At 43.9% G+C, this 144,179-nt stretch overlaps 2 protein-coding genes across 2 annotated transcripts; one reads left to right on the forward strand and one right to left on the reverse strand.

Annotated features, from left to right (window-relative positions):
• The first annotated feature begins 2,522 nt into the window (after positions 1–2,522).
• Positions 2,523–33,500, forward strand: ALG13 (ALG13 UDP-N-acetylglucosaminyltransferase subunit). Its single transcript, XM_064463583.1, has 29 exons — positions 2,523–2,711; positions 3,042–3,204; positions 3,430–3,568; positions 5,249–5,345; positions 6,790–7,251; positions 7,624–7,707; positions 8,564–8,614; positions 9,313–9,359; positions 10,270–10,342; positions 12,118–12,199; positions 12,559–12,739; positions 13,651–13,726; positions 14,436–14,544; positions 15,742–15,806; positions 16,702–16,802; positions 17,553–17,680; positions 18,399–18,636; positions 18,798–18,911; positions 19,124–19,408; positions 20,352–20,589; positions 21,298–21,430; positions 21,862–21,897; positions 22,039–22,094; positions 22,731–22,793; positions 23,175–23,337; positions 24,620–24,742; positions 30,310–30,350; positions 31,191–31,374; positions 32,545–33,500. The coding sequence occupies exons 1-29, from the start codon at positions 2,631–2,633 to the stop codon at positions 32,808–32,810; spliced, it is 3,879 nt and encodes a 1,292-aa protein (XP_064319653.1). The 5' UTR covers positions 2,523–2,630; the 3' UTR covers positions 32,811–33,500.
• A 5,476-nt stretch (positions 33,501–38,976) lies between these two features.
• TRPC5 (transient receptor potential cation channel subfamily C member 5) lies at positions 38,977–112,849 on the reverse strand. Its single transcript, XM_064463375.1, has 10 exons — positions 112,459–112,849; positions 96,406–96,927; positions 80,327–80,663; positions 76,903–77,042; positions 72,563–72,885; positions 67,903–68,098; positions 49,658–49,864; positions 49,436–49,477; positions 47,645–47,734; positions 38,977–46,854 (listed from the first exon to the last, which is right to left on the reverse strand). Exons 1-10 carry the CDS (start codon positions 112,834–112,836, stop codon positions 46,120–46,122), a joined length of 2,970 nt encoding a protein of 989 aa, XP_064319445.1. The 5' UTR covers positions 112,837–112,849; the 3' UTR covers positions 38,977–46,119.
• Positions 112,850–144,179: the final 31,330 nt, after the last annotated feature.

The raw sequence follows: 144,179 nt of genomic DNA on the forward strand, positions 1-144,179 counted from the left end.
ATCACAAAGGGGAAATGTACCTGAAATAATACATTTATTGGTGCCTTAACCTTTGCAATTGAATAGGAAAGGCTGAGAGACCTGGTTTTGTTCAGCCTGAAAAAGAGAAGACTGAGGTGGGATCTTACCAATGCTTATAAATATCTAAAGGGCGGGTGTCAGGAGGATGGACCAGACTCTTTTCAGTGGTGCCCAACGACAGGCCAAGGGGCAATGGGCACAAGTTGGAACACAGGAAGTTCCACATGAACATGAGGAAAAACTTCTTTGAGCATGACAGAGCAGAGGAACAGGCTGCCCAGAGAGGCTGTGGGGTCCCTTCCCTGGAGACATTCACACCCTGCCTGGACACGGTCCTGTGCCCCTGCTCTGGGGGTGCCTGCTCAAGCAGGGGGTGGGACGGGATGATCTCCAGAGGTCCCTTCCAACCCTTACCATTCTGAGATGCTGGGATTCTGTAATGTGGTTTAGCACTGAACAGCATTTTTGTTTTTCAGAAAGTGACTTCATCTCCAGCCTCAGCTCCTGCCTGATGTCCTGTCCCTTGGCTCTTATGATCACATTCCACAGTGAGCTCACATGCCTTTGCTCAAGGGAGTACTTTTCCTCAGTCGTCGTAAGAAGGTAGTAAGACCAGCCTGAAACAGCATCAGAAAGATCTGTGCTTAGAGAAAGAGCAATAGGGTGGAGGGGGAACCTACCTGTATTCAATGATGCTAAGAATGTATCTTTCAAGAGGCCAAGGGAAGGAGGGTAGGCAAAAACAATATCCAATGTCTTTACAAATTTGCTACAGTGAAGATTTTTAAAAGACGCCATTCTTTCCACATTAAGATAATCACCTCTAAAGAAACATAATCATCTCCAGTATCATTTAGAGGAGATACATTGCTAAACACTGTCTTGCAGGTGGAGAAACAGAAAAGATGAGCACCCCTCAAGGGGGCTAGCACTGGTCAGTGGCAAAGTGATAAAAAGAAACCAGGAGGAATCAGCTCCTAGCCTGGATTTCAGTCTCACTTTCAGGGTTTTCCTTGAGTTGTGATCTCAGCTTTTGTGACAGATTCATCTACTTAGGCCAAGTAATTTTTATGTCTGACTTCCTGGAATCAACTAAGCCAGCAGACAGCAGTTTCTACTGGAGTTTGCAGAATTTCTGGGATTTTTGGGGGAGTGGACACAGTGTACATACATAGCCAGAATTATTTTGTTTAGAGAACCCTGAAATAGAATGCAGAGTTCAAGCTATATTTGTCTCCTTTCCTTCTGTCTCCCATCTTCACCAATCCCTGTGGCATCAGTGGATGGGTATCAACACAGCAAAACCACCCCAGCTTACCCACTGATAGAAATGTATGCAATCTTCTCCTGTCTTGGGTCATTTGAAGGCAGGCTTGTATCCCATGCCTCTGCTCTGCAGTGCTATGCCACGTCCCCAGGTGATGCTCTGACCAGAAGTGAAGCGTGTCCCCCAGTGAGGCCCAGTGCTCAAGGGGATGTATCAGCCCATCGCTCTTGGGCTGCCATTACAGGACCCAATGCAGCACTGCTTCAGGCAACACTCATCTGAAACATCACTCTCTCCTCCAAAGCATCATTTGCTACTGTCCTTTCGTGATGTTATTCCCACAGAGAAGTGCTGTGGGAGGCCCGGGCCAGACTGGGTAATCCCATGCCTAGCTCAGGTCAGTTGGTCTATAAGGCAAAGGTAACTGTGGCCATGCTATGGGAATGGCAGGCTGTGAACATAGAATCGGAGTTGTTTAGGTTGGAAATGACCCTTAAAATCAAGTCCAACCATTAATGCAGCACTGCCAAGCCCACCACTAAACTGCGTCCCTAAGCTCCACATCTACATGTCTTTTAAATACCTCCAGGTTGGTGACTGGATCACTTCCCTGCTCTACAAGTACATAGAGCTAATGCATCTCCTAGTCCGGAGCGGAGGGCTTCTCTTTCTTCTCTTGGTGCTTAGAGCAGCTGCTGTAATCCTGGAGGATGTAGTGATTGAGTCCTGCTGAATCACTGCATTTATGCAGTTTATTATCTAAAGCTGGATATAAGGAGGACTGGCAATCCAGCCAAATTCCTGAATTTGGGGTTACAGAAGAGACAGGATATAACAGGTATCCCAAGATCAGCACCTGGCCTCAGTCAGGCTCTCAGTTACAGTGATCTGTGCCCCGAGCGCTAAAATAACATGTGGAGAGCAAAACTTTCTGAATTCCTTTTCCAAATTACGGTTACTTTTTTTTCCCCCCTTCTCTGAAAGCCTAAATAATTGAGACACTGACGGCTACCACGCTGAGGTGACGGAACGCTGCCGGCGGGTGGACTCGTTAGAGCGGGCGCCCTCCCTACAAGTCCCGCACCCCTGCGGCGGGTCCGGCTGCCCTGTGGCACCGGGAACAACCGTGCGGGCACCGGCCCCGTCCCGCCGCCCGCCTGGGCGGAGGCAGCGGGCCCAGCCGCGGCGGCCGTGCAGGGGAAGAAGGCGTGTCCCCCCGCCCGCCAAACCGCCCCCTCAGCCCGGCAGCCATTTTGCGGAGCGCTGCGGCGAGCGGGCGGCGCGCGGCGCCCTCTGGCGGCTCCCCGCCCGCGGACCGGCGACGAGGGGGTGGTCGCCAGCCATGAAGTCCGTTTTTGTCACCGTGGGCACCACCAGCTTCGACGACCTGATCGCGACCGTCTGCTCCCCCGCGGCCCTGCAGGTGAGACGGCGAAGAGCCCGGCTCGGCGGCCGCTGCACGGCCTGCCCGCCGCGCCTGCGCGCTCGGAGCTGTCCCGCCTCCCCCGTCCCGCCCGTGATTCCCGGGGCTGTCTGAGGGGGTGAGGGACCGGGGGTGGCTGTGGCTGGCGTTCTGTGGGGAGTGGCTTGAGGTGGCGGAGGAGGAGGAGGATAGTGGGGACGAGGAGGAGGAAAGTGGGGACGAGGGGAGAGCGGTTTAGCGGCCGCCGGGCCGGGGTAAGTGGGAGCGGGGCCAGGCGCCCCGGTGCCCGCCCCGGGTACCCGCACGCAGCCTCCCACCCGCCCATCCCAGGTGCTGCAGAGCCGCGGCTACGAGAAGCTGGTGCTGCAGGTCGGGCGGGGAGCGCTGGAGCCGGAGCTGTGCAGCAGCCCGGCCTTGGCGGTGGAAGCCTTCCGCTTCAAGGAGTCGCTGGCCGAGGACCTGCGGGAGGCGGACCTGGTCATCAGCCACGCAGGTAGAGCCCCCTTTGTTTGCCTGTGCTCCTGGGGGCAGAAGAAGTCGGCTGCGTGAAGGTTGCCCCTCTGCGGCTCGGGGCTGGTCTGGCATTGAATGTCCACGTCCACAGCTAGAGCTGGATGGTTGGATGTTCACCTTCGGGAGCCCCCTGTGTTTCAACTGCAAGCAGGGTGATATTTCATCTGTCGGGAAAAACTCATCGTGTTTTCTGTTTCTTCTGTAGGTGCAGGTAGCTGCCTGGAGACTCTAGAAAAAGGAAAACCACTAATAGTAGTAATAAACGAAAAGCTGATGAACAACCACCAGCTTGAACTGGCAAAACAGCTCCACAGAGATGGGCACGTGCTCTACTGTAATTGCAGGTACAGAGCGGCTGTGGCTGTCCTGGCTGAACACGCAGTGCTCACAGCACCATCGCTCTGGGTTACCACAGCACTGAGAACGTGACAAGAAAATTTACATCCTTCTCTGTAATGACTATTTGTTTGCAAGGGAGATTTTCCATAGTGGATAGGTTAACAATTTACGAAACTTACCAAGCCTTTTGACCATGACTCTCTCTAACTTTCTTCTTTCTTTGAGGGCACATGTATTCAGATTGAAAGAAGAGTAATTTAAACCAAATAGAAGTAGTTGAATTTGGAACAGGCAGGTAGCATCCTAGAGGCATCTAACAGCTTCTCTCTTTTTCTGCTCTTTCTCACTAGTTGTTTGATTATTTTTCAAAGTCTAAAAAGAATACAACCCAGACCATCAGTTTGTAAACATGAGCCATAAGGAATAAACTCTTCCTGCAGACTTATTCCTCCATTTCATCATTTTGCTACATGGATTTTCCTTGTAAAGGGCAGTAAAGTTGATTGTATAGATGTACTGATATAATGAAACTGAAAGTATCTGGAGTATTTAAAACAAAACATAAGACTGGCCTTACTGATACAGATCCGGAGTCCATGTAGCTCAGTATCCTATTGTAGCGGCCATATGCAGATGCCCACCCAAGAGTAGAATCAGGGCAAGGACATGTGCTACTTCCTTGTATTACTTTCCCTCTAATGCTCTTAATTACTTTGATCAGGGGGATTCCTAAATCAGGTACTGTCTGGTTAGTAACTTTGAACAGCTCTGTCTTCCAAGTGCTTATGCAGAGGGCCCTTTTGACCATCACATCCTCTGACAAGAAGTTTCACAGATCTGCTGCCTGTCACTTCAGGGAAAAAAAACCCAACAACCCAAACCACCAAGCAATCCCACCCTGCAAAAAAAATCCCAACAACAACAAAAGCCCCAGCCAGTTCATCCTTGCTCCTGTTAGTTTTATTTGCTCTCTTGATTTGACTACATCTTACTGTTTTCTATTTATTTATTTATTATTTGTCACTCTATAAATAACAGAGGAAATGCAACTCCCATTGTTTAGTCTGCATCTTATTCCTTTGCCCTGCAAGTAGGATTTCGTATATTTCAGAAGAACCTTCTGCAAAGAGTAGGCCTGTCATTCATTTCTGTTGGGCAAGTTGCTTAAACTTACCTCAGTGCTGCTGACAGTTTTGGAGGCAGGAAGGAATTTTTATTTCTTTTTGTTGAACACTGCCTAGCATTTGAGCCTTATTTGCAGCCTGATAAGAGCAAACTAACAGGTTGGTATAGCTGGTTTTTCTGGCTATGTGTTAAGTGGAGAACTATGCCACATGTTCAAATAGGATGATTTTTCTGGTGTGGCTTATGGTGAATATCCTCAAATCTTGTCCAGTCTCCCAACATTGCAACCGCAGAAGAATAAAAAGCTAAGAGCTGAGGTTGTGAAAGCTGTGGGATAGGTCGAAGTGTGACCTCAGCAATGCTGCCTATTGGCCAGCGATGGTTGCAGCCAGCTGGTTTGTGGGGTCTCTTCTTCCATTCAATATATGTCCTTATTTTTGTTTCCATGCTAAAGGATTATGTATGAATAGAAAAAATTTTGTGAAGAAAAAATTTCCCTTTGGGATGGATTGTGTTTGGGTTTTTTTTTTTTAATTTTTGGTTTTGGTCTATTTTTGCAGCACTCTTGTGGACACACTGCAGTCGATGGACTTGTCAACTTTGAAACCTTTTCCTCCTGGACGCCCAGAAAAGTTTGCTTTGTTCTTGGATACAGTTGTTGGGTTTCAATAAACAATGCAGAGGAATAAAAGTGTCAGAATAAAACCTTTTTCCTTTCCTAGTGAGGCCTTCCATACTTAAAAGTCCACCGACTGGGACAAACGTTCAAAGCAGATGTCTGTTAATAGTAACTGACATTAAATGGTTTCCTGTTTAGTGCCAGTTTAAAGTCATCTAGCTTTCTGGTTAAAAGAGCAGAGTGCCAGCAAGGCTGGGGGGAGTATGAACTGTCTAGTTTCTTGGACAGACAAATAATTTACATCACAAAATCTGCACTGGGTTGGTAACTCCAGTGAGGACGACAAGCTAAGTTACTTCTTAACAGGCACGGCATATACATAGTGGTCTTTTGACCATATTTACCCAGTACTACTGGAAATAAGTTGTCCTCGTTGCTGTTCCTGGGATGTCCTGCAAACAAGCAGATGCCTTCGGCTCTCGTTTCCTGTGTTTTACAGAAGCCCTGAAGAGAGAATTTTATAAGTGAGATATTTAAGCCTCTTTAAAAGGGAAGGGGCATGTGGTGAATCTGGGAGGGAAAAGTCAAGTGCTGCAAACCTGCTGTCAAACTGCCACACACCAACTGAGGGGCCTGGTTTGGGGTGATTTACTCCTACAGTAAAACCTGGCCTATAGGAGAGAAACGGGGTTGACAGTACAATCGGGCCATTTACACGGTGTTATCCCATCATTACTTAGTTTGTGCTTCTGTAAAGTGCAGTGTTTGACGCTGATGGATGGAGCTCACCATTTAAAGGGTTGAAATTGTCAGCTGTGTTGATGCTACCATCAATTTGTTAAAGTAAATATTTTGAAAAACAGAGGGGGCTTAAACTTAACATTGTATAAATGCTTAGTTGGTGCTAATTGCCCATCCTGCAAGTACATAATTTGGAGGTTTTGTGTTGCTGTTGCTTAAAACAAGGAACACCTGAATCGGTGCATCTGAGAGTGCAGTTCTTACTAGCAAGTTAAACGTACTTAAAGGCATTTGCCTCATCAAGTCAAGTACAAGGGCTGTATGTGGAATAAATCATGCTGCACCGATGCGCAAGAGTGATTTTTGCTGATCCCCAAAGTTTTCCCTGAGCACTTTGTAAGAAGCAACTACGATTTTAACTTCCTTAAACGATTTTTAAAGAGCTATTGTTGTTTCAGGTGTACCGCTAGCAGCTTCTCCCCAGTCCGGGAGCACGCAGGAATGTCCCAGGAAATTTTTAATAACCATTTGACTGATTTTTCCACTAGTTCCAGTCACGCAATGAAGCTGGAAGGAGCTAGCTTAGCAAGGACTCGCTCGGCGCCTCGCCGGGGCTCACGGCGGCTTGTCGCGCCCACCCCCGCCGCAGCTGGCGGGGGCTGGAGGAGCACGACGGCGCCGCGCTGGGACAGCCCCTGCAGGCGCCGGGGGCAGAGCGGGACAGGTATTTGGGGCTCTTAAAATGGCTGCGGCTGCTGCGGGCGGCAGCTCCCGCGGGCTCGCTGGGGAAGGGAGCCGGGCCCAGCTGCGCCGGGACGGGGGCGGGTGAGGCTCGGAGGGGCGCCCCGCGGGTGGCCGTGGCCGTGCCTGGCGAGAAGGGGGATGCTGGGGGTCGCGCCGCCCCACGCCGGGTGTGCCGTGCCACGCCACGCCATGCCGCGCGCGCTGGGCGCAGGTGGGCGCGCTGGGCGCGGCCCCTCATTAGCAGCAGCGGCAGCCGCCACGCGCCGCGGAGCGCCCGTCTCCCGCTTCAGCCGCTGCCGCCTTTGCCGCCCGGGGAGGATGCAGAAGGGCTGGAAGAAGTACTTCGGGCAGAAGTCCTTCGGCGAGGTGGCCATGGACGAGTACCTGGGCAGCCTGGGGCTCTACCGCAAGATGACGGCCAAGGACGCCTCCTGCCTCTTCCGAGCCGTCTCGGAGCAGGTGGGCGCCGGTAATGGGCTCCGGGAGCCGGGGCGCCTCAGGCCCTCGGCGGCGCTGGCAGGGCGGGAGGTGGCCGCCCGCGGCAGAGGGGGTTGGGTGGGTGGGAGGGTGATGCTCCTGGGGACCCCTCGTGGGTGCCAAAGTGAGGTGCTGCGGGCGGGCATGCGTGTGGGGGCGGCTGCCGGGTCACTTGGGCTTTCCTCAGCTTCTCCCCCCGGCGGCTTGTGGAGGGCAGGGTCCCCTCTCCCTGCCTTGGGAAGTGTTTTGCGGTGGTGTTAGTCTAGGTAAGCGGTGAGTAAAACAAGCCTAATGTGAAGCATAAGTTAAACTCTGCAAATTTCTCCTTCATTCTTCAAACCATTATTTTTTCAGCTGTTTTCATCTCAAATTCATCACGTGGAAATTAGGAAAGCTTGTGTCTTGTTCATGAGGCAACACCAGCCTAAGTTTGAATCTGTAAGTAGCGTGTATGTTAGGCAGCTTTGCACGCATAGTTAGGAAGTAACGTGGGAGGGGGTGAGCGGCATAGCCATAAGCATATCCACATAAGCATACACACTGAAAACGCGTCATGCTTTGCCAGGCTTGATGCATGTAAGAGAAGAGAAATGGCAAGGTGATTGCTTGCTTACCTTACTTGAGTTGTAGTCACGCAAGTTTTATTTGACTTGATGTTTCTGAAGCTCCTGAAATGGAGCAAGTTACTAATACCCAAGTAACCAGTGGGGTGACAGTCATTTGTGTAGTATATTCTCTGTGGAGCAAGCATTGCAGAATTTAGTAGGTAGAAAACATGTAGGATTTTGGAGTAAGAAATAAAACATCAAAAGGTGGTGGAAAACTCCAGAGTGTGTTTAGTCATTGTGTAAAGTCATGGTTTGGGGATTGTTGTTTTTTTTTTCTTGGTTGGTTTTGTGTGTGGTGGTTTGTGCGGACATGGTGTGGTGTTGGGATGGTGTTTGGGTTTTTTTGGTGGGCTTAATCTAATCTAGGAGGGAGGTGAGTCATGCCCTTAATATTTTTAGGATCTCTTGCTATTTCCATGTTGGTGCCATTGCTCTTAAGGCAAGGAGCAGCTGAAGCCATACTTTTCCTGTTGTCCATGTGACATGTCAGACCTCAGCCCTTCAGAACCCAAAAATGACAGGAATTGGCAGGCTAGTCCCAAATTTGGTGTCTGTGCCCTCAGCCCCTGCCCTGCCCCCCTCCCCACCCCGTTTGACAACTAGTAACGTATGCCATAACATTTAGGTTTAACTTTGCTTTCTGTTAGGCTAAGTTTTTATATTTTTCTTCTTTGTTTTGTCCATAGTATGTGGAAGGATCATTCGAGAAATACCTTGAACGACTAGGAGATCCAAAGGTAAGACTGATCTAATACTTGTCGAGATTAAAAGTTGAGGAGACTGGAACAGGAAAGTAATTAGGTGATGGTTTAAAATGCGGTGGTTTGGAGTTTTTTAGATAGAACCCAATCGTGGCGTCTCATTTGCATAGGTAATAGAATGGGTTTTTGTACTGAATATTCGCATCTGTAAACAGTATCAGTTTTAGTGGGGAATTTGTGTTGGTGCAAAGGAGCAGTCCAGACCAGAGGCCTCTTGTGGGCCTTACTCATAACCGCAATTCTCTAGGAAGGAGAAAGCAAAATATGCAGTGTACCTCACACCAAACATCAGGCTTGGCAGTCCCTTCCTCCTTTACCCCAGGTTTGAATACTAGAGTTCAAACTTCCATTTCTTTAGACTTAAACCAATAACTGTGTTGAATGCAGCAGTCTCTGAAACAAAAACAGTGCTTTTAACTAAAGAAACATATCTTGACTGATGTGTTTAAGACTCTCTGCCAGAACTAGCTCCATTTTACTCTGCTTGGTAATTATGGCCATCCTGTGCTGCAGACTTTTTTTCCTGGAGATCCTAGTATCTCAGCTCTCAGTGAATTGATTGTTTGGCTTAACAAACTGATAAGTTTGGTTAGATATTTTAATATTACAGAGAGCTAGAATAGAGTTCTCGGTGTTGATCTTGATATCTCATGTAATCTCATAATGTTACATAGGAAAGTGCTGCCCAGCTGGAAATGAGTGCTTTATCAGTGATGTACAAGTAAGTGTCTCTTAAGTTTCGCTTTGTTTTTGATTTGATGGTGTTTGGGTTCTGGCCCCAGAACCTTTTATTTGTTTGTTGCTGAGATACTAATGTGTGAAACATGGCGAGAAATGCTACCCTAACAAAATTAATTAAACTAACATGTAAATGGGTGCCATCACAGCCCCTGTTCTCATGGTGTGGATATAAGGGCAGGGGTGGTTTCCAGCTATGTTTGTTATCTTTTTTGCTAATGTTAGACTCCAAAGTGTTTCCTTCTAGTGGCTGAAGGATGGAAAATGGGGAAAAAACAAGGAGCTGTGTGTAGTGGAAACACTGTGTGGTAGTTATAAGCATGACTAAAACTCATGTAGGTTTTCAAGAAAACTCCAGTAGTGAGGAGAACTTGCCCTGCCCTGATGTTTATTTCAAAGATAACATAAGCCTGCACAGGTGCTTCTGCCTTACTAAAAAGGCTGCTAGCCCGTAACAGGCAATGTGGCTCTCCAGTAGTAGGAGAACCCTCCCTTTGCAGGCCTGTTCTGTTCTAGTACTAAAGGAACAAACTGAAATTTTGCAGGAGTTACTAGTTCCCTGTACTGAGGCTTTAATCCTTTTGCAGGGTGACTAAATCACTTAGACTTAATTGTCTCAGTGTCTGAGTACCTTGCCATAAGCATAAGGTACCTGACCTAATCTATGACTGACTATAATGGTCTTTCCCTGATGATTTTTTTTCCCCTAAGATGGGTGGTGTTTGCTCACCTAGCTGTTGCTGTATGGTAGCATTCATTTACCAGGGAGAGTATTCCACTTGATTTGTTTATAAACCAACAGTGGATTCTCTAAACAGCTCCCTGCAAACGTATTGATAATACAGTTCTAAAAGTGTGCTTTTTCAAGTCTTGTTTTTCCTCTGCTTACCTAGGCGAGACTTTATTCTGTACCGGTACCCTGGAAAGCCACCCACTTATGCTACAGACAATGGCTGTGAAGGCAAGGTGAGGAGAAGTGAGGCAATTTCCTACCCCTGAATCCTAGTTACCTCCAGCCCTGCTTAGCTGTAAAAACCTGCCCCTGGAACTGAGCTCTGGTAACTCCAGTGCTCTTGCATACCTGAACAAAACCCCAAAGCTGACTTCAGCTCATGGAAAAAGCACAGTAGTTGAACAGCAGGTAATTAAATCGTAGTAGCTTTGCTTCCCATCTGAGGGATGGATTGCGTGCTGTTTCCCTGCCAATCTATTTTGTTACTCCATCTCATTACTTAAAAGAAGTTTAATTTTGGTGGGAAGAGGTGACATCACGATTCCAGAATATTCTTTCATGTTTCTGAAATCTCTCTGGGTAAAAACACATCCCAGTGGGAATTTGATCTGACAGGGTAGAGTGAAATAATCTGGGTTGAGTAGAAGAGCAGAACAAGATACATTTATCGTATTGGCGAAGAGAAGGTGTTCTCCCCTGCCCCCAGTGCCTCTCTTCCTTAAGTTGGATGAGGTGTGCAGCTTTTTGTCCCAAAGAGGGAAAGTTAATGGGAATGGATTATTCTAAAAACCTGATTCATTTCTGTGACATACAAATTGAGCCCAGTTAAGAATGAGAGCTAATGGGACAGCTTATATCTAGGCAAGAATTACTGCTGGGGTCAAAAAGAAGGAACATAAAGGAGAAATACTCTGTATTACCTCCTGTATGACCCCTCTTGTGTTTTCTGCAGTCATGCAGATGTGCCCACACAATTATGTGGCTAGTTCAGGCATGGTGCCTGTTACGTTGCTGTGGTGTGGATTTCAGTACAGGCTATTATATTTGCCAAAGTGGCTAGTCGGCTCTGAAATCTGTGCTGCTGCAGCTGTTCTCTCTTGGTTAGTAAGACTGTCTCTGTTTACATGCGTTTCTTTCTTTTTCTCTGTAGTTTCCTGTGTAGCTTAATCCAATTCCAAAATGAGCTAACTTTAAAAGTCAAGCAGTATGGTCTAAATGTGTGTTTGGCCTCAAAGGCTTTACTGCCAGAGCTCTCATTAAGTGCTGGCAGCTGTCTGTCATTAGCCTGCATGCACAGGCAGCAGCTCTTTCTGGTGGTGCTCATTCTCACCAGGAGATGAGAGCTTGTGTTGGCAGAAGACATAGTGCATGCTGAATTAAGAGCCCTTGGCATCCCAGCTCCTGCTGGTTCACTGGGAAGCATCCTTGCTGGCAACGTGCTGACAGCTGCCTAAGGGCTTCTGCCAGTTGCAGTTGTCTGTGGTCACATGCCAGGATGGGGTTTGATCATATACGTTTACTTGGTTTATCAACGCATATGTTGCAGAAAGCATGCGTCTTTTCAAAAGGCAGCATAATATTGGTTATTAAAAGCAACGCTTCACTGAGGGCTGGAGAAGCAGATGCTCTTCTAGTCCCTCAGATACAGAAGGGTGAAATGTGCCTTTGGTACTTGGACAGTGTACCTCGGGTACTGCATTTAACAGCTTGTGTTTATTTTACCTCTTGAGCAATTGGTTTCAGAGGTAAGCTGGAAACCACAAACTCTTGTTTCATGTTTAATACAGCATGATGTACAAATTGGAAGTTTTTCTTTGTATAATAGACAAACTTATTTAGAGACTTTACTTAGGATTCAGTTTCAAGCTGATTCTACAGCTTTTTCATATTTATACTGAGAATATTTATTGCTTTCTTGATGAGTTTGTGGGCTAGGATATCAAATAGAAAGAGTTAGATTTTACATCATTCAAGCCTTAAAGCCCCTTTTTTTTTATTATTTTCCCAGATTTTACTGTGTTGTTCCGGCAATGGCCATTATGACTCTGTGTATACAAAACAATTCCAGGAAAATGCTGCTATTTGCCAGGGTAAACTTTAAATATTTTTTCTATGGAAGAGAATTATGTGTTTTTATACATTTATGAGCAGTGTTTATTTTGGTTTTCAGGGGTGGGTAGGAGAGAGATGGAACCTTATTTATTGTAAATAAATATATACCTATGCGCATTAGTCTATCCGTTAAGTGGGATATTGGACCAGATGGCTTCCAGAGGTCCCTTCTTCCACTTGAACTATTTTATGATCCTCTCCTTAACTGAATTTAACATAACTAGTGCCTTGTAACAGTAGAGAATATCTGAAGATATGCTTACCTTGAAAACTGCAGCAGTTCTTATGGCTCTGGTATGACCTTAATTTGTTTTGAGCTTTGTGTTGATTTGTTCAGCTGTATTGTATGAGATCCTGTACAAAGATGTGTTTGGCATGGATGAGGAAGAATTAAGGTCTGCGGTTGAGGTGTTTCGAAGTGGATCCAAGAAGAACAGAAACAGTGGCTCTGTAGGAAGCGAGGATGCAAACTTTGATTGTCTTCATGAAAAAGTATCCAGAAATTCATCAGAAAAGAGGTAGTGTTTTGGGAAGGGGATATGGTAAAAGGGAAGGGAAAAAACCAACCAAACAAACCCCAAACATTGCAAAGGGCAACTTTTCCAAGTTTCTTTGCAAGTCCATGGGGCACTAACTCTTGTTCCTATCTCATGACACAAACACAAAGCTGAAGTATATTGTAGAAGAGAATGTGCTTTCTTTGGAGCTGGGAAGTGTCATGTAATTGAACGTCCTCTGCTGCTGGCTAGGTTATAGTTGCATGTTACTCTGTAAAATGACAGCTTATTTGTAAAGAAAATGGTTCCTTATGTCATCAGAATATTTTTTTTAGTGAGAAACTGTTATTACTCTTCTAAGCCTCTCAAGCTCTGCGGAGGCAATAGTGTATTGAGAAAATGAGCTGTTTTATTTTCTTGTTTGTCCTTTTTGTAATGGAATCATACCCTAAATGGACAATTAATGGTGGCATTATTTGAGTCTGTTGGATCACTGGGGATGAGGGGGACAGAATGTACCTACAGACATGCGGATTTCTGTTGTTCAAGTAACTAGAAAGGCTTGAGGGATGTCTCTGACCATTATTGAATGCTTGCAGATGACACTGGTTTGATAGGATTTAGAACAGGGTGTCATTTTGTACTAGACAGTGCAAGAGTTTAATCAGTCAGTAGGATCATCCTCACCCTTTCCTAATGGAAGCAGTAGCCCTCGTTAGGGGTGGGTGTTGGAACGAGTAAAGGTCATGTTCTTGAAACTAGAAAAGGGTTGTCTCGTGCTTCATCGCAGGCATCGCTGGTGTTTAAGGGAAAATCTACCACTTGGTGGCACCATGGTGCTGTCTTTCAGACGTTGTGAACAGTTGGTTGATTTTAGTCCTGGCTAGGAATTATACGTTATAACTTCTGTTATCTTATTTTCAATTACTTAGAGTGGACAACTGGGAAGGCAATGATGCTGACAATCTGCAGGAAGAGAAGTTCAAACAAGGCACTGAAGAAGAAAAGGTTTGTCAGTTAAAGAAGAATTCTTTATGGTGGGGTGGGGTTTTTTGTTGTTGTATGATGTTACCCTTGTTAGGGCTAAACCCTCTTCCACTTTTTAAAAATTACTTTTTGGAAGGTGGGTGGCTTATTTCTTCCATCTGCTTGTCTTTTGGTTTTGCCTTTGAATTTCTATTAAACTACATTTTTTCCCTTCTGAGATTTTATTCTTCTCCAGCCAGTATTTTTTACTTTCCCCCAAAGATGTTTCCTGGTCTGCTGTTTGTTTTTCCCAGAAATGGTTTAAATTGCTTCACTTTTGTTTTGAACACAGCATAAATCTCTTTGAAACAGTTTTAGAAACTCCAGAAACTTTAGAAAACCTGTTTTCAGATATAATAACTGAAACTCCCACCAATTTTTGAAGCCATGGCTTCACTGGTCTAGTTAGCTTCCTTCAAAGCTTGCTTTCTTCCTTCCTCCTTACTTTTTGAGTTAAGAACATGCCCAATGTTACTCTCGAGCATGTTTCTAACCTTTCCGAAGTCTGTTTGCTCGGCTTCTGAATGCCTAAATGTGGTTTCATATTTTTGAGCTTTAGTTTTTAGGCAAATATAGTGGAAGTGAAAATTTTGGGAAATAGTGTGTGTACACCTTAAAATGGTCCACAGACGCTGGCAGGATAGAGACTTGCTAAATGTGCTTGTTAATGCTTCCTTTCAACTCTTTTTAGCCTCCAGAAAATCCATCAAAGATGCCTGTTCCTTATAAAGTGCTAAAGGCACTGGACCCTGAGATCTATCGAAATGTGGAGTTTGATGTTTGGCTGGACAGCAGAAAAGGTATCTTTAAAAAGGGAAAAAACAAACAACTGCTTCTGTACTAGGTTCAGTGTTACATTTATGAATCTGAGGCCTATGTCACCTGCTTCTTCACGCTGAGATGTGAAGGATATTGGTTAACCCAGCAGGTACCTGGAGATAGTACATCTTCCTAGTAGCTGGTTTCTTGGCTTCATTTCAAAGTATGAAATGCACTGCTTCTGACACTGTATAATGGTGATAAAGTTGCGGAAAATCTTACTTCTGCTACTTATTGACTATGGTAAAGGAAATACGAGGGCTCAAAGCAGAGTACAGAACTCTGATACCATTCTGTTGTATTGGAAAGAATTCAAATTTGAGTGTGTTGTGTTGCAGTGTGTGCAAGAACTTCTGCTTTTTAAAGCAAGATTTTGGCTTCAGAGTTGTATAATAATGATCTCAAATTTAGCATTGAGATATGTCAAATGGGATGAGTTGTCTCTTGCTTCCCAGCTCCCCTGGGCTTGAACGTTCTGGAGAGGTTCACAGTCTTTGTGGCTTGGGATAGGTTGCTGCTTTTTGGCATATGTGATGGCTGATCTGTAAAGCAAGAAGTTACCAAGAAAGATAAGTTTTGAAGTGGTGTTTGTCTGACCCAAAGTGTTTGCATATTGAAAAACTCCAGCATTTTATAACTGCATATGCAGTAATGATGGTCATTAAATTTTTTGGAACAGAGTATAGTAACTAATTATCTATGCAGAGTACTGACGTGCAGAGAATCCAGGCAAGGAATGGGGAAAAACCTACTGAAATCTAGCAGCAAGGAGACTTTAGGCAACGTTAGTTTTTCCTGGATAACATCTCATTTTTGCCAAGTGCCACCAGTACTCTGGCAAGACAAGACACATCCAACATTCTTAACACGAGGATTGGTATTAAATGCAGGATTAACTCGGTACCATCATGCAAGAAATTGTAGTATTGAAGTAGTAGTGCTACTTACTGCGTTATTTGGATGTTCCTGATCTCCTGTGACTTAGTCTGGTTATAAGAATGTCTACAGTTACTTCGCCATTACTACGGGGAATGTTTAGATATGCAGAGGAAATACTAAACTCAGTTGGCCTATAATTTGTAGTTGGATGCTGTCATGAAGTATGTGTAGGATACATGAAGAAAGAACAGTAGTTTAAAGGCTTTTTCCTTTTTATTTATTTATTCATTTATTTTTAGAGCTTCAAAAAACTGACTACATGGTGTTTGCTGGGAGACAGTACTATTTAGGAGACAAGTGTCAGGTTAGTACTCAAAGGAGACTCAGTTATGATAAACTATTAAAACTGCTTTAAATGGAGTATGGCAAGCCATAAAATCATATGACTTCATAGAATTTTCCAAGGCTTTTCTCTTTCTCTTCCTTGTAGCTATTAATCTTTTAATTTCTTTCTAAAATCTACCTTTAAACATTGGGTAATGTGAAGGAAAAGCTGCTTGGAAATTCACTGTGAGCCAGTGATATACAGTCTGGGATCGTGGAAGTTCCAGATCTAGAGCTCAAAATGCACAGGGTGTGCATGTGAGGTAGCTGCCTATTGGATTTTTCACTGGGGGTCACCAAGTCTGGACAGTCTTCTGCAAATGTTTTTTAGAAAATAGAAAGGGGAGAGCTAAAAAGGGAGGACTGGCATGATCTGGACAGGAGATGTTAAAAGGATGGTTGGCTTTCTTTCTATTTCAATGTTGTATGTAGTGAGGGCTTGCTTCTCTTTTTTTATCACTGTTTGAGGTAGTGCTGATGATTCACTTAGTGACTTGTTTCTAGCTGAGCAGAGTTCTCCTTTCCAATTTCCTGTCTTATCTTCTGTTCTTCTCGAGTTCTTAAATAGTGGTCTTCCTTGGTACTTATCTGCTTGGCACAATGTATAAAAATAAGTTAGGAAGCAGGTACCTTCTTACCTCTGTCACTCGCAAGACTGATTTTTTTTCTTTTCCTTTTTTTTCCTTCTTCCCTGAAATTAGTAGAGTGCTCTTTATTTTGCCTGCTATTTTGAAGAAGTATTTGAGGCTCCTGGGCCAACTCAGTAACATACGATCAGCTAGGAGCAGCCTTTGCCCTTAGTGGTTTGTAGGCAGTATTCTGAATCCCCTGATACAGACTGGCTTTTTTTAAAGCTTCCCTTATTCTCTCTCCAGGTGCGCCTGGAGCCTGGAGGTAAGTATTACAATGCTCATATCCAGGAAGTCGGACAGGATGGCAACACACTGACTGTATTCGTTGAGGAGCTGGCGAAAAAGTAAGCAGTCTGGTGACGACTTAATGTTTGGACTCTTTCTGGTTGAGTTTGTGTATTCACAGAAGCTGAAGATAAGATTATTAAGATACTTTGAAAAGAAAAGAGACCTAGGCTTTTAAGTACAAAGTAGCTTCCTTGTTGGCCATCAGCCTTCAAATAGAATGTTGCGGTTTTCTCTTGAATTTCTCATGGCCAAAATTATTGTTGTAATGCTTTCTGTGAAATCTTGCTGCTCTTTCTTCTCTGGAAAGTGAAACCAGTCTTTGCAGTTTGGGCTTAATTCACGGATAGCAAATTATCCTCTGTTGTTGGTTTCTCTGGAGTTTTTGTTGTATCCAAACAGCTAAATTGGCACTTCTGGTGAGTCTAATCACTTTCTCCACCTTGCTGTTCAAAGCATTCACCTTTCTCCAAATCTAGAATTCAGCCTGATGATGTATTGCCAGAATTCTGTGTCAGGTGCTTTCAGGTGTACCTCTGAAGGCATGCAAATGTGGGGAAGAAGACTTGACTCAGGAAGTCAGTAGTGTTGAGACTAAATCCTAGCTTGTGTTTTTAATAAACAAGTAACAGTAATATGTGCTTGGCATCAGAGAAACAGATTATTTTTTTTTTCCACGGCTTCCTAAACTCTTAGTTTCTGAGTTTTTCCTGTTTTCTTCAATCTTAGTGTTGCTTCGGCTTACGTTGTTGTGCAGTTACGCACAGTGTGTCCGTGTGGCACTGCTGACATCAGTGTTCTTCGTGTAGGCATACGGTTCCTCTGGCAAACTTAAAACCAGTGACACAAGTGGCGCCTGTCCTTGCTTGGAATATGGTTCCCAGCCGAAAAGGAGGAACCTATCAGAAAATAACAGGTGGATACTTCTCAGGAATAGGTTTGTACAAGGTTTCCACAAGCATTCCTTCCCTTGGGGCTGAGGAGGAGTGGGGGAGACACTCATGACTGTTTTAACAGTAGCAGTCTTTAGATAGTGGGAGTGACTTAAATCAGCCTGTGATATAAAACTGGGTTACTACAGAGGTTTGGTGTAAAGTGATCCTTCAGACAGAGGGATGAATTTGCCTTTGCAAAAGAGCAAAACCATTGAAAATACATAACAAACCATTGGTATTCCTCAAAATTACCAAGAAGAAATTTGGCAGTTGAGAACTGTGTAAAAAGATTGGGTCTGTGAACCAAAAAGCTTGTCGGATTTGGCCTTGGCAGAGATGCATGGATAGACTAGGGCTTCTTCAGCCCATTAAATATGGATTGCATTTGTTTAATTTGGAGACTTTTTTGAAATAAAGAAATGCAGCCTTCATAGAGAGATTTTAAACGCTGTGAGTACAGGTTTGATTATTAGAAGTCGGGAAGTATTCATGTGTGAGATGCTTGTATTCTGCTCACAGTTTAGAATGCCCTCTTGAGCCTTCAAAATAAGGGTTTGAAGTTTATGTACTTCAAATGCACTTTTTCTGGGATAGGCCATTGGCTCTTCCTTTTCTGTGTGTTCGAATATTGACTCATCTCAAATAATAAAGAGAACGTAGCTCTGCAGTCAGCTGTCTAAGGTGTAAATCTATCTTTTCTGTCCTCAACTGAAACTGCAGAAATAGATATGAAAACACGGAAGAGAATGCTTAAGAAAGTTCGTGGAAAGGAAGTCTTCATGACTGTGACTTATAGCAGGGGTCAGCCAGTTCTTCCACCCCGGCTACAGCACAATGTTCCTTCGGGGCGCTCTCCTCCAGTTCACTGCTCGCAGGGTGGTGGAAACGTGGCACCTTACGAACCCTATCATCCTCAGAATCCTCCTCAGAGACATAACCGTGGATTTGGGATCTCAAGGTACAAAACCTTGAAAACCTGTCTGAGATCACTCATTTTCTAGTCATTCTTGCTGCAGACTAGTTAGGAGAGAGTTTGTGCTATTTAATAGGTAAAACTACAAATGAGTTCCATCTGAGAGGCACTTCCTGGTAATTGCACCTTTTACCCTTTAAACTTAGGGGATCTGCCCGATTTATAAACAGGCACAACATGGTTGGCCCTCAAATAGCATTCTACCCCAGTCCAGGAAAGAGATGCTATCAGAGCTATGACAGTTTCTCCTGCAGGTCCTGGTAAGTGAATATAAACCTCTTTACAAAAGATTGCTCTGAAAGAGCTGGGGAGGATGGTGGTATGTGGAGGGCTGAGTTGGCTGTTAATGGCATGGTATGAAACAATGGGTTTATTGTGCCTCTCCAAAAAGGACAAAGTTAAAATTGAGGAGCAAAACGAAGGTGAAGCTCCAGAGAGTGATGATTTTCAACCTCCTCTCTTGTTCTTAAAGCTCATACAGCCGTAGCCGCCGTCAGATGCAGTGTGTGAATAAGGAATGTCAGTATGGGTTTGTACCAGAGAGTGGGGAGGAGCCGCAAGGACCAGAAGAAACTATAACTTTCTATGAAATTGAAGGAGAGGATGACGCTGCTTTTTCTACTTTACCAGTAAGTTACCAACAAAAGGGGTATGTTAAAACCTCTGAGTTGAGGGTGGGGGGCAAGCTGTACAAATGCACAGCACTTCTTTACCTAAATATACAGCATCTTCCCCTACCGCCTTGGAATAAGCTTTAGCAGTGAATGTGTTTTTTGAGGAGGGAAGGCTAAAATGAGTCTAGATCCTGTAAAACCTGCTTAAAACCTCTCTCTTTCTAAAAGTTCTCCTTTTCTCGCACATTTCATACTAAAGAGAAAACAAGTGCTGCTGATATTTTCATAAAAGTAGGATCATGTTTCTCCTTTCTATTGCAGTCTGAAAACAAAACAAATCATCCCTTCCTACTGTGGATGTCTGTCTAGCTCTAAATATTGTGGGAGAAAGCTTTTCACTTGTTTGCTACACTGTAATTTATCATTTGTGTAACGAGATTCAGAAACTGTGTAGTGATAGCCTGGATTGTTCCTGTGAATTTATAGTTGTCATGTTTGTGGCTAGCGTGTTGTTCCTGAAACAGTTTCTTCTGCTACAGAAACAGGAGAAAATTCCAAATCTAGACTTCTCCTAAAACAGTCTGTCTGTCGGGTTGTAGGTGAAGTGGCACAGTGTATTCTTAACGTTTAAATTTTTTTCTTTTATTTGTGGTCTAAGCCCAGTACAATGCTGGGCACACTACAAAAAATCAATTGATATTTGGGTATTTGAATAGGAAAGCAGGTCTTTTTTAAAAAAAAACAAACAAAAACACCTGGTTAGGTTTGAATGTCTTTTTATACTGTGTTGAAGCAGTGAACTTAACAAATGCTAAACTGGTATTTAAATGAGAGGGAATCTGCTGAGGGCTGTTTCAGCAGCAGCCATTTTTTAATTTCTCCTCATGTGCTAGATCTGTAATCTTTGCTCTGATTTTCCTTCAAGAGTGTTAAGGAACAAGGACAGGTTATCCTGCTTTTTTTTCTGACATGAAATCAATATAGCTTACTAGCTTTTCATCCCCATTGCTAGACTGTATAGCTGCAGCTCCTAATGAATAGTTTTTCCATGTTTATTCGGTGACTTTGTTGTTGTCAATGCCAAAGCCTTTTCTCTGTCTCTTCCTTGTCTTGTTTAGTAAAGGAATTTAACATTTCCTGGGGAAAGATGCATCTCGCAGAAAACTCTGCCATCCTACTAGAGGCCTGGTGGGAGAATCTTCTGACTTACCACCTCTGCTTCAACCTTGGAAATCTTACAAGCCTTTCTGAGCACTTTATCGATCTCATAGTCACCATGTCTTCTGAGGAGAATTTTGAGTGTCACCTTAGCCATCACAAAAGAGTGAATCAACTTCTTTTACTTGAGCATATCAATTCTATATTTCTGCTTCAGAGAACTCTCTTTCAAATTGTGGTGCAGCTAAGGGGTGACTTCAATGCAAAGACAAAGGGCATGTGAAGTGTTAAAAGAGCCATGTGGGAAACCTTGATGGGTGCTGCTCTCTGGAAGAGTTAGGCTTGCATGTGTGGGTCAAGTCAGTGCAGACAGTGGTGTCTATGCCAGCAGCCACCCATTGGTTTCACTAATTGTGACTAAAGATAACCTTCTTCCATTAAGAGTATTTGGATGAACTGATCTGCTGTTGGTGTGGTGGGAATGCTCTAGGGTGAGGAACGCAGGAGCATGTTTTTGGGGTAGCAGTCTTGGCTGTTGTCTGGGGGCTGCTCCCTCCTTTTCAGCTTGCTTTGAGCTTGAGATAAAGCCAGCTGAGTTCTGGGAGGGAGCAACTTGACTGTATTGCACATGACAGTGGCAGGTCTTCAAAAATAAATTACCTTAAGTATGCTAGGCAGAACAAAAGGTAAAGGAAAGAAATGTGTCTGCAACTGTGTTGCTGCAATCAAAGTGGATAGGAACGGACACACAAATGGTAATTCTAGTAAGTTTTTGTTGCAACAAGCTTGGTCTGCCAGCCTGTTTCGTGTGCGTGTAGAGCATGGAAAGGCTTTAAACTATTTCTAAATGCACGCTTCTGACTTTGCTTTGTAGAGCCCAGGTAGCCCTGCTCCCATTGTCAATGGTCCAGCAGGATTTTGGGTACCAAGGAGAGGCCCAAACTCTGTTCCTCCTAACAAGCAGACCCTGAATTCCTCAGAGGAGGAAGAAGAAGCAAGTGAAAATGGTGAGTTCTTAAAGGCTGGTGGGCAAAGAGAAAAGACAGGTTTAGAAGATCTTCAGTGTGCTTTTGACTGGCCAAACAGGTTCCTAAATAAAAAACCTGTTCATTGTGAGCTTTGAACGTGTGTGAGAGCACGATATTCTTTGTTGTCTGATAGAAATGTGTCACTTGTTTAAGCTTGTGATTGCGTAGGTCCATAGCAAGCCAAGTTGCCGCCTAAGAGTGCGTGGTGTAGATCTGGTAATGGCAACCTTCATACTTGGTGGAATAGCAAAATGAGCATATCTTGAGTGTTTCTTTACCTTTTCTGCAAAAACAAGATGATATAGAGCTCATTAATGAATGCTCTGAAAGGTAATTGTGGTAACTTCAGCTTTAAGCTTTTTTTACTCCACACCCCCCCGAATCAAAGCTTCCTGTGTTCTCACTTGTAGGGAAATATCATGAAGAATATATCTATGCACCTCCAGGTAAGTAAAACTTTAGTCTTTACTGATAGAACACTCAGCGAATGTAATGCACTTGTTATGACCTTCTTATAAGTTTCTGAAGGATTAGATTTTATGCTACTTTTTTTTCAATTAATAATTAGTTTTGCCTATGCCCTCCAGATCCTGACTGTGAAACTGCAACAGTATTTAATTCAGCAGAACCTACAGGAAACTTGGTAAGGTTTAGTCAGTGTCTGTTCAGATAAGGAATCCTTGAAGTGTGTGCCATTCTTCATAGAACATGTCCTTGGATGGAGGCTGAACATAGTAGGTCAGAGACTTCTTTTAGAAGAAAGGCATCATGGTTTCATTTATATATTCACCCCCCTTTTTCTCCTTAAATTGTGAGGTTTTTGCCTGAGTATAGTCTGAATTGTACTAGATTACATTAATGATCTTAATCCTCCTCTTCTGCAAAGAGAAAGTGTCTATTTGAGTGCTGTTCACTTTTCTTCTTTTTCTGCTCCAGACAGCACTTGCTTCTGTCATGCTACCCTTCAAGTCCTATTCCAGTTAGTCTTATTCCTCCACCGTGGGACTGGAGAGGTCTCACCTCTGATAGAACTGACTTTGGAATATTTATTTTTTTTTAATCTGGAACTAAATCTTTAGTCACCTGCTGGTCTCCAGTGGATGTGAAAGCCAGTCCTGTGCATGTCAGAATAAAACTGCTTTCACTCAAGTTACAGAAGATCCTCTCTGTGTGTGTAGAGTCCATAAACAAATTTTTAAAAATGTAGGGATGTGGTGTGTGTGCCTTGTGACTTCTTTGCCTCTTCAATGGACCATGCTTTGCTTTGGAATCCCTTCAGGAAGAAGGGCCAGTCTCTGTGTCACCTCAGGATGGAGTGGCTTCCTACAGCTATCCTCAGAAGGTAGTACCTAGTACTTCATTGTGGTAACCATGTGGAGAGGTGACTGCTCTGCTTGGTTAGCATCAGTTTGTGGGGTCCCTCTAGCTGCCTCTTATAGTATCTTGTAGCGAAGAATACAATTCCCTATAAGCAAATGATTCCCTATACAGTTCCATATAAGCAAAACGGAAGGGTGAGCAGATGCCTTGCAGGTGTCTGCAACTCTAAACTGGTATTTTTAAGCCAATTTTTAGAGAACTTGGAGAGTTAGCTCCCTTTACAGCTAGGACTTCCAGAATGCATTTATGTGAAGTGAGAATTCTTGCACTATGTGATATTTCCGTAGTCTTTGTCAAATCCAGTTGTAGAGGCGGTCTGCTGAATGTTCTGACTCTTTTCCAGGTGTTGGTGAACTCTGCGGCAATCTCAACTTCAACAGGTGCTGCTCCACCTACAGGCTTCTCAAATTCCGCTGCCTGCACTCCAGCCAGTGTCACAACAGCAGTTCCCCCACAAACAGCAGTTCAGCCAGTCATAGTATCTCCCCTTTCTATAGGGAGGCCAGGTAGAGTGTACGTACTACGGCTATGGGCTTGGATGGCTAAGTTTTCAATTACCTCTTCCCCTCCCACTTTTTTTTTCTACCTATCCAAGACAAACGTTTAAAAGGCTTTAAAAAAAAACCATGTAATTTGCTTTGGCTTAAAATGACTTAATAGTAGTTGTAACTTCGCTGCTGACTTCTTGCTTTCATGTTTTGAAGGGGACAATTGCCCCTGAATCTGCATAGAACTGGAGGTCTCTGCTTTGGGTTCCCCCCTTGCCACCTTCAGCCATCAATGCCAAGTGTTTTGCTAGAAAGTTCTTTTCAGAAGGCAGAGGTTCGTGGCAGCTCCCTTCTCCCCTTATTTCCTACAGCTAATCTTCCCCTCGTTGTGATATTGGTTCTGAGGCTTTACTATCCCTTCCAAACGAGTCATTGGCTGTGATGGTCCAGGATCCACACAAGCATCTGATGCATTTTTGTGGCCCTTAGTGAGCTCCTGTGCTTAGTTATTTCTGTGCAAGGAGATCAAATTTGTGATCTGTCACGTGGTGCACTTACCATCTGAAATGCTGTATTTGCTTTGTTCTTGTGAAATGTCTGTTAAGAAAAAAAATTGCTTTTTTCCCTTCTCGTAAAGAGGCCTTTTCATGTCTTCTGTAACTCTTCATTTAGCATCCAAAAAACCCTCCACCTTTGATTCTGCTCAATTCTGTCTCCCTTCTCTATTTTTCTTCTTCGTTCATTTTTTTCCACTCTGCAGAAGAGTTGAGTCAGCACAGTTCTCTAAGCTGTCTACTCACTGATGCCATTGCAAATAACATGCTGGTGTGTTAGAGGTGTGGGCCACCTAATGAATATTTAACAGTAGCCTGTACGAAATAGATTTGGCCTGACATGTCTTGAACCTTCCCCCGTTTTTGTGGGCTTACTGTCACACTTCTGATGACTTAAAGTGATTAGTCTGTTCCCTGTTGTTCTAGGACAGACAGTTACGTAAGGAAAGTCTGGCCTGCCTTCTACTATGGAGAAATGATTGAAAAAGACATTTATTCTTCACTGGAATATGAAGCTTGCAGATAGACAGACGGTTAAGGCTTGTGAGATTGGAGCCTTCCCATCTGGTTTTAAAATTTCTTCTGGACTTCTTCTAAAGTGATTACTAAAGAGATTTTGGTTAAAGCTTGTACTTAGGGGCACTGAGATGACAAAGAAGTGCATGCTTAATTGTGTAACTTGGCATCTTGCTCATTTGACGTGCTGTTGCAAATTTGACTTGACTTTTGTTTCCTTTTAATTGTAGCACTTTCTTCGGTGCCATTCCCAATTTATTCAGCTCCTCTTCCTCCAGTCAGTGAGGTGGGAGAAGCTGGTGCCATTCTTCCACCTTACTCTTGTGATCCCAGTGGCAGTGACCTGCCTCGAGGTAATGATGGTATTCTGTGCTTTTACTACTGCTGCTCTTCGGCACGCTTCTGAGTTGTGTTCTCCATGGAAACAGAACACCTATAGTGAGAAGAAAAGGCTCTTCGCAGCTCGTAGGGAGTGAGAAATAATATGGATGCTTATGCTAACGACATTTTAATTTCTAGTTCTGAATAGCAAGTTCATATTTTACTCAAATATGTGATTGCTGCAGGTTTCAACAGCAACCTAAAGAAATGAGTACTGAGGGAGAGAGTGCTTGGCCTATATCATACTGGTTCTTGGTGGAGTAACCATTTTTCTGATAATTGATGTAAAAAAAAAAATAATCTGTATTTTTTATGAAGTCGTGCTGTTGCATAGTTCAGTGGGATATTGTGTTGTTTTTCCGTGTGGCTCCAAGATGTCATTTTGTGGTATCATAAACCGGGGATAAAGCACAGGATCATTTTGTTCCTTGGGCATATAGCCTTTTCATATACTGTCATCAGTTATGACAGTGTTTAAGGTACATTTCAGCTATTAATCAGCACCTGTGCTAAGACCAATGTAGAACCTACCAGCAGAGCAGCTCAGAAACCGCTTTCAGCTTTATCAGCTGAATGTGGACTTTGTTTTGAAAGTGGTGATCTTTAGTCAACTTGCTCCTACAATTTAAGAATATCGGCATCAGCCAGCCAAGCTTGGTAAGCAGTGCAACGGGCACGTACGTATTTTTGTTGTTGTTAATTTATCCCCTTATTCTGTCAGGCTTATGGCTCACAAGGCATAAACAGAGTCTGTAATTCGCAGAGCTTTGTTTAATAACCCAAAGATCAAGCTGTCTGCTGTCCTTCTTGCAAGCTAAGTGCCTCTCGGCTACAGAATAGCAGTACTGCTTGCCATTATGCTATGTAACTTGTTTTTCTTTCGGTGGGGAATGTTGTGAGGCCCAAGCGTGCCACCATTTCATCACTGCACACTTGTCGAGAGGCAGATAAAACTTTGTGGTGCAGTGCCTTATCATAGCTGATAAGGATTGTTGGTTGTGTGTAGCTTTGGACAGCTGCAGAAAATGCTCTACCCTGGGCGTGTCCCTTTGCTCGGTCTTTTGATGGTGCGTTGGCTCAGACTGCACTAAGGGCTAAAAACTTGAATGGCTGTTAAAAAAAAAAAAGACAAGACCTTGGTTATTCAGCCTGCTTGTTCATCTGACGGCCAATTCAGCTTGCCCTAATGTGCTCAGACTGGAGCAGAAATGCTCTGAATAGGAGTTGAAGTTTAGTTATGGTTAACCTGCGTTGCCACTGCATCACGTACAACAACTTCAGCTATTTGCCTTCTCTGGCAGGGAGCATGGGGGGAAGCTATTTTTGGCAATAGTGAGGCCGAGCTAGAGGTAAGCTGTAGCCTCCTCGGAAGAGCAGCAGTGCAAAATGGGCTGGCTGGTTATGTTTTTGTTGGTAAGTAGTGAGTATGTCTCTGCATGTTTGCTGAAGTACATAGGCTTTTTAAATATCCCCCTGTACACTGGATATGTTGAAAGTCTGTGCATTGTACTGGCTTATTCTAATAGTTGTCTATAGATACAGCAGATGACATGATTTTATCAGACTTAGAAGCTTCAGTTCAAGTGTATGAATCTCCCGTGTTCTCTGGAGTAGAGAGTAGCTTTTCATTCAGGGGTGAGTGAGGGAAAGAACTGGCTTGTGTCTGTGTAGGGTCTGTGAAATCTAAGTGTTTGTTTTTGCACTGTTTTGAAAAGTGTAGTTTCACTATAAGCGTCTGACTTCGATTCCTTCCCCACCTCCCCCACCAGAAAAAAACATCTCCTCGTAAGTGACTGTATTTCAGGTATATGGCAGTTGTAGCTCTTTTCGCATCAGACTGTAATGCTTTTGCCTTTTATTCCAAAAACCTGTTATTTGAAGATGGTGCATAAAATATTTTAGCAATGCAAATTGTTTTCATGCTTGATTCAATGTCTTGCCATCTAAAGTGGCTCTGTTGTCCCTGTGTGGGACTCTCCTCAACGTGTTAATCCTAGAGGGCTCATTTCAGATAAGATAGAGCTACTCTTGTAGCTACCTGAAATGCAGATATCATCTGGTAGGTTGCAGAACAACTTTGGGCTGAAATGCTATGGATTCTTTCAGCTGCATTTACCGTGTAACATGCTTGTCTTGTCTGAAGTTGATCTGGAAAAAGGCAGGTTCCAAAACACAATGGCATGGCTGCTCAAAGGCCTGCTGCTTTCCCAGGTACTGCTGATGTGCTTGCAGTGACTCTGCTTTCTTGGAGGTGCTCTCAGTTCCTGGTTTCGTTAATCTTGAATATTCCTGTTTTCCACTTCCCTGCTGCAGTAGTATCACTCTAGATGATACTGTGCGCACATCAGAGTTAATGGTTTTCAGCTTTAGTTGAATGCCCTTAACTGAGGCTTTCAGCACTTGGGAGAATTGGGTGTTAAGTGTACTGACAAGAATCTGGAGTGGATGTGGATTAATAACCTCTTCAGACCCTGCCTGTAGCTCTTCAGCTGAGTCACTCTACATAATATTGCCCATGTCCTTCTTGGCATAGACTCCAGAAATTTTTTTAAGGATTTAACTACCAACCTTAGATCAGGAATTTCATGTAGCATTTATGGTGTCAGTCTGCTGTAGTACAGTGTATGTGGCCTTTAAGAGATCCAGCAGCTTTGGAGTAGTGCAGGATAAAGCATGTAGGGGTACTTGACCTAGAGTTCTGTGCACTTTGCTAAAGATACCTGCAGGCCTGGTATAGATTGGGAGTGTGACTTGTCAAGAGACTAAGTCCTGGACTTGGGAGGAAAACCTGCCATACGCCTTAGTATTACTCGGTACATCTGCATTTGTTGCCATTTTCATCTCTGGGATCTTTTTTTTAACGGAGCTTAGGCCTTACGCCATATGTTTACTAACATTGTGGCCTTAGGTGTCCTACCCTTGCCTGATCCCTTGTATTTGAAGGAGCTGTTGATAAAAGACCACTTGGTATTACTGTGTTCCAGAGACTGCAGGAGTAGTCAGGATTGACCAGAGCTTCCCATCAGCACAGTAAAAACTTCATGGTAATTTTTGTCCCAATGCATTGTAAGATGGGATTTTTATTGATAGTCAACATGGTCTTTCATGTCAGGTTGGTTAACTTTTTTTGGCTTAGCTATTGCTTTGTAAGGTAGGCATGTTTTGCTGAAGATTGACTTGATTTCTAGACATCTGAAAGAGGAATATAAACAAAAACCGGTCTCCTACTGTACTGGCTTCTGTTCCAGCATTCCAGACGTCAGTATTTCCAGTATCAGTTTGTCACTTCAGTCTCCCAGCTCTTCCTTTGTACTGTTATCGCTGCTATGAAGCAGCTGTTTCATTCAGTTTTTATGCTTGTTTTGCATAGATTTGCATAAACAACTGAAGAACAAAATCAGATTTCGAAAAAAAAAAAACCCACAAACTTGTTCCAAATGTAGATGCAGTTTCAGCTAGATAGTAAAAAGTTGGCATTTATGGGATCCTATGGGTTATTTTTAATATTTTACTGACTGTGGTCAATGTCACAGCCAAATCACCAGCACTTCAGAAGTAAGCTTACAGCTGTTAGATGTGAGGAAGGATCTGCGTGCGCTTCCTAAAATAGCTGTGTGGATTGTTGTCCTGATCAAATATGCTGAACAGTAGAAGAGCTGAGAATTGGCAGCAGCAACAGAGGAACAAATCCTTGTGCGTTTCAAGGCTGGGGGTGGTGTTTCTGACGCTGTGCCTGTCTGCAGCAAAATATGAAACGCAGTGCTGTAGAAGAGCAGGGCTGGGAAAGTGTGCGTGTGCGGCAGCAGGGCAGACGGGAGCAATGTGGAGCCAAGGCCGTGGTCTAGGGGGAAGCAGGTAGGTGGTAAGAAGGTGGTAGCTCTGGAGGTGTTGCTAGGTTGAAGCCCTTGTGGCTCACTGCTTTTGAGTTGTCTCTGTTCTCCCTTTCAGCTCCCAGCAGTGCTGAAGCAAACTCTGTGTGTGTGCACACACGCATCTGCAAACCTATTGCTGTGGAATAGGTGACTTGCTCTTCCTGAGCCTTTCAACAATGTTTTTTCATGCACAGTTCTAGAACTGCATCATAGAATTAAAACATGCGTGCTCTTCTTTTTCCTCCTTTCAGCGTCAAGTTTAAACCTTTAAAAAACTGTTTCACTGCTTTTGGACAGTTGGAACTGCGTTTCCAAGTTGAAAACCCTGTTGTTCTTGGAGAGTGCTTTCAAAGTCTCTCCACGCATCTAGGTTTGCTTCTCAGCATATCATAGAATGCCCTGAGCTGGATGGGACGCACAAGAATCATAGAGTCCAACTCCTGTCCCTGCACAGGACACCCCAAATTCACACCGTGTCTCTGAGAGCCTTGTCCAAGCGCTTCTGGAATATCGCCAGGCTGGTGCCGTGATGCCTCCCTGGGGAGCCTGTTCCAGGGCTCCACCACCCTCTGGGGGGAAGAACCTTTTCCTAATGCCCAGCCTAACCCTCCCCTGGCACATCTCCCTGCCATTCCCTCGGGTCCTGGCATTGGTCACCAGAGAGAAGAGATCAGTGCCTGCCCCTCCTCCTCCCATCTTGAGGAAGCTGTAGACTGCTTCCCCAGGTATTTGCCTGGGGGCAAATTATTCAGTACATGGAAGACAGAAGTAAAAGACTACTTGTAAGAAAGCAGGGAGCTAAGTACCCTTCGAAGGAAGGAACATATTCCTTTTTCCCTCCTCCCCTCCACTTTCTGACTTGATACAAGAATTTGGGGGACCCCCAAAACTGGGTCAAAAGGTCTTAGGATTGCTGCATATGTCGTCCCCATTGACATGCCGCTGTGGTCGTTACTCAACAAAGCTCTGAAGATGGCGATAGTGGCAGAGCCAGACTTAACGCTGGGCAGAAGCAGCATGAAGCTGGAGTCTCTATGGAGTTGGACCATTGTCTTCCATGCCGGCCCGGTGCGGGCGTTTGCAAGGTGTATGCAGAGGGTGTATATAATGTGTGTGCACTGGGGTGAATTGTCCCTGGTGTATGAGAAGGCCGCTTCTGCCTGTCTGTGTGTTTCCACACCCTTTCTCATTTCTGTGGTGAGGGAGTGCCTTTAGTGGTCAGCTTAATTTAGGGGCTCATAATCAAATTCTTATTTGATAAAATACTTTTTCCTCTAAAACCCCAGCCTAAACAGGAAGCCAGAATTGCTTAAGTCCTAGTTGCCTAGACAGCGGAGATGTGTAACAACGCTGACAATTCTCACTTGAGTAATCAAGATGAATAAACCAAAATTAAAGCTAATGTAATTGTTGAAGTTTGATAGTAAGTTGGTCAGACAAATGCTCTACTATTGCACAAATATCTAAGTGGATTAATTTAAAAAGATAAACTAATTTTAAGAACTATTTATATTCAAGATCTATTCTTTGCTCTCAAAACTTAAAGAAAAAGTGCTAAAATGCTCTTATCCCTTAAGCATAACTTAAAATGCTCTTATGTGTGTAAATTTCTTTTGCTACTCGGTTTATACTCTCCTGCTCTTTAATGTCATATCCTTTAATTTCAGATACAAAGGTCTTGCGGTATTATTTTAATCTGGGATTGCAAGTAAGTGCTTTTAAAATGAGTTGCCTGTAAAAACCGCTGTTTTTCTTGACAAATGTACCGATGTATTTAAGACTTCCAAGTGTGCTAAATGTGCATCCTGTGCACTTAACTATTAATACATAGAGGCTTGCTTGGTGGAGATTAAATATAGCTCAGGAAGTTCTAACTCAAAATGTGAAGCACACTAGTATGTCTGTTTAGCTGTTTTACTTTGGGTTGTGGTGGTGGTGTTTTTGTTTTTGTTTTTTGCAGAGGATGGTGGATAAATATTGTTCTTTCCATGAAGATAAGGGGAAGAACCTGAGCCATTCTTAAGAAAATTTGTGTACTTAGACAAGACATCAAAGACCATTTAGAGATGTGTGGTTTGAGTCTTCTAGGACTTGTACAGCTCTGTTCAGACTGGTTAGCACCATTTCTCTGTGTTCTGGGAACTCTTGCTCTCCTGAAGAGTTGTCTCTGCACCAGCAGTCATATGCAGTGTCAGTGCTGCTGCTCAGGGAAGGAAAAGTAGTAAGGTCAGCTGCTTCAGCTGAAGAAATAGGAAAAAATCTCTTTGACTATGACAAAGTCGATAGGTGGGAATCTCCTTTCTCTGTAAAGATTTCTGACCCAACAGCAATGTGGAACTGAGGTGGCTGTTGCTGCAGGTATTACAGTATCTTTTCTGGTAGGCTGTATTGGGTGTTTTTGGTGTGTGCAGTATCGTAAGGGGCTAGGAAGGAAAAAACGCACTTCTCCCTAACTTTAGATCTGAAACTAATAGTGATTTGGAGTAGGGATGGGGAGAGCATGTGGTTGTATGCATGACCTTGTTTTTTTTTTTTTCTTTTCTCAAAGTACTGTCATCAGAGCTATTGGCCTTCCATGGTATATGTACAGCCAGTGCTGCCACCATCACCTGTGGAAGTTTATCCAGCATACGCTGAGCCAGTTCCTGCCCTAGATCAGTCAGTACCTCAGCTCTACACTGATGCTGGGCGAACTGAAGTCCATCAGGTTCCCTTGGAAGCACCTGCAAATGGTTAGTATTTGAGTATAGGTCCACATACACCACCAAGGAGAAGTGAGGGAATAGGTTATGAGAGCATGACTGCTTCAGAGGAGCTGCTTCCCTGCAGCTTTGCTATCCTGTAGGAAGTTTGAGGGTGGGAAGAATACAGAGTGAGCCTTGTAAGGGGTTATCACAAGTTCCTCTGCCACTTGTACTACCTAAAGTATGTCAGAGTCACTGGTGAAGCCACCAATGTGTCAAGGGCTTTGTAAAGCCATGAAAAGGGAGCAGTAATCCTTTCTAGGCCTGTCCTATCTATGCTAATTTTAACTGAAGAAAACTTTTTCTAAAACTGTGAAGGAATCTCTTTGCTTACTGATAAGCAAATAGTCATGGTATCAAAACAGAATGCCTGTATTTAAAGTAAAGGAGACGGTTGGGTTTTGGCAAGCACTGAGCAGAAGTACTTCAACTCCACGGGAATTTTTAAAAGGAAGATGTTGCAGACCTTGGTTTTAGGTGCAGCATGCTGAGCTGTTATCTCTTGAGTAGCCCTTATTGCTAGCTGCATCTCTTACTAAAATTTACAACAAAACTTACAGCAAAAATTTACAGCAAAAAGTAGCTTCACCTAACAGCTTTATAACAACCCTGTGGATACACTTGGCAGTAAATAGGCGGATTGTATTAAATGAGGAAAAAGATGTCAAAAAGGTCATATGCCTAGCTCATTAAAATCCATGGAACATGGCAAATGGTCAGTGTTGGAAAGGGGCCACTGCAACAAAACCATTGCTCAGAGGCATTCGGGCTTATTGCTCTGATAACGCTTCAGCCTGTTCACTAGGGTGGTTCTTTTGCATAGGTTAGTGTCAGTTCGTCAGAGATCAAATAGAGGAAGAATATATTAGCTCTCTACCCGAGTCCCTCTTGGAGAAGCTGCCACTCCAGTGCCGAATGCTGCTAAGCAATTCCTGAACGGGGTTTAGTGAGAAGATGAGCAACTTGTCCTCTAGTCTAACTTAAGACCCCAAATGATTTTGACCCTCTGTTAGGATGGACATATATGGGCATAAAATTGTCACCTAAATGGATTTTCCCTTTTGGCCATCAAAATAATGCTGTCTTCATGGTAATGAAAGTCTGCATAAAAAGGCCATAAATATGGTAAAGTGTGTGTATTTTGTTCTGTTTTTTAAGGCAACTTTCAAAACGCAGAGCCTCCACCCCTGTCCTACGGGCCAGTATATTACCCTGTCGTGTCGGACCCCTTCAGCCAGCAATCTCTTCCTGGGTTTGATTCTTTAGTACCTGCCTATCGCTATATTAGTACGTGGCATCCAGTAAATCCACCATATGGAAACTCTCCCCAAATTCCTAATGCTGTAAGCTCTGGACCGCTGCACCAAGTCAGCTATATTGCCTCACCTAACCCCGCACCTCATGACATGCCTCAAGGAATGTAAATCCGGGAGCTATAAGGTTACTTTTTGCCCTTGGTTCCTTTTGTTTGTCAACTGTATGTAATATTGTTTTGTAATTGTTATCCTGTCTGATTAACCGACTGACGCAGCCCAAACTGCATTCAAACGTCATGTTTCTCTTTAGGTTTATGCTAGCGATGGTTGACTTGCCAAGATGTTGTTTTAGTTGATTACGTAGGAAGCCATAGGAAAAGATCATATGCAAACTAGAGCACAGGGAACACAAAGCTTGAATTTCACTATAAAGTATGTGTAAAACATACGCTATCACTAAAGGGATGTTGCATCATGTACCTCTGTGAGGGGTTACGCTGGAACACTTAGACACCTGGTTCTTGTTTAAGCACTGAAATAGGCTGCTGTTACAACTACAGATAAAAATAGGGCACGGAGTCATAGAGGATGAAAATGTTGGAAACAGGTTGGCTTTCCCAGATTTCGCAACACAACTTCTTTGCCACTAGTGGTCGCGCATTTGTAATGGCTGTATTTCTTCTAATCTAATCTGCGTAGGTGTCACGACCCTTGAAAGTGTAAGAATCCTGTTTCGATCTGTTGTATATTGCTGTATGTTTGTAAGATTTGTTTTGTGAAAGCTGTTGCACAAATGGTGGTAGCTTGGTGTTTGATTTGCACTGATAGCACAAAATAAAAGCATTGAACACCTGAAAACGAGTGGTCATTTATCGCTGGCAGGTTCTGTGCCTGACAGTTGGTCATCCAACAGCCTGGACCAAAAAACCGTGGTTGTCTTGTGTGGGATAAGGCTGCTCCAGCCTTCTCTGAGAGTAGCAAAAGCTTTCAGTGTGAGCGTGAAGTGCAGGGGAAAGCTCTAGCTGTGGTTTTGTTGATAAGTTCAGGAAGAAAACACTGAATATTCTGTGCATGTGAGCTGCAGTTATTTCAAATGCCCGTCTGCACAGGCTCTGTCCTCCATGGAAACTTGCACAGTGTGTGCAAAGTGACCAAGACGTGGGTGCGAATTGGGTCCTGCCCGCAGTCCTGGGCCATGGCGGTGGCACAGCCCTGTCCTGAGGTGACAGACAAGGGCGGGTTACGCCGGCTCTGTGCCGGGGGCCCGGGAAACCAGCGAAGACGCATATTTAACAAATGTTCTTGACTTTCACATGACTTCAGCATTTGGGTCCCAGCTGGATTGTGAAAGCCATGGTGGCCAGATCTTGTAGGGAATTCAAGTCCCCCAGATTCAAACACAGCCTGCTTTAGATGAGGAGATGAAGTCAGTAGCCTCAGACAGCAGCAAACTGCCGTTTGCCAAAGTTGAAATCGTCTCCGTGCTACAGCTAGTGATTATTTTTTATTGTTAATTTTTCTTTATATGTAGCAAAGTGGTGGTGAAAAGGGGATTGACGGCAGAACTGCGAGCGGGAAAAGGTATATTTCCTTTGCTATCCCTTCTAAGTTACCATGGAATCAAAAACATAGTAGGAAAAAGCGACTCCCTACAGTTTTATCCTAAATTCATGCAGCACTTTTGGTGTTGATCCTACTTCCTTAGAACTCCTGAGACTTACTTCCTTCCTTAATGTGGTAATGTAAGCCTCTGTCGGGAGGGTTGCAAGCTTGGCTTTCGGTTTGTCACCTCAAATCTCTAATTGCTGTACATTTAACTTGGTGATTTAATAATGGCTGTTCAAGATGGAGGAGCCAGGTAAAAAGTCAAAGCATGATGAAAATGAGCCCTGAATAGCTGATTTCATGATGAGCTGCTGTGCTGGTTTTAGGAAAAAAAAAAAACAAACCAAACAAACCTGACAAAGCATGCACACAAAATGATTTTACAAAGTATTTGGTGGCAATTAGGGCCTTGGCCTTTGCATTTCTGCCTCTGGAGGAGCACCCAACTTGCACAGGCATTTCCTGGAAAAGGGAGAAGATATCCCAGGATTTTTTTCCCTCCTTTCTCTGAAAAAGCATTCAGCAGCGTAACCTCTTAAAGGAGCCAGCAAAGCATGTGACTTAGCACTTAAAAGTGGAACAGACCGAAGAAGTACAGTCTCCACGATGGAGTCAAGTACGTTTCACCTCAGTCACAAGTGCCATCTGTCATAGCCCAAATGGCTGCTGTTGAGCTCCGGCGTGAATATCTTCCACTTTCAGGCTTTAGCTATGAATAATGTCTCCTTTCTTCTACTGTCACTGAGACAGCCCTGCTTTTTTCTACACAAATGGTTATCGGAGCAAAGTGTTGGTATTAGTTTGTCTCCTGAAATCAACTTGTTTCTTTTTTTTAAATTAGTAACACGGATAATTCTGGTACAGTCACATTCTCTGCATGTTTTTGCTTACCCTTCTAGTAGCTGGATTATTCAGCATTAGTCATGGTTATCGTGGCCACGTTGGCCGCTTTCATATATGTGAAAAGGATATTAGTTGTTATAATAATATATGTAATATATGGCTAGTTAACTTAGTTATGGATTTGATATACAGAGGTACCTCTGTGACTTGATTCATGTATTTTTGCCAGAGCTGTTTAGGCTCAAAATGATCTTTTTGAACTAGTAAGCAGGGGCTGTGGGAAGAGTTAGCAGCGTGGCCGGGAGCCGGTTGACGAATGCTCTCTGGAGGTCAGGAAACGCTGCCTTTTTAACAACAGCAGAAGAGCGTAGAAATGTAAGTGAATGCTGGAGTCTTTGCTTTCAGTCCTGCTTTCCAGACTTGTTGCGCTGCAATAGCTCTACATCGCTTACCAAAACAGCTGCCAAAAACGCCACGGCTGTACCTACACCACAGCTAACCTGCTTGTGTTTCAGCCGCTTCCCCACCCAGAGATCACCGGCTCTGGCTGCAGCATCCCGGCACTAATAATATCCCTCGTTTTGTGGTTAAGTGTTCCAGCGGCTAATTGCTACACAGCAGTTGCCTTTTCAGAGGCTGTGAGATAATTCACATCCAAATTATGCAGAATTCTAGGGGGTTGTTTGAGGTTTTTTTGTTGTTTGGTGTTTTTTTGGGGAGGTGGGGGAGTGGGGCGCGTGTACGTGTGGCCTGTGGGTGCCAGGATGTGGGCTCAGGGTCTGTGTTGTCTGAGGGGAGCCGGTGTCAGCCTGGCGATGGCCTGCTTTGGCACACCCTTTGATTATTGCTCTGTTACAATTCGGCACCGGACCAGCGCTCTGGGTTTTTCATGCCCAGCAGAATCGCAGAATTGCCGTGAACGGGGGTAGCAGCGAAAGCTTCCAGCCGTACGCGTATTTTATTTTTAAATAGGAGCACAGAAAAATCCATGAGTATTGATTTCTACTGGGTACAATTATTTTCCTTCGGATTGATTTGTTTTTTTCTTTCTTTCTTTATTAGGCTTCTTGAAGTACGTTGTATAATAATGGATTTTTAAAGCAAGGATTTGATCCTGAAATGTGTTTTTCATTTTGCTTTATTTTTTTGTGGATGGGTTTCAGCCTTTAAAAGGGAGAACAGAACAGAAGAGTCATGCAGCCAAGTCTGTGCTAGTCATGCTTGCCGCCTCCTTTTCCACACCATGTTTTTATATATGAAAGGCAGGGGCTCAAATTAAATTAACACCTGAGGGCTGTGCAGGAAGGATCCATGAGCTGGCAGCGCCACAGAACCGCTCTCTTTAGATGTGAGCACTTCTGATTTCGTAGCCCTTGTAAACAGCCTCAGAGCCGAGCCTCCTCTGAAACAGCAGGATGAAAGCAGCGGTGATCAGCCGTCGTTCCTGTGCTCCGGCGTGTGAGCTGCTGCTGGTTTTGCCAGTCTCTCCTAAACGGCTGCAAATCTCTCTGCCCTTAGAAGGAGCAGGCTTCGGTCGGACCGCGGTGGCCCGCAGGTCGCTGGGCACTAGAGTTCTCCGAGCGCAGCTCTACGCGGTGAAGCGAAAGCACGGTGTTTCGGCAGAGGTGCTTGGGTCTTGCACCAAAGGACGTGCCCAGCCTTGCCGGTGCGTGCCCCGCTCCCCCTCCGCAGCCAGGGCAGCGCATTACCGTCCATCGCGCTACTGCTGGTCGCTAGAGGCACGGGCCTCCTTCTGAAGTCTGTTGATTTGTAAAATCTGTTATGGAAGATTATTATAAATACTGTAGAGAAAAACCACGCTGATTCTGCCTGCCAGCAGCGTTAGCCTGCTGGGCTATCGCTCCTGTGCTCGTTTTCCCTCGGGCACATAAGAACACCCAACTGATTCCTACAGCAAGCTGTTTTTCTAGCTCAGTTGTTTTGTTTTACTCTTAGCTCCCAGTTCTCTCTGCAGTGCTGCTGCATACCTTCCTCTTTTATAAAATCATGCCATCAAAGGCTGCATCATATGTGGAAGATATTCAACATAGAAATCCAGACCCAGATTTTCAAGTAACTGCTTTTTTCATAAGGGAAGAAGATAAAATCCTCGCACCAGGACTTCCTAGCTCTGAAATAAGACCAGAGTTTAAATTTTGTAGGGCAGGCCTGTACCTAGAAACTCCTACACACGATCAAGTCGGTGCTGCGTACCAGATTTCAGTGTCAGCTGAGCTGCGCGAGCATGGAACGGTTCAGCCGTTATGAGCCACGGGCTACGAGCACGTACACCCGCGGTTACTGCAATTTAGTCATCTCTGCAAGCATGGCCATCTGCGGCACCAGGAGCGTGCGCCCGAGCCCTGACAGGGTGTTTGTGTTACGCTCACTTTACGGCAACGCTTTTATTCCAGATGCTAAATCCTGCCTTCCCTGGAGCAGGCGAACGTTTGCCAGTAGCTTTGGGGCGGTGGGGCTCACCCCAAGATCAGCGTCGTTCTGTTCTCGTAGCTGTGGCGGCTGCTTGACTTGGTTGTGTTAGAGAAAATGGTCTTTTAAGAGAAAGTGAAATATTCTTTAATGATGAAATTCATGGCCCATCTAACTCCCTCTACCCTCTTCTTTATACATTTTTCCCGTTCCCCGCCCTGCCTATTTGCACTTCCCAGTCAGATCTAAAACTGTGGTTTCTGACTCTTTTTAAAGCAGTACTTTTTAAATATTTGTCATAGTTGGAGGCAAAAAACGTCTGTGGTGGTTATGCGAATGCATGATTTGTACGACTCTTCAGGCAGCACTAGAGGAGATAAAAAATACCCTGTAAAACTTCTTCCCCTCCCTCCCTGGTCAAGGCTGGTACTTGCTGCTGCAGCGCATCGTCTGCCTCTGCAGGGACGGCTCGGGGTGGGAATCATTTTCAGGCGCAGTTCTGTTCCCGTTTCTGCATTAGGAAGCGCAACTGGGGACGCGCGGTGCCTCACCTCTGGACGTGTAGGCTTTCCCATGTGAGTGGGAACGTGCGCGTCCGACTTCGAAAAGTCCTATGAAGGAAAAAAAAAAAAGTAGCCTTTAGTCTTCATGCAAGTATTTAAAGTCCTGTAGCCGCGGGTCACTGTGGTCCCGGGCTTTGCCACAGCTGCTGGCACGGGCTGTGTTTATTTCTGCGTGTGCTGTCTCCCTCGTGCGGGAACCTTCTGCATTCCAAGGAACGGGATGTCGCTGTCGCTTAACTCGAGGAAACTCTTGTTTTATTGGAGCAAGATTTGTTTTGCTCCCGTTTCAAGTTGTTTCAAGTTTTACTTGACCAAGAGCCTCTGGTAGTTGATGGAAACCTTTTGACATGTATCTGCACGCCTCCAGGACTTGAACGAGATTTGCTTGGAGGACAGCTTTGCACGGGCAAATTATGCTAACGCAGTTATGTTGTTGCTTAATGACTCTTTTACACTATTAGCTCTATCGCTGTATGTTCCAGTGTGGCTGGTGTAGTTGTGCTGGTCGAAGGATATCTTTGGGGAGCAAATTAAAATGGAATTACAGTTACTACTTTGTACAGGAGCAGTTGCATTCACGCGGTGCATTTTATTAACACCGCTTCCAGCGGTTTGCTGTTTTCTGTTGTAGACAGGATAAAACGAATGGGTTTGGGTTGGGGTTTTTTCCCAGGCGGGTGTTGTCCAGCTCTTGCCCGTGAAGGCTTGCTCAGAGTCGGGTGGCCGGCCTCATTGCAGGTGAACAGGACTGTGTCACGTCTCTTTTTATGTAAATGCCAATGTAGGTCTCTCCAGAGCTGGAGGCCTTACGTGCTCCCTGACCGCGGCCAGCCCTTGAGAAGCCTGTGCTGAAGGTGATATTAAAAAACTGTAAAATGTCAGATCTGTTGCTGTTCATAAATGTTTATTATCAATAGGCAGCTGGAAATGTTACATCTGAAAAGGTAGAAACACCTTGAATTTCAATAGGCGTACATTTCTGGGAAAAAAATTAAATGCTTTTTATTTTTTTCAGTTTACAGTTAAGCTAAAAATACACATAAAATAAATAATTTTATTTATTATGTACATAATTTCATTTTTACATGGTATACGAGGGTATGAATGGAGTCTGCGCTATGGACAGAAGAGATGCAAGTAGAAAAGTACATAAAACTAAGCATTTGTTTTTGCTTTTTGCTCTTCCTCTTTCTCCCCCCCTTTCTCTAGGGGTGGCTGTTACTAGCCAAGTGGCAAATGCTGAGGCCCCCGCTCCGTCTTTACACACGCAAAATTCTTACAACCTCTAAAAGCTCTTTTGCCTGGAAAAGGCCATCAAGTTTTTGACCAAAACTAAAATAAAGGAGTTAAAAAAAAAGCCTCACCTTTTTTATCCCATGAAGTAAAATTGCATTTTAAAATAAGCTCAGGTGTGAAGCTGTTTCTGTGATAGCTTTTTTTTTTTTTAAATGAAGGTTTAATTTGATATTAAAACTCGATTGCTAAAAAAACTGTTAGCAGAGTAAGCCCCGGTCTCTAGGGCTTGCCGTATAGAAAAGAGAGTACTCAAGCATCTGCTACTATCCTTTGCTGCTCAAAGATCCCTAGCCCTCGAGTTCCCAGACCCGCTTTATAAACACATTCGGTAATTTTTAAATAAGACTGTACAATACCCCAAAAATAGCTGGACCAAAAAGTGCCCCCTTGCTCAAAAACAACTATTTATAGTCAAAAGGCATTTCACTCTGTTGGCGAAAGGTATCACAGTGTTCTGTTAGCTAACGCGCTAAAAGGCCGGCTCCTTGCTTGATCACGTTGTGCCCTAAGCGCACGCTTGCCTCTGGCTTAGGAGTTACTGCTGATGGGGAAATGCTTTAAATGGGAGAGGGGACAAAAAAATCCCCCAGATAAACCAACCAAGCCCTGCTGGAGGAGGCCGTGCTAGCCAGGAGGGATGGGCTGCTCCCTTGTCCCTGGCTGGTGAGCCATTGATTGAGAAGGGTCTGCGTAAGGGAAGAACGGCAAGCTCAGTTTGGCTTGGAAAACTGGGGTGCTTTGGGCTAGGCTGGGGGGTTTCTCTTGCTGTTATGCTTGGGGCTTTTGTTTTGTTCTGCACACCTTAAAAAAACAGAGCAGGTAAAAGTGTTTCCCTGAAGCATAAAATACTATCAAACATTCGGAAGATCAGGATCAAACGCTTCTGCCTTTCAAATATAGTTTTTTAGATAAAGCATGTTCTCTTTTTAAAACAGTCGTTCTTGGTCATGATTTTACTCAGAGCAGTGGTTGTCCTGGGTGGAGGCAATTATGGGAATAATATATAAATGACTTGTTTGGGAAAGCGTCACGGCCTGGAATGAAGAAAGAAGTCGTGTGAAAGTGAAGTTGCATCAGATGACAAATGTTTAGAAAATAGGTGAATGTGGCCAGCCCAGATGCTCCCCGCCTCCTCCGAAAATCATCCAGTACGGGACTGACTTTATAGTTGTTGGATTTCGAGTTGCACAGTCACTGAAAACTACAGATTATTTTAGTAACAGTTTGTTTTAGATGCTCCTCCGGTGAGCTGAGTTGTTATTCACTGTAGTCTGACCGACTCCAATTAATTCTACCACTACATAAATGGGAGCCACCAGCCGTGCTGCCTGCCTCGGCCGGTGCTGCGGCGCCGCGTGGCCTGGGAAGCCCCGCTTGCAGTGCAGCCACCCCAAAAACAGCTCCAGAGAGTTTTTAGCTAAGTAAAACTTTAATTGTAGGCAGCCCTAGTGGTTTGGGTGGTTTTCCTTAATTTTTGCCATTCTGTTTGACTATGGAATTGCAAAGGAGGCGGGAGGGTGATCCTGCTGCTTGGGAAATCAGCCTCCGGGGCCGCACAGGGCTTCCTCATGGGCACGTCTGTGGAAAAGCGTTAGCGCGCTGCAGGACGAGTAACTGGTTGAAGAAGAACTCGGCCAGAAATTAAACCAAAAATGTGTCTCTTCCTGCTTAATTCAAATACGCTTTTCTTTGGGATTTTCGCCTTTTGAAAGTAGAAATATCAAAGCAAAGCTGAGGAGTCCCAGGGAGGTGGGATGTACGCTCAGTGGTGAGAGCAGCAGGTGCTTGTGTAGTTTTCTAACTGCTGGGGGACCCAGCAGTAAATCAGATCCTTACTCTGTTAGTAACTGTCCAACCACCCAGTGCGGATGCCCTGCAGCTGCCCACCTTCCCGGAGGGGAGCTCGGAATGCTTGTAGGGCCCTTCCCCTGCAAGTCAAGCCTCAGACCTCCTGCAGCTCAAACCAAAGACCTTTATCCTGAGTAAGTGCTAAAGAAAAACAAATTGTACCCACGGAGCAATGGGGGCAAAGAGCCCCCTCGTAGGGATGCAGGAGACGGTCCGGGAGAGGTTCCTCCAGCAGCGGTCGTGCTGGGGACACGCCGCCGCCCGAGGCGCGTCTCCGGGAGCTGCCTCACCCTGCCTTGGGGCGAAGCAAGGCAGCAGGGCGGTTTTGCTCCAGCCGCGGCCTCGCTCTGCCCCAGCGCACTGCGCACCCTCCTGCCACACCTTGTCACCGGCGGGGCTCCGTGCCCTTGCCAGCGGCGGGGCGAAGAGTGAATACGAAGGAGGCGATGACACGTGGGGACGTTCTCCTGTAGCCCTACTCCGGTATCCTGCCGCGTGCGTCAGTGCTGGGCTGCCTGTGGAACCTCCCCATGCTTAGAAGTCTGTTGCATCAACCAATTTTAACCTCTTTAAAAGGTAAGGTTTTATATTTATACGTGAATATATTTATTTAAATACTCTTAATATTTACAGTGGCTGTTTCTGCTAAAAATTGTGTTATGTGTACCATGAGAAAAAGGATGAAACGCAAATACCATAAGGTGACATTAAGGGTGAGACATAAACCGCAAAAGCAAGGGTGTTAGAGTTTAGGCTTCTGGGGTGTGCTGCTCCTGCTCCCTGTCTACTGCAGAAGTCCCCTAAATTCCCTTCGTGGGAAACCATGCTAAGTTTTCTACGTGGAAAACTATCGTAACGGACATACAGGTAAATCCTAACCTGAATTAGTCGTAAGAAAGTAAAAGTACATACTACTGCTACGAATATTAACTACTTACTGTATATAGCGCCTTTAATTTGAAGATCTGAAAGTGCTTATAAATAATGAACTAACCCCCCCTGCGAGGTAGGTAAGTATTATTATCCCTATTTTACAGATGGGGAAACTGAGGCATTGGAGAGGCTGAGTGACTTGCCCAAGGTCACAGGTGAGTCAGTGGCAGAGCTGGGAACAGACCTCAGAAGTCCCGTTCTCTAACCCCGTGCTCAGCCGCTGTGCATGCTTCCTCTGTAGGGACACGTATACAAATACTCGAGTATTTACATATATACCAGTAAGTGAATAATATACAAATGCAATTATCCAAATAATCTGCAGAGATACGTCAGTTAATTTCTTGTTTCCGAAACAACTTCCTTAATCTCTGTCCTGAGTACAAACACCGCCTAGCTCTGTTTGAGATTCTTAACCCTGGATGGTATTTGATAACTTTTTAATTGGTGATCATTTGTAGGTGTGCTGCTTTAAAGAGCCTGGTGAAAATGACACCGGAGATGGGAGGTGAGAAATAAAGCAACTTTAGAGCAAGAAACCTAAAGAAAGGGTGAGTGGTCGAGATCTCTGTTGTTCCTAATTGCAAATTCCCTGCATACGGGTAAGGATTACTCTTGAAGCGCACAGAATAAAGGCCAGGCGCGTACCACAGCTGTGCATCTCGGACCCCAGCCAAGGAAAAGTTTAACTGCTCACCAGAGAAGCTCGAAGTGTCCCATCAGCTCCTGCCCTGGTCGCTTGCACGGACAGCACAGGGGTAGTTCACTGATTTCTCTGAAGGAAAGAATAACTTTGACTAAAATATGTTTTCTTTTTGAGCAATTGAAAATGGAGAAATGCTAGTGGAATCCCAAACCCTGTGACTGAAAGTGAATTAAGGAAAAACAGGTTTTGCTTATTAAATGTATTTTTCACAAGATACTTTGACTTCCCTCCCCTGAAGCTCCTGTTTTAGAGTAATAATTTACCAGCTGCTATAAAGTCTATTGCTACCAAAGGGGATGCATAGATGCAATCAAAGAGAACTTTGCCTTTTGGGGGACCAATTTGACAGTTCTGCAAACTCCTGGACACATGTATTAATCACAACCAAATCAAATATTTGCGATAAATTCCAAAGTCAGCTCAAACTACCTCATAGCTGGCAGCTAGGAGGTATCTGAGTCACGGAACAAATCCCCGGGGAGCCCCAGCCAAGCAGCCACGTGACCTCGCCTTTAATATAAGATTATCGGGAGATTTTTGCAGGCTGCGTTATCCACCGTGGCATTTCGATGTGGCAGTGCCTACCCCTGCCCTTTCAGGACACGGGAGGGGAACGTGACTCGCACGACTTGCCCAGAAGGGGTTTGCGCTGCCCGGCATCATTTTTACATTTCGGGGGGGGCAGCACTGCGGAGTTAATCGCGTTTGATTTTGTTAGTTGTACCTGTTAATGCAGTGCTGCATTTGAGTGACACAATGGACTCCTTGCCAGGGCGGTGTGCTTGCTCTCGTGGAAAAGTTAAAAGCCTTTCTGCTGTCCAAGGATATGAACCCTGCTTCTGTCCCAGCCTCAAGCTCAGCTGATGTAATCTGCATAACCCTACCTGAATTCTTTTCATTCTTACTTGTTGCACAGGAAATGCCATAAGGATTTGCTGGCCCCGTGTCAAGGAGAGTTCATAAACTGCAGTGTGGTTAGGGGAGGCGTAAAAGGATTCAAACCCTTGCCTTCATCCCCCTGTAGCAGCTCGGATTTTGCACGTCTCCTTGTGTAGTGCCAATGTCAGTTTGCTCAGCCTTTCATAAAGGAAGAAGAGATGTGGTTTTCAAAGACAACTCTAACCCTGCAATTAGTATGAAAGCCTGAAATCTGTTGATACAAAAATGCCTTTCACTCTGCCTTAACTAACACGTCTAGAGGCTTAAATATTTGGGGATTTATACTGCGTGCTGGTAGCAAGGCTGGCGTCAGTTAAAAGCAAGGAACACAGAAACGTTTTGGAGCCTCTGCTCCTAGTTGCTCATTTTTCTTGACGCCAGAGCCAGCCTCGAGCCATGGCCTCCAACTTGAGGTCTGTAGCGAAAACCTCCCATGAGTGCGGTGTGTTGGCATCCGCAGCATTGCTACAGGGGCTGGCTGCATCGTTCACGTTGCCCTCTCTGGTGTAGGCGTGCCCCACCGTGACCTTTAGGTAATGCCGTACAGGTGCCCAGGGGGGTTTCCTTAACGAGAGGAGGGAACCAGGTTTAAAAGTCAGGGAGAGTATCCAGCTGCAGGTGTCCCAGCATCTCTTCTGGGTGGGGGGGGACGACCGCTGCGTGAGAAATCCCTCTCCTGCCCCTCCATCCTGCCGTGAGAGCTGCTCCTGCCCCTTGCTGGTAAAATCTGACCAGTGCCAGTGGTAGGTGTAGATTTTTCCAGCATTGTGCCTTTACAAATGGAACGCACAGGTCACAGAAAAGGTGCTTTTTGGCAGCCACCCTTGGGATACGCTCCAGCTCATGTAAGCTCTCCTGGGAACAGAGCCTTACGCGGGACTGCAGGAACTCTGCCATATGGGAAGGCCGTTTCTGAGCTCCTGGCCAGGGCTTGCTTCCTCCAAGAAAGCAGCTGACTAATAACAGCTCTGAAGTGGTGGTAAGTAAGTGCCAATCATCTGTGTTTCTTAGCAACACCACAGAAGAAAGTTCAAGTATCACATTGTTAAAAATAAAGGAAAAAAAAAACCCAATCACTGTCAAAAATTCACCCATTTTGCCCTTGATGGGGTTGCCTTCTCCCCTCTCTGATGCACAAAAGCAGTGACACTGGAGGCCCTGTCCAGGCACTGCCACAACTGGGGAAAAGAAAGATAACATCTACTGCCGCACTCTTTTTTTTTTTTTAGAAAAGGAACTGCAGAGACTTTCCAGGCTGGCAGATGCGGTTTGAGCTGCTATTGCTTAGGTTGCTTTTCAGAAATGCAGCTCACAGGCCCAGGGAAGACGATCTCTCTTAGCACTTGCCATATACCAGGACAATTTTCTTCCTAAAGCCCGACGTCTGTCAGAGACGCAGCAAAAAGCGAATGCAGCAGTGAAATGAGATTAGGAATCTCAAAAACCAGCTACAGCTCGAGGCGTGGGGTATAAAGGCAAGGCTCAGGGCTGGGTTTTGGTTCAGCCTGGTCGGAATACGAGACCCACACGGGGTTTGTGTTTCAAGCAGCCACAGCTGGTTTGGGGTCAGTTCACCTACACAGAAGTTGGCAGCAAGGCCAGGTGCTGGCTTCTGCTGTCAGCCCAACTGGAAGGTCATTCTGCTCCCTACAGGGAGAATGTCTTATGGGATATTAGGTAAATAAGCAAATCATAACATGTTCTAGCTGGATGATCAAAGGAGTCTCATATTCAGTAACAATTTACAATATTAATATAATAAATAACCTGAAAAAAACCACACACAACCGAAAGAATGAGAGGTTGTATTGCTTAAAGAAAACAAAAGCCGTGTATAACCTGAAACCCTTTCTAAAAAGGTCTTAACTATGATTCCTAGCCTCCTGCTAAGCCACTGCTCACCAGCTGGTTGTGTTGACGAGGAAGATCGAGCAGGACGCAGGGCCGATCGTGTGGGATAGCAGCAGCGATAACCCAGCGGCGGTGGGATGATGATGATGGCACTGGAGACATCCTTTACTCAGCCAGCAGCGCGACTGAAGTCTCTAGGGGTTGAAGACTAAGACTGCATCCGAAGGGACTCCTGTGGTTTATAGTGACCTTATAAATGGGGAAACCTTCAGTTTAGTGTTTGTGAGTGTAAAAAAAGTAAATTAAAAAAGGTGCAGATGGCTATAAAATAGGCTAACGTAAGTAGTTACACACTTTTTTGTTCACCTGTGGACAGAAAGGAACTAGTAATGCTGAGTCAGATGAGAGCAAACAATTACAAACAATTGGCTAAGTTTTCCAGCGGGTGTTACGATAGCTTTACTTATAGCCGAGTTGTAACGTGGTCCTCCTGCCCGTCTTTCCACTGGTTTATAAACAAGTCACAAGCCTCTCCCCACGAATCAAACACATCCTCTGACGAGTCTATAAGTTTGGAATTAGAGGAACAAATACTGGAAGCACAGTGAAGGGAGCTGGTACAAACCACAGGGCACTCCTTGCTCTGTCCCGTAAGTCTTGTGTTCCCCCTGTAGTCCACCTCATTGAGGTTAATTTCACTTTTGGAACAATTCTCTTCTCTCTCTTTATCAATGTGAGAATATTTAATGTCTTTCCACATGTAGTGTGGCTGAATAATTCCATCTGAAATAGTGTACATGGGTTCTGAATTGGGCTCGGGTACGTGTCCATTCATCTTGGAGAAAAGCAGGCCCAGTCTCTTAAAGGACTCCTTCTTGGAGCTGGAAAGTCTCTGAACTCTATTTCCATTTCGGACAAAGGAGCGCTTACTGATCCCATTGCTTTTTGGCTTCTCTTCCACCATATCGATCCCAGACATAGTTTTAATTAGAGCAGATACATTGAAGTCCTTTTTTTTGTTGGCTACATTGAAAGACACACTCTTGGCTTTGGGTTTTTCTCCAGCACCATCCTCATTTGTTTCATCCTTTTGGGACACTTCCGTGCTGCTGGTAGAGTAACTTCTCCTCTGGGGCTTCCTATTTCCTAAAAGGTCAAGAACTTCATAGCGAAAACTTGAGATGTCCTGTTTTAATTCCTAGGGCAAGAGGAGAAATGGGTTACACTCAGCAGCTTTATCTGTGACATGAAGGAATGATGATGCTCCCTGGGAGTGCTGTTCAGGGTTATGCAAGTGGCTGACACCAAATCATCCTTACAGGAATACCACAATCCTCTTCATTATTCAGTGACACACAAAAAAAAGATGTATTGGTAATCCTGAGAACTGGAGACCTCACAGCATCCTTGTCTCCAAAGGCTGTGGGACCAGCCCTCTTGACCAGCCTCCTCCGCCCACCCCACTGCCACCGCCACCCCCCAAAAAAACGTCAAATAAGACAGTTATAGAAGAGGGGAACCACTGCTGAAATTTAGAAATATCACAGGAATCCTGTTTAGCTGATAGGCCCAACTTCAGCTTTGCTGCTAAGTGTTCTTTGTACCCATTAATCCAGACTCATTCTTTGGCTGTCTGGGTTAGCATTAGGAATGTGATGCTGACTCAAATCAGATACTTCATTCCTACTATTTTCCACTGTGCTTTTCCTAGAAAGGTTGGACTAAATGATCCCTGAGGTCCCTTCCAACCTGTGATTCTGTGATAACATATTGTATATCAAAATCTGAAAGGTGATCATGTGAGAAGACACTCAAATAATAATATTCTCTGCTCAAAAAGCCCCACATGCACATCATCTGTGTTCCCAGCTCCAGTAATAGTCCCATTTCCACAGCAGGTTACAAATCATCTTAACAATTTAGTGCAAACTCTGCAAGTGGCTCCTTGAATTATTATAATAAATTATTTTTAAGGAATAATAAATTACCTTGAAATTTTCTTCGGTTAAACCTTCATTGGTTTTGGAAGTTCTTATCATTGCTGCGACGTATCTTTTTACAAGATTTCTTATCACTTCCTGGAATAGGAAACAATACGAGTGATTCAGCTGCTGGCTCAGACCAAACTCTGTTTTTACTGCGTTTCACTGAGCTCTCACCGACAGCGGCTGTCCTGACTCTGCTGTCTAAAAACAAAATCACTTACCATTAGAAACAGAACGCTTTCTTTCAAACAAACCTTTGGAAAGGGTTATATACCTTCCATCTTGAATACTCAGTTGGCAACTACAGCGAGCAGGTATCTTGTACTTGTTTTGTAGATGTAAAAGTTGCTGAGAAAAAATTCTTGATGTTCTTAAATGTCCTCAAGCCATTTAATCTCAGCTGCTGAGAGTTTTTAAGGTTACCAGTCTCATGAGTGTATGCTGTGTATCCTGACAGGCTAAGCTTGCCATTTGAAGATTGTTTATCAGTTATTTGAAAGCCAAGGAGGGTACGTCGATAACAAATACCCTGAAGAAGAGCCAGGACCCCATGGGGCAACGCACGCTCACGTTAAACCACATCTGCCAGCTGCCTGGGAGCTCCCTAATGGCAGCTTAGAAACTCCCTTCAAGGCCGCTGCGGTGTCTGCGGACGGTGCTGCAAGGACTGAATCACACCCTCATGACTTCTCCAAGGGCTCTCGCCACTCTGTGTTACCTGCGCTGTTTGTTACAGTAGAGGTTTTTGGTAGGGTGAGATCCGTGTTGCTCTGTGTTCCTGTACCTCCCTGCTGCTTTGACGCTTTACATCAGCAAACTGGTACTTGGCCCTTGCACATTTATCTGTGCCGGCCAACATGCACAGGGGTTGATCTCTAGATACAGAAGAGACTACTCCGAACCCTCCCTTCGTTTCTCCCGTTTCATAAACACAGAACAAGTCTCGGCAACACCAAGCATGAAGATGGTCTCCGCACCAAGGTTTTACTGGGAGGTTTTTTTAAGAGATCCTGCTGTTGGTACCCATAAGCTATGCTGGGAAGTCAGAAAGTACCAAATGCCTGTTGTCAAATGTGACTCATTACATTAAACATCAACTTCAGATAAAAATACTCTTCAAAAAGCAGGAGATGTCTTAAGTAAGACAAATTACTAATGGCTTTTGACAGTATAGCCTAACATACCACCTAACATTCTGGAGAACTGTTTTTCCTTCCAACATGCTGGCATAATATATCACACTGAATTCAAGTACAGAAGCTGGTGTTTTTAATACAGTTTCATCCATTTGTAGGCTGACTTTAATGAGTACTTGATGACAGGCAGGCTGAGAATAAACAAAACCAGCAAGATTCAACAAAGGAACCATTCCTCCTTCCTGAGCCGTCTAAAACAATAGAAAATCCCAACCACTGTTTGAGTTAGGGATGCTTTACAAAAAAGAACAGGAGAGGAACAATCCAAGAGTGTAAAAATGCTGCAGAAACAGTTTTAATCAGGATGGTGTGCCAGCCTGGTCTCTCTGACAGCAATGGGGATGCCACCATTGACTTCAAGCAGCCAGACTGATACCTGGCAAGTTTTCCACTACTTCAGTGGGGCGAAAGGCTAGGAGCGATTTACTGAACCGTCCCACCTCTAAGGAGGAAATGTTTCAATCTATGACAAGCAAAATCCTCTTGAAGGACCTACACTTATCAAAATATAGTCTAGAAGCAAGCAAGAATTGAGGTATTAGAAAATGAGCAGGAAGAAGAAACAGCAAGTAAAAACTTTATGTGCTCGAGAGTTTACCTGGTAATGTTGATTCTGAATCAGGTTGTCTGCGTGCCGTTCCTGCAAAGAGAGAGGCACAGGTATGTTACCTGCTTAGTCCTGTCTTTAGAGCTCCTGATGGCTCTTAGCAAGTTATGATCCAGCGACCTCCTCCTGCACCAGCAAAGCAGGGGCCCTCGCGATCCTGAACATGCACAAGCAACCTTGAAAAATGAAGTCTAAAACGATGCAGCTCCTTACTGTGAATGTTTTGAGGTTTTCATGCCTCTTCTGTTCATTGTCAGAGTCATTGCCTGGGCACAGCTGATTGTGAATCCACTTGCAAAGGTACCAGACTGACTTGGGGCTCGGGACGATGTTAAAAGGAGGGGGCAGAGTGGCACCTTCATCAAAGTAACTCATCCAGAGCTTCGTCCGTGCAAACTTCCACTCAATATCCGCGTGGTCCTATGAGAGAAGGAAAGAGACTATCAACAGCTTCAGGCAGGCTTTCCTGCAGCAAACACCATGGCTGAGGAGGTGACATGTGAGCAATAAAGGATTTCTCCAGCTGCGGGCAAAGCAGTATCACTTCTTCCATCTCCCTCGCTGTGGCTGTACTTAAAAAAATCAGTGTGAAATATTGCCAGAGTGTAAAAATACCAACCGCTGAGAAATGAGATGATAGCAACACTAAGCAAAAAGCATTTCACATGCTAAAGCCCGGCTTCATCCTTTAGAGGTTGCGCTTATTAGTTCGCCAATACAAGAAGCAAGAAAACATATTTCCTATTTTGCTTTTGCTAGCACTTTAATTATCACAAATGCTTGTTTCTCATGTCCAAATCCAATGAATTCTCACATTCTTCCCTGGAAAAAGATCTTTCATAGTGGTTTTTGATTTGTTTGTTTTTTTTATAGCATCCATTAATTCAGCTCTTACAAGGAAGTGACACATTTTATGCATGCCATATTTTAAATCTTGCCTCTGCATTATCCTTACACAACACAGGAGACATTGTACTGTTCAGGGTTTGGGTTTTGGTTTTTTTTTTTTCATTTATATTCTCACCATGCTAGCTTGCTGTGCTCCAGTGTTTTTCATCCCAACAAAGTAAAGGTGGAAAGTTAATAGCATCATTTTACAGCTGCACAGATCAGCACGTGGTCCATACAGTCACCAGGAAAGGAATACTGAGTCTCTGCAAGGCACCGATGCTACAGAGAGCAGAACGGTGATCCCCAGATGAAGGTATTTGCAGCCTAGGCCGTGGAGTCAACAGGCAGTTCTGCCCGGTAATGAACTGCCTGTTCCCTTCCACGTCAGGGCAGAGACATCCACCCGCAGCCTGGATTCGGGGAGATACTGCAGCTATTCTAAAATGATTTCAGGCTGTTTCATGCTAATTCAAAAGTTTTAAAATGCCACTGTTTTTGTATGTTCTGCAGAAATTCTGACATTAGACGGGAAAGGAAGGAAATAGTTTGAAGCCTTCAAGCCAAGCAGTGCTGAACACAGCTTACAATAGTACGCTGAATTTAAATGGTAAATTTGTGTATTGTTATCACTGCAGAGGATAGCGCTAAGCTGATGGATATGACATTTTAGGCTGTTCAGCATTTACGTTAACAGTATCTGACACGAGATTAAACCAAAGCCGTGATGATCTAGGCTAAGTAACAGCACAAGGTAGGAGAAAAGGACAATGCGGGCATTTATGTCTCTGAGGAGATTTCACCCAGGTTGGCACAAGCAGCCCTCTTGAGTGAGGGGTGCTGGGCTGCAGGGCAGCAGCTCAGAAACAAGCACTGAAGTGTAGGACAGGGAGTTTAATAAAATATGGCTGAACATCATGCCCAAAAAATTACTACACCGGCTTTCTGGCTACGCTCCAGTGCTCTGACATGGGTAAAATATGCTCACATTTTGACAGTGAGGTGCAGCTGAATTCCATTTTAGTAGTGTATTCAAATGATGTGCAGCTCTCCGTTTAAAACGACTGCCTCAGTGGCCCAGGAGCACATTAGCCTCTGCAGATGGTCTCAATCAGCCCAGAACACTACTATTCCCTGCCAGCTTACCAAAAGGGCTGTTTTCAAGCTGTAGGTAGACTCAAGAGAAGCAGCCTGCCATGGCCCTTTTTGCCTCAGACATTATCAGACCCTGTAAGCAGGGAAATTGCAGCATCACCATGAAGTATTAGAAACTGATGCTGATGGAAATGAAGTTCTGGGTAGTAAAAAATGCAGTTTGCAGGAGTAGAAATAATTGTCACCAAAAATGAAAAAAAAAAAAAAAGAAAAAAGTCCTGCTTATTTTTTTCTTCATTCATCTCTACCTGCAGGCTGCAGCAAGCTCAGCAGAGCTAGAGGAGAACAGAACAAGCTGGTGCCATGTAGCTGCTGCTTCTCCTTCCCAGAGTCTGGGTTAGCGCTCTGAGCTCCACAACCAGCCCACAGGACGACTCCTGCCTAATCGCTGCTCAGAGTTAAAGGCAGAGCTGTCCCAGCCTCTTCCAGAAGCAGGGCTGGCTGCTCCCTGCTCAGTCCTAAAAGTGCACTCACGCCCATCTTTGTGCCTGAACATTTCCTGGGCTGGGCAACTTCAGTCGAAACAGCCTTGAGAAGAAGGACAAGGAATGGGCACCACACAGGAGGTGAGCCAAGGGGCCGCTGGGGAGGGCATGCTGCCCACGGGGAAGGCAGGAGATCACATCTCTCTCGGCAGAGAAGGGGCCTGAGCTGCAGCTCCTCGTGGTCCACCCGGACATGCTCGCTACCAGGGAAAACCCAACGGTGGCCGCACCTGGAAAGGCTGCAGGCAAGAGCTGTATTACTGGTTCAAGCATCTAAAGCATTTTGTTGAGGAACAGCTCCACGAGACCAGCACTGAGCTATTCAGCCCTGCTGCGAGTGAGCCTTTGTCAGGGTGTGCAGGAACTACAGACACCTGGCGACACTGATAGCACTGTCTGGGGCAGCTGGAGGAGAGTGCAAAGACTTTGCATAGAAACAGGTATATTTTAACTTTTTTGTCAATCGAGAAGTAGGTGTAAATGTCCTATCGAGGAGTCAGAAGGGAGAAGGTAGTTTGAAGAAGGTTATAAATTCACCCTTCCGTTCTACAAAGGCCCATCAGAAGTCCAGTGCTGGTGGTGGGGTGGGATCAGGTGTGGTGACTTGGCAGCAATTTCCTCCAGCACATTATGAAAAGGGCATGTCCTGGGCAGAGGTGATTTAGCAGGGGATGCTGGAGGCTGTTTGTAGAGGAGGAAAAGGCAAGCCAATAGCTTGGGGACTGCACATTAGTTCCTGGGAAAGGAAGGAAGAAAAGGGCTAAAAAAGTCTTTCTGCACAGTGTGCTTTTTCTTTTTGTTCCTTCCTTTTAAAATAGCTTGAGGGGACTACACGAGCCTGACTAGGGGCTGAATGCTGGTGCGGGGCAGCGCCATGAAACTCAGCAGGAGTTTGTCATTGGGCAAGTTCTGTGGTTGGTCTGAACAAATCCCTGTGGCTGGGGGTGAGGCTGGTGGATGCTGGCTCCAGCCCCCACCTAACTTCCTCCTGTGCAGTCTCAGTCAACAAGTACGATATAACCACCCTTAAAAGACAGACCCTCTGTACAAAGCTCAAAGTATCCTTTCTTTCTCTCTCTTTGCTGCTGCTGTGCATTCCCCAGGGTTTACAAACTCAGCCTGTCTCAATTATTCACCTTTATGTTTCAAGAACCTGAGCAAATCAGATGAGAGCTCCTGGCAACAGCTTTGTGTTGGAAATACATAGCAAAGAGACATTTCAATTTTACTGAGAATGTCTGTGTGTGCCAGGAAACCACCATTTTCTTGGTTAGAGCTCTCTTTAGCGCTGTAAACAGTGAAACCTGCACACAAAACTACAGCTTTCCTAACGCTTCTCCCTCTGTTGGTGTGGTTTAACCCCAGCCGGCAACTCGGGCCCACACAGCTGCCACTTGCTTCCCCCCTGGTGGGATGGGGGAGAGAATCGGAAGGGTAAAACAGAAAACTTGTGGGCAGAGATGAAGACAGCTTTACACCTGTAACAGGTAAAGCAGAAGCCACACATGCAAGCAAAGCAAAACAAGGAATTCAGCTGCTGATTTACAGAGATGGGTGACAGGAGATGGTGTGTTGAGCTCCCAGGGACAGCCAGCAGGGCCGTAACCCTGGGAGGCTTCCGAAGAAGTGGGTCTCCTAACAGAGAGGACAGGAGGAGCGCAGGAGCTCTGCCCCGCACAGGGAGCCTCTGTGCACCACGGGGAGCTCAGCAGTGCAAGATGTGCCTGGCAGCGCTCCGCCGTGGCAAGCAGCTTCGAGCAGAGCCACTGCACAGCGAGGACAGGATCCTCACAGACCCGTGCCGCCTCATGCAATGTTCTTAGATGACAATGTTTTGGTAACATTTATAATAAGCTAAAGAAAAAATATTCACTAGCTTTGCAAGTGTGACCTTGTTGCTTTAGGAATTTAAATCCAAGTTTGGATTTCACTTTGAGCTCCTGTTGTTCTTGCCCTTGCTCTTGTCACCATTTTCTTTCAAGCACTGCTCATCATTTCAGCTATAAACCACACTACTTCTAAGAGGGCCAAGCCCTCAAGCTCAAAGAACGCATGAACTCAAAGAAATCAGCACTCAGCTCCTCTGTGAGGAAAAAACCTGTATCGCTTACTCTCACAATGCGAATGTGTCATACCGGCCACATAATAATCCTCTTGCAAATCTCTGCCATTTGAAGTGAGAATTAATTTCCCATATGGATTTCCCCATAGGATCGCTGAAGCCATCTTACTGTAGCAGTTGCAAGGATTTTCTAATTCAGTCAAAGTGATGTATTCATAGATGTGTCAGATTTTAAATAATTACCTGCTACACTAATTATCCAGGATAATTCAAGCATTAATCTCCATCTTTATCTCTGCGGAGAAAAATCTGTTGTTTACATTTTGTGAAATGTTTTTAATAAAGATTTCCATCACCATCTCCTTGCTGGGCCATATGGTTTAGATCATATTTTGCCAAATACCGGCCAGCTTCTCAGCCGGTACTGACCCAGCCAGCAGAGCCCCAGCAACAGAAGGCTGTTTCCATTCTCCCTGTGAGATGGCTACCACTGCTGCAGCTTCTGGGCTCCCCGGCCTCTTCATGTGTTTAGTATTTCAGCTCCCTTGTGGCTGGAAAGCTGATGGAGGAAAATGCTGTAACTTTTAACTTAGTGCATAGGAGCCAAAGCACAGGGCTGTCCCGTGGGAGGCCTGCGACAAACTGGGAGCCTGATCTTGTGACTCTTGAATTTGCATCCCTGAAAGCGCTGGGATAGTCCTGAGTGAACGTTAGCTCAGGGCTGACAGACCGAAACGGGTTACGGCAGCTCCCTGCACTCTGCTGTTGCGCGCTGTGGTTAGCTCTGGATTACGCTGGTCTAGAGCCTGGTACAAACACTCAGCTAAAACAACGCTGAGGTGACGGTAACGCTCGGCACCCAGGCACTCGGAGATCGTCAAACTTTTCCACTGCGAAACAATCACAAGACAATGAGTTACTTAAGCTCCTCTGTGCTACACAGCAGGGCACAAGGGCTTCTGCCCCTTCCTCTAACTAGAGGGAAGCAGCGTGGTCCTGGGATGCAAATCCTCCCCACGCCCCTGTGGAAAGAATGATGTATAAAGATACCTAGCGTCTTTCTAGCTGGCACAAAAAGGGCTGTGTGCGCCTTTCTTGTGTTTTATTATACAACAGTCAGTGGGCAAAGCTGGAAATCAGGCTGCTGCCTGTCAGACGCAGATATAGATGGCTGTGACAATGCCCTCAGGACCAGGCTGCCTGGCCGCGGCTGAGTCCCTCGGAAGGAGGCACAAGAAACCTTCCTGCTGTACTGGGAACGCTGGCAGAAGCTGGCGCGATTTCTGCATCAGGGATAGCCGGGCTGCTCTCTGCTGCTGCGCCAGGAGGTGCCAGCAGCAGCCCCACAAGATTAGGAAGCACCCAACCCGTAGTAGTTTCGTCTAGGAAGGAAGGAGGAGACGCAGTGCTCTCCTTTAGAAGGTGCTCGCTGACATATCTTATTTGCAGTTACTGAGTAAGGGAGGCTTGTTGCCCAAGAGGCACAGGAACTTCAAAGACGCTTTTTTGCTGTGTAATTAGCTGCGCTGCGTAGTGTAGGAGAAGTCATTAAACTCTATTATTTAGTATATTTCTATCATCTCATGTACCTCTTTATTGCTCTTTGCTAAACCCAGAGCAGGAAACAGCACAGAAAATACATCTGCAATGGCTTTCAAGCAGGCTAGCACAAGAAATACACTCTTGTGCATCCTGAACAGAAAGCGTTGCAGAAAGAGGGACAGGAGAAAGTTAATCTTTTCAGAACCCGACACAGACAATTCTTGTGCAGTTTCAAAGCTGTTAATTTTGTAATTTGTGTTGGGCAAACTGGTAATAACATCAGCAGAGCTTGGGGGTTTAACGACAAGCTCAGAGAAGCAAACAGCAAAAATCCAAGCTGGCTATTTCAGGTAAATGATGCTTAATATTTTTCAAAGAAAAATATGTCATAGAAAGAAAAAAAAAGTCTATGAGAAAAATCAGGGACCTGCAAAGACAATTAATGCATAGGTAATTCAGCTGCAGCTGACAACAAATGTCTTTGCTTTCAAGCTGGGGATGACATACTGAAGGATAAGAGCTTAATAGGATCAATCTCAGAAATAATACAAGAAAAATTACTGAAGGAGGACAATCTAGTATTAGAAAAAGCAATTAGAACAGCCAGGGAATGAGACGGCCAGAGAAGAGATGAAAGTACTGTCTAGCACAAAATCATACTGGGTGAAATGCACTGGATAAAGCAGACGAGTCCTGACCAGCACCCAGACCCTCACACTAGGGATGCTGCAGTGGCCCCGTGCCAACCATGCACAGCTTTGAAGAGGAGCATGTGGCAATGCCCCAGGAAGAAAAAAGCCCACAGCAGACGCAAAGCGGCACATACAAAGCGAAGGAGCGCCCAGATGTGAGGGAAAACATGCTTGGAGAGCTGCAAAGCAAACCCAGTGCACGAGCGTGCAACGCAGGCAAATGGTCAAAGGCAGGGCATGCGGTGCGGGAAGGGAGAGCGGCAGCTCAGCCGGGGATGCGGGGCGTCTTCTGGCTCCAGCACAGAACAGGCAAAGGACATTCATGAAGCATAGGCAGGTCCTGAAGAAATACTAATAAATAAATACCAGCACTGGGGTACAAGAAAAGTGAATTCTTGGGCTAGGATACAAGTAAGGACTTGATTTCCGAAAAGAGCTATCCTTATCTGGTAAAAGGCAGAAGGCAGCAAGGCCCTTAGGTGAGGAAATCAAACAGCACAAGGGAGGAAAAAACCCAACATCTAAATTTTTACACAGCAGACATTTCAGATAAGCCATTAATGGGATTGCGAACCTCAAAACTTGAAAGCTGGATGAAGATCCCCGTCATGGTTAGAGCCCATAAAAGAACACGCTGTACCAGAGGAAGTTAGGAAAAGCTTCCTTAATTTTGCAGTGTCCGAGGTCCATCACTTCAAACAGATCAAGGGAATGGCCAGTTCAGCATCAACAAGACACAGAGCACGGCGACCGTGTTTTATATAATAAGATGGATAAAGGACTCCATCTTTGGAGCACAGCCAGAGAGGCTCGGAAATTATGGAAACAGGGCAGGTCACTGGTTGCAATGGAAAACAAAAACATTACTGGCTTCTGAATACACAAGGTCAAGCGAAGAGCACAGGCATTCGCTCCTGAGTGACACCACAGCAGAACTATCAGATGAGCTGTTGCACTGGCCATCGCCTCCCCAGAATGGACCTCCATACCGCGAGTTGGCCGATTTTCCCAGCTCTGGGGAATCAGTTTGTTTGTACTTGGAAAATGCATGCTTTAGCATCCCTACTATTTATATCTTCCATGTGCAGAATATATTCATCATTAAAATTTTTATTATAGCTTACAATGCACTACATTCCACAATGTATTTAGATTATATATATCAATTACCTTTCATCTTCCACCAGCATACTGGATGGAAACAACGATAGCTAATGAGAAGTCCAGGGAATATTATATCTGAGAAAACACAGAGAATTGTGGATTGTGCTGGTTTTAGTGCAGTTAAATTATTTGAACTGACACCTTTTTTGTCAGTCATATTTCAGAAAAGCTCAGTTTTTATTTAATAGTCAAATAAATCAGAGCAGTAGGGAAGTCATGCAGACAAATAGTTCTCTAAAAAGGCCTCAGCAGAAAGAAACAATGAGAAAGATAACACTAAGGCTTTGTTCTTCCTGCCATCCATTCTCTCTCCTTTAGAACCGCCTGATAAGAGCCTCTTCTCATGCTGAAAGTCAGAGAGATAAGGTGCATCTGTGCTGATAATGTTTAACTACTTCCAGCCAGGTCAAAACCCAGTAATTCACACATGCCCGTAGAGAAATGATGAGAAGGTACGTCTAACCCAGAGTGCTTGAGTGTTGATGAATCAGTTAGGACCAGGGGGGAAAAAAAAAAAAAAGAAAAATAAAAGCAACTTCTCCTCATTTCTCCTTGCACTATTTCCAGAATACTATCTTTGATTTTCTTCTGCATAGCCGGTCAGCCTGGGATTTGAATCTTCCAAGGAAGAAGAAATGTCTTCAGCCAGATCTTGAGCCAGATCCAAAGAAGAATCAGGTACTTCTCTGTAACCCTCTTTATATATTTATTGTTTCTCCCTGCCCCGCCCCCAAGACAAATTAGTCCCAGGAAGAAAAATCTCAGTTTGGATCCACACGTGAGTTTCAGGTCCCAGGATCCCATCTGTGCCATTATAAGGATGTGATTTCAGCTGCAACAAAGGTATTTAAAGGTCTAACAGTTTATTTAACGTGTTATTTGGGGCCATTTGTAACTTTTAGATCTGAACTCTGATTATGAATAATCACAAAGCACATTTGATGTTCTTTGCCACTGGCTCCAATGCTACAAAAATGTTTACCAGAATATCTGGTCATATCGAGCTGACCAGAAGGGTTGTAACACAGTAAATTCATTACTGGGCGGACGCTGGGAGCTGTTTTCATGTGTGGCTGGAATTTTCCTGAATCAAAGCCCTGAGCCTCACTTAGGCTCTGAGCCTCCTTAGGCTTTACAACCTTTTTATGCACATATATATATACACACAGCCCCGATATCCCTTCCTCATGTAACCAAAAGAATAAAATGATCATTCCCAGACTTCCATAGTTAAGCAGTGAAACCACATACACGTATTCAGGTACCAAATGCATTAGTATTTTGCTTTTATGAGTGGTCATAAACTGTCTTTCCTCAGCAAAGGAGCGGAGCTGGACTATGTCTTTTCCCGAGTCTTTAAAGGTCACAGCACCAGTGGGAGAAGGAGGTACCCGACACCCCTGGAAGTCAGCCTGCTTGCATAGTCGCTTAAATGCAGTGCACAAGCTTAGCTGCCCAAAATTGAAAAACTGCTCAGAAATGAAAAATCCTAGCTAAACATCCCAATCATTTAAATACCCTTGAGCCAAAAGAAAGGGAGCCATTATAAATGTATGACATAGCTCAAGTCTCGAAGTGATTCTTGAGCCGCGCAGATAGCACTGATTTGGGAGACGAAGCCCCTCTTTCTTGCCCAGATTCTGAGAGCAGGGTCTGCAGCTGAGGAGCTGCGGGGGACCGCACTGGAGCGGAGAAATGGAGACAAGGAGCCACAGCACAGCACCCAGGCTATTAGACATCTTCCTGTTTAATTGGACAGAGCTGTATGTATCCTGCTTCACTTATATGATCAGCATCAACTTATTTGCTAGACTGCAGCATGTTGAAAAGGCAATCTGTGAAGCACTGGCATCTAAAAAGTCACGTTTCTGAGGATTCTTAATATAGCTGTTCCCATTGCTCAAATTCAGGTGAAAGCTCTTCCCAGGCAAATCCCTTCTAGATTTTCACTGCTTTTTTCTCAGTAATATTTTTCCTTTATCTTCCACTTTTCCTCTTTTCTTCTGCCTTTTTAACAAAGGTCCCCTCGACGCAGAAGCACAAGATAATGCTAATTGAGCTTGTCAGGCCTAAATAAAAGACGGGATAATGCAGGCGGCTGCAACCTATGTGGTTCCATCTGGATACTTCAACTTCTATCATGTAGCAAGAGCAAACCTTGCTGCACTGCTTTGCATGTAATGGGCAGAGAATTATTGACCTGTCATGCGGGGCACTGGTGTGTTAACTGCACCAAAGAAAACAGAACCCGCCCATATAAATGCCAGGAAATTCCCTGTAATATCTTAAATCAGCCAGGGGTCATCTAAAGATTGCAAGCTCATCTTGTTTTTTACTTAAATGCAACGTTTCTGCTTCTCTGAATAAGCCCCGGAGTGGTTTGACCATGGTGGTATCACAGAATCACAGAAGGGTTTGGGTTGGAAGGGACCTTTAAATCTCATCCAGTCCAACCCCCCCGCGGTGAGCAGGGACATCTTCAGCTAGAGCAGGGTGCTCAGAGCCCCGTCCAGCCTGACCCTGACCATGAATGTTTCAGGGACAGGGCATCCACCACCTCTCTGAGCAATCTCTGCCAGTGTTTCACCACCCTCAGTGTAAAAAATTCTTCCTTAGATCTAGTCTAAATCAACCCTCTTTTAGTTTAAAACCTATCGCAACAGGCCTTGCTACAAAGTTTGTCCCCGTCTTTCTTACAAGCCCCCTTTAAAAAAAGTACTGAAAGGCCACAATAAGGTCTCCCCGCAGCCTTCTCTTCTCCAGGCCGGACACCCCCAACTCTCTCAGCCTGGCCTCGTAGCAGAGGTGCTTCATCCCTCTCATGATTTTTGTGGCCCTCCTCTGGACCCACTCCAACAGCTCCATGTCTGTCCCGTGCTGAGGAGCCCCGAGCTGGAGGCGGCGCTGCAGGGGGGTCTCACCAGAGCGGAGCAGAGGGGCAGAACCCCCTCCCTCGCCCTGCTGCCCACGCTGCTGGGGATGCAGCCCAGGGCACGGTTGGGTGTCTGGGCTGCAAGCGCACATTGCTGGGTCACATCCAGCTTCTCATCAACACCCCCAAGTCCTCTGCAGGGCTGCTCTCAGCCCCTTCATCCCCCACCTGTATTGATACCGGGGGGTGCCCCGACCCAGGTGCAGCACCTTGCACTTGGCCTTGTTGAACCTCATGAGGCTCACATGGGCCCACTTCTCAGGCTTGTCCAGGTCCCTCTGGATGGCATCGCATCCCTCAGACATGTCAGCTGCACCACTCAGCTCGGCGTCATCTGCAGACTGCTGAGGGTGCGCTCGATCCCACTGTCTGTGTCACTGATGAAGATGCTAAACAGCACTGGTCCCAGTACGGACCCCTGAGGGACACCACTCATCACTGATCTCCATCTGGGCATTGAACTGTTGGCCACTGCCCTCTGGATGTGACCATCCAACCAATTCCTCATCCATCCAACAGTCCCCCCATCAAATTTATATCTCTTTGATTTAGAGAGAAGGATGAGGTGGGCAACTGTGTCAAAGGCCTTGCAGAAGTCCAGAGAGATGACATCCATAGCCCTTCCCATCTCCACTGATGTGGTCACTCTGTCACAGAAGGCCATTAGGCTGGTCAGGCAGGACCTGCCCTTGGTGAATCCATGCCGGCTGTCTCAAATCACCTCCCTGTCCTCCATGTGCCTTAGCATGGCTTCTAGAAGGATCTGTTCCATGATCCTCCCAGGCACAGGGTGAGGCCGACAGGTCAGCAGTTCCCAGGATCCTCCTTTTGACCCTTTTTGAAAATGGGTGCAACGTTTCCCTTTTTCCAGTCACCGGGGGTTCACCCAACTGCCATGACTTCAAATCTCACGGAATGTGGCTCGGCAACTATATGTGCCAATTCCCTCAGGCCTCTGGATGCATCTCGTCAGGTCCCAGAGAATTCTGTACGTTCGGGTTCCTCAGGTGGTGACGAACCTGGTCTTCTCTGACAGCGGGAGGGACGTTGCTCCCCCAGTCCCTGCCTTGCGGTCCATCCACTCGGGATGTGTGGGAAGAGGCTGCCGGTGAAGACTAAGGCAAAAAGGTTGTTGAGTACCTCAGCCGCCTTCTCATCCGTTGTTACCACTTTGCCAGTCTGGCCCATGGGGGAGGTACGCTTTCTTTGACCTTCCTCTTCTGGCTGACGTACCTGTAGAAGCCCTTCTTACTCTTCTCTGCATCCTTTGCCAAGTCCAGCTCCATCCACACCTTGGCTCACCTGACCCCATCCCTACACAACCAGGCAGCGTCCCTGTACTCTTCCCAGGGTACCTGTCCCTGCTTCCCCTGCCTGTGCAGTTCCTTCTTGCCCGTTAGTTTGACCAGCAGGTCTCGACTGAGCCACGCTGGTCTCTTGCCTTCCATGTCTGATTTCTTACACCTGGGGATTGAGAGCTCTTGCACTCTATGGAAAGCATCCTTAAAGATCTGCCAGCTCTGTTCTGCTCCCTTGTCCCTGAGGGTGGTTTCCCAGTGCACAGGGTCAGAATAATATCTGGGTTTTCAAAGATTAAAAACAACAGAAAGGATTAACCTCCTCATCCTGCTGACAATACTTGTATGAGCATGGGTGTGCAGGATTGGGCCCTAGGATGGAGAATTAGCTTTGTCTAGCCTAACAACAGAAGAAGGATGCAGCATATGAAGTCGGAGCACATCAAGTGCTTCCATTTAGAGGCTCTTGCAAACACCAGATGAATATTAACAACTTGATTCAAGTCCATGGGTTATATGTAATTAGGCCAAAGCCAGCAAAAAGACAAACAGTTCTACACCTTCAAATGAATACTTTAGCTTGCTAACAAAAAGCAATTAAGCTGCCTGCCAGTCTAGAGCCAGGCTCCAGGGCTACTTTCACACACAGGCCTCTCGCTGTATGGTAGCATCACGCACGCCACGGCTGCAACGTATTTCCCTTCACTTTCAAATAAAAATCTGCTGGGAGTCCCCCACGTCCAGTCACAAGCTCCAGAGAGAGCACCCAGCCTTGGGAATTGATTCCGCTCCTCTAGAGATGTGCTACAGCTACCCAGGAGGGAAGCAGAGAGCAGGGGTCCAGCATTTCTTCACACGTGTCACACTCCCTAGGGAAATGTAACAGAAATCTGCCTGTCCAAATGTCACAAAAGGCACTGAGTAAGTTCAGGAGAATTTGTGATTTCAATTAATTATTACTGATGACATGGATGAGTTTTGGGAGCGCAGTAACTGAGATTTGGGTAATTACAGTTATATTGTAGAATGAAGAAAAGACTTGCGTGTATTACCTGCACCCAGAACACGGGGTGTGCACACGGGCAGGGACCAGCAGGATGTGTGTGGTGGTCAGCTGGGGCCCCTGAGGGCCATAAAACCAGGGGACAAACAGTGATATTTCATTCAGCTGGCAAACCAAAGAAGAGCCATTTAATCCCCTTTCCAGAGCCTAGTTGTTTTGCTACACCATAAAAAGCTTCAAGAGACATTAATCCCAGCTCACACTGGCAACAAGAGTATAACAAGAGCATAATTTCATTTCCTGCTGTATGACAGAGTTAAAAAACAAACACATCTCAATTTCTCCTGAGAAATTCAAATTAATGGTTCTGAAATGGGGCTTGTGAGATGAACACTTCCTGATGCTTTACAATAGCTTAGATTTCAGTCCAGGCTTTCGAGCTGGCCTTACCTCTACAGCGGGCCAATCTACCACCCCAAAACCTGCCACATGCAGGGACTGTCCAGCTGTGTATCTTGAACTAAGTTTATTGATTTGTAAAATTCTTCCTTAGCAAAACCACCGAGTAATAACTGTGCAGGTCATGTGAGCAGAGGAGGTGCAATATTTTTTTGACAGTCCTAAGGGTCGCAGATCACAGTGGGGAAGAGAATTTCTGCTGCTGTTGTGAATTAAACTGGGTAGCAATTTCTGCCGTGGTGCTGAGGGAGTTCAATTGGCGCAGAAAACTAGAGGAATTCTTGTTCTTTGTAGATCAAGAAAAGTTTGATACTACTTCTTGAGGGAAATTCAAGGTCATCTTGGAAACAATGTAATAGGGAGCTGAAAAATCTTGTTATCCCCCTGCGCTTTAATTTTTAAGCCCTCTACTCTGCAAAAAATCAGAAAATTCCATGCACAACATCCCTACACTTCAAGTCAAAATTTCCTGAATCACTTGTTTTTAGCTGCATGTACCAACTGTTTCTGTTTACTCTACAGCTTTTGTTTTGCTATGCAAAATATTTATCATTTTCATTCTTGTCCTCCACAATATGTGCTAATACACTCTATTTCATTCCATCATTTAAAGCTGCACTCCTAGTTTGGCGCCCAGTGCCCTAATTTCTTCAATCCGAACACTGGCAGCTATGCTTCAGTTTGGTCATACACTCTACTCACAGAGATACGCTTAAAAAAAGTAAGCATGCAGCTGTCTGTTGCAGTAACAGCTGTCTGAGATGAACTAGCTTGAAATAATAGACACACAAACCAACAGGAGGATACATAATACAATACACAAAACAATTCTGTAACTTAATACACGCTGCTAGAGTGAAGTCATTAGTCCAACCTCACGCTTACGCCATGTATTACACACTTGAAGCTGTAACACCTTCACTTTCATGCACAGTAGTTAGAGGTAATTTTTCTCAGACCTACTTTAGTGTGATGCTATCCCTGAGGTATTAAGCATCGTTGTGCTTTCCTAAAACATCTGAAGCCTGCAAGTGCTTACATCTCTCCTTAATATGTCAGTGGGATGCCTAGTGCCACGGTGCTGTTGTGTGCCACTTACTGCTCTAACTCACCTGGAACTCAGATTACGAGTTCACAGCTCTGCGGTTTTCCTGCTGCAAATGGGTCTTAGTTGCTGTTCCTCCATCGATCTTGCTTCCCATTGCTCCTGCGACTGCAGAGTCAGAACTGTTGGTACAGTTCCAGTGACTAATTCCTGCATGACTTCCCAGAATATCACGGATGTGTCCATAAGAAACATGCTTTCAGAAAATATGCGTGGATTGTTAGTTCCCTGGCAAAACACACCTGCACCCTAGGGCACCAGAAAGGCCAAAGTGCACCTGCACCCCAGGAGCCCCAGTAACACCCACTATCATGTTGTTTTGAAAAAATTACAATCTGGCAGAAGGACTGTGTAACTTCGGATGCAGCCAAGTGGCAATCCTATGAGAAATAGCCTGTCACAAAGCATCCTCATTACCCACTCTGTTACTTTCTGCCACTTAGGCATGATGGAGCCACCTGGCTACTCCCAGATAAGTTCCATTGTCCTTCCTCTTGTCATCGTGACATATTCCTCTTCTATTCATCAGGTGATGGTATTTCTGTCACACCTGGGAAGGTCCCAAGACGAGAGACCTGGCAGGGCATAACACCCACTTGCATTCCATGCTGCTTGTATAGAACATTCTGATCTTCGCATATTGAAACAGCGCGATGTGTATGGAAATTTTGGTGTGCGTTTGGATTTTGCTTGCTTTGTTGGTGAAACATAGTGTGTCCCAGAACCACCTCCTGACAATGGTTTGGCAAAAGAGAAAAATGGGCTGTATGAAAAAATCAATATTGAAACTGCTTCAGGGTACTCCTAGAAGAATGTATTTATTGAAGTCTGAAATAGCTTAGTAAAAAAACCCAACAAAATTATGGCAGAAAAATTCTTCCTTCTGTGAGTCAGGAATCACTCAAAGCTGTGTGGAGGTTTTACTCTTTGCTTGCCTTGCTCTGTCTTCAACAGATACCCTGTGGTTTCATGCTGTGTGCCTACAGTGCTTAATTAACTATCAAGCCCTAACCCCCACACTGGGGAGAGACAATGAAGAGCGAAGAAAGGGCAGCCTGGATTCTCCTTTCTCTAACCTGACAGCAGAAATTCATATATACATATATGAGACACTGGAGAACATCTAACCTGAAGAATAACTGCTACAAATGGGAGAAAGGAAGGGAGAAAGACTGTTTGCACTGCAGCAGTGCCACTGGCTCATTAACAAGTGGAATTAATGAAGATGTCCTGACCACTCCACTGCAGAGAAATCAACAAGCAGAGATGCGCTCTTATCCCTGACGTCTAGCTGATTTTATTTCTCTGCAAAGTCCTGCACATGGCACAAGATTTCCTACTGATATATTTGAGAAGATGACCTCCACCCCACACCAAGGCCTTCTTGGTCCTTTCCCTTCCTCCTTCCCTGGAATGCTGTCGTTCCATGTGAATTCCATGTAATATAAATACAGGAGGAAGAAATGCCCAGTCTAGCAACCAGCCTACCGTGATTCAGAAAGGGGTGGATCTGTTTACAGGAGGTTAAAAAATGACCCACAGTTGTAAAGCTCAGCATTTATTAATGAGTTGTTTTCTTCGGGGAAGAGATTAATTGATGTTTGCCCTTAGAAGACACATGAAGAAAACTTGTCCCTGAGAGAACGCTGTGAGCATGCAGAAATATTAGCTTCCAAAAACAAGCTGCATGCACCGCACCAGAAGAGGCTGGAAGCGAGGGCCTCTTGCCTTCCCAAGAGATGTCGCTGCTCTCAGTAGCAATTGCAATGTGACAGCTTACGTGACAAAGAAGTATCCTGTAGCATTTCCACTGTAATTCTGAGTAGGGGGTTCACGCTGCGCGCCTAGGTTATCCGGTGCGTTCAGTCCTTTACCCTCAGGTCTCTCCCAAGCGTACTTTCACTGTTCCCAGCTGCTCCATATACAAAAATATGAATACAACAGTCTGCTCTGGACCACTCACTCCAGTTAATTGTTATGATGGGTCTCTCTAAGTCATGTGGCGTTGTTTGTAACGTGTCATTGCATCACTCAAATTATTCAGGGAAAAGAATGATGAGTGGTTTGTGTTCTAAGAATAGCAAAATCTGCTAGTCTTATGCCAATCTTAGGTTCGGGCTTTGTGTCAGTGACAAGCCTATTTGATGACAATAAAGAAAGGGAAAAAATGGCCACGGAGAGTATCTTTGTTTTCTGCCTCTCATTCCAGTCTCCCTGGAATGTGAGGAGTAGCACTGAACAAAGAGAAAGCACTTAAAGCATTGAAACAGACTGATAAAGCAGACTGATAAAGATGTCTTTGTGATAAGCTGCTTTTCTGCTCATTTGGAAGGTCAGTGGTCCAGTTTTTCGCATACTTTTTAACGTGATAAAGATCAGATGTCCAAAACTATCACCGATTTGACTGGGTCTGTGCTCTGTTTGACCAGGTAACTAAATTTAGGAGCCACTTGAATCAGCAGATGATTAACAGCAGTTGTGGAACCTGTTCAAGCAGACAACTCAATACTCTCCTCTCTGTACTTTAGCCAGGAAAGGAGCTCACCCGTACACTTCCTCAGAGGTTTGTCCAGGAAGTTGGGAGTGAAAATAGTAGGAGAGCTGGTGCTGGTTCTTTTTTTTTCCCCTCTGTTTTATCCTCTATCTTCTAGAGTAAATCCAAGAGTCATCCAAAGCAGAGAAGGAAGCCTCTCTCTGTACTTCTGAGTGACCAGCTGAGGACATAAATGACTTTCCTAACTCCTGTTGCTGTTTGCAGATGATGTAACACTTCATCACCTCACTATCTCTAAAGCTATCATGTTAGGCATCAGAACTGGAGAGTAACTGCGCACTGGTTTACCTCAAGAACTGTGCACAGAAGATTTACTTTCCTTCCATACTGTTTCGGTGTAGTTTACCTGAGGAGCCTTAAAATGCAGAGCCACGCTGCTTTAGTTTTCAATCTGTTGACAAATTTAATCATCAGTGTACAGATTGGCTTTTAGGTACACAGAATAAGATTAGGGTAGAGAGACCAGTTTTGAACATTCAAATGAAGATAAAGTTAAGTTTGAAACTGCCTCTAGAGCCAACTGGCAGCCCTGAGCTGCCTCAGCTCAGATCCATCCTGCAGTGAGGTTACTCAGGAATCTGAGATTATGGGTCTAGAGAGTCAGCTGCCAGGAGACTGGCTGGTGTTACAGATGGAAATGATCTCATTTCAGTGGGAAGACTGTGGAATAAGAAATTACAGGTCTGGGCTCCTGACACACACGGTTTCAAATGAGAAAACAGTAATAGGAGAGAGAAAAAAAATACACAACACCCACCCCACACCCCAAGTTAAAACCAAGTATCAGGAAGCAGTGGGAAAGCCTCCCTTTATATACCCTCTCTGCTAGAAAATAAATCAGCTGCTAATGACAAGGTGATCAGTGAGGTTACTCTACAGGAGAAGACAAGGGCAGATCCCAGCTGATAAGCCTTTTCCAGCTAAGAAACATTACATAGAGCAAAAACCTCCTCTGCAAACGTGATTCAGGCTAGTGAATAGAAATCCCAACTATCTGCTGTCAAAAACTGGGGGCAGCAGTCTCCAGCCTCCCAGAAGATATACACTTGCTATAAGCCAAGCAGATGAGGCACATGGAGAAAAATAAAAGCAAAAAAGAGAGCAAATGAGATAACTCACGGCAATGAGCTGGTAGGAGTTGTTCATCATGGCTATGAGCATGTTCAGCAGCACAACAAGGGAGATGACGTTGTAGGTCCCAAACATAGTGGCCCCAACGAATTCTGTGAACTCATGTCTGGCTTTCACGTTGGTGACGTAGAGATTCAGCAGACCGAACACAGACCAGAAGAGTGACTGGAGGGTCTCGAAAAGTCTGCAAAGAAAACCAGATTTTTACTTGGCTACCTTACTCTGGGGAATGGAAAGCAATGCCTGGTTCAGGCAGTGTTCAGGTAGGGAACGCATAGACACCGGGAGCCTGGGGCACCACAGAGCAGCTGCTCAGTACAGCTATTTACTCTCCCCGGGAGGCAGTCTGCACTCCAGCCACAGTGACCCATTGGCCAATGCATGAGAGACACGGGTCACATCAACAACATTTGCTACCTGTCCGAGAGCCCTGTCCACTTCCTTGTGAGATGCAAGGAGCCTAACTGTCCTGAAGGAACCCAAGGCTCCCTTTCCCACTCTACATGCATGCAAAGAACAGCCACAATATATCCCCTCTGACTAAAATTGCCGCGTTGTGGTACTGCTGTTAACTATAGATACAAAGTCTCCTGTTTAATTGGTGCCTGCATCATTAACATGTCTGCAGACTCAACGTTCAGGGAACCCATCCCCAAGTACAGCACAACCATGGTAGTTAAACAGCACACAACGATGAGGCACCACGAGGTAGGAGATGTGAGAAATCACGTCCACTTGCACCTTTTGCTCTAATATAGGCTGAGAGCTTGCAATTACTTTGGCTGCAAGTGAACCAGGCCGGTGTGCTAAGACCCGCTCTGTTAGCAATGCACTCGGCCAGAAACGCTGCTCGCTCTGGCTTGTTTGCGCAGCAGCTCCCACCCACCCCAGTGCGGTGCTCTCAATAGCATGCAGCAACAATTGATCAGTAATGACTCAGATGAAAGAGAGTCATCACATTAATTCAGCTGGACACAGGTTTTCTTCTTTTGAAGTCTTCCTTCCAGAGATGAACTAGACCTGACCTCACTGTGCTTTACAGCTGATGAGATCATCCCAGGTCTCTATTTGCTTCAGCCAGAGACAAGTGACCTTTCGCAATCACGTCAAATACATAATCAGCAATCTAAGTAATTGCTCTACTTGAGCATCTTTGTTTTGGCTTTCCAAAATATGGCATTTATATCATCAAAAAGTGACATTTATATGCCTGTTTAAGAGTTTCCATTTTGGCCTGAGGTCAGTAGGTATTTTCAAATGCTCCTACTAGAAAAATCAATACAAATAATTCAGATACTTTACTTGACATACCATGAATCTGTTCTCCCGGCTTCTCCAGGCATCTGTTCTACATGTACTCCTGTGCTTTATATGGGGTTTTAATTTCTTTATGTTTTGGAGACTTATCTTACGTTTTTCACTGGCCAAAATTATAAAGACTCTTTGAAGTAAAAATCCTTTCTCTTAAAAGTCAGGCTGTTACATTTATTAAATAAGTGAGGTGGTAAAATAAGGATTAACTAAAGAATGGCAAGCATTTCTCTACTAAAAATGGTGGAGTGTTAGCCATCTTTTAACTTATTTTAACTATTAGCAGTAAAAGTACTAATTAGGCTGTAGGCTCAGGGCAGACAGAGGTTCCTGTCATGAAACTGAAATCGGTCTTAGAAGTGATTGGTGCATTGCTCTGAATTCACAGGAGTATAATTTGGGCCCAGGCTAAGGCCAATATATTTACAACTGGACATGTACCCTTGAAAAAGACAGCAACTGGTTTCTGCAGCTTTGCATAGAAGTAAAGCTTAGTTACTCTTTCCTCTGCACCAGAACCACAGTCTCTTCTCACAGTAAGTGTTGCAGGTGGGGCTCACACTGCTTCAGAGAAGCAGGTTTAAAAAAAAGAATTTTGGGAATTGTGATAGAGAGCCTATCCCCTCCTGCCGAGTATATTTTGGATCTTAAGCAAACGGGAGAAATCTCAAAGCTCCACCACTCTCCACAGCAGCTTAGAGCGAGCAGCTGCCCCCCCTCCGCCACAGGAACCCTCCTGCAGTCCCTGGAGCAATGGTCCCAGTGATCAGCGTGACCCTCCACTGAGGATGACACAGCAGGCAGTAAGGTGTGACTTCCTCCACCCCTTTCTCCTCTTCCTCTCTCTCTTCTCCCTCCGTCAGCTGTGAGAACCACAGCGATAAACATATTTTCAAATTGTCTGCCTAAGCAGGAGACACACTGCTTTCTAAGGGATGGTGAGGCCAAAGCATAAAACCTTAAATTATTCATGATTTCACCTCATTGCTGTCACAAAGGAATATTACTTTTCCATGATCTGTGTTTGCGATGCAGAAAATTTCTTCACCACAAAAAATTAAACCCATCCTTTGGGAGTAATAGGAAATAATGTACCAATAAATAGGTGTCACATTTTAAACAAGCTGTACAAACACGAGTGGCGTCCTGCTTTTTCTTCCCTTACAAAATTAGATCTTATTGTGCAACTGCCTAGAAATGCCGGTAGGAATGAAAGGGTACTGATTGAAAGCTTTCTACATTTATTCTTTCATTAGGGATGAACTATGAGCAAACTTGAGGTAACACCAGCTCTGACTTGAATTCACTCCAGCCATGCTTGCTCTCCCCAGCCCAACAGTATAATTTTCCGTTTTGCAGGTTGCTCACCCATGCTGTGCATCTGCTCAAGGGCCAAATGTCAGCTTGTACTGGGGGTGTTAATAACGACTATTTAAACTTTTAAGAACATGTTAAATAAATTTCTTAAGCAAGTCTCAGACAAAAAGTAACTGCAGAGCATTCTGCCCCCTGCCAGGAGACCTCAATCCTAATGGATCCCCTCCCACTGCGATTTTGTTTTAAACAAACCTCTGCCACAAAGGCTGAGCCCCCTCAATTTCCTTTCTGTGCTACATTCTCCTTGGCAGGGGGTTTAAGCTGAATGTTAGGGTGGGAGAAATTGTGGTCTGTATTTAAGCTGATCTGCACGCTTTCTGTTAAGCGGTTCTATATCGTTTCTAGTTCCCAAGATATTACACCTTCTTACAGACTTGAGGATCTTTTTTTCTCCTGCTGACCCAACACTCTTTTCCTTTAGTCAAATCCTGCTGTTCTCTCCACTAACCTGCTGACAGTGAAATCTGTAAAACAACTGGTTTGCAATGGAGACAGGCCCAAACCAGAATGCAGGACTCAATACATCTGTTCACCGTAGCGTCAGGGAAAGGCACGCTCAAGTCCTGAACTTTGTGGGTTTGCCCCTTCACGAGCTAGAAGTTGCCGCTTAACAAACATAGCGCTTGCCAAACATTTCTCCCCCTGGCTGCTGCATCAATATGGACGTAGATCAAGGAATAGTATTTGTTATTTAGTTCCTTTGCAAGGGCAGCACAACAAATTTCTGGGGCATGCGAAGCAATTAAAGTAGAAAAAAAGACTGAAGTCTTTAATTCTGTTTTTCATTAGCACAGTGCAATTCCATTCACTTCCTCCAGATATAGATGGGTTTAATGAGAAAATTAATCAAGCCTGTGGTGTTCCTGCTATACAGTGGTCGACCGGGTCATGATGCTCTTGTAAGGCTGGACTCTATGCCAAGGAAATCCCCCCACTTCTTTTAAGGAGGCAGCCCCCAGGACGATGTTGGAGCCTTTCCTCTTCCAACCTAGTCATGGGGCCTCAGCAATCATCTGCTTTTGGTAACAGTGCAAATATGTCACAAATCCTTTCTTAACCTCGAGCCTTCAGCTGAGGAAGGGTGGAGAATTATTGGGCATTATGACAAGTTTTATTTAATTTAGCATGAAGTGGTGGACAACAGTTTTGTTTTGCTTGTTTGCAGGGCGTAGGCCTTTTTCTAGTCCGTGCTTTATTTATTTCTCTTCCCATTGTGTTTTAAGTACTGTGCAAGCAGCAAGAACAATTGGGTGGGGGCTGATTATTATAATTATTTCCACTATTAGTAATTAAAACAAATACACCAGAAAGACAATTCATGTTATTTTTCAGCATGTGCTATCTCTTTCAACCCTGCCAGCTGTCATCACAGCAATTTCCATGCCAACATCTCAGGAAAGTACCAGCATTTCCAGCAAAAAGGATTTTGCTGGGATTTTAGTCTCACCCCACTGCAAGAGAAGCCTGCAACATCATGTATGCATGAAAATGGCCTAGGTGAGATTGTTGTTGCTGTATCACATTATTTATTAATACCTTTTTTTTTCCATAGGTTTATCCCTTGTTTTCTACATTTTGTTTAGCTTCCCCTCCTTTCCTTCCTGAATCAGACAAAACAATTACTGTGGCAAAAGGATACTTGCTTTCTCAAATATACCGAAATTGTACACAGCCATAATAAAATTTAAGTTGCAGGATCATGTAGGGAGACTCTTTGGTCCAGAACTAAAATGATTGTCTCCGACTTCCAAACCTAAGTAAGAATCTTTCTGACAGCACAGCTCAGCAGAATGTCTGCCCCAGTTAACTCACACCTCTCCTGCACAGGCAACCAGCTCACCTGGTATTTGCGAATGAATAAATAAAGGCACTTTCAGTGCAGTGACAGAACAGGCCAAAGCAGGTAAGACAGGGGACAGTGGAAGTCAACCTTAAAAACAGAACGGAAAGGATGTCTTACGTGGAGAAGGCATTGTTCTGTTTCTCACATCGGATCCCCTTGCAGTTGTTGGGTTCCTCCGAGGCACTGGTCTCATAATAAAAATAAAGCTGGTTCAGTCCATTGGCAAAAGCCAGAAGCACCAGACAGTAGATAAAAAGGAATTTAAGGATGTCTAGCAGCATGCGTCCCAGAGAAATCTGCAAGGGTCCCAGGTGTGAATTTGCTGTAAACAGGGATATGAGACGCAAGGAACTTAAAATATTGGATATTGCGAAGAGGGCTTCTGCAATGAGAGTCGGGTGCCACATTTCCCATTCCTCCCTTGGACGAGAACCATTATACTGAAAGACATAACAAGGGTATAAAAGTGAATTATGTTGCAATTACTCTGAGATAACTCAAAAAGCCACACTTGCTAATACTGGTGCTTCACATGTAAATACTAACCAGGTACTGGTGGCACAAGAAGTACTTTTAAACTACTAAGTCTCAGCGACTTCAGGATTCAGGATTGAAGCTGACTTGATCCGGGCAGAGACTTAGGTTTATGGATGCCTTCTAACGAACTCTCCCTACTAGATTATGACCCCCTGAGATGGAGAGTTGTGGGACCATCTTTTCTTTAGAGGCTTCTGGTGTATTGGCTGTTCTTAGCCTAAATTTAGAAAACAGGCCTTCTGAACTTTGAGTTCACTGCTTGTGGGCTCTTCAGGTCTAACTTCTCTTTCAACATTTAAAGGGGTTCAAACTGCCCTTTAGCAGGTTCAGGGCGGAAATCTCCAATTAAACTTTTTCCTTTTTCCTCCTAAATACGACTGCACATTCCAAACACTGCACACTCCAGGAAGAATGTGAGGGAGGGAGAAGCGAGGGAAGAAGGAAAGCAACGAACTACTGAGCCTAAGAAGTGGATGCTTTCCTTCTCTAGTAATCTCAAAAAAAGTGCCAACAGCCCAGAACCAAAACGCTTTCTTCATATTAATTTTCTTATTAGTTAATTTGTCATGGCAATTTTAGGAGAGTTGCTAAAGCAGAGGTCATAATTACAGCTGAAACACTGGATTCATTTGAGTGCACCAATTATAACATTAACTTGGTTTGTAATGTAACTGTAAAAGCAGAAGCATTTTCTGAGCAAAGTGCAGCCAGATGCAAACGGGTAACACAAAAGAGCTGGCTGTATAAATGTTATACTCTGGCTTAACTACACTGGCGCAACAGAATGGAGCCAAAGACATTTTAAGATCAAGGAATAATTGTCCTTTTAACATTTGTCTCTGCTCATTTACCATGTATAAAAAGGCAACAATGTGCTTAGAATAATATAGCTAATAGTGTAGCCAGGGCGTTCAGGATTCCTAAAATAATTTTTGTGCCTTTTAAAAGGAAAAATCATTCTGACAGATGAGTTTGCAGGGACTTTCCATTTAAATCTGAAGGTCCAACACATGAGCTCACAATTTTTTCAAGAACACAGTTAAAAGCAAGTTGGTATTTCAACTATTTCTCTGTATGAAGGAGCTGAGACATGATACAAAGGCATTTCAGCATGACCTCTGATAGCTTCTGATATTTCCCAACTGGTCTTTATGACATGAACATCATGGCCTGAGTCCGTTAACTTGATTTAGACAGGTCTTAAAATGTTCACGAACAGGGAGACATGTGAACTTTCTGCCAATATCCAGCCGTGGGGGCGGACGGTTGTGATCAGAAAGTCTCCCTGGCCTAGAGAGCAGATTTGCACAGCTGTTCGTAATTCTCTTCTGCGTGCTGGCTGGCCACAGCAGCCCAGGGCTCTCTGCTAGGGTTTAGCACAGACTGCATGTAAAGGTATGTGAAAAGGTCGTCTTCATCTCACATCTATTTTTAAAGCAACTTGTTTGGGTCGTATTTTGGCCCTTTATAAACTGATCGTTTATCCTTGCTTGGAAAACAGTAGTCTCTTCAGAGCAGCCTAGCATCACAGGTAAGAGAGAAACAGAAGATTTAGAAGGTATCTAATGAAGCTGGGTATCTGGGAAGGCTGGAGTTGTCTGAGTTAGGCATCAGAAGATGGAACACAGCAGAGATGTACACAGAGTAGTATGAATAAGTTACACCAGGCAGTCATATTTACCCTTCCTCATTACATGATAATTCAATGCAGCAAATGAAAGCCGATTAAGAAAGTATTTTTACCCTATAATTAGCCTGAAGATTTTTCTGGTATTGGACAATATTAGGGCCAGGTCTTGGAACCAGTCAAATCAAGGAAAAAAAAAGCCTCCACATAAAAACAAGAACGGAAAACATTAGTGTCAGTACGCAATTTATTTTTCTGATATTTGGCAGAAATCTAAATGTCTGTGTAATACTTCGAAGTTCTAAGAAGTGTTAGAATATGGTATATTGGCATATATACCAGCCTTTTCCAGCTCGGGGCTGTTCTGTAAATAACAAAAACCTTTACAAGTCGTGTTGCAAAAGGTTTTGAAGCCATTATCAATGTTATAAATCCTCATGTTTCAGAGCATACTGCAACCTCTAAGAGACATAGGTCAGAAAGGAACTCTGTGAGCATGCTGGTTCCGATCGACTTCTATGTAAGATTTTATGCACCTCTCAAAATTATCTGACATTGGTCCTTGTCAGGAGCAGGCCTTAGATCAGCCAGGTTTAATCTAAGTGGGTCTGATCTATATTCAGCCAGGTATATTCCTGTAAGCATTCTTTTGTGTGCTGGCATACAGGTCTTTGTAGTCAGCCTGTAAGTTTCTGTAGTTCTTACAGAGTATATAAACAAAGCTGTACTTCCTTTGTACCTGTGGTTTGGCTATGAGTTTAAATCTCAGTATGTGCCTGTATAAATCTGTGGATGCACAGCTCTTCTAGTAATTTGTGTGTGAGAAAGAGAAAGAACGACTTTCAGATTGGTTTGTGAATCTTACGATTTCCAGCATTTTTTTTTTTTTGTATTGCTCACAGTTTAAAGACCAACCTTTCAAGTCTGTAATTTCCTCACTGGTTCTGAATGTTGGAATTTAAAAAGACCTAATCTGTTCCTGCTTTGATGCTGTTGCAGAGCTGCCTCTTCAGGGAGCAGCAACTATCTTAAAGCTTTTCCCTTTGAAAAACTAACTCACCACTATGCAGTCTTCTGGATTTTAAAAAGGCCCCATAGCAGGACCACTCGCTAAAGATTGTTTTAGAAAAGCCTTGCCATTTTGGAGTCAGTGAGCTTTATGAAGTTTTCTCCTCTTTCTAGCTCTGCCTGCATACATGCTTGGGTAGGACTAAACAAGGTTGCTTTGGGGAAGCACTTGTCCTGGTTATTAGGAGCCAGGCTAAAAGAAGCAGTACCCTTCTACCAGGGCAAAACCAACACAGTAGCACAGCAAAACTAGAAAGCGCGTAAGCGGCCAAGCAGCAGACTCCAGTTACTTGATTTACACCTGTGTAATTACACTAACTGTAGTGAAGTTACTGCTGATTCATACCAAGAAAAGAATCAGGCCAAGCACGCAGCTCCAGCTGAAGTCAGAGAGAGACATTGCATAAGGAAGCTTGCAGGAGGCTATTTGTGTCTTGTCTGTGTCTTTGAAAAAGAGACAGAAGGAAAGTGCTTCAGGCCATCCTCTGGCTTCAAAACATATGCATACGCTAACTGGGAGCATCAGAAGTTTATATATGTGGAAGGTGCTTTCGAGGATGAGCTCTGATGTGCATTCTCACCACAAATGGAACATGACAGTGGAGAATCTACACGATGTTAAAGCTCCAGCTTGCTCCTTTTTCATTTCCTTGCCTATAGTTTAAAACTATGTATTGAGGAGAATAAGTTGACTCCTTTATACCAGTTGGAAGCCTCCTACTAGCAGGCTTGCTTTTCTCAGTAGACTTTTCACAAACTTCTGCTTAGTAATGTACAGATCCGTAAGACTACAGGTTATATAGTTACATATAAATACAGTAATATAGTTATATATTTTGGCTGTAGATGTTTTCAGATAACCCTGTTCCTGGTTTTCCTTTACTATATTATTAAAAATCATGTTTCCACTATGTCTAGCATTGGTGAAAGAGGTCCAGCCTCAGTATGGAAAACAAAACGTGTCTTTGGCAACTGAGTAGCTACAAAACAGAGAGCAAGTGGGGAAATTTCCACCCAATGCCCGAACAATCTACTTCAGTCTCAATCACAGAGTCAGGATACGAAGGACATTCTCCAAACAAATTAATAAGCCTTCATAAGCTTTTCAAAATTGGACTGCTTGAAAAGCAGCTATTATCTCTGATCTGTAATTTTGATAGTTTCTACCCTGGGCACTACAGTTGTCACAAGCAAGTTACAAATTCTCTCTCCCAAGTTACTGTACCTTGACGTAGGCAACAATTTTAAGGGAGATAGTTGCAAGATAGAGGGAGTTCATTGCAAAATCCATCAGATTCCACCAGTCATGTACATACTCATTGAATCCACCATCCCACATTTCCTTGATTTCTCCCCAGATAAAACCTGTAGAAAGAAAGAGAGTTCATTGTCGTGACAAGGTATTATTTGCCATTAAAGCACTGTGTATATCTGATGTGATAAAAGACAATTCTAAATTAACAGGTTGGAAAAAACGTCTCATCCCTCCTGTCTTCTCCAAAGTATAACACTGCTGATTATGAGACATTTTACAACTCTGTGGGGAATGTAGTCTAGAGAGATATGAAAAAGACCTAGGTTTCCTAGACAGGGCTCCATATACACACACAAGGAGACTGCTTGAAACATACGTTAATTATAACTCATATGAGTGAATTGGCTCGGATGAAATGTGTCCTGCATGAATAAACTATTTAAGCAACTGTATTTGGTATAGTTTTTAATACACTGTCTGCTCTCATACAAACTATAAGTAATTCATTGCTCAGTTGGACAGTACTGATTTTTCCTGACCTTCTCTGCAGAACATGCAACAGTAGTACCAGCTTCTGTGTGCCAGTATTTTTCCTCCCTGACCTGGAAATATCACACCAAAGAAGGAAGAAGTGAATTCATTCTCTAGGCTCGGTCACTGTATTTATGCAACTTGCTGCACAAAACGCCCGTAGGGACTATTTGTGAAAAAAGGCAGGACTCAGCATGAAAACAGGGCACTGCAGCCTGGCATCGCGTCTCTCAGCAATGACTCACCTAATGTCAAATATGGCTATGGGATTTGCGAGGTGAAGATTTGTTCCCGAGGACACGGCCAGAGCCCATCATCTCACCTCTGAAATGCCTTCTGGTAACAATTTTTGGCACTTGCTAACCTTCACTATACCTCTTTGCAGCTGGAGGGGTGAGGGGCAGCTTCTGAAGTTCATTATCAAACTGCTAAACTCACAATTCTAATTTTAAGTAACTTATATGCCCTTTACTGTGGGAACCGTTTAAGTATTTTTGTGAGCCTAACTCCCATTAAACAGCAAGTGGCAGCCAGGCTCCTTCATCACCTACATGCTTCTGAGAATGCCTTTACAGCCCCCAGACATTTTCAATTACCCAGTTTTACAGCATTATCCTTGAATGAAGACCTGAAACAAGTGTGACAAGGAAACCAAACCAACAAAATATACCTCCAGGTGCATTACTAATATAGTTACCCAAATTGCTGCCCATACCTAACCGCAGGATGCTGCAGTGGTCACTGAAACACTACTTGCAACTCAAGTTTTAGGACCTGAAAGTTCAATCTGAAGAGCAGATAATGTTGAAATTTACTTCTGCAAACATCCAAAGATCAATCTTAGCTCTTCAGCTGCCAGCCAGCAGGTCAATGGTCAGGCAAGCATAATGTCAAGGCCAATAAGGTAATTTTATTACAACTGCCTCCAAATCTTTGCATGCACACAAAAACATAAAATGAAATAAATCAATGGAGAGGAGGCTGTTGAAGAACTCATACGCTGTATTTATAGTGAGTTATCATTGCTGGTTACTATAGTTACAGCAATGCTGTGTGTGTCTGTTCTCTCTCTCCTTTTATAGCGGAACATATTTCTTAAATAATAACATTTAATCTGGTGAAACAGTTCTAATTTCTCCATTTAATAAACAGTCCCACAATACCCCTATTTATCCAAAACAAAGGAGCTCAAAAAGAAGAGCAGACAGCTGTAAGAGGTGATTTTGAAAGGTTTTTTTAATGGATTATCCTTCTTTCATCTGCAAATCAATTTTGCTGAAATTTTCCTCAATTTTAACCATGAAGGGAAGGATAAAGTGAAGAGATCACCTAAGCTTAGAAAAGACATTTAACCTTCGCAGCTTATTCAGAAGTTTCTACTAACAAATGCATTTCAAAGCCATAAATCAGTTCAATAAGATAATGAGGCTTGGGTTACCGTTTGTAAGTTGTGGTAGAGCTATGCAAGGAGCGAAGTGCCCAGGGTCATGATGGAAAGTGATTTGTGACCACGTTTGTAACCCTTACTTTCTTTCTTTGTTTTCCATCAGCAATGTTATGTTTGGCATGAGGAACAGCTAGGTTCGCTCAGCACAGAACCAGCCTGATCCAGAGCCACCACAGAAGCAAGAAGCTGGGGCCCAGCACTACCAGGAGAGGAGCCAGCAGGCACACGAAAGCAGAGGTGGACCTGTAAGAAGCCTTGAGGAGCCGTGAGGAGAGGTCCAGAGATTGAGGTTTGGGAGGCGTGTCCTCAGAAAGCATCAGTGTGGCTTTCCAGGCCACTGACCCCTACTAGAAAGTCACAATTCACTGTTGCCTGACCTCTGGGGTTTTGCACTGAAATGGCCTGGGCTGTACGGACAGAGGCTGGAAGAGAGCTAGAAAGGTGTCGAAACCATTGCCCGTGAGCAGCCTCCCAGTAACAAACCAGCTCACAGTGGTGCTACATATTAACGGCACAGCAAGGGCGATGGGAGCTCAGAGGAGAGATCATGCTTCTAATGGAGTCCACAGGTTTCCACTTGCTGTTGTGTTGGAGCTCAGTTTGAATGGGTAAATACTTCTCTCTCATCAAAACCATATCCAACTATGCTCCTCTGCTCCTCTCCCTCAGTGGCTCTATCTGCTTTCTCCCATCCCATATCCCTACCTCACCCATACATCCTGCCCTCAGGAACACAGACACCTCCTTTTCTTCACAGCTCTGGTTGCCCGAGCCGGATCAGAATAAAAGCCTCACATTTAACCTTCTGATAATAAATACTCCCTCCTTCTGCTTATATTAGAGCTCTTGATATTGATTTGGTCAGTGTTTATCAGCACAGAGGCATAAGGCAGAGTGAGATTTATCTTCCCTTTTCTGCTTCCTATGGGCTGTTTGGGAGTCTGGGAGCCCAGGAATAAACAGGCCTGGTACCTGCACAGTGGCTCCAGAAGCAGATCAGCGAGAAGGTGAAAGAAGAGGCAGTCTCTCGGTGCTGCCTCCTGCCACGCACCAGCCAGCAGAATTAAGCCAGCATGAGAAGCATCACTGTGTGTTACTAGCACGACCCAGAAGCTAATTCCTAACCAGTTCCTCAAACAGAGCATGGGGGAAGCAGGGAGAGAGCTGTCTCTGCTGCAGTTTACTCAGGGTCATGTCTAAAGGCATGTCAGCTGGCAATATGGACAGCAGAAAAGCCCTAGGCCAACAGGATCTGTTGTTCCAGAAGGAGCCCAGCTGTTTTATGCAGTTACTGGAGCTGGCTGCCAAATCTCTTTACATGCTGATGATGCTGAGATCAGGAATGAGTCTCCACACAGTTGCCATGGGTGCGAGTCAGGCGACTGTGGCTCAGGCATTTCTGTGTTTCTGATTTACCTAGAACCCAGGGCAGGATCATCCACTCCACGATGGTGGGAGGTGGTCCCTGCATGTGAAGGTCAGTCCTGACGATGTGCTGCGACGCCAGCAGGAGCATGAAGAGGAAGGTTAGGTAAGAGCCGGTGTGGCAGATAAACTTTATAAATGGCTTTTTAATGAACAGTCCCAGCCTGCTCTTCGGTGCAATCAGATATGCCACGGATAGCACAGGAAATAGCAGTCCAATGGTGACACAGGTCAAGAGTTTTACTGCCCAGTGTTTCCGCCTCCATCCTGGAAAACCATCATACCAAAGTGTTGCTAGTAGCTGCTGGCAGTTTGGCTGAGCAACAAACTGAGGAGAAAAAAAAAAAGAGGAAAGATTAATACTGACTGGTACTTCACATGCACTCCCCCTCATATATGTGTTTGAGCCCACACAGACCTTCATATTAAGTTTGGGGCTGGCTATGGGGTGGAAAAGCATATTTTGGAGACAGAGGTAAGAAAGGAGAGATATTTCACTCTTATTTTTCTACACAGGATTTAAGATTCCTTCTATGAGGTCTTTTCTCTTCAAAGCATCCTTATGTAGATCAGTCACCACACACGAAGCCTCATGCAAAAGTGATACAACAAAAATTACTACAAGCTTTTTCTCTTCCCATGTGTTTCTGTTTCAGCATGTTTCTTTTCAGAATATTTCAGGTTTCAACTGTCTCAAATCACTGTCAGCATTTTTAAGAAGTGACTAAAAGATGAGACAGTAGGGAAAAGGTGTAAAGCTCTGAGAGTGTGTGTGAGAGAGAGAGAGAATGTCTCCAGAAGTGTGTGGGGTGCTGCACGTGGTTTTGTGCAAGGAGACCAGCATATGTGTGTGTGGGATGGGCTGGGCATGAGACAGCAGGCAGTAATGTAAAGTTCAGCCAGGTGACATCTGTTGGGAAGCAGGGCAGCACATTTGTAAATGTGCCTCGCTATTAAGGAAGAGAGCAATTGTAAAATGTAAGAGATTAAACAGAGACAAAAAGAAACCTTTGATCACAGTACCAAAAGTGACACTTGAAAGTTTACTTTCACTCTGTAAAAAATAGCATTACGATGGTGATTTACTGCATCTCAGTGACTCCATACCAGACATGCTCCGGTTGCAACTCCTTCAGACTGTTTTAATACCTAACAGCCCTTGGAATTTCACACTCAAGCCAAAATATTTCTGGCCTATGCCAGAAGACTTCATGTTCCTGATTATACCTGGACAGCCCCATGGCTTTCAAAACTTTTCAGACCCATAGCTAATTAGAGATGTCTGCAAGACCAAGACAACTGTGTTTTTCTTTATGTATTTGATTTCTAATCCATCTTAATGAAGTTATGCTGCCGATCTACTAACTTCAGATTTCTCACTGGGCTCTGCAAGTTCAGAAGAAAATCTCAGCTATTGTTCTGAGGTTGCCTGTTTTACTTATTTTGCTGTAATTAAATCAGAAAAACTGTCCTAGCATGGATACAGTTATCAATAAACAAGCTCCTGTAACACTATAACTACCTCAATGATCTGACACAGCTATATCAGAAAGAATCAGACTTCCAATGGACACAATAGTACTAGCAGCATTCATCAAGGAGAAGAGATCTCTTATAAAGGAGACTCAAAGCGGTGAGTAACCTGAAGATGACGGTACTGTTTATTACACTAGGCTCATCTATACTTAAAAGGCATCTCTGGGAGGGGTGTAGTGCTACCACACTCTACTTCCCCCTCAGAGAAGATTTTATCAGGCAAAGCACTCTTTCACCACTACAATTTAAACCAGCTCTTGGAAGGACTATGCCACAGTAGCAAAGGGACAGGCTTCTGAACACAAGAGTCTTACTGTTTTGCCACCCCAAATTGGTATGATTTTTCCGCCCTGACAGAAGCCCCTGCTACTGCCCCCAGTGCAGACACGGCCTGGGCTAACACCAAATCAGCCACCACATGTGCATTTATGACACAGTGACAAGGCTCTTCTCATGTCTAAAGATACCTAGGACTCCCCGTAGGTCTTAGTCACCAGGAGATCAGATTCAGTGTGAAAGAGACAACTTCTTAATAAAAGCTTTAGCACACACCCGTATCTTTTAAATATTCACTCGCTGCCAAAACTGCCCAATATTGGGAGGACTTTATATGCGCAGTTCTCGGAGCGCTCTGTACAAGCAGAGCACTATCACTGCCATGTTCAAAATGACTAAACCAAGGAAAGGAATCAGCGAAAGGAAAAATAAGTTGCTCAGTCTGATAAAGTCATTGATTTCTGTAGGTATTTTTAGGTTTTGTTAATATATTTTATAAGCTATAACAGGCTGTTTATACCATAATCACACTGGTTTTGGAAGGGGTAGTTCAAATATATGGACTGACAAAAATTAGTGTTGAAAATAAGATCTCCAAGAGGACTATCTGGCATTTATGAAGCTGGATGTTTGTGTTATTACTATAATAACCATGACTGCTGTATCTAACATGCAAGTGACACCGTTCTCCAGAGAGCATCAGAAAAGAAAATTAGAAACATGTTTGATTTGGAATCAGCCTACACATGCATGCAGCAGAAACTGGGCAACAGTTGACATGGTGATGATCGCTAGAAAAAGCCAAGACCTGTTGTCTGTAATGATCAGAAAATATTATTGTAAAATTCCAGGTCTGGGGACAGTGATGAAAGAAGCAAAGCTCCAGAAACTGAAAAAACATCAAGCATCTATTGTCGTTCGGTTGGTTGATTTTTAACCTATGATTTCAGAAGGGTCAGCACGTTATGTCTAAAAGCTAGAAGAAACAGAAGGTTACACTGCTGTATTTTCTCATTTAAGATCACAAACAGGAGCAGTGACCGGATGTGTTCTGCAGTAATTTACATGGTAATAGATGCTGCTGTTTCTCTGAGATGAGGAATAACTACTTTTTTTTTTTTTTTTTGGGGGGGGGGGAATATATATAAAAACACATTTTCTCTTTATCACATATGATCGAAAGCTCTAAGGGGAGAATAAAACTGTTTTTCCCTTGAGTCAAAGTCAGAGTCATTTGAAAAATCAAATGACTATATGTTCCTCTGGTTGCTGTGCAACTTGCAAACATCTTAAAAGTGCCTCTTCTCTGCCTAATAGCTCATTTCTAAAATCTGCTTTCTGTGCTGTATCTGATGTTACTTCTTCAAATGGAGAGAAATTCACACATCGTGAAAGGGCAGCTTTAAAGACTAGCTCGGCAAAAGGGAATGGAAACAGAAAAAGCCATTAAATTTTCCAATCAAGCCCATCCCAACCTCACTGAAAATGCGCCCAAGGGAAATTTAAGCACACCACACAAAGAAACTCTCCCTAATGTCCCAAACCATCAGACGCTGGCTTTATTAAACGTAAGGCTAAGCACTTACCAATGTAGGCTTTTACTAACTCATCTAAGTCCAACCTATTAATCACAGATTTAAAATTAGTAAATACTGCAGCTTAGATCTCAAGTAGTGCAAGGACTACAGCTGAAAAACAAAACTTCTGATGTGCAGAAACACTGGAATTCTGAATTATAATGAAGAAGTCAACCAAGCCCTTGGTGTGCCGCCTAGAGAACCAATTACTTTTCAGTAACTTTGTGTTAACTTCAATGAATAGAAAAACTAGCTATTTCCCTAAGTAGTCCTGTGAATGTTGGCCTCATCCTTGCTTCTGGGTGTTGTTACCTAGACTAAACCACCAACTTCATTGACTAGGCTAAACCGCTGAACGCTCACATCAAAAGAGATTGCCTAGGATTCATACTGCTAAATCAGTGCACATAAAATAGAAAAACATGAAAAAAAGATCAGCTTTAGCCCTTTTAGGTATGAAAATTTTAGCCTTTTAGCCTGAAATTGTTATAATATCATGGAACTTTTGTTATCATTCATAATTTCAAATTTCTTCATAAAGTTAAGGAAACAATCTTATTTCTACTTTTCAAACAGACAGAACTGAGATCTGGAAAAGCAAGCTGACTTCTCCAACACTACCTATGCCAAGGCACTTCCTGAGTACAAGTTCAATTTCCATGTACGTTGGGTCCCAAATATGATTTGTCACCTTTTTGCAAAGCCTTTCATTTGCCATAGATAGAAATAGCGCACGTGTATATCATAGCCTTTTATCATTTCACATGAAGATACCACGAGACAGGATTTGACATCAGTTAAATTTTCTGCACAAAGAGATCGTGATCATATAAACTGCATATTGTCCCAGGTTTGTGGATGGTTTGGAATCAGAGGCAGATGTACTGTACCAGAAGCTCTCTATTTGTTTAAGAAGATGACCATATGACTTGCGAACAGTGTATCTCTCCAGTACGTAACAAGCATGGTATCGAGCATCTTTTTCAAGGACTGCTGCAATATAGCAGCCTCCAATCTCTATTGCAAATGGCAGCACAAGACATCACCCCACAGACATGATGGAGAATGTTCTGACTGCTGCATTAACGAAAAGAAATGCTTCCAGAAGGTGGCATTTATACTAAAATTCAGCTAACCTATGAACTAAACACTCAATGATATGAAGCCTGTGGTAGTGCTGGCATAACATTGTCCAGGATTGTCCCTACCTGTAGACAAAGCCTGTAGATAGCTTTTTAGGGGACGTAACCCGAAGAGCAAGCTCCTTCTCCATTATCTGTTGAGCAGAACCTGTCCCTACCTGAAGATACAGTTCACTTAATGACCAGGAGATAAGACGCAACTCAGAGTACCTTCTTGTGAGGACAATGCCACTGTGTCACCGGTGGGCAAGATGCTCAGTCTCCTGGCTTCTGAAAATGGGGATAAGTATCTTTGCCTTTCCAAGAAGTGAGATCACAGCAACTTCAGTCATGGTTGGGAAGCACTTTGAGGGTAGAGGCTACTGCAGTACAAAGTCTTTTATGTTCTCTCTTTCTCCTTTCAGTCTTGCCAGGGTCTCTGTGTAACATTTGGCTTGCAGCCGGATTGTGCTATTAGAGAATTTCATTTTCAATGTTCATCATTGTCACCTGATCCTCTACCAAGGGGAAAATTTTTAAGGGAAAGAAGCAGCTGCGGGATGGAGAGTCTTTTTCTTAATATCTAATCTTTACTGATATTTTTATGTCACCAAAATTCTAATTCTTGGGAATTAAATGCTTTCTGCATGCTGTGCCATTAATATAAATATTAAAGACAGAAATTATGTTCCACCCCCCCTCCCCTTATCTATGGGGAAATCCCTTATCTCTCACAGTCATAAGTAATTTAGGATCAGACACAGATGGGCTGAGATGTGAATGCCTCAGGGAGCAACTGAAATAGCTCCCTGATAGACATCACAGGGGCTGAGCACGGTATATCTCTGCGTTTATTCTGATTATCATGAAGGCTGCCAACAGGCTCTTCTGCTTGGAGTTTGTTGGAGTTCTTTTCTGTACTCTTGCTGTGGATGGTGATAGCGAATGCTCTTCATAGATGAATAAGCACTAATTTGTAACTGCAGAGCCCTGTGTTAATAAGCGGGACCGAGTTTTTCTATCAGTCAGCTCTATCAGCTCCCAGTGAGGTTACCACTGAGAGCCAAATGTGGCATGGGAGCCATGAAATTAGCTTTAGTTCCCCTGCCTGACACTCACTTCAATATGTTAGATCTCACCAACAGCACTGTATCCCACAGCATCTAAAACATGACAACTGAATACCTGCAAGGTTTCCGTGTTCGGGGGTGCTGTTACATACTGCTGCCCTCTATAATTAAAGCTGTTTTGGCTTTGGAAAGGCAGGTTTTCACACGAACTCACCTAGATTTTGCAGTCTGTGTGACAATCAGGCAACTTCAGTGTCTGCTGTAGTAGCATAAGTACGTATTTTAGCTAGATCTGTAAATAATATAGATTTATTGTGAATCCAATTCTATCTTGAAAAGGATAAAAGCTATTGCCACTGTCCACTCAGCAGAAAGCTCTGTCCCATCCTGCAGAGGTACGGCCTTGCACCCTCTCTCTGGCAGATGGAAGGGAGGTGTCTCTGAAGACACACGTCTGTCCCCAGTGCTGGTGAGTGCAGTGTGGCCAGGGAGGGCTGGGAGCAGCAGGTCTATGCCCCATTTCACCCCAGGTTGCTAGCAGGCGTGACCTACCCAGGCACAGACCTATCTACTCCACACCCATCAATACAAGTGCAGATGGACTGGGGAGAGAGCAGCCTTTTCCACTCGAGTTTTCAGAATCAATTGGCTAGAATGTCTTTCCTCCCATGAAGATACAGGAAATTTCTACACAGTTAGTCCAGCCACAGTTAATCACTCAGGTTTATCAGTCAATGCCAAATCTTAATGTCTTAAACCACAAAGCTTAGTACACACTGTCCAATAGCCCAAACATGCTGTAACACTTGGCACAATGACAACAGGCGTATGGACCACACTGTGCAATGAAGTGATCCTCTTTAACTTTGACTTCAGGAATATGAAATGGCATGCAAAGAAATGAAATAAAATCCATCTTCTTCCTACACTCCCAAATCCTGCGGGAGCTCCTGCTCAGAACCAAGTAGGACAACAGGCTTCCAGTGCAACAGACAAACCACTGCCTCCGTTTTGTACCAAGGACAGGATCTCCTGAGGAAGAAAGGAAATGTGGTTGTTTTATCAGTTTGATTGCTCTTAAAGGAAATTCCAGCGGGCAATACTCAAAGAAATAAATTTCTAAATTAGACCAAGACAGAAGAGCGAAACTATATGTGGCCTAATTTGATGTCTGCTGCAGAAAGCCAGTAAGCCCTACGAGATCAGATATTCTACATAAGAAATACCAGCCTCCTTGAGTTTGCAGTGTTGCAAACAGTGACATGAATAAGAAAATCCTCTTTTCCAGCACATTTCTTTTTAGATTTCAACCTTGTTAATGACTGCAAAGTTATTTACATTCTGCTGCTGAAGTGTCAGTTGCAGAGGGTAAACGCCTAATGGTTGTTCATCCTGTTAATTAAGTACTTTCTGCAGCAGGAAAAAAAAAGGAAGAAATGAGACAAAGAATTTTGAGGGGAGGCTGTATAACTCAGCAAAAAAGGACTACAACTCACCATTCCTCATCAGGCACTTCCAAGAGATAATGTTTTTTTCTCAGGAAAATATAGGATGAATATCCTATCAAAAACACAGCTGCTACTCACATGCCCGTTACAGTGAAGCACTGATGCAAATCCAAATGGCAGTCATTCCTGCCATTAAGAAGATCACTAGCTGAGCTGGAAGAGTCCTTCAAGAAAACCAGGTGCTTCCCAAATCACTCAATCCCTCTGCTGGTGAATAAAACAAATGCCAGATCCTCTACAGATGAACATATGGCCTCAAATTATACAGAATTTTGTCTTATCTGTTCTTAAAATATTTTAAGTGATGATGGCACATGATTCTTAACTACAGGTCTCCTATCGATAACACATCTCTTGATGGCAGCAGACATGAGCTCAGCTTAAGCAGCAGCAATTGGCAATCCACCCGTGATGTGAACGCTGGCAAAAGGCAGGACTGAATAACCTCTAAAAGCCTGCTATAGTTCCATCAAAACTCGTAGTTTTCACAAATATATGTTGGATTGGTTTAAATATTTAAATAAAAGAGGTCCCACATCCTAGAGCAAAGGTAGAAGCTTGCAAATCGTGGGTACCTACCCACGGAAGAAGCAATTAACAAAGTATTTAAGCTTGAAATTAAATCCATTTCTACTCAGAGCGCTTAAATGTATGTTTACCTACAGGTTTGTATTTACGGCCTGTGTCAGCAGGATTTAAGTGCAGGCATAAATTCTGCACTGAATAAAAGCAAGCTGCTGCATGATGCTTCTGGAGGCCAACCTCTATTAGCAAATGCCCCACCAGAACACAGTTCGTCTGGGCCAAACCCTGAGCATAAGCAAAATTTTCAGCATTTATTTTAGCAGACGGGAGACTACAGTTGATAAATAAATTCCTGTAGGAAGTATTTCAGCAAACATTCCAGGATACAGTTCTGTTACAAAGATTAAGTAGGCATAGACTGGGTTTCCAAAGACAGTGCTGCAGTACAAGCAAGTGCTGAATATGAGCGATATACCCAAGACAGACAGTCAGTTAATTCACAGCGCACTAACTGGTTTCCAAGAGCTGAACGGGGGATATCAAACACATCCTACAGAAGCACTGAAAAAACGCTCAGGCTAAAAAATCTTCAAATACAAATCTTCCAGAATTTCCTAAGTCCTCTTGCAGGTGGCACTTCAAGAGTTACAGATCTTGCAAATGAATACCAGGAGCTCTCACAGGCTTTAGCTGAAGTGGAGAAGGTATTGACTTTTAAGTAAAAGGCTGGGTTTATTCTCCCTAGTGAATTTCTAACATTTACATTAAATAAGTGATAAGTAAAGCAAACATGAGAATTTTAAAAGTCATTCACAAGCATTTTTAAATACATACCTACTTTACCCTATTAGTGTCAATAAAAAGTTCTAAAAATATTTTTCATTTACTTCCTTTCTGACCTGAGAAATAGCTATGCTGAAACTATTTAGTTGTGGTTTCTTTCTTCTTTCTACCTTACTTTCTCCTGAATGAGAAAATTTACTCTAATGTCCAAGAAAGAACAGACCAGCATACTATAAACACTTCTCACGTTCCTGGGAACCTCTAAAGGCTACCCCTGCTTCTGAGTAATAGCACCATTGTAGGGAAAGCGGGAGATATTCTTTGCTGAAGGATGTTTACTCAGGCAGCTGCAGTTTGTAGAGAAAGAATAAGAACACAAAAACTGCAGTCATACCTTTTAAAGGCCATTCAGCTCAAGATCTCAGTTTGTGGGGGGTTATGATTAACCCATCTATCCGTCTCACTTTTCTTGGAGTGAAGAACTATGAGGCAATTGTGTTCTCAATCATGACACACCTAAATGGCTCGTCTGGATGATGATGGGTCTGATGTATACGTAAGAGGTGTAAGGGGAGTGGAATCTCAGTTCTTTTCTCTCTAGACCTTCATAGCACTCCTCATTCAATAAGCGACAGACGTTAAGCTGAAATTCACAGATGTCAGATAAATAACAATGACCACTTCTACACCCAAAAGGGAGAATCCATAGCAATATTTTTTCCACAGAGTTTATTATTTCAGGATATCATTCAAAGTGAAGTATGAAATAACATGATATACTCTTCACCACTGACGTTAAGCTGATTCTGAAAGACACTCTAGACCTGACACAGTAAGACTGAACACTTAGCTTATACAATATACAAGGCGTCACTTCTCCTTTCCAGTTTCTGTTGTCTACAGAAAGCAAATCAATCATGTCCTGTACTTTAACTTTGGCTTCCCAAGCCTCTTCTCTTGCTGGCAAGAAGACTGATGGGATACAGGACGTTAAGGGAACTGACAAACTCACTAAATCATTCTTGGATGTTCTTAAAACAGTGGCAATCCCTTTAGCTTTCAACGTATTTCCTGTCTTAATCCAAGAGACCATTTAAGTCAGAGGCACGAGGCACCAAAAATTACTTAAAGAATGATCCAGGCACTTAGTGCCTGCTACACATCACACTAACACAAGCAAAGTCCTTGTCCTTGACTGTCATAACGGTCTTATGTTGTTTTTTCAAATTCGTGTGTGGCAAGATTAGTCAGAGATGATTTTGCTGTCAAAAGATAGTCTTCTGCAGTTCTGTTCTGTGACAGCTGCAATATGTGGCTAACCTTCATCAGGTTGGAACATTCTGGTGTTACGTGAATAATACACCAAATAATACTTTTCCTCAAATAAACATTATGTCCACTTTGTCAAACTGATGAACCATCAGTTCTCTGAATATTTCTTCTTCTACCAAGTTTGGAGGGAAGTTACGCTTAAATGCCACTTATTCTGGTTTTTGTAACACAGTGCAGCTGTACAGGTTAAATTTCCGTGTTTATTTCCAAAACAGAACAAATAGATCTGGTAACTGCACAAACCCATAGAGTAGGGGCTCAAAGATACGCACCACTCACCCTGAGGCCCCACCAGCATCAGCAGGAAGGACTGTTTTAAGGCTGCAAATGCAGATAAGACTCCCCACCTGTCACCCCAAAGTCCAGCCACCGAGACTGTTAATAACAGCTCAGTTGGTACCACATGCATGGAAGACTTTGTAATGTGGTCATCTGCCTGCTGGGATCGAGTCTGAGGAAAAAAACAGCTTCATTTAGCATAGGTCACTGTTCACACATCAGATGGCAACTTTGCTGCTTACAATAATGAGTGAATGTATGCTGTTGGAAAATGAAAGGTGACATCCGGACATTCAGTGCTTTAGAAATCCCTAAACCCACATTCTGGTGGGGCGTAGGACAGATATGGAAGTAGCATAACTGCACCATCCTCACCATCTAATACCATAAGGGATATGGACGTTCCAGGCCACTAGAAAGGGAAAGAGCTTCCACATGAAGCAGACCTCCTTCCCCCATCTAGTCCTAATAAAGATCTTTTCATGACATGGTATGATTTAATTCTAGAAGCCTGAAAGTAAAAGCCTGTTTATTAATCTTCTGAGCTGTGCAGCCTCGCTGCAAAGCTAGGTTTTTATTATGCCTTTAAAGAGCACAATACAAATATTCAGCCCTGTATCATTATACCTCCAGGCAGTGTGTCAAGAAAACAGACAAAACCACGTGAGAATAACATAGCACTGCCTGCAAGCAAAGAACAATTTGTGGCTATCCATCAAGATACCTGAACAGCTTTCAAAACAAGTAAACAAGGTGCAGTAGATGAGCTTTGATTTCAAAGACCTTGCACTTCATTTTTCATGCATCTCTGATATTTTTAAAAGCTCTTTTTATAAACTAACTGAAGTGCCCTTAGAAATTCGCCGGGTTTATGCATACTCCCTGGAGAACGATGCTGTGCTTCTAACTGCAGCCACACAGTTGACAAGAGTCAAGACGCAGCTGAAAAATATGTGGCATGGCAGGAATGATTATTCATTCACTCCAGTACTGTATCTCAGGAGGTACTTGTCTACATAAATGTCTTGGAAAAAAAAGAACTAAAACTTCTGAAGCTTCATCCTGAAGAGAAAACAGCGAAGAGCACTGGTTTTAAATTAGAAAAGCAAACAATTCTACTTCTTTCCTGTCATTGATTTAGAGTTCAGCGAGTAAGAGTGACTAAGGTTAAGGTTTCTGAGAGGGAATTTCATGCACTCCTTTGATCTAATTCAGTAAAGTACTAAGCAATATAGTCATAGGTAAAATACGTTTTTTTTTCCGAGTGCTTTGCATTGTGTGTGTTTCTTAAAGACACATACACTAAACCTGCACGTCTGCAACTAAGTACCAGAAAAGTGCAAAGCACTAAAAACGCACTGCTGCGATGTTTCACTTCATCCTGAGGATGTGAACAATCTGTGATGGAGAGCAGGAAAGCAGGAATAGGCTGAATGTGTATTGCCATTCTTGTGGCTTAGCAGAATGTTATATACAAAGGGAAATCTGCCCTTTTAGACCCGGCTCACTGCTACACTGCGGTTGGTTTACATAATTTTGGCAATATAAAAAAACCTTAAAGGACACAAAAATTCTGTTAGCATTCAGCTTATGCACTGATTCTCCAGTCAGCAATGCTACGCTGTACAGACAACTGTGCTTTATGACTTTTCCCCATCTTTTCTTAGAAATGCAAACAAATTAACAAATGCAGAGCTAATTCGATGCCAGAAGAGCTTAGTGAAGATTGATCCCCAACAGCTGAGTTGTGCCTTTTCTTATTAAGTCTTCAGCAACTTTCTCCTTCCAAAATTAGTCATGAGTAAAAGAATTTGAAAAGTAGTAATATGAAGACAAATGCCATATACTACAGAGCATTTATGAAAAGACTACTTGTCTATCAGACCACGAATTCCCGTGATCCTACAAAAATAATTTCTTTCAGAAGTGGACTGAGAAAACTGACGTGTCTGTGCTGGATCTAACTCATCATGTTTCGCAGTGTACTATGGCTCTCCTCATTTTTTTCTAACGTTTTGTGACTGCCATGCGAACAGCAATCCCAACTATTGAATCTTTCCTATCTTCTAAAGAAATCATCAGGGCCCTTTTGTAATTTGAAACTGAGAACACAACCATTCTACACTTAAGATGAGATCGAGAGGGAGCTTGTGAACATTGCACAGCATGGTTTTGACATTTACTACCATAAAAGATACCACAAAGCTACCTTAGGGCACATTTTAATCTTTCCTGTATAATTGAAATTTTTCCGTCTGTGTAAACAGTAATTTACCTTCTAGGATATATGGGATTATTAAAAACAAGCATGAAAAGCAATACATTTCTTCTCCATTGTTTTGGCCCTCCTCCAAAGGAAAAAGGTCTTCTTCCTCATGAGTGACACATTTGTCAGCTTATAAAATACTTAACGCATATAATGTTTGGGTGAAATAAAAACTTGCACCTCCCAGGCTTTTTTGTTAAAAAAAAAGAAAGAATGGGAGATTTTTCTACCCTTGTAAAGATGAAAACTATATCTGTGTCATGAGGCAGAAATGCACTGGCAGTGGGATTTACCTGGGGATACAGACTGAGGTGGAGCCTTTGTGACGAGGCCAGTATTCCTCTGGAGGTAGGACTGAACTGAAGTGGTTCCCCTCACTAATCCAGCCCTCATCCAGGTTGCTCACTGTGAAGACTGAGGCACACAGGCCAGATCAAAAGACGAAGTTGTGTATATGAGTTTGTTTACTGAATTTGGTGCAGGGAACAGGGATTGGTGTCCGTGGCAGAGCTGACTGCTAATTGTTTGCTAAAAGGTAACATACAAGATCAGATTTCCCTCCAGTAACCAGGTGCCAAAAGATGCAGCTAATTCCACAGTGGAATTTCAAAATGCCTCAGCAAGTTAAGTGTTTAATCTCCAACAGGATTTAGGCATTTAGCCAGATTATATTCTGTTTAAAAACTTATTGCCTACTTACCTGCATATTTAGCAGCCTAACTAGATTTAAAAAGCTCTCCTCCAAGGGCCCAGTTTGGAGCAAGAACTGCCCATAGATGTCTAGCTTTTCTCATCAGGATTTTTTTCAGTCCTGTATGTTCAGTGGCGAAGATCATTAACCTGCACTAGAAATTCGAGTGCTGTTACTTTTCTGTACCTGGAACAAACCAGCGCCTACTCTTCAGTATGGGAGTGCAATGGTGGCGGGGTGGGGGGGAGGGGGAGGGCATGCTGGGTTCATCTGAAATGCCTTGGAGAGAAGAACACTGAATAATGTATCTGGTGCAGAGTACTCTTGAATTCCCAGACCACTTAAGCCAGTGCAAAGAAGAAGTAACTTTAAGATCTTCTCCCTACACAAAACACACAGTGCTGACTCTCCAGCCAAAGGCCATGATCTCTTTATCAGTTTGCTCTTAACTTCTCTAGAAAGAATCTTGAACTTACCTGCCTGATTAAGCTGAAATGGAATGATTTCTTATTCTGGGGGAAAAATTGAGGTTTATTTCACTCAAAGAGAAAAAAGCTACAGGGAATTTGTCTAGCAATGAGTCCAAAATCAATGTAAGATTACATATTCTTTATGCTGAATATAAAGAACTAACAACGGCAGTAACAGTTTACAGCTCAGAAAATAACTAAGGTCCACTTTGGATTTTCACCTTTGGCTACTAGAGATTTGACTTGTAACTTTGTCAACATTAGGATATAAACACTTGAGCAGAACAAGAAGATATACTTTTTAAAAGTCTGCTGTTTCTCTCTGCAGAAGTATCTTTCACAAAATGAGACTTGTTTCTATCTCCCTTCCTGTTCCCCACAAACATTCTCTCAGCCTGATACTCTTCAGTCATGGTTAAAAGGCATTCCTCAGTGTCTCCCTGACAAATGTTCCTACTCACTGTTTTTCAGAAGCTGGCAATGACACTTGTATCTTGCTTGTTGTTTTGATTTGGATTAATTATCACGATAGGAAAACCACTGCAATATTTTGTTGCACACAGACACCATCCTGCAGGATACATCAGGTATTTGTGAATAACCAGATAGGATGAGGGGGTTCAGTAGTGCTGGTTTCCCAAACTCATTCATTCTGCCCCTGCCCGCCAGTATTCCACCTGGAAACAGCACTGACTTGAGCTGGCAACACAGAGCGTATCTGCTATCGTTTATATGCTGCAACTGTCACGAATATGTCAGAAAACATGGAATTTGTCCATATGCTTGGAATTCAGTCAAATATGCCTTAAAAAAAGAGATAAAAACTGTCAAGCAAGCAAGCAAAGATTAAAAATTTGTTACTTTAAATAAAAGAGCTTCAGGACTGTTCAAATACAGTGAACTCCTTCAGACTTGCAGTTTCATAACATGAACGCAAGATAAGGGTAGCCACAGGTTTATGCTTGGACATCAACAGTGAGCCTGAACGGTGACAAGACATTGAAATCAGCAGTGATCTACACGCAGCAGTGCCAGTGGTATCCTGGCTGCTGAAGGGTGGATGTGGGTGCAGTCTCCGTGGCTATCAAGCAAGTAAAAAAACAGAAGTAGAGTTTCCAGCCCTTCTTAGATTCAAGGAACATTTGACCTGATATACCCTATTGCCCTTCTCCAGACTAATTCCTCACTACTTGTTCATGCCCTGAAAGCACTAGGGTGTTACCTAACCCTGTCAGCTAGGGTGAAAAACACCACCTAACATGAAGCCAGTGAGCCTTGCTGACACTCCACTGGAGTGGCCTAGTAAAAGCAGTAAGTGACCGCGCGCTAGATCCCAGAAAGCTTCAGGCTTCGGCTCCAGCTTGTTGCATCAAGCAGCTCGTACCCAGGAGGTGTAACAGACCAAAGGGAAGAAAGAAAAATCTGCATTTTTCACTTCTTGACTATTGTACCTCGGATGACATGAGCAGCCATTAAGGGAGGTGGGATGTATCATACCAAGCTGTCCTCACCTGGCTCAGTGCATAAAACAAAGTGTCAGATACAGGGAAGACAGTGGAAAGAGTAATGTGGCAGGCTTTTCCACCACTCCTGTCACCCTCTGGACAAAGAAGAATGTAATAGACATTGCAATTCAGTTCCTCAACCAAGCAACCTAAATTCCTCCTTCAGATAACCTGGAACATCACTGGCCAACAGTAATACATCATTTACTGAATTCTGTCCAGGTTTGGAAAGAGAAAGAAAATCCAGAGCCAACTAATGAAACTGTTGTCAGCATTCTCCTTGGGTTCATGGCCTTTATTGAATCAACTTATAAATCTCTGGATTTGCAGGGCTTCTGAAAGGCTCTGTGCCCTTTAGCTGAAGTATGTCTTTCCTTTCTGGTACTATGGACGGGAGTTTGAATTTCTGGGAATTGCTTCTCAGTTCCTAAAACACAAATGAATCAAGGAGCAAAAATCAACCTGAGGTGTCTCAGGTGTGAAGAGGTATTTGCATGACATGATCCACTTCCTCACATCACATGAGCATTTTCACCTAACAAAATTGCTGGTAACATGGAGACCTGGGGCAATGAGAGTGCTCTTGACCTCTCTTGCTTTCTTTTGCTGCTGTCGTTTCTCTGGCCCGTATGAGTTAGTGTTGAATGGGCGCTAGGAAGTGTTTGGTGGCTGGAGGAAGTGAATTGTATGTTATATTATTTCCTGCAGTCAAGACCTTCAAGAACCAGGCAACCCATTCCAGCTTTTGGTTCCTGTGTAAAAGCAGCTATTGGGAAAAGCTTTCAGAGCTAACAAACCTGGAAATCTCTGAAGGCTTTGCAGGGGGATGGGTTACAATGAAATGGGATTCAAGTATCTTTGAAAGTGCTGGCGCTGCAGAAGCCATAACCCACTGCAGCAAGTCCTAGTCCTGTTGCCCTCTACTGTCATCAGATTCACACCATCACCAAGGTGCACTGAAGCTCCTGGTTTGTGACTAACCCATTTGCACATGGTTCTCCACTCAATCCAAATTCACCCCTGCTGCCTCTGAGCTAGCAACCCTGAACAAACCCATGGAGACTAGAGAGAGGAATCATTTTACCCAACACATGAAGCCTTCACACACCTTCACATTTCAATGACTCTTACCTCTTTCTGGTGATACTTTATTGCTACCTTTAGCTTTGCCAAATCATGACATTTTTGGGGATCCAGCTCTTCACTTTGATCATCTCTGTGATTGAGAATGATCTCCAATTCCCGGGAACTCCGTGCTTGGTCCAAAAGGTCCTTAGCAAAACGCTTGCACTGCTGTGAAAGCTCTTCATATTCAGCCTTGAACTCATTTTCCACTTTGCTGAGCTCCTTCAGCTCCCAGCCCAGTCGGAAGGCCGTCAAGATGGGGTCCTCGCTTGATAAGGCAATCAACGAAGGGCTGGCTAAGGCTTTGTAGATGTTCAGCCTTGACCTGGAATGCCTCAGGCTGTCCACCTCCGAACTGGAGACACATTCCACACAGTTGCATCTGATCTGGTGTGGGCGTGGAATTGTTACCCGTCTTTGGACAAGCAGTTTGATGATTTCATAGTTGTTGGTGTGAGCCGCCAGCATTATTGGGGTGATATCTGGAGTGAATTCTGAAAACTGGGTGTCCATCATCAAGGTTGGAACCTATATAAAAGGAAAAACCATAGTCATATTTCATGTGGAACAGCAGGAATCAGACGTCCCTCCTTCTTACTTTTGAAGTGATGTCATAACAAAACCATAACAAAACAGAGTTTTTGTTACACCCTCTCTTCTTTAAATCCTGTTGTATCCATGTGCGCGCGCGCACACTGCTATTCTTGAAAACCATCTTCCCCCAAATCATGCCTGTCTGCCTCCTGAGCAGGAACCTGTGACCATGCAGTTCCCACTCTGGTGCAAAGGTCAGGTACATCCCCATCTGAATGCTTTATATGTGAACCTGTTCTGAAATGGGTAGTGTTTCATACACAAAAAAGCAGACTTTTGTAGGACAAAAGGAAGACAAAAGGCCCAGGTAGCTGCACAAAAAGAAAACCTAGAGAAGAGTGAACACAGAAGAGATTTCCACAACTATCATTATTTGCATTATATACCTGCACTAGCAGGCCCTGCACAAATCAAACCAAACACTGGTCTGCAGTTGAGCAAAGCTCTTCCTCACCTTTTCCCTACTGTTTCTATTTGAAAATACTTTTCAGTGGAAGGATACATTACATAACTGCCCTCAGAATAGATTTGTTTTCTTTTTTTAATGGGTTTGAAAAAATTTAAATGTAAAATTAATGAGCCATAGTCCACTACAAATAAGACACTCCAGGGTGTGCATTATTCAGCTACTGTTGCACTTCTCAAAAGATGAGCTTAATGCACACCCTGTTGTGTCTTATTACTATATGCAGAGTGCAAAATTAGACCAAAATGCTCTTACATCCCAAGCACACAGTGTGTTTCCATTTGCAGCACAGGCAGCTCTCTTTGTTGTGTGTTAATCATTACTCAAGCATACTGTACTTCGTGTGTCCACCGCTCTTGCCCTGGCAGTTGGCATCCTGCTGCTCAAGGGGTGATTGCTGGTTTTGGTGAACAGTAGGCCTGCTTCCCCTTGCAAATGTCAAAGGCGTTTCAGAGAGACTATTGTCAAAGAGTCCTAATGACAGGAAACATTACTCAGTCTGTAAAAATCCAGAAGTAAAGCAGCAATAAAGTAGCATGGAGTAACCAGTTAGAAATCCATCTGTAGGATATACTTAAGACTGGTCGTGAGACAGCGTACCTCTAACCACTGAACCCAAGTTCCCTGGGAGTTAAGTGCCTCTATAGAACTAAAGAGCTAAAGACTCCTGGGCTGTAGTTGATCGCTAAACCTCTACATAACCCAGCCGACAGCAGGACAGAGCCTGCTCACAATACCCAGCACTCTCCCAAAGGTTGGCAGCACGCTGAAATGCAGGATTATTTACTGGAGCAGGGCTTACTGGGTGGCTAGAGGTATTGTTGAGAATAATATAAGTCTGCTACCCTCAATGTGGCACATGAGGAGACACACAGGTATAAAGAGGATTTGCAAACAAGGCTGGTCCCTACAGAGGCAGCCAGGAGGGAGCCTATAAATATGGCTCATGGGGAAAAAAGAGAGAATGGTAGTGAAGATTGGCTGTGGGTTATGGAGGACCTGGTGTCTCTGAGCCAGGTTGGATAAATGCATTTTAAGATATCTAATAACAAACAGCTGAAAGCAGTTCTCTTTGTAAAGTCTTTGACTTTCTGTCTTTTCCTTTGCTTAGCTCATTTAGGTAGTTTGTTAAATGTCAGGAGAAAGGTATGGGTTGTTTGCGGTTTTTTTTTTCTCTCTCAGAAGCATCTTTTTAAGCCCTGATGCTTGAATATCTGCGTTTATCTTTCTTCCCCTCCTTTTTCAGTCAGTCACTGGCTGCTGTATTCACAGCCTCTGCCTCAAAGGAAGAATGCTTCCCCCCTCTATCACTCCTATTACTGTCAAGTTTAATCTTGTTTTTCTATATGGAAGCTATTGTACCCTGGGCTGTGAAAAGGATTTTGAGCTTTACACAGATGAGGTATTCATGTTGCTTAAAATATGAAATGGGCACTTGCAGACCAGGTAGTAATGTTATAGGTGGAGATAGTGCTAATCTTGTCTGCTTCTGTCTACTCCTGAGGCTTTCTAAATCCAGATCTAGCGCTAAAAATGGTTGCCCCAAGATTTGGGAACAAATCAGGGGTACCTATCAAATGCTCTCCCATCCCTTATTCTGGCTTAAATCGCAAGCCCTCACCCCAAAAACGGAGCACTACTTTGTTAGGTCTCAGGCAGCCGCTGCATGGAAGACATGTTTTCCTGGGCAGCTTGCAGTATGTTTAATTAAGGGATAAGAAGCGAAATGGTGGTGCGGAGACATAGAGGCTCCCTAGGGTCCAGGAGCAGAACAGTCTAAGGCGTCAAATCACAGGAGCTGAAGCTTATTTCTGATTACAGCTGAGCAGCGAAACAAGCAACCAAAACCCAGAAGAGGAATAGTGTAAACGATGGCTGCTGCAGCCTCTCTTTTCTATGCCTGGCTGGTCCAAAGACCATGTGTTGGTTAAAAGTTGTATGTCTTGGGGTGAATTTTTTTGTTGTCGTCTTGCACAGTGTTTTGATAACCTGCATCTTAACAAACTGTCCTGTTTTACAGATGGGGCTATGCAAAGCAAGCCTTTGCTCTGAAGGCCCTATTCTACCTACTATCACTGGAGGGGCAGCAGAGATTACACCAATGCATTGTAATTGCTGATGTTTCTCCTGCACTACTGTGACAGGTTGAGATCACGTTTAGATCAGCTTCTTCTAAGTCTTGGGTTAACTTACAGTGATGGAAGCAGAAGAGGAATAAATTATTCTATCCCAAGGGCTCTGCTAAGCTCTTCCAAGGTTATTTTCATTAAGTGACCTGAATAACAAATTCTTTTCCATTAACCTCATCACCTGACACAAGCTGTTAAGCTGAGTCCTTCAGAACCTTATTGTCACTACTTGCATAGGAGCATGTGCCTTGTCCATATTTCATCTTGGTAATGTTCGCTTAAGAAATTAATGATACCATTAACAACATGTGATTGAATGCTTGTTACCATCTTTCTAGACTTAATCCTCATAAAGGTAGGCTGCTTAGCACTGTACCACCCCTTCCCTGAACAACACTGCAGCAAGTGAAAAATCTCCTTTTTAAATAAAGGCGTGGGGAGAAACAAGCTTCATTCATTATAGGAGAAGAAAATGGAGGATTTGCTCACATAAAAACACTGTTCAGTACAGCTAGGGCCTCTTCTGAACGGAAAAACAAGTTTTCCAGTAAATAGTGCACAGCTGGAAAGAAGCTCTGGATAGGAAGAGCAGGAATCTCTGCTCATGTTAGTAACCGGTACAGAGTAAGAGGAGCAGAACTACAGGGCAAAAAAAAAAAAAACCCTGGCACTGAAGACCCAATGGCCTTGTTGCAGGTCTTTGAGGATTTTTACTTTGGACTTAATCTAGTCTGGTATCTGAGTGCCCCTGGAGCACATCCTCTGGTTTAATGTGTAAAAGCAGTCCAGCCCAAGGTGTCTGAGATGGCTCAGCAATGTGAACCAAAGAGCAGTAAATGGGAAGGTTAAGGAGATACACCTCAAAAGCACACTCCTCAACCAAACTAAAGACCAATATGAATGCATCTTTTGTCTTTTATGGACCCTGGAACATAATATCCATGTTTAAACACCAGAAGATTTCAAAGCAAGCTATAATGTTTCCACAGCATCTGTCATCTATCTATGCATATAAAAAAGACAACTAGGTGAAAAAACAGCTGTTCTGCAGCAAAGGAACTTGCCAGTTAAGTGCAAAATCTTGAACTCTGAGGAAAGAGCCTGGTTCTGTCTAGTGACTATTTGGGGGTGGTTTTCTGTTCCTTTCTCCATGTCTTACGCTTTTCCACCCCTCTGTATTGACAGTCGTCCTGATTATGGTCTGGTAACCCTACCAGACATTAGTCTCCCTTCAAGTTCAGGTCCCTCAGTGTTCACCCTCTCTGGTGCTCACAGCTGCAGTCTCCGCAGGTAACCCTTCAGTGCTTCAGACCTAAACTGAAAAGAGAATATCCAGAAAGTACAGCAAAAGCCTAACCACACAATCCTTCACTTTCTTATTTTGTTAATCTCTAACTGGAAGCTTCTTGGGTCAAAGACAGCCTAAATATGCATCTGGTCTGGCATTGAGAATGCTGCCGATTTTGTTTGAAGATAACTAATAATACTTTTACCTGTTACAGGCAGAATTCCCACATTTTCAAGCCATCTCCATTCCATAAACTAGCACCTCACCTGGACCAGCATCGTAGATTGTAAGTATAACCATGACAAACGGTAAATATATTAATCTGCCTTATTTTCAGCTTGCATAACTTTTTGATACAACTATATGTTATAAAAGATTTCCCAATTGCCAAAACAATGTTTTACTAAGCAAAACAAACTCGTGCAACCTCCCTGGAAAACTTCAAACGTAACTCTCAGAAATGGAAGCTTGGGTAACTTATTGAGCAAGGATTTCCTATTTCTAGTTTGCTTTCCTGCATGGAGCCCTATGGGGGAAGCGCATAGGCCGTTCACAAGCATGGTGACAGGCGCAGCCAATTTCTGTCATTCTAAAAAGGAGGTTTTACACTACATCAATTTAGCGCAAGGCTCAGCGGACAAAGGAGCTTTAGCAGTGACTCTGATTTTGCTCAGAGTTGCAGTCCTGTGGTACTTCTAGCTGCAGCTCTATAAATAGAGAACGAGAGACAGAGTCAGTGGTGCTAGACTGCAGATCGGCCATGTTGCCAGCAAACTTGTCTTGAAAAAAAACATATTGTGACTGGCATGACCAACTGAATCCTGCTCCTTGCCTAAACTCATAAACAAATTCTTTCATTGACAGAACCCCATGGGTATTTGTTTCCTTATGTGGAACTCTGGAAAAATGTCGCACGCTTCTATAAGTTTAAGCATTCGTTTTAGGTGATGCAGTGGTGCCACTTTCAATAACTGAATATCTTAATCAGAGATGCCTTGAGAGACATCTCGTATCAGAGTGATGACAGTATCTTTATTAATAGAGAGGTTGGTTTTTCTCTAAAGAGGAATTCATTGAATGAAATGATGTAATTTGGCTAATGAAATATAATGAATGACACAAACTGATAACAAAAAAGTAATGTTCTTTCAGGGCTTTTGTACTCATTATGAACGAGTTCGTAACTCTGGCATAAAGCACATGTGGTTGTAGATGTACTTTTGGGCGAGCTCTGCTGTTGTTATTGAAGTATTCAAATTATTTCAATACAGTTGTCCCAGAATATCCAGCTGAAAAAAAGGCTCCTTCTGGTCTAAAATCTGCACAGTGACTTACCTGCCGGTAGAGTCAAATAAAGTCTCTGCCCCTCAGACTAATACTGCGAAACAAAGAAAATTAGTACCACTTCGTGCTTTGTAGAAAGCCAAATGCTGATACAAGGTTGCTATATGGTATATATTAACACTGAAATAGGTATCTTTGAATAAAAAAATAGCATGATATAATGCATTACTGCTGAAATAATGTGAAAAAATAATTTGTGATACTTGTAAACCAAATTTCTCTCTCTGCAACCAATAAACAAAAGCAAAATACATTAATCCAGATATATCTGCTCTAGATTCTTCAAGTTTTAATTTGGCTTCTTATCCATGTGTTTAAAAATTGAGGCAGAACAAGGGGTTAGTTTTCAGAGCTACACTGAAACCTAATGCATTTGACAGTGGCAGAACTGCATCAGTTTGTTGTGTTCAGCCATGTGTTTAGGAAATGCAGCACAGCCAGAAAGATTGTTCAAAGATGTCACCACTTGTGGTTGATGCTACATAATAACTCCTCTTTTGTGGGGGATTAAAAAAGAGGAATCCAGAGAGAAGCCTTCAAAAGGAAAGGATTTTGCAAATATGCATTTAAATGGCCTGTGGCAACTTATTCCAGACAGAGCACTCTCTCCTCTAAGCCACTCTCCCTTTCTGATGTGGGTGGAGGAAATAAGATGAGGCACTCGATGATGAAACGAAGAAAGTGCAGTCAGTGGGGAGTTCATTCTCCAAGTCACAGAGGGACACTGTTAGAGTTAGCTTGCGTTTGAACCTCTTGTATTTAAATGAAATGCAGTCTTGAGGTCTGCTTTGCCCTGAATTCCTGTGTATTGCTCCAGCTAAGAACTACTGAATCCAGCTGAAGAGGGGTTGGCGGGTGCCTACCCTTGTCTAGAGAAACAGGACCAGTGTTGTGCCGTGAGCAATTGCACCCTCTCCTGGTTATGACTTCTCATCTGTGTAAGAATGGCCGAGAAGTTTATTGTAGTCACAACTTATATGTTATGCCACATTATGTCTATGATATGACCAACTATCAAATGAAGTTTGGTTTTATCACACACTACCGCAGCCTGGGGCTAGCTGAATAATGACACTTGTCCCAATTAAAGCAAACAAGGGACAACAGTTCAGGACTATTACAAATCCAGGCCTCAACGAAGCCGCTAGAGAAAAAGTGGTGTAACTGCCATCAGAACCTGGCTCACAGCACATTATGGACCTACCAAAGCCTTGCCAAAATGCAGACACGCACTTACAATCCGGCTGCTTGCTAGATCTGTTTCCTGAGACCCTCTGAAACCAACTCAGGGCTAAGTCTAGTATTGCTCACATGCGACTAAACTGAATTTTCTCCTGATGTTTGGATAGGCTTATATGCCTTAAGCCAGGTTTTCTCCCTTTTTGGAAACATAAAATGCTGTTTGTTCATTTCTTCACCTTTCTTTATCACTATTTTGAGAGTTACTCTGGGATAGAAGCAGCTATTTTGGATAAAAAAAAATAAAGACTAAACCCTAACAATTTTTAATGTTGTTTTTAAGATTGGAAATTTATTTTGTTGAAGAGCTTACTTAATCCAGTCCCGTACATTTCTTAACACCTCTAAAGGCCTTGGAACATTGCTGCACCTTAGATATTTTTTCATTTTATGGGTTAGGTTTCCCCTGATCCCAAGCATGCTGACACAGAGACAGTCTGTGGTTAGCTGGAAATTTGCAGGCTTTGTCTTCAAGGTAATCTTTGTTTTATGACTCCTCTTTTTCTAACATTTTCCAGGATTTATTCTGGGAGGGAAGAGTTGTCCAGCTTTTTAATTCATTTTATTTGGTCTCTGTATTTTCCGTTCTTAGTGGTAACAAGGACAAGATGTGCTAATGTAGGCTAATAATCATGCTATCTATAGCCTTTTATGTCATCTTTGTACATAAAATGTCCCTATTTCCCGTAATTTATTACTGTGTGCGGATGAGAGATGTTTCACTAAGCTTAGGTGAGGTAACATGTTGCTAACAGAGCTTGGAAAGGGAGGGCTTTTTGCTTGGGAGATGTGGGGTTGTGCTCCTATTCAATTGTACTCCTTCAAAAAAAACCAAAAGAATCAGATTCGATCGTAAGACAGCATCTCAGAGAGGATCGAGTGACTGCCTCTGGTGCCAGCCCAGCGCTGCATGGTATTGCACAGAACACACCCTGACGCTCACAAAGCAGGAGGCTGCGTTTCTCCCCATTTTGACTATTAAGCTGGGCTTTTGGTGTTGTTATTACGCTAACCAAGATGACACTGTGGCTTCTGAAAAGCCCCCAAAGTTTGTGATAGCAGAGAAAGGACAATGTAGACAGGTGGCAGGGAGTCACATGAGAATAAAATATGTGTGGTTGTGGTCTTCCTTTACTACTACTCAGGGAGTCGCTTCCTTTGTTATTTCTTAATTCTAGGTAGTTCATAACATCTAGCTAATGACATCCCCCTCATGCTTCAGAGACTGCCTCTAACTCATCATCTGTCTGCCTGAGGAGTATTTAAGTGGAGCACACAAGCCCTCTTGCACTGCCACAAATTATGTACCAACGATGCACGTGACCCTGAGCCTCTTGCAGGCTTGAGCAGTTTTCCAACATGCTCTCCCAACGCAATGCAAGAGCACAGACCTTGGATTACAGCGTTCCCTTGCTCTAACAATGCGGAGACGAGCAGAGCGAATGTTGTTCTCAGTCTATGCCTTTTTGATTCTCCCTCTCCTTGCCACCAAAAGACTGCCTGTCGCAGGGATAAAAAAGCCATAAAGGTGCCACCCTACTTTGCAAACTCAAGCACTGCTCTACTCAACAGCCAGATAAGGACTAGGGGACTCCTACTAAACCACCCTGCAGTTCTTTATAGATCCGAGAGCTTTGTTTCGGGAGAGCCTGTAATTTGTTCAATTTCCCCATACAAAGAAGCTTTCCTTAGAAAATGTGTTGCAACTATTGCACCAGGCAGACTCTCCTGCATATTTTCTGTCAGTGAATCTAGATAGCCCCTGCTGGGTTTCGGAAGTCGTTCACACCAGAGGCAAAAACATGTGTTATGTGATGTCAGGGGACAGCTAATGCTGTAACTGGGGCTTATGAGCAAAGGGTGGCCAGTAATAGGCATGTATATGTTTTTTTTGAAACTTAACACCTTAATCAACAGATCTACAGAGAGACCAAAAGTTTACTTCTGGAGGAACACAAACAGGATTTTTTTCCCCTACAAATAGCTTGTTACAGGCAGCCCACCCAGCTGAAACCCATGCACCCATCACTCCTGACCGAAAACACACTGTACCGTGTGCCGAACACAGGCAAGTGCTAAGATCACTCCCACAAACTAATAAAGATAATTCCCTGGGAAGCATCTCATGTAACAGTGCATTCCCAATTTCTCCACCTGTCTGTATGTTAAATTAGAAGCACAACATGTTTGTGCATGCTGTGATGCAGTTCTTGGCCTGACCCTAGCAGCTCTCTTACGAACTAATAACAGACTTTATGCTGGCCCAGGTGAAGAAGCTGGTGTCTTATTTGCCTGGGTCGGATGCCTGGTAGCGGGCACTTCAGCCTGCGAGCCCTAGACCTGATGCTACTCATTAGCTCTATCCAACACAACACCCGAGTTCTTCATTTTGCCTCACACCTCCTTCTCATAGATTTAAAATTATTTGGGAGGAAGGCAGTGGGGCGGGAGGAAAGAAATTCCCAGTCAACTGTAATCATTAACTGAAGTGGTCTTTGATTCCTCTGTTGTTTAGTTTAATTAGATGGAATTCATTTTGAAGGCAGCCGCCAATGTCAAAGGCACGTTAACTATAGATGTGAATTATTACTGCATCAATAAAAATAATGAAAAGCTTGGATGCTAGCAGAGCCATTAGGCTTTGGAGCAGTAACAGCTAGTTTTCTGTTTTCAGACACAATCTTTCTTCCTTATTGTGCCTTTCAAATATTTTCATACTGAGAATTTGTGGCCAGTTTTTCTCAACTGCTTCTATTCTTCAGAACTTGCTCTTGCTCAAAGCATATCTAACCAGGTTCAGCCTTCCCTTTTCACTTTGGACCTCTCATATTAACATGGAAATGGCTGGTTTGAGTCACACCAAAGGGCACAGCATCTGTACTGAGTCATACCAATCAGCCTGTTACCCTCTCTGTTACTGTGTTCAATAGCAAGAACTACATGAGAACAGGCCATGCCTGTAGACTTCCTTGACACAGATGCCCAGGTTTCAGCAACACCTTCTTGAATTAGCTGACCTTTTGAAACTCAAGGAAGAACACAAATACTGCTGGTATGCAAAGGTTAACACTGCAGAAGGGCTACACAGATTCACTTGCACTTTGGGCTTGCTCTGATCACTCGGTTGTACTTTGCACCTTTGTAAAGCTCCATGCTTGCTGGGACTGGCCTTGGCTGTGATGTTCCAGAAGAAGACAGTGCATGCACCCAGAATATCTATTACCACCACATAAGCACGGCTTCTTTGTTCACCTCTTATGTGAGCGATCTCCCCACATCCATCCTCAGCTTATGGGTTAGCAGCTAGTGCTGCAAAGCTTAGCGGTCTTAGCTGGGAAGGCCACAAGCCTCCCGCTTCACCTCTGAAAGAAAGATAAACCTTTTACTGACGGAAACAGGATAATATTTCTCACAGCTACAAACCCCAGATCCTCAGGTCCTGCCACAGGGTACCTCTGTGCACTTTGCCTGCAGGTGAGACAGATCCACAGTACCCACTTCACCGAGGGCATGAGGAACACCAGCTGCTTCTAAAACTCTTCTCTTTCCAATTCCCTGCAGAATCTAGCTTTCATGTCATGAGATATCTGACAGCTTCCTTGGGCTTAAAAAGTCCCGTCAGTGATGGCACTGGGCTGACAATGCTAGCAATGAGCTTGTACATCTAAAAGGAATCAGCAAGTCTGCAGAAATCAAGAGTGGCTGGTGGAAAGAGCTAAACTTTGCACTGGACTCTGCACACAGGACAACGAACCCTATGTGAGTAGGAAAATTAAGCTAAACCACATTGTATCAAGAAAGTCACTGGATTTGGGCAAGAATAAAATGGTTTAAGGCAACATATAATTTCTGGTTCACAAAAGCTTGTCTCTAGGCCGTTGATCTAAGATATTTACACAAATATTAAGGCAGATTTTCACTCATCAGCTCATCTGAAAGTGAGTTTTTGAGGTCAAATTTTAAGTTCTCTAATACTATCAAGTGCATCAACCTTCCACCAGCAGATATCTGAGGATTAGCAGCTAAGACTGAAAACTTGCCTTTTATTCTCTATAGTTTCCCCTTTGCAACCATACTCTTCCAGGATTTATTTCTGTAAAGCTCCTTCTTTCGGAAGACATAGGGATTGGTATCTGTTGAGATCTCACTGATTCAGAAGGCCTTCGGACCATCGAAAAAATCAATCACAGACACAAATACCAAGATCCCTTTTCTTTTTATTCTCCTTATTGAGGAATTGCATTTTTAGTCCCATCTGTGAACCAGATTAATTTGGAGCCATCTGCATGAGCAAATTGCTAATTTTGGCAGATACCAGAGAGATGCTAGTATCATCCTTATGTAAACATTCGATGTCAGCTCTGATTGTTGTGAAGAAAACAGCTACCCATAAAGGTGCTTATGGCTACACCATGAACGTGTAGTAATTCAGATGACTGATTACAGCTTTTTAAAGAACGGAAGGAGGGCTTGTCTGATGCGCTGCAAACGCATCCACTGTAGCAAGGCAAAAAATGATGCGAGATCTGTGCAAACTGTGAGCGCTACTCTGCGAGCTGTGATGCATATTTAGTGGAGAACTGGGACCACTCCACAGAATTCACACAAGAGGCTATTAAGAAAATGCCCCTGAAGATCTCATCTGGAGTCAAAGAGAAAATTTGTACTGATTTCAGTAAGCTTCAAAATGTCTGGAAATACAACTGTTACTAATGATAAATTGAAAGTGAATCAAATATGTAGGAAAATGTGAGTTTTCAGACATATACTTCCTCCTCTTTGCTGGGGCAGCTTAGGTGCAGAATCCAGCCTGGCTGAAAACATAACCCACTGTACTGATGCTTGTAGAGTAAAAAAAATTTCTGATACGACTTTTAGGAAAAAATCCCAAAACTTAAAGGTCCAATAGGTTTGGAGACAGAAGATTTTCCTGGAAAAGAGAATTTGTTCAACAGCTTTCATATGTACATTCCCTTGCTCCTATGGTAGAACTGAATCAAAAAATAGGAAGAAGTAATTTCAATTTCCCTGTTAATTCCAACCCCACAGGGCCCCAGCCAGATCTCTGGTTTTGACGTGTACCGATAGAATAGCGCACAAAGTCTTGTTTTCCCATTGTATGTATCAGGCCTGTCCTGTGCACAGACAACCAGAGTATGGTGTGGCATATTTGTGGAGAGGTTAGCTCTGATCTGAAGAAGAGAGTGAGTCTTTTAAAGCCTGGACTTTACTCTTTGCAGAGGGTGAAGCACACCAGCACACCTCTATGGTCTTCCCATGGTGGCAAAAGGCAGGTGCTTGCACCGTGATTATTCTCTCATGAATGCAAAATCTCCCGTAGGTGACAGTATCTTTCAAAACAGCTTTAACTTTATTAGCCACAGAGTTATTCTGGCTGTACCTGGTGAAGTCTTCTTCCCAGCTTTATCAAGAGATGCACAGAGCAGTACACAAAACCATGGCTGTAAGTTGTCAGGACAGGGCAGAACAGCTTTGAGGACAAATGCTAAGTTCTTAAAATAACCCATGTACCTTGCTTAGAGGTAAACCTAAATGGAAATACATCTGCTTGAACATATCACTGTTCAGCACACTCATCTATCATGTGCTTTGCAGCAGCCTTTAGAGAGAGGTGGTTCATGCTCCTTGCTCTCATACGCCCCACGTGTAGAGTAATTTCTTCCCCTCCTGAGACAGCCCTTACGCGCACACACGGCTGCAGCGCGAGCGAAGCGTGTTGTTATAGTTACTGGCTATGACTTACCTCTGCCATTGTCATGGTATTTTCAGTAAATGGCGCTTAAACAGCAGTCTAGCAAATGTTTGCAGAATAATGACTCCCTGTGTTCACCTAATAACAGGACATAAGCATCTCTGCTGTCTGATCTCTTCATCCATATCTCCCTGACCCTTACATTGTGAATGAGACCCTGATTCTTTCACATAAGGAATGCAACAAAGGCCACTTCCTATATTTGAAATTTTTTTTTACTTCTGCTCCCTGGAAAGGTCATCATACAGGGGAAAAGCAGCAGAGCTCTTCGCCTTGGGCAGCTCTCAAGAGACAGGAATGGAGTGCCCAGGACACGTGACCTGTTAGAGACTCAGTGGCTGGGGGCAAAGCTGCTTTGCAGATCAAGTCTGTAAGGGGCCACGGTTTTCTACCTTGTTTTGGGTCTATCTTTTGCTAACTAGATACAGTCACTGTAACCTCACAAGAGCCTGGTATAATGCAACCTGTAACATTTTCGGTCAGGATTGTGGTACGATGATATGGTGGTGGGAATGAGCAAAGATACATGCTCATAAAATGGATTATGCTGAATGATGCTACTCAGCTGCTTTTGAGATGCAAAGACAACAATTAACTGAGCTGACGTGAACAGACGCAAATAGGAGCAGCTCTTCATGCCTGGCAGTTAGGGAAACAAGACTTTGGGACAGAGTCAAATAATAATCTCTCAGAGGCAAACAGCTGGAAAATGGGAACTAACAGGTTTTCACAGACTCCAGACTCAGAATAACGAAGGCGACGCATTGAACATTTAAGAGAGAGCAATCAGAAGAAGCTGCTTCTGCACCTTTGTCCAAGTGCAGCAAGACAAACAGACAGCCCTAATCGGAAACAGGCTGCTACACGTGTCTCAAGGAGCTGCCTTCACATGGGTTTGCTCAGGCAAACTGAACCTGGTGTACATTTAATGAATAGGTTATACTAAACCTTATATATAAGGAGTGATGTGATACTCTCTTACAGATTTCTCAGCCAGACAGAGACTGTTCCATGAAGTGTGAGTTTTTGCTACTACTCAACCGAAAAAAGCAGGTTTTCTATATGTTTTAGAACACATAGGTAGCTGATCAGGACAAAGCTGTGCTAATCTGATTTATCATGTGCTTTTTGTGAAAGCAATTAGGTACAGGATTCCCAAAGGACTTTCTGAGAAAGTCCAGCAAATATAATTACTGAACACATATCAATAGTGCTGTGGAATTAGCATAAGAAACTTGCATTCAGAAACCCCTCCTATATTAGCTTTGTGATTTGACAAGCTAACCAACTTTGTCCCAATTTTGCTTAACAAAGCACTTCTTCCCATTTAACGTTATATTACTATACATGAAATAAATGTTAATTACCATCATTGCATGAACAACCAGTGAAACTGATAAAATGGAAGTCCAGTCCTGCAGCCCTCTACCAGCAAACACTTTCTGCAGTCTACAGATAAGCCTGAACCACAGCCAGGGAAGTTAATCCTAGTTTGCACATAGGATCTTGCATCAAGCCAGCACTAGTCTAAAATGTACTGATGAAATCTGGTCTTGTAACAAACCTTGTAAATAAAGCTGAAACTGGCACTGCATCTCTTCTCCCACACACATGTTCTCCTTCAAGTTGTAAACTTCGCAGCAGACACAAACCTAGCTACAGAAGGATAGCTGCACACTGGCATAGAGATAACGAAAAATGAAACAGACCTACTATGAAACGTATCACTGAACTAGATACGTTGGAGCTGAATTTCAGCGGCTTATTGCTTATCAACCTTACTTCCCAGACCTCTGTCTCTGTCCAGTTAAGCCAGCAAGGCTGTGATTCTGAGTGGACACAAGTTTTGGTATTCAAGAGATATTACAGAAATCCACATGAATCCCATCACTTGATTTCCATGACATTTCAGGAGAAACTTGTCATCAACCTCCAATAATTACTGGCAGTTTCTCATGCTGCTGAAAAAAACTTCTTCTATTCTACTTTCTGTCCTGTTGGTCTATAGGATGGTCAAACTTTCCAGAAGACCAAGAAAAAAATGGCTCATTCCCCACGTGTGGTCCATATTTTGCTGCTTACCTTTTGCCAGACTAAAACCTAGTACTAACGTTTAAATTTTTAGGTCTGATTCTCCATCTCTCTAGTGCTTAAACCACACATTAGAATCACATTGCCACAGCCTGCAGAATGCTGCCATTTCTAAGTACTAAGCTGATTGTTATTGTTTGCTTTGGCTACATAAAATCACTATTGAAAAACTGTGCCCTAAGGGGCCTATCCACTGAAAACATTTTCTTCTATGATTGACTGGTATTGATAATTTTCACACACAGAGGGATGTGTCCAGGTAGACTTCAAAACGAGGCTTGATATATAAGGATTATCCAAGGTTTAAATGCTCTTTTCTGGCAGTGAACATGCAAAAACTCTCAGTGGTCAGTAATATATAGTTTATATAAACTATTCTAGTTATTGGCAGGAGTACTTCAAATGAAAAGAAGCAAAAAAGAAAAAAAAGAAAAGTTAGGGACTGTGTGATATGTGACACCTGTAGTGACAGGATTCAGACTCTTTTTTCACAAAGATCCTTATGTAATTTACTGGTGGCTTTGTAGCTAAGGATCCTTCTCACAAGTCAGAGTTGTTCATTGCTCAGATATAAAGTACTTTTGCTCATGCTGTAACATTATGTACTGCCTCAGCATTTCTGAACTAGAGCGCTCTGGAGATGGAGTCCAAGATGATATGTCTGTACTATGGCTAAGCACTGAAACCTAGCAGACTGTTTGCTTGCTTACAGTTATTTATAAGCTTGTGTGTTTTCAGGATTTACTTATGAAAAGCAATTCTACTTAATATCAGCACAACAGCGTGGCAATAGTTCATATTTATAGATTGTAATATAACTTCAGACAGCCCCAAATTCCTTTACAAAGTGCGTGTCTATAAGTCAACCTATAAATCAGCATGTTCACAAACACTGTAAGACTGAAAAACACTGAGTGAAACTGAAAATGCTGAGTATTTAAGTCAGGCAGAACATGTTTGCTCAGACTGGAAAGTTATCATCCCAACAGGTCTGCCCACGTCTGCTCTGGGCATCTAAAGCAATGGACCTACATTAAGGACTTTGTTTTGTGACTCCTGCACAGACCTCTCTGTGCAGTACTACTTTCCTAACACAGGATAATAGCTTAAAACTGAACTGGAACACTCAACTAACCTGTTTTTCACCACTTGGCTTCCTGTAATTCAGCAGCAACTCCACAGCTCCCACCACCTCTTTCCGTATTGCATACAGCAGAGCATCTCCCACATACACACTGTGGCTCAAAAGCAACTCCATGATCTCCAGATTTTCATTCTCTATGGCTATTAAAAGGGCACTGCGACCAAGAGGATCCATACAGTTAATGTTGATGTTGTAGTAGATCTCTGCCTCTTGCAAGGCATGTTTCACACTGGCATAGTCCCCCTTCTCCACAGCGCTGAGGTAGGCCTTCTCTTCCGCTGAGAGCTCTGCCTCCGCTCGCACAATCTGTAACGGGATCCGATCTCTGTACGGTGAATAGTTTACCTTTTTGTAGTATAGCTGGGCCATTGTTCATAGTGACCGGGCAACCTAGGGGGGAAGAAGAGGCATGTGTAAGTGCCAAAACAGACAAGCAACCCCTATCTGTTCCTCACAGGGGACAATCTTCCAAAGGTCCATCGTGGTAAAAGCTTCTATTCCCTTTTCAAGCTGTTTTATTCTCCAGACAGTGACGGTAACACCCCCTGAGCAACCCCACATTAAAAGGCTACCTGAAAAAACAGACGTTACACTACCGCTCTGAAGAGGTTCGCAGAACAGTAGACACTCAGTATATTTTTTAAATCCAGTTTAACCACTATGCCATTGATTTCTTTTATCTGGTCAGAAGCATGATCTTGTTGTTTATGGATAATCTACTGCATGTGCAAATAGGTGGATTTCTCATCTTTGCTTTATTTCCTGCTCAGTGTTTCTTTCACTCCCCTCCTTTTTCACTGCTGAGCCATGTCCTCAGCATCTCTGAACTGTCAGTGCTGGGAGCTGCTGATCTACACCCTCCTATTTACAGTAATAATATTTATTTTGATTATTTTTGCTGCTGCTTCTCTGCTTCCATCTCTTAAAATAGGTTTTGATTTTTCCCTAATGTTTATTCTTTGGCTAGGTCACAGTTTTATTTTTAAAGCTTGCATTTTTTAAATGTATTTTCTCACTCTCCTCATTTATAAATAGGACCTACAGACAGGCTGATGTAGAAAGCCGCCACCCTTGCTCTCCAGAGGCAGTGATGTTGTTTATGGTCTAGGAACCTGTTCCTGCCCTGGAACAAGTGTAGCAACCTGAATGAATTACTGTTCCTTCTGATGGCTCAAAGAGCCTAGCAGGTGACTTAAGTCATAGGAAACATGGGCTGGACAGGCATTCACATGCAAGGTAAAAAGGAGCGATGCTTATCTACCTCTGTTTGGCATCAATAAACCACACGAAGTCAGGACCAGGGGACACCAGCAGCTATAACTAATTGGATGACTTATACCATCTCCTTGCCCAAAGCTCAATGGTTTTCTGCAGCAAATTAGCCAGTTTTGTTTCATTTCAGCTCCCTGTCCAGGGGAAAGAAGAAGTTTTGATAAAGAGATAATGAGAAGGAGGATCTCGTGGTTCAGGTGCTGAACCGGGAATGAGACGCCATGGGTTCTGTTTTTACCATCCCACCGCATGCCATAAGGCAACCGTGTTCAGCAGAGCCGATTTGCATTTTGCCTTCAGCTCCAGTGTAATGGGCCCGGAGCGGCTGGAGTGGGTGGATCTGAGCTCCAGCCCAGCTGACACTGCAAAATAGTGGGTGGTTGTAGCACACAGCGAAGTTATATCTACGAATTTCCTGGGGAGCCAGATCTGTAACAACAAGTTTGGTATCTCAAAAACTGTGCTCTCTTAGTATCCTGGTTTCCTACAAGTACGAGAAAAGTTTTTGTTACAGCTCTCTGCACATAATGCTTCAACCTGAAGACACGCAAAGGCATTAGAGGCAAAAGGACCTATGATCTGAATAGAAACCATCACAAATATGTTGGCTTTTAGAACTAAGGAACAATCTCGAGTGGCTTAGGAGCTTGAAGTCTCAATAAACTACATGTATAACCAACTACTTTGATTGGACTAAGCATCACAGGTCATTTTTTGTTTTGAAAATGTTATCCCTGCAGGGCCCAGCCAATTCCCGCTGAAAAACTGACAAAACACAAAAGAATGTGGAACAGGTCTGACAACAAGTAAGGACCAAAGAGATCTTTCAGAAAGTAAGGACAAGCCCAAATGGGATAGGAAATTTTTCCCTCGTGTGACAATCCAGCTCAAAGGAGCAGGGAACACTGACAGGTGGGACTGGTGGCAGAGGACAGTAGCCACCGTGTGGAGGTCTCCGGGGGGGAGTCTGCTGGCTCCAAAAAACCTGAGCGATTCTGTTGACAAGTGCAGCTGCTAAAGTGGAACTGGATATTTTTCACTGCTTTTCAGTTTAATTGAATGTTTTGTAGATGGTGAGTAACATTTGCAATGAGTTATAACAAATGTCACCTTATGAAACATCATGCCAGAATTGGATCCCTTTCCAACAATTTTGCAGAAAGAAAGCTTCAGCTATCTTAGCTTCTCAGTGAGATCTCATCTCTCAGTACAACCCCAGTCCAAAAAACCATTTTGTTAATACTTCAAGTACATAAGGAGCTGCAATAAAACCAAGCAGGAAAGACTCAAAGTGAATGACTTGCCCTGAATTCTTTTCATGCTATCATCTGCATAGCCTAACAAACACACACTGCTGACTGGGTTTGGAAACGATAGTATGCAGTATCAAAACAAATCTATGTCTGCCTGGATTACATGGAAGATTTCAGCGAAACCTTTAGCTGTTGAGCCGCCCCTCAGCCTGAGATCCAGCACAATTACAGATGGACCTTCCAAACCTGATGTCCTTCTCTTCCAAAACTGGCAACCAGAGCATCAGTCAAACATGTGGATGGAGCGAATGAGCCCAAGGATCACTGCTCTCTAGCTGTCGCTTCCCAATACCACCAATCTCCTGGAGGCAGGTTTCCTTCTTGGTGAAAGAAACAGACAGTGTTTGTAGATCCTAGACAACTTGTTTGTCCCAGAGTGGTACTGTCTCCTGCTTAACAGTTAAAAAATGATGAAAATATTGATGAAATCCAGGTACAAAAAGGAGTAAGCCATTCATAGGTGCCTAGAGAAAAGAAACAAATGAAGTACTTGAAGAGTAGCAAAAATAGAAACATAGTCACATTAAAATTTTTTAATCTGTGCAGAGAGCCCAAAGTTGCACGTTTTCCATACAAATTCTCTTCACAGAGGGGCATTTTCTGCTACTTAATATTTGGGGCAAGGAAAATTTTTTCCAGTCTATGCCTGACTGCAGATGCATCAGACAATATACAATGACTGGCTAACGCAACAGTGATACCTGCAGCACAAACAGGTGTAAAAAAACTAAGGGAAGCACACAACAAACTACACAAGATAAGGGGAAGAGGACTTACCACTCAGTTTGGACTATATCACCTCTCTCAATCTGGGTCACCCTTCTCCCTGAACTACTATTCCAAATCTTCAAGCCATTTCAGCCTGACACGACTTCTAAGTTGCCTGGCACAGAAATGAGAGCTTTAGCCTCTGAAAATCAGCCATTCCTGGCAGAAACAGCTTGTCTGGTTTGGGGAAGGAAGGTTTCCAGCCACATTACTTTGTCTAATAACACAAAATGGTTTTTCTATCTCTGCAAAAATTTCTCTGCATCTTCCAACACTCAGTTCAGACGTATTTATCCCCCACATCAACAGGGCCACTTTTTTCACTCTGAAGAGTGAAATGGCATCACAGCTGCCACAGGAGGGTTTGCTGGGATCTCCTGCTGCCTGCTTTTGGGAAGGACACGTTACAATCACAAGGGAATGGTATTATTTCAGTCGAAGGCTGAAAACAATGGCTTTTGCTGAAAACTAGTAAGTGGCTTTATACATGTCACTGTATGAAATCTACAGCCAGCGCTCTCTAACAGGCACTGCGCTGTCCTCAACAACCCTGCCTGTCTCCCACCTTGGATCACGACTTGGGACCAAATGATCAGTTCATCACACTGACATATCATGCCCAGGTGAACCAGAGATTGCCATTCAGCACCAAGGGAGAAGAGACAACAGAAAGAACGAAAATTAGCTTTCCTTTCTAACATTTCTTGTCGGAGGGAGAACATCATGAAAACTACCAAGTTTAGTGATGTGTGGTAGCATGGGAGAAGGCAAGGGGGGCTGCCTGAGTGACGTGTAATAGGCAGTGAGGAGAGGGCAAGGAGGAAGAAGAGCAGGGGAGCAGCACTGAATGGCAGCCATTAGTTAGAGACGTGGTTAATAAGACATACAGGCAAAGGTGACTCGGCAGCACTGCCTTTTGCCCCTACAGATTTCATGAGTTTTCACTACAAATTTTTTTAGGAGCTGGTAGCAGTTGAACCATCCCTCATTTCCCACTTTACATGCACAACACACTCCCACATGCCACTGTCTCACGAGAATCAGAATGACCTGTATGAAATGGGATGAGTATAACTGAAAGGGTGGGAGCCAGTGCAGTTTTACATCCATGTAGTCACTAGACCCATTATAGAAAAGGACCTTCCCGGCTTTTATTTGCTGTTATCATCATTTGACTTTTCATGATGCTGATTAAGAGGTGGAAAAGCACCATTGCCCCTGATCATTTTGCTCCCTGTGTAATGGAAGCAGCAGAGGCTTGTAGGGGTATTGAATTTAGATAGCAGAGCTCGTCGCTCCCAGCTGATGTGAGCATCTGACTACCTAAGGAACAAATCAAATACTGGATCTTGAACACAAGATCAATAGACAAGAGCTACCTTTCCCACTCGATGGGACTCAGTACGAGCAGCCAACTCACATCACACGTTAGAGCAGACAACAAAACACCCCATCTGCCAAGCTGCAAATAGAGCGGTTGGTTGTTCCCTCCTACTGGAGATTCACTCTGACACATGTTGGCAAAACTGTGTGTGTGGCTTTAAATGTCACTACATCTTCTCTCTCAGATCTGCAGAAGGGTTTATGTGCTGGAAACCCTGCCTGTACTTTCTAGTTGTATCAGCCCAATGAAAGAATGATCTTTTGCAACACATCTTTCTTCACTGCTTCCCTCCGTCCTTCTCTCCAAGGCTATTTTTTCTTTTTAGTATTTCAGGGAGAGTATTTTCCTCATTTTGCATTTCTAATCTGGACTTTGGGTCTGGGAGTCGTGGACCATAACTGCTAAAACGGCCTGACTCCTTCATCATGCTCAGAGGCTGCGTGCTCAGTAATATTGATCTTTTTTAAAAAGGTTACAAACTTGAGTTATCAAATAGTCCAGAAGGGCCACTTAGGTAAATAATATTACATGTAGTTAATGGACCAAGTGAATTTGTGATTGGATCCTTCTTTTAAGTGCTCTAGATCTTATTTACTAACAATGCCTGACTGAGCTTATACCTCCCACAATTTGAGGAGATAAAACTGACTTTGCAACATTCTCCAATTCCTTTTCTTCTGCAAAGGTACCCTCTTCTTCCAGAAAATTGCTTTTTCCATGGAGTTCAATGGGAATCAGACTGCAACCCTAAGTTTCCCTGTTTCTCAGGATGCCTCTGCATCACACTCACCACCTTTTTGGTCAGAAACAGAAATTTCTCCTGATGATTTTAAATGCCAGAAGAGCCACTACTGAATAAATGTACAACCTCGGAAGTATTTTAAAATTATAAAATTGCAATGACCTTCTGGTGTATATGGCTGTGTAAATTCCCTTTAGCAAAGGCCGCATGATCTCAGGAAGTTTATATTCAGCTCATAAGATCTGTAAGATATATCATTCCTCTGGAATAAGCGCTTTCCAAAACTTGCAGGGTTACAGTACAACACAAAAATGGGAAACCGACAGCTAATAAAATTGGAGATGAGTAATGTAGTTTCACTGCCCAAGATGAGTGAAAGGGAGAGCACTAATAGAGCATGTGATAAAAATGCAAGGTTGCAGTCACTCATGGTTCACATTGCAGGATATGTCCTTAGAAGTTGCAGAGAAAAATTCTTCTTAGAACGTTTTTCGCTCATCATAACTTCAGATGTATTTAAGAATATATACAGTCACTGGAGTACCGCACGTAACCTTCTAATCTGAGAAGTGTTTGCAAAAGAAGACAACCTCAAACTTCAGATTATAAATTTACAGAAGCCAAAAGAAAATTCTTTGCCAGTAACTCAAAATGTCATAATTTGACTCAAGTCCCAGCTGCATTTCTTAACTTCCTGGGGAGGGTGACAATTATCAAAGATATATATGTTTGATTTGGAAAGGCCAACTCTTTGGTATAATTCTCTTCCCCTGCATAATCAATTGATGAGTCATGACCAACTGCATATGGGTGTGTGTGTGTATATATATGTATATATAAAAATATAATTACAAAAGATATCATGTATGTAGTATGCTTAGAGATATTGTTGGGCTTAAGAAAGTACCTGTTCCCCTCTGAGTAATCAGTGACCCTAGCTAAAACTTAGGAATCACACTCAGTTCTCAGTCTCCTGGCTTTAGGGTGCTCAGTCATGTCTGTCCAGGACATTTACCAGGCCATCTAATGCTGGAGGATGGAAATCTTGGCACAGCTGCATTATCTACTAGATGAATAAGCTCTCTCTGCTGGACACAGCCTTACCGAGAGACAGTATGACTCTGTAGCACAAACTTGCCCAGGCAGTAAGGAGCATTGCAAAATTTACCACTTTCCATTCCACGTGTAAAACACTTGGTTTGACCTTGCCTCCTCAAGCAGAGGAGCACAGCTACATATGTATTTCAATGGAAAATAACAAATCATGTCACTCCAGCACATATGCTTAAACCCATGGGGAGAGCCTAAAAGCCAGCATGTAATAGATGTGAATCACGCCGTCTTGGTGAAGAGCTGAAGGGCTCTTCCATGCCCTAGTGATGACTAGAGCAGAACAACCTAGAGAGAAGAACACAATGAAACTGGCCTCAGTGTCAGGCTGAGCTCTACAGGTCTGAAACATCCCATGGGTTTCGCAGGGGATTTTGAGAATGCAAGGCTCCACCTTGCCATATCTCTGCGGAATCAAAGGCAGCTAGCTGGTAGCCGAGGCTGGTATTCCTGATGGGAAAGGAAGACTTAATTTTGGAGATATGGAAAGGTCCGTTTTAATTATACTCGTCTGCAGATGTAAGTACAGAAAAGACTTTTGCATTTGTTATATCTAACTGTTGTAGCTGGAACCAAAGCTGACAAGTTTACAAGCACACAAGCCCTTCTCCATATCTGGATTGACCTGACCATAGAGAAGAACTCATGTCATAAGCCTAACCATTTAAAAAGATGAGGTGTTTGATACTCCTTGCTTTCCTCTTCAAGCCAACTATGGATTTTGCTCTGTTCTTACTAGGTTTCTCTATTGGACCTCCCGCTTCAGTACTCGAGTCCTTCATAACGCTGGGGACAGGAGCAGACTGTTTCTTCAAAGGACCAAGATGTTCTCAAAAGGCTTTTTGCCGTGGAGCTGCAGAGGTGGGCTATCACTGATTCATTGCTAGCAACAATCACCTGGAGCAACCCAGGAAAGTTATTCTCCTCTCTTTTGCCCCCAGTGGTTCTCTGTCCTCCACCTCCACCTGCTGAGCCTCCTGTTGTCTTCAGCAGAATTGTATTTCAAAAAGGCATTGCCCAGACATGTAAGCTTTGTACATCTGTGACTTAAATAAGCTAGTTTTTCCCTCAATGGGAAACTTCTTAAATGTATATTTTAGCTGTATTTTAAAATATACAGTGTAACAACATTTCAGTAGATACACAGTCACTACATTTTGTGGGCAGGCTGCTTAATTCATCCAAATGAGTAATGCCCTGAGTTTTAGCAGTGCATGGGAAAACACTTCTCTGGGAGACTCTGCTTTACCATAGAGGAAAAAGATTTGTACTCGCCTGTCTCAGCTCAGCACATTTCTGTTACTCACTCCTCCACTGCACAGGACTCTTAAGGCCTCTTGCCTGAACAGGCTGTACTGGCATCATTTAGGGGTAAAAGTCACCAAGAAAACAACATTAGGAAACCTCTAGTTTTGTTATAACCTTCGTTAGCTTCATTAGTTTCAGCCTAGTTGCGCAGAAGAAGCTGCAGCATTGCATATGAATCTGGACAAGTCTTAAACCAGAATCTATTACAGCCTGTGAGCGAGCTGCTCAGCTTTATCTGAGGCTCAGCCTTATACTCTGCAAGTGAATTCAAACAACAAACAGTACCCTTTCTTGGGAAATGACAGCAAAAGCTAATGCCAAGCTTGCCTGAATTTATCAAACAGTAAATTCATTCTATGCACACATGTATAGCATTTGCATTCCAGGAAAGTTGCTAATATGTTTGACTTCAGAGTGCTTTCTCTGGTCTCTGGACAATAACAAACAGGACATCTACTCCTTGCCATCACGACTTGCACACAGCCTCAGCAGCCATGTGGAACATGGGCCAACAGTCACCCCTGGGTTCAGCGTGAGCAACATCCTTGTCTATCTCCAGCTCTGTCAGTGTGGTATTTTCAGGGTCTAGGTAGCCCAGATTTGGTTTCATCTGCCCTGAAAGCAACACACAGCTTCCAGCATGTCTTAACAGAAAGGATGACAGATAAAAACCTCTGATGTAGAGCCAATTGCAAAGCTCCTATTTGGGAAGCAGAGAGAAGGGGGAGTATTGACCCATCCCCTGGAATATTTCAGTATTACCTCAATGAAAATCCGTATGGGCTACTGAAATGACTAAAATGACTTCCTGGTGATGGAGTGGCTGCAGCACATGCTTTTAGCTACTACTACAATGAAGTATTCACAGTTTGTAATTCTCCCACTTCTTTCCACACAGCCATCACACAGGTGTGAAGAAATAAAAATGTACCATTGTGAGGAGCTTAAAAAAAAAAAAAAAGCCCTGGAATATATTCATAGTACGTATCTTTGCAAATACAGACAGAACAGAAGGCTTATTTTGTCTGTCTGACGTCATTGCTCCGTCCCCTACTCTTTTGAGATGGGCTCTCTATTCATTTTCCACCATCTAATAACAAAAAAGAGATGTCAACTGAACTGAGAAATACTGTCAAGCAAGCCGCCCCGTTGTCTTATCTGCTAATGCAGCACTAATGTGGCATGGCATCATTATCATCTCTGTGCTCTATGTCCACTGTTTCTGCGCCTGCTGCTTGTAATCGCTTGCTGCTGTAGCTACTGAGGAAGAGATTTTTTTTTTGCCCGTTCCCACTCTCGCTCAACGAGCGTTGTAATCATTTCTTCAATCAACAAGATAATCTGTGAACATGGTCTCTAGGAGAGCTGATAGGAGTATGAACTGTTAGACCTGCCTTAGCCTGGCTGAAAGTGCAAATAAACCAGTCCCAAAAGGAAAATACAAGATTATGGAACAGTTGCTTGGTGAGGAAAGGGCAGTTGCAGCAAGCTATAAACAACTAACAGTGACAGTTGTTTAGGCTCTGCTTCTCGTCTCAGTAATGGGAGGATTTATTAGTGGTCATCAGTTACATTTCTGAACAAGCTCTGCTGGAACTCTTTTCATCAGCACCCATGTAAAAATACAGTCAAGACCCAGTGTATGCAGCAGCCATCTCCTGCAGCCCCCTATGCTGGCAGTCTCTGGGGTTACTGTGTGGTAGGAACTCTAGCTCTGGCTCCATTTTAGTTTTGTTCCTAATTTTGTTATTCAAACCAGACTGGAGGTTCTTGGAAGGAAGAGGAAAAATCATGTGCTCAATTCTCACATAAATGTTTCCCGACTGCAAAGAACGGCTCTTTTAGACAATACTATGTTCACCTGCAGCTCCTTTTGGAGATTCAAAAGTACATGACCCATGAATACTGCTTCCCTGAGTTAATTTCCAAACTATGGTAAATATGGAGGGATGAAAAGCCAAATTCCCTGCAGCTACAGAACACTGGGGACAGGAACACAAGGAATCTGTGCCCCAAGGGCAGTGAGCACACCACTTGCATTTCGCAGTCATCTGCACAAATGGGACCAAAGAGAGAGCTCCCCATAGGCAAGGAGCAGGCTGCCCTTCTCCCATGAGGGTGCTAGTGCCTGGCAGTGATGCTTGTGTGCCTGCGCTCTGTGGAAAGGGAACAAGCTTTCAGACATCCCTCCTTTCTAAAACCTTCACAGGAGAAAGGAAGGTTTCTTAGGGGCTTCCAGACAGAGGAAGAAAATTCTGAAAAATCCAAATACTTAAAAGTACTTGGAGCAGGTGGCTGATTTGAATGCAGGACAAGTTGGCGTGGGGGGGATTACCTCTCCTTCACCAGCACCAGCCGCTGCAGGGCCCAGTACCTTCTCCTGCGGCTGCAGCCACCTGGCTGTGCAGTTTCCCTGCTAGGCTGGACGCTGGCTGGTTCAGGCGCACCTCGCCAGCAACTCCTGTAGTCTGAGCCGCCCAGATGGTTGTAGGGCTGAGAAGGTGAAACATTTCTACAAGCAAAAAGTCTTGCTGAATGCACCATTTTAAAATGATGGAGACTAAGCATTACAGATTGCAACGGTAGCGCAGTTGCCGTTTATCTCAGTCGTGTTTTTGCACAAGGCAGGCCTAGCATCCTTCACTGCCACTTCTGTTGAGACAGCCTCTTGAAAAAATGACTGTCTCGGCTGTGCAGTAAAGCGGGGTATTTTATGGGGAGGTGGAAATGGCATACAGAAAAAAGAAAAGAAAAATCTTCATAGAAGGAAAGTGGGAGGGAGATTCCCCTGACAATGATAATAAACAGAATAGTCTGCAGATAAAATAAAGAAGCAAAGCCAAATCCGAGTTCATTAAGATAGCTCAGGAAAGAGCCTAGAACTGCAAAGTGGACAGTTTTTGAAGACCCACAGAAAGGCTGGAGGAGATAAAAACACATTCGTTTAAAATGGAAAAATGTTGTTCTTCAGAGAATTAAGCATGCAAATCTAAAAGACACAAAAAAATGCTGCATGGACATAAAGCAGCACGGGAGAGGAGTTAACACTGTTATACTGCCTGTAAGTAAATGCACGCATAGGGCACAGATATTTGCTTCTATTAATGCCCTAAGAAGGTTTCTGAATAATATCTCCAGCATACAACTTGCCTATTCAACTACCAGATCATTCTTATAAAGTCAGAGATTTGGGTCAGAGATTTGTAGGAGTAACCATGTTATTTCATATTTTTTTCCACACTTTTATATTGTGCCCTTTGGCTACCAACACCCATCTCTTACTTGGCTTTTCAGCCATAGATCTAGAAGTACTTTTTGAAGTACAGACAGCATTCATCCTCTCCTTGTATGGACAGGAAATCTGCAGCAAACAGACTTGCTTCATCCTTTCATGACAGCAAGTGATAATTGGCCAGAATTGCCCAGAAATACACATACATATATATGTACAGCTTAATATGTGTAACCGACCCTCTCGTGTCTACTGAGCTAAGCACAATGCCAGAGCTATCTGGAGTCAGAATGCCTCCAGGGGAGCTGAGTCACTGATCCCCTTTAGAGGGATGTGAAATGCTCTTCCTCTGTCCTGTTGATGCCTTCTGTAGAGAGGGAACCAAGCAGGAGCTTTGCCTCTGCCCACACCTGCTCTCACCTTACAGCCACCTGCTGTGACAAACAGCAATACTGCAGTCTCTCTTCCTTGGGCTCATGTCTGAGGTTTGCAGACAAGTCTGGCCCCAGGATCTTGCAGTGGAAGCCTTGTGGAACCCTTTTCCAATCTCACAGCAATGACTTCCCTCTCCTGGGGCCCATGCCCTGATGGGGGGCCGTAGTTCTGTCCCATGAAAGGTTGCACAAGAAGTGGTGATAAAAAATGAAGATGCCCCACCTTACTAGGGAAACACCTTATTTTAAATATTCCACAGGGCTACTCTGTCACATGCTGAAAAATCTGCAGGACGTTATCTTGGAAATCAGTCCCTGGTCTTCCTAAGGGGAACTTCTCACATGAACGTAAGATGCTTTTTTCTTCCTCCCCAAGTTCTTGCCTGCAGTATAATTTAATGTCACTGCTTTTTTTAAAAAAATTTGCTTTCTTTGAGATACTATTCTAAAATTTTCTCCCGTTTTTCCTTTGGATTTAATTCTGCAGTTTGCTTCCCTGTTCAGTTAAGTGTTCATTCAAGATATCTCGGCTTTTGAGAGACATCTGAGGTGAGGCTCGTCAGTTTTTCTTCAGAAGAGATTTATTTTGTATGCTCTCAGTTTTATGCTCAGCTACAGTATAACTGCAGGGGGTTCATGTTTAAATCGAGCTGTACTCCTCTGGCTGCAGGAGCAGCCTATGCAAAGGAAATGCACAAATCCATAAATAAGGCTTGGCACGATTTCACTGCTCTGCTTAATGCCGACATTTGCAAGCTCTGTTTTCCCAAACCTCTTGCTTCCAAATCCCTGCACCTGCTAATTTGTTAATTCTGTTTTCAGTTGAGTTTAGACTTGTGTATTCTTAATTATGTTAATGAAGAATAAACTATTTAAATTATTAATGTTTTGCAAACTTTAAAAAGAAAACAGTTAACAAATACCTTGCCCCTGGGTCTGTCTTCACTGTTGGATTCACGGACCGGTCCAGGGCATTACTTTTGCTCTCCCAGGTTCTCTTGAGTAGATGTCCTGTCCTCCCTTTCTCCCTCCTCCCTCTCAGGTCTCTTCAGACACAGTTCCACTTTCCCCTTTTCTGTCTGATCTCTGCTGAGAGAAAGATCTTGCAGGGGAATGAAAATCACCCCTGAAGTGGTAGTTACCAGGGCTGTCTCTACTAGTTTTCTTTTCCTCTCTTGATATTTGTCTCCTCTCCAAGATTTTGTAAAGGCACTTTGCTTCTCCTCTCTTCCAGCTAGACCTTGTAACTGGTGTCTAGAACCTGCTGGGAGTTACTGGGGTGCCAGACCTCTGTCCCCCTCCCATCCTTTGGCCATCTCTCAGATATCTCTGCCAGGCATGAGACAATGGGCGGTCCCTACAAGGCAGTAGCTGTGGCCTCTCCTCCCCACGCACATACAATTTTAATGCACCGCTCTTCTGCTTTCCCTGAATATCACTTTGCAGAATTGGTTTGTGTTTTCCTGGTTCCTACACAAAATGTAGGTCAGATCACAGCAGACATACATCAAAATTGTGTTTTATTGTACATGAAAGGAACAGCGAGCACTGAACCTGCAAAGGAGAAAGGTGACTTAATTGCTTAATTTACCCAAACGACGTCTACCTGCAGAATGTCTGTTCTTGGCTTCTTGGGGTTCCCTCCTATATGCGCATTCCTGATGCAACTTTAGCTGCGCTTTTTATGCACCTGTCTTTCCTTGATATCTCAGCGCTGCTAAATCTCAGGTATGCAACATGTAAGATATCGTTCTCACCATCTCTCTGCCAAGATAGCATTGTTTCTTACAGAACAGATGGCTTAAAAGATACAGATCTCTGCCAATGGAGCAGCAATGCACTATCTGTAAAGTGACTCTGAAAGGAACTGTTTTGGCATTAAGATTGAGATTGAGGATAAACCACAGCAGGCAGTCAGGGCTGAGCAGGTCTCAAGAAGGCCATGCAAGCAGTATCACTCTTAGCAGCGTATCAAGGAGTTCTTTCACCCCTGGAGAGCAGTTTTCCCCAGGGTTGTCTGCTCTCCATAACTGTTCACAGTCTGCACAACTAGACTACACTAGATGACAGTCATGCCATGCTTGTCACTTCCTTGGGAGTCTAGCCACATTTGCTGGGGTTTATTTTCAGCCCTGAGCTTTGGGAGTTCAATAATTACATGAGAATGTGTTCTTCTGGAAAAAAAAAAAAGTTTCTAGCCTCCAGGGTGTGAAGTAAAGAGTGTGAGTCACTGAGTGAACTTCATTGATGCAGAAACCAGACAGAAAGTGTCCCAAATTCTCTAGGTTTAAAAATCTCATTAACTTTAAGCCAAAGTTTGCAGATCTGGGGTAAGGGGCTGAGGGGAAAGAAGTGGGACTTTGGAGCCCATGGACTTGGCAGTGCTACATCTGCTTGATTTGGCCAGGCCAGACGTTCTCTGCAGGCCACGGCACTACCTCCTCTGTAAGCCCTTTCCTGGCTGGAAAAAAACTAGCACAGTCCATACAGCAAGGGATGTCTTTGTGCTCTGCTCTGATACCAGGCAGGTCAGGGCAAGGGTGGCATTTGTACGCTGACTCACACCCACACACTTTAAGGAGTGCCTGCTCTGCTATTTATAAAACTAAAAGGGTGTTATCACTCAGTCAACACCATGCAGAAGCATCACTGGGTATTCTCCATGAAGGCGGTTTCATAAGTCCATTAAATCATGCCAGCGAGGTATCATACACCGCTGTTCACATGTAGCGTGAGAGGATCCTTCTGACTCAATCGGATAAAACAGCCACCAATTTAACACCACTTTTTGGCAGAGGAGAAATATATTTCTATACATGCCTACTTACAGCCAAGACCTGCTGAAGCTTCTCTACTCCAAGACACCTCTATTACTGCCATGCAGAGCTTAAAATCAGCTGAGAAAATATGTTACACACTAGACAACTTTATGTAAGCACAGTCATAACTGTGGCTATAGACAGAAATGCAAACAGCATGTATGTTATCAGACAGGCACTATTTTCAAATATCTTTCCTTTTTCTTTAAAGCTCTGGGCCCAATAGCCCTCCTCCCACAAATCCTTGCTCACTAGCATGTCTGGTTAGGGGTCCCTGCAAAATAAAAAGCATCATCATCCCATTTCCTAAGTAAAGAAAAGCAGCAGAACTACCGATGCTCGACAGGAAGCCTAGGGCCAGCAAAGAACCTAATTCCACTCCAGACTCACACCTTAACTACTGACTGATGGCTGAACTATGTCTGGAAGACTGTAGAGGAGTGTAAGGCTTCAGGGTAGCACAGCTGTTTTCCCTACTGATGTTTTCACTAGAACAAGGCACTGGAGCAGCAGATGTACAGTGATGAAGGACTGCTAGTCTCTTCTGACAGGCACAGTTCTCTCAAATCCTCATTTTCTTTTGCTTTCCTCTTGCTTTTTTCCCCTCTTGATTTCTTATCTGAAAGCTTCCACCTACAATGGTTTGAAGAAAATCTGACAATGTGGGTATCTGATGCTTAGACAGCTACAGGAGTTATCTGAGAGCCTGGGAAAGTAACAAAAGTCTCAGAGAGGTTTGAACAGTCCCATCCATCTCAGTGAGGGGCTAATTCTGAGATACCAATTCTGATTGCAACTCCAGTCCTTATACATGAAAGGAGATAAAAAGTTACCGGTTTGCATTATTTGTCCTTCCCACCTCCATCCTTGGGTGATGTTTGAAGACACCCTCACCTATTTCACCCCACCTAAAAGGGGCTGCAGGAACAAAATTTGTAAAAGCTGTGAACAGAAAGGGAGCTATGGTCAGGGTGTTCACTGAAATACCGGAAACACACAGACAGAGAATTTCAGTAACTATGCAAACTGCTGGAGGGGCCGCTGCAGACGTCAGATATCACTCAGATGCCATTTCACCTGGCATATGTTACTTTAATGAGTAGAGACTGGAGAGGCACTTCCACCTTTTGCTTGCTCAGTCTGACCCCAGTCCGGGACTCCATTCCTGGTCTCTGAATTACCTCCTACTGTGAACACAGTGTTCGCAATGTAATCCTCCCTCCTGAGAGTTATTTCCAGAGGAGCAGGTTTTTTGACATTGACTGGAGAAATGAGTATCAAGCTAAGATCCCCACTGTCTAGCTACCTGAGGCTTAGCTTTCCACAAACCTTCAAAGCTGTCAGGAGGGCTGGGAACAACCTCTGGGATGACTGCAGAAACAGCATAGCCACGTCAGCCGAGTTTCTCACAGATCATCAGGTCTATGGCAAAACAAGCAGAATTAATGTGTGGGAAATGAGATTAGGCCCCAGCTCTTCTCTGACTTTGGCATCTCATGTCAGTTATGCGAAGGGTCTGGTGGTTCTCAGCAGAACTGGTTCTGTTATAACATATGCTCCATCAAATGTGGCAAGATAAAGGGTGGGTAAAATCCTTGAGGTGCCAGAGAGCTTCTCTGGGGTTGAAAAGAAATCGGGACTCTAGCTGGGAGTTTTAGCAGCATTTGATCTACCTGACAGCCACATCCCAGTGACAAGGCAAACTGGGCACTTTTCCACTGCCTTTCTGGTGCATCTTTGGACAAGTAGTTTTTCAGATCTGCACTTCTCTTTGCTTCTCTCATTTGGTTTTAGAGTATATGGCATCATTGGTGGCTACAAGTAAGGACACCAAGAGGCGCTGGTCTCGGCTGCTGTGAGGAATGTATTCTGTTTCTAGAACTAATTTTTTGCCTTCCCTCACAGCTTCGATAACTTTCTCTCACTGCACAGCTCTCATTTTCAAGATACAGTCAGCACTGTTCTTTCCAGACACATAAAGCAGATAAAGTGTCTGATTAAAAAGCAGATCCAAAAGGCTAAACCCAGCTCGTATAACAAACAACTGGCAAAGATATTAAATGAAGACCTGGGGATTTTTTTCACTTACAGTTTCAATGGGCATGGGCATGATGACCATGTACAGTTCTATAATTTCAAGCTCTACGGTTAGTAACAATCCTATTTTACACATTTTTTTTTGTTCATCTAATTAGCTGTTAGTATTCTTGAACATCATCCATTACATTTTATTACCCACAATCAAGTTTTCATAACAGAATAGCAGAAATGACTGCAAAAAGAGTACCCATGGAAGACATGATATGTTACATGCACCACTGCAAGGGAAAATTGGGACTTTCCTCAAATTCGGAGCTGTTCCTACGTGGACTGCATGATTGATTAAAACCCCAAGTCTGATTTTGCTTGGGGGTACTTTGCCACAAATCTAAACTTGATTCTTTGACTCTTTAGAATAACCCTGCATCCCTACTGGCTTAATTACATACAGGATTTAATTTGGCTTCACCAAAAGTATTCAAGTCCACAACTTTCTCAAGACCTTCTCATTTTTCAGGTCCCTTTCTGTAACTGTAGTAAAGGAATGGTTTTGTATTCAGCAGCCTGTTTCAGCATATGCATGAAAAAAATAAATAAAACAATGGATTTGTTTCACTGATGAACTAAAGCCAAATTCTCAGTGTACTGAGGTTACATTTCCTAGGCCCTGTGTTCTGAAGTGCCATGATGGACCAGAAGTATTTTTTGTTTAATGTCACAGTACTTGCAGCCTAGCTATCTTTCCTGAGCTTATTCAGTCCCCATTTCTCTGAGATTTTTATCCCCTGCCCATCAAATACCACAGCTCTCAAGTGGGAAGCTAGATTCAGCACCAACTTTCCTGTGCCCTCCAGCACTCCACGGAGCATTCTCTTTTTTAGCTGGATTTTGCCGTCAGTGAGGATCTCTCTTCAATTTTGTCTAAAATGCATTAGGCCAGTTGCTGGCTATTGGCTTTCTTGTTTGCATACCTTTGGCCCAGCAGGTCTGGCTCCTTCCTTCCAGAGCTATCTTCAGAGCTACAGTTCAGGTCCATCTTTACTGATTTCTGATTGAAACACAGTAGGATAGACCTTACCATCAAGCAAGCACCTCTGACAACCACAAATACTGTTCTCCTGTGCAGTGCCTCCAGAAGCTGAGCCAAACAGCCTCATACATGTTCTCCAGCTTTCATACAGGTGTATGCAAGCATGGAAAACCATAGGGCATCAGCTGTGCCCATGAAGGGTTTCCTGATTTTAGGTAGTGGCAAAGTTAGCTATTCACCTATTTGGCTCTATCTACATGAGCACAAGTAGTACCTTTCTCCCCACATGAGCAAGGGATGCTGCTGCCACTGTTCATTCTACAGTTCCCAGGGCAAGGAACGCATCTGCTACTTTGTCAGCCTTTCTCCTTGCAAGAGGGGTGTTTCAGCTGGAGCGAGAATTGGTGTACCTCTTAAATGTCTCAGTTCAATCCTATGCACTCAGGAATTTCTCCTGTCTCCTAAAAGACACACTCAAAGCCTTCTGCAATAAATTAATTCCATGTCAGCTTAGTAAGTCCCCTCTGGATGAATCTTTTGTGTTTGCTCAAAATTAGTTACTTGAACACACAGATTGGGTTTTTTCCCCACTGGTTGCCTCTATTTTTCCATGGGGAGGATGAATGATGAAGGGGAGGGGGGCTATAAGCCCTGGGTCCTACCCATGTTATCATGGTGACTACAGCTCTTCTCTCTGCCCTGCTTTTGCTCCAAGATTTACTTTAAAATAACTAAAGGTACAGCTTGCCGCTGACCCAACTGGCCTTGGCACACTGTTGTGCATCACACCCTGCACTAGCCACGTCACCGTTGTTCTCTTTGTCCCCACAGCGCCTGCAGCTTTCCCCAAGGCCAGGCCTTGAGGCTCCAAGTGGCATTTATTCAGAGTATGCAATTTGGAGGAATTCCAAGTTGCAGATGCTTTTCTTCCTCAAGTCTTTCTTTTTCCTCCTAGTATTCTGGATTTTCGTTCATCCCTGAGGTGTCACAGAACAGTCCACCCTCACTCAGTCATGGATGACTTATTTTCCTTAGCAAAATCAAAATGTTTTGCTAAGGGTATATTCTAGGCCTTGGAATAGGTTGGTTGGGTTTGGTTTTTTCTGTAAGGATTTATTGCCCAGTTTCTCTTTATTTGTACTTTGAGTCTGCTGTGCTGCTTTTAAAGACAGCAGCACTCAAGCTTGCTCTGCACGTGCTAGGTTAGGTAAAGCAAACAGTGTCCCACTCGGTTGGTGAGACCCCAGCTGAAGCCAACAAAACTGCTCAACGTATCATGCTAATACTAACACAAGTTGCAAACCTCTGCTGACTTAGCCAAGATACCATGCATCGCTTTCAAGGGGAGCTACAGGAGCCAGACTCCTCCAAGAACAGAATTTCCTTGTATTTCAGGCGAGCTACTGAGTCTCCTTGTAAATCCTTAGCAGGATGGTCCAGGCTGTCACACAGTGACTACTGCCTGGTGTCTGGCTATACTTGTTCCACAAATGTTACTTGGCTGACATTTCCGGTTGAAAAAGTCAAATGCTATCCATATGTTTCCCAAATTTCATTCTGGACTTCAACCTTCTATAAAAGATAATGAGGGGCAGCGATAGCTCTAGGGATACTGCATTCCTGCCAAGGATCCTACAGTTCAAGCTGCCCTAAAACAAGCACAAACACTGCACCAGACAATGCCACAGACAGCGAGTGGAAAGCTGGTAGGAAATCTTCAGCATACCTCAAGTATGCCCTCCTTTAGCCTGAAAAAGGTGAAACCACTCAAACAAACAAACCAACCAACCAACACCATCCCTCCCAGGGGGAAAAAAAACCAAGATTGCCCACTCTGGTTTGTGTAGTGTTTGACAAGAACTATGCTCCCAAAGCCACTGTGCCAGCCACTGAGCCAGCCAGCCTCCTAAATCTGTTATTGACAATGAAGCTGTTTGTTTGTCATCTTCGAGGCTGAACAGGAATGACATTTCTGTTGCAGTGCAGTAAAAGGTTAGCACTTGCATAAGCTGATAAATGTGAAGTCAAGGTGACTCTACTTTATGTATTACATTAGCATAGGACTGCAAATCCTTAGGGCACACAGAGAAGTCTAAGTAAGCAATATAAGCAACTACGGCATTGCAACTGAAAACATCTCAGGGAAAATCCTCCCTTTACACACATAAAATGCGGGACAAAAATCTCATGGCATGTTTGCTGTCTGCTAGGCTCAGGGCAAAGACACAGAACAAGCCAACGCTAAGATACAAGGGATGAATACGGCCTATTAACACGGGAGATACCTCTTCCATGGCATTATTACTTTCCATTAAGTTGAACAAAAAGACCCAAGTTCTGGAAACACTGTCTCATTGTAACGCCTGCATGATTGGATGAATAAATCTGTTTTAATTAAATGCCTTTTTTATAGTAGGCTGTAACAAAATATTGTGAGAAAGTGAGAGGCTGAGAGCTGGCTTTGAGATTTCAAGTAACCTTCTCCTAATTAAGTCTGTATATATTTATATGTCATCTTAGTGCAAGAAAATACTTCGAGCTCTCCTTTCTTTTAACTTCCTCGTCTATTTTCCTTTCTAGTGTTAGTTATTAATCTACTATGCTCTTCTTTCACATTACTTCAGCAAAAGCAGAGCCAAATTGTTTCCAATGCATCTTACGCACTCTGAATTTCATTCTGCTTATGCAGATTCACTTGTCTTGATGACTTCAGTGACATAATTCCTAATTGCATGGGCAAAACTGAAAAAAAGAAGCCTCTGTTCTGGACTCCTTCTTGCTTTGTTACACTGGGCTGATGCCATTTGACTAGACTTACCAAATTAAAACTCCCCCCTAACTCAGCAGGAAAGGTATTGCAAAGCTTTGGTAGCACATCAAAGTATCTCCACACTTTGCTTCTCGTTTCATGTACCACTGATGTAGTCTATCACATGCTGTTATTGAACTTCTTCAGATCTCAGCCCCAAAGCTTGCTACGTTTTGAGTTAGTCTAACGTCACTCTCACTCTTGGTCTCTATCTTCCCTACTCAGCGCCCCCAAAAAAGGCAAGAGAGGAGAACAAGTGCCAATTTAGGACTATGTCTCTATCCATGTGTCACCAGTGCATTGCTGGGCTTGGATGTGTGCAGCAGGGGAGCTTTAGGACCAGATAAAGCACAAATTTGCAGGACCATCTCCTGGCACCTTTTATATCTGTATGCAGAAACAGGATGTCTTGGTAACAGGAAACATTGGAGGGTGCTCCGCAAAGACTGTATTGACATTACCCAGGAGGGTAAAGATGATGTTTGGGTCATGGTATGTTCCTGGGCTGTAACAAATAAAAATACGATTCTTTATTGAAACAATCAGATGCAGTTGGGTTCTAATATTTCCTATGGGCTAAACCTATGTTCTTCTGCCCCATAAAGTCTCCCCAGCTGACAAGACATGAAAGGCACTGTCAGCAGTGCTGCAAACACATACCAGGCTGGTCTAAAGTGAAGAGATGACTGGGTTTCCACCAGCAACGGTCCATTACTTCGTAATATCCATCAGTTCCCATGGGCTCAGGCACTCATGCAAAGTGCGGTCATTCTCCAAACATCTATGAAAACGGACATGGTCAAACCAAAAACCTTTTGATATTCAAACACCCCTCCAGCATCCCCACTGCACAGAGGTGGTCCATCTAGGCTAGAAAAATTCTGCAGTCTGAGAAGGCTGTTTCCAGGGTTCATTTTCAGGTGCAAGAGGTCCTCCTTCACACCAACCTGATGCTCTTGATAATGATAATTGATCCATATGGCTTCAATAGGAGTGTTGGATAAAAAACAGTAGATCAGGCCTCTGGATCCAAACCAAGATAAAAAAAGAATGAATTTAAATGAGAAAAGTGTAGGTCTACTTATGTGTTGGTTCATTTGGAAACAAACCAGTACTTTTGAATAGCATCAGTTATCCATGATATTTATAAATGATCTTTCCTATAAAAGACTTTACTTCCACTGTAGAGAAGACCTGCCCATATTCTTTACTTTTCATATCTGCGGATTAGAATTCAGTCATTTACCCCTTTGGGGTCATCTTTGGGATGACCTTAGCAGCAATGAGATTGACACCCATGTAATGGGGATAAAAAGACTGCCCCACAGCTTGATCCATTCCCCATCACGCAGCAAGACAGAAGCAAAGAATCAACCTGAACACTTCTACCAATTTCTATAGGAGCTTCTTCTGCAAACTCTCTTGCTTGGATCTTCATAATTATTTCATAACTACCCTACTTTAGGTTCCTTTCTTCCCAACTGCTGGTCCCATTTTAGCACTGGACATGTTCAGTATTGTGTTTAAGCTGACCATAACAACACGATGCGTGCGTGTGCAACTGCACCACTCTAATGGTCTCTTTGTGGGAAGTGGGCTGGGCTTGCACCCCCCATCTGAAGTCTCAATTCTTTAAGACTTGATTCCCCATTTAGTACTCACAAAGGGGTATTTTGTATGTTGGGGCTATAAAAGATGATTAAAAGAAGAATCCATCCATCACAAAATCTACACAGCCTGTTGGCATCCCTCATGTAACCACGTTATTAGTAGCACACTGTTCTTTTGCTTCTGAATTAATAAACTCAACTCAGTGACAGCGTTGTGTGGCGTGGCATCAAGGAAGCAAAAGACCATGCACCCTCAATCACGCATGATTATGGGTGTGCTGCCGTGCTTCTCTTTCCTTGTCTGTAAAATGGGTGACAATGCTGCTAATCTATCCTAACTCCATCTTAAGAAGCTCAATCCATAAAGCCAATTTAAACAGCAACTGCAATATGGGCACAGTATTGATATCATTTAACGTACTTCAGATTTTCCAGCAGTGACCAAGAACTAAAAGCCTAATTCAATTTCTTTTGAACTCTGCATTCTCTTCCTAACACTTAAACATTTAAGCATAGGAACACGCTAGGGACAAGGCCTCACTGCTCTGTGACTGCACACTGCTGTATGCCCCAGCCTCTACCCACTCCTGCATGGTTCTCTCTTGAAAAGGGAGGAAACCCCATGCTGTAATGTGTGCAACAGCACTCAGCTTGCCAGTACTACCAGAGGGCATTTGAACAGAGCAGGCTCTCAGGCTCAAGCATCAGTGTCTGGATCAAGAACAGCCACATCCTGCGGCTGCCCAAATTTTCCTACAGGCATCGCAGAAAGTAAGATACAAGTCTACAAGCCATTGCTGGCAAAATTGTGTTTGGCCAAACATTCCAGAACACCAGAGCCATTTGTAGAACCTAGATCAGGTTCTGGAATGTCCATAATCAACAACAAAATCCATCTAACAATGTAGTGGCTGTGAACGACGTGACAGCAGCAGAGATTTGGCAGGCGTTTGTGGTCTTATCTGGTTCAAATGTAAGAAAAATCAGGCGCAGGATCCTCTCACAGCACCACAGCCTCAGTGCTGCAAGTTTGGCAGCTAAAGGACTTCAGCCAAGCAGAATAAACAGATTAAAGGACTCTGAAAGAGCTCTGCCATGAAAGGGGCTATGTAGTAGGACTTCAGGAATCGCATCTCTGTGACGCTGTCTGGAGCAACGCCTTAGTTCCCTTCATCTTGGCCTGCCACAGTGCAAAAGACAACGCACTCGGCTTTTATCCAGCTGTTTGTAACTCGGTGCTTACCACGGGCTGAGCCTGAACACCAGCCCAAGCTCCTGGGCCGAGTCAGCCCCCATTCTGGGAGAGACAGAAAGATGCTTCTGAAGAGGTCACCTTCACAAGTCTCCTGCCACGCCAGTGAAGGCTGGTGTCTCTGCTCCACATATGCACCTCCAGTCACAGAGGGGAAGCTCTGCATGCAAAAGCAGGAAAAAAAGAAAGGCTCTGATCCTAAAAAAGTGAACATACAAAACAGGCCTGAACTGGCCTGCTCTGCATAGGTCAGTGCCACAGGGAAGGGAGCTCTGTTCTCAGTTGATTTTTGTAAGAAGAAGATTAATCCAAATGTCCACGGGAAGGTCATGGTAGCAACACTGCTCCTGCATTACACCCCAAATACCTCACCCTGAATTTTGTTGCAATCAGCTATTGGGCCTTAAAAAAAGAATTAAAGCTGTTCAGAGGACAGTGAGAACATCTGAAAAAAACCCCCATTGTTCTTCAAAGCCCAGATCCAAAGCTCAATAAAGTCAGTGGGAGTTTCTCCCTTTCCCACCGTTACTTCCATGCTCACCTCGCAGGTCCAGAGGGTTCCTTCAGATTTCACCAGCAATTCATCCCATGGCCAGACCCAGGACTGGTGAACAAGGACAGGTCAATTAGAGTCACATTTTCCTTCAGCCAGGCAAGAACTGGGAATTCTGAGAATTGAGCTTAGCCTTGAACTGGAAATGTCTCTGAGCAGGAACCAAACAGAGCTAACAGCTCTGACAAATCTTTCTTCCACACAAGAAAGACCAAACAGACTTTGGGCCAGGTTCACCCTTGTGTTGGTGGCCTGAATCCCAGCCTTTCCTTTTCTTTCCCAGGTCCTCTGCTGAGTGATTTAAGGACCAGGCTCTTGGCTTCCCTAGATGCTCCATTTTGCATAAATAATTACAAACTTTCGGGGCTTGGCGTCCGTTATGTTTGTAGGCTGCAGTGACATTTTGGGAATCTATAAGACTTTTGTAGGAAAAATATCCCATTTTCTGTCTTGTTCCATTCATGAGTACATTCAAATTTTTGGCAAAACCAGAAGAAAATCCAGAAAGATCTGCTAGTATTTGCACTACCTGACCCACTCCATAGATATATGACCAGTGCAGATGAACTATTTTTGAGTGGAGATCGGATGGAAACCCTTGCATGAAGAGCTAGAAGACTTCTAAAACACCTCTTCCTTTCATCCATTGCAGCATCCTGCATATATTACTTTCAGCCAAGCCACTCTTCAACTTCTTTCTTTTCCCAAACTATTTCAGTCAACCAGGGGTTCATGTGGCTTCTGTGGACAGCAATGGGTTTATTTTTGGGAGGGGTGTCTACCCTCACTGATTACATTTTGTGCCAATAGCTAATGTGATGGCTTGTTGACTGCTGATATTCATACCCATGTCTTTGACAGGCAAGGCGCCCACTCACCAGCTGCTCAGCCTGTTTGATTAGGTTACAGAAAGGGTGCAGGGAAAACTGCAGGAGATAATGTGGAAGTGAAGCCATTTTGTGTGTGCACGCAGGCGCGCGTGCTTGCAGGACCATAACATACCACTCCTCGTCACCAACTCTTCCTGTAAACTTTGTAGCGTGCACGTCTGCACACCGGCATCAATCCCTGTATACGGCGAAGAAGTAAGGAGAGCTGCAAAGATATCATTTCAAACTTGGCGTGACTTCAAGATCAATAAAAACCCACAGACAAATGTCAGAACATTTGCCCTAACACTCCGTAAACACAGAGCTCCAGGCTTAAACAAAAGATGTGCATTTTAAGGCATGCACTTGTTTTAGACCTTGAGTTCAAAAAGCCTGAAGCCCTCTTCCCAGCTATAGATCACACCCCTAGTCTGGGTTCAGCTTGTGCCCCTTATATCTATAGCACAGAGCAGGGACTCAGTGTCTGTTGGGAGCAGTGATGTGGCCATGATGTATCTATCTCCTGTTGTGCATCCCCCTGACAGCAGGAGCTGGCAATGGGGTGTCAGCCAGGACCTCACGGGAGCTGCTCTCCCTGCTGAGGAACCAGGAGGCTGGTGGAGAACAGGACTGCTGCCTGGGCAGCCCTGTTCTCTCCAGCAACCCCAGTGGAGCCACTGGGCACAGTCAGCTACAGATACAGCCCTCATGGACTGCCCCAAGAGGGAGGTTAGTCTTTGTTTTCTTGCTGAAGAAATAGGATATTGCAGGAGAAGCAAACTTACGAAGACTTTTAGGATTCTTCAGAGACCCGGTCTGTTCTTCCCAAATGAGGATCCCCTGATGGTGTTATACAGGGAAGAAAGGTCTGGGTAAAGGATTTTCACTATAGCCTTAAATATACTGCAGGGACTTCACATCTTTTGTTCAAACATCCTCTGTGCTCTCCTGCCCTCTTTCTCTTCCCTAGATCAGACTTCCTTCACCAATGTAACTTCTCCTCTACTGTTAAAAAAATCCCTCTCTTGAAGCAGATGCTTGCCTTTGAAATAGCCTTCCTAGGTGTACCTTAGGGACCCATCTCACAGGCCCTTGTCCATTTATTCAGTGACCATGTCCCTCCATCTAACTCAACCTCCCAAGAGACATGGGTGAAGAGTCAGTGACAAGGCATGGACATCCTAGGAATCTTTATTCCTCTTGTTCCCATTATGAACAATTTTAGGGCATTTAGGGCAATTTCATAAACCTGGAGGTCTTTCCACTTGGGAAGTTTTGAATATCCCAATGCACATAACACAGGTATTTCAATTAACTGCAGCTCCTGGCTAAGTAAGAGATCAGCACCTCCATTTCACAATGCAGCACAAACCAGAATGAACAGGACACAAAGACTAAATGAGGGAGTGGAATTATTTAATCTTCTTGCCCAGCCAGAGCCCTGGGCCCCAAATGGCTTCATCCTCTCATACTGCTTTGCTAGGAAGGCTTCACACAATGAAATCCTTGCAGCTTCCTATGTTAATCCATTAATACCTGAGAGAGCAGGCTGAAATCTACTCCGGTTATCATTCTGGAACCAAAATGCCCAACAAACACTATTCCATAAGCTCTGTTCTTCCCTCTTTATTTTACTGAGAAGCAAGTGAATTGCTATTTTGGCAAGCTATGTGTGTCGGTGCTGGAAGAGCACAGGAATAGATTAGACCCATGGTCCTTCTATCCCAGAGTGTTATCTCTGGTGATGGGCAGCAGTCTGCATCCACTGCCTTTACAGTGACTGCTCCCTTCTGCACTCTCCCTGCATCCTGCAATTCATAGTGCAGATGGCCAGAGGTGACATCCAGACTATCGTGTTTCCTATCCACTCTCTGCTCGTTGTGAACTCGTCTCATCTTTTTCAACCTGCTTATGCTTTTGCCCTCCACAGCATCCTGCGGTAATGAGCATTACAATTTAATTAGCAGACATGATAGGAAACATATCTGACTCTATTCAGGTGCTTAAATCAGTCTTTCCCAAACACTGAATCAGATTCCTCTCTAAGGATGCAAAAGGGATGCAGGACACATGAGGGGGGCCAGGAAACTGCTTCGGTTCTCACTGGAACATGGTCATTGCACATGAAGAGGGAGAGAGACTGACAGAAAGGAGAAAGGAGTAAAGACAAAGTAGGTTCCTGGCTTGAATACAGAGATTGAGCTGAGAATAAATAATAATATGCATCTAATAATCTAACAGAAACACCCATAACTCCCATTAGCAAAAATTATCCTGCTGCCTCAGTCAAGTCTCCTGTCATGGCCACTGTGACCAACAGTATAGAAAACCTGGTGTACTCTAAAGAAAATAAGAAATGGAGAAATGAGGACTGAGGTCTACCTGCTACTCATAGAGAAATATACCTTATCTCTCCAGTTCCTCCCCTTTGCAGCCATCACCTCATAGAAAACACCACAAGGATGCCATACCTGCAGCCACACTTCACTCTAAGGACTCCTCATCGCTTTCAAAGCCAGTAATGTCAGAAGAGTTCAAGAAAGACAAGGAACTACTAGAGAGAGTCCAGCAGAGAGCTACCAAGATGATCAGGGGACTGCAGCATCTCCCTTATGAGGAACGGCTGAAAGACCTGGGTTTGTTCAGCCTGGAGAAGAGAAGACTGAGGGGGGGATCTTATCAATATCTGAAGGGTGGGTGTCAAGGGGATGGGACCAGACTCTTTTCAGTGGAGCCCAACAACAGGCCAATGGACAACGGGCACAAGTTGGAAAACAGGAAGTTCCACCTGAATATGAGGAAAAACTTCTTTGAGCATGACAAAGCAGCAGCACAGGCTGCCCAGAGAGGCTGTGGGGTCCCTTCCCTGGAGACATTCACACCCCGCCTGGACACGGTCCTGTGCCCCCTGCTCTGGGAGTGCCTGCTCAAGCAGGGGGGTTGGACGAGGTGATCTCCAGAGGTCCCTTCCAACCCCTACCATTCTGTGAAGAGCACAGGTTTTACACTGAATAAGTCCACACAACACACAGCATCCTCTCTTTACCATGGTAAAAGTGGCCAAAACAGGAGGTGGGTTAGCCAGGGGGGAAGCAGAGCTCTGGGGAACTGATCCTTGTGCAGCAGAAGCAGACCAGCCCCAGCTCTCCTTATTTCAACCCTGGATGCCAGCACATTTCTTGCTTCCCCAAGAGGGAACTTAACCTAACTTACCCTGAAAACACATTGAAGCGTAATAGCTCAGACAGCTGAAAGGGATAAAAATCCTGCCCCAGCGTTCCAGTGACTGCAGTCTCCCACACACAGAGACAGCTCCATCTTCCTATGCCTTTCAACTGCACTGGGCCTAGGCATTCAAAAGAGGACTTGACTGGCAAGATGCTCTGTTGCAGTGATTTATTCTTACTGGTTGTGTCCTTTGACAGGAAAAACAAATGAGAATAGCCTTTGCCTTGCTCTGATTTTGTGCTAGAGACTCACCTAGCTAAGGCAAAACCTATGGTTGTTTCAAGGTCACTGATTTGCTCTGGTACTTCTTAGCCTGAACCACAGCTGGGCCTGGATCCTTCTGCAGTTACTCGCACCAACACCACATTGCTATCCAGGATTTGGGGTTCAGAAACTTCCAGGAATCCCCTGCTAGCTTGTATTTTTCACAAACTGGACCTTGTAGAGACTACTAGTCAGTCACGGGCAGCACCCTGCCTCTCTTGAGACAGGCAGTACATCTGGTCCTCAGCACTCATAGTGGGCCACTTAAATGTGCCCAAATGCACCTTTTGACATGAGCCTGCTCACCTCTGCACCAGCTTATCAGACCAAGCAGCTGGAAAACTGCTCCTTCTAACACTTGCATTTAGGCACTCACTTCATACAGGTTCCTCTCATTACCAAAGGTAAAAGACTCTGGCAATTCCAGTCCTGGGTTTTTGATGGTTGAATCCTGCTGAACTTTGTGATCCTTGCTGATCATTTCATTATAAATGTCTTATCCCTGAGGTTGGCTTTTCTCTGCTCTCTCCTGTTTTCCTTTCTCTAGCCAGAAATTATTTCCATGTTTGTTTACTCTGAGCTACATTCATCTGAGTCATTCAGCAACCCTCTACCCACAATCATATTACAGCAAATTTTGAATTGGAGTCTCAGTGAGGGAATATTATGCTGTTGTGAACAGGGGGTTAAATTCTGGGCTATATTCTGCCACTGGGTTTCAAGAAGAACCAACCTTTGCTACGAACATGTCAAAATTCAACAACATCATAATCCCCTGTGTTCTACATTACTTCATAAAGAAGGAGAAACTCTAGGCAAAGGACTTACTCTATATTTACAGCAGTGTAACAATCAGTAGGATTTGGCTCATTTCGTACAAATTATACTACTGTACTTGTAGGAATAATCTTTTCTGTTTCAAACTAATTTTAGCCACCCTTGAGTGGTGATTATCGAGCTCTTCCATCTGTTGTAGAAAAAAAAAAAATATTTGCACATAGCTTTTGTGAATTTTCTCCTCTGAGGTATGTTTTCAATAACTACATCTCTCAAAAAACAACGTAATCTTATTATTAGCAAGACCCGTAACTCAGCTGACAGTACCTTGTCTATTAAACCCATGACATGAAAAGACCTCAAAACTGACATTCTAAGGGTTTTTTTAAGGTTGTCTGAAAATAAATCTTTGCAACAGACAAGCTAATCAAAGAATTTTGCGTCTTGCATTACCTCAATTGCAATTCTGAGTAGAAACTATTCAGAGGCTCTACCAAAGCAGAAGGTGGTTAAGAAAAATAACAATAGATTACAAAACCAATGAGACTTCAATATGCCAAAATGAAAGCAATGCACATCAAAATATAAAGAATACTCTCAGAATCCCAGTAATAAAAATGAGGAATTCTGTTAAAGTTCTATGTACTTGCATGATAAATTAAAGCTCATCAGAGGTTAGTCTCAAACTCAAGTCCTTTTCCATGTAGTTTCTTTTCGCAGCTTAAAAAAAAAAAAAGCCAGTACCTGGACCTTTTTCTATACTTTTAATGCTAGAAAAATTCTCTGCAGCAGTACCTGAGACATAGTTCTTGCCTAGGAAGACTTGCTCCTAGCTGATAGAGTATTGGTCATGGCTATATCACAGAATAAAAGTACAACCAGATGGAACAGCGAAGCCACACCACAGAGACCAGTGGGCTCACAGTGGGCCAGTTTGATGTCACGGTCAGGATAAGCTCTTTCATGTCTTCATCCACCACTTACAGCTTAAACAGTCTAGGACCGGAGTGCTTCTTCAGCTGATTTTTACTGCCAAGGTACATGCAGAGAAACTGGGGGTAAATATTCATGGGTAGAACAAAGACTGACATGTCTGATAACACCCAAAAGTAGGGTGTTTTTTGTCTCCTTGAGAAATGCACTATATTTCTTTAAAGGGGAATATTACTCAGTAAAGTAGTGCCTGTAGTCTGCTTTGGAGCTGTCTGAACAGACATTTGGCTACAGTTTCAATAAACTGCCTAAAGAAACCACGTTAACTTCTGAAAAGCGTTTTTAAAGCAGCAATATAGTAATTTGCATTTACACAGTACCTCCTTGGCTGAAAGTGTTTTCAAGGGCTTCTGAGTAGCTTCACACAGCCCTGAGAAGCAGTAACACAGGATAAGCCATATTTTACGGAGAAGGCAAGTAACACCCAAGAAGACTGAGAGACTTGCCCAGGATCAGGCAGGATGTCCACAGAAGTAAACAACCTTCCTTGGTCCTTCTCCCACGGGGACATGCACACACACACAGAGGCACGATAGCCACATGACCATCCTCTTTCCAAAAATCTTTCCTTCCATCTCCTCATGCATTCTGCACAGGGCGCCACATTACATAAGCTTGCTTGCAAGGAGGTGCACCTGCCACAAAACTTAGGATTTACATTTGACCAGCAGGAAGACTAAATATTTTTTATAATACGGTGGAAAAGTTAAGAGGAAGCGATCAAACGGACTGGAAGTTCAATGTGGCATTGCTCTCTTGCAGCAGCAGTGAGATGCAAGACTTCACACATGACTGTTCAACCATGTTACCTATGGCATGTAGAATTTAATGGAAGACTTGCACATTACCATATTCATAACCATGACTAACAAATCTGTTATCGACGCCACCAAAAATATCACACAAGCAGAATGTTTTTATACCAAAGAGACCATTAAAGTCACGGCTCCATAGTAAACAAATGAACTTACAAAGAGTCTTGAAAAGCAGCCCTAAGGTTTCTTTTTTTAGGCTGCGGAATTTGACGGACTATAAACCGCAAGATGCCCGATAGTCTGTGGACCAAGGGGACGATAAACGAGGCATTTCTTCCGCGAGCATCGCAGCAGAGAACACTCCCTCCCACAGCACTGTTACCTTTCCCGTTTCGAGGGCTGGTGGGTCAGCGAGACGACTCACAACCAGGTCAAAGGATGTCCTAATTAAACACGACTTACATATGCGTTTAACCCTACATGTGAGGATGCAGGTGGGGCTGGTACGCGCCGTGCGGGCTGTCATTTAGCGCAAGGACAGCTACAGCCCAGCGCCGTTCCTCAGGCTGCGGGTCCCGGGGGTGCAACTCCCGCCGCACCACCGCGGCCAACTTCAGCGGGAGAAACCCGCCAAGCCGGGGCAAGCGGGTGCCTCTGCCCGTACCGGGCGGGGGGGGGGGGTGATGCGCAGGAGCGGCCCCCGAGGAGACGCGGCGAGGGGAGTATTTAACAGCCGCGGCTCCAAGTTCGGGCAGCGCCAAGAGGGGAACTGGAGGGGGAGTCTCGGTCCCGTCCTCCCGGCCCCGCCGCCGAGGGGTCGCTCCCCGCGCAAGGTGCGCTCCCGCCTCCCGCCCCGTCCCCCCCCGGGTGGCCGCTCACCTCCGCGCCGCTCCGTCAGGCTCTACATGCCGGTGTGCCCGCCGGCCCGGGGCGCCGGGCCGCGCCGCTCATTTGTAATCCGCTCCGCGCCGAGCGCCGCGGGGGGCGGGAGCCCCCATGCCGCCCCGCCCGCGCTGCCCAGCCGGCGCGCCTCAGGCGGGCGCGCTACGCCGCTGCCGGCGGCGAGGGGCCGCGGGGCCGCCGGCGGGCAGGGCAGGGCGGGCGCGGCATCGCCCTCTTCGCCCCGGCAGGCGGGCAGGGCTGCCACCCG

The sequence above is a fragment of the Phalacrocorax carbo genome, chromosome 11 (assembly GCF_963921805.1).
Source record: "Phalacrocorax carbo chromosome 11, bPhaCar2.1, whole genome shotgun sequence".
Taxonomy (NCBI): domain Eukaryota; kingdom Metazoa; phylum Chordata; class Aves; order Suliformes; family Phalacrocoracidae; genus Phalacrocorax; species Phalacrocorax carbo.

Excerpts from the sequence above, each read along its gene's own strand:
- ALG13 (XM_064463583.1), top strand. The coding sequence starts at position 2,631 with ATGAAGTCCGTTTTTGTCACCGTGGGCACCACCAGCTTCGACGACCTG. Across the intron at positions 9,360-10,269 it reads GCTTTATCAGTGATGTACAA|GCGAGACTTTATTCTGTACC; the intron begins GTAAGTGTCTCT and ends CTGCTTACCTAG. Across the intron at positions 21,431-21,861 it reads AGAAGAAGCAAGTGAAAATG|GGAAATATCATGAAGAATAT; the intron begins GTGAGTTCTTAA and ends TCTCACTTGTAG.
- TRPC5 (XM_064463375.1), bottom strand. The coding sequence starts at position 112,836 with ATGGCCCAGCTATACTACAAAAAGGTAAACTATTCACCGTACAGAGAT. Across the intron at positions 80,664-96,405 it reads TAAAGTATCACCAGAAAGAG|TTTGTTGCTCAGCCAAACTG; the intron begins GTAAGAGTCATT and ends TTTTCTCCTCAG. Across the intron at positions 49,478-49,657 it reads AAAACCTCAAAACATTCACA|GAACGGCACGCAGACAACCT; the intron begins GTAAGGAGCTGC and ends CTCTCTTTGCAG.